Here is a 122,041-nt window from a genome sequence, read left to right on the forward strand (position 1 = left end):
GTATAACATTAAAGAACTGGTACCAAAAAACAGCTAATGTTTTTAAGGCCAAATAATCTCTCTTAAATGATGCAACCCTCCATAAAAGCTTGAAAAAAAAAATCTAATACAACAGTTACATAACTGCTACATAATGCAATATTGAAAAAAATTACACCGCGTTACTTTTCCACTAGAAAATAATTTTGTTTTAGCACTACTTCAACACAAGATATATACTGTCTTTTACCTGAAGCCCAGTGATCAGCTGACAGATTTTGTTGACAGCAATAGGCATAATGCAGCATAGAATGAAGTAAAAGAAGTATGAATGGGTATATCCCAGTGACAGATCATTTTTGAAAGATTTCATCTTGGTTCAAAAGTCTTTATCATTAAAAAAAGGAAAGTAAATGTCATACTGAATTAGAAATTCCTACTGCAACCCCTGTTTGTTTATGTTCTGAATGTCCAATAAATTACTTTTAACACATACATTCAGACATGCTGATCATGCACATCAAGACTGCTCTGGACATGTCAGCTCACGGTCAGGTAGAACATTTAATAACTTGCTGATATGACAGGATATTAAATAATTAGTGCATATGGCAGAGACAAATCAGCTCTGTAAGACAAATCCTGTCAATTATTATTAATATTTTAATTGAAGGAGAGTTATGAAGTACATGAAAGGACAGGCTCTTGGGATCTGTGTTGAACTTAAAAATGATAAACTATCCTTTCTTTCAGAATCTGTGATCACATATAAATACAAGTACAGACCTCTAGGTTGAAGGTCTGATTTACAGAGCAGTTGTGTTGGTGTGAATTAAATCTGACCTGTGCAGAAATACATTTATAGATACACATAAATTCACAAACCCTCTCTGATAGTGTCTTGTTTTCACAGAGAGGACGCAGATATTCACAGGAACTGTTTCTTCTCTTTACTTAATTTAGATTTTCATAAAAACATACATTTCACTCTGACATTAATAACTTCATTCAGTGCACCCTTAAAGAAGCAGCCCTAGCAGAAGCTAACATAAGTCAGCTGTAGGATTTTGTAACTGGTGTAGCCTAAACTAACTTAACAAAGCCTGAAGTAACTGCTCATAAAGTAATTCTTACTATAGTTGTTAAATATATTCACATTAAAATTCCCCACAAATATAAGAAGCATTCTTAAAAGGGAGAAAGGTTTATGCATGTGGAATAGTAGTTTCAGTTCAAGACTAATATCATGATAAACTGTTTCATTGACTCTATTCTGTTAAATATTTAACATTTTGGCTCTGAGAGCACAATAAAAATGCAGCAAGCTTAGTAACCTGCTGCTTTTGGCACTTCTTTTACAAACAAATCAATCAAGCCAACATTGTTTGTCACAATTAATGGTTGCTATGGGTACATGGCAAAAACAGCAACCCTGTGCTGAGTGGTGCTAATATTTCTGAGAGCAACATTAGCATGGCTCTGATCTATCACATGAAAGCGAGACTCACCACACTTGCTTCACCCAATTGGAGACACTCGCATGGTCTAGACACACAATGCTGGCAGAGGATCCCTCCCTTTAACTATGGATCGTCACCATGGATACCACATACCCAACACCAATTTCTATTACTCTCCACATGGCACTGTGTGAAGGCCACACCACCTCAGAAACCCAACTCAAAGCATCAGAAATGAAAGCTTTTTCCTGGTGAACTATCACAGGATGGAGGTCGTGATCATGCTGACTGTTATTAACTTGTCAACGCTTTAGGCATGAGACATGAGAATTATTTTAAATATGGCAAAAAATTGAAGGGCATAACTGGATCAGGAAGGATTTAAAATCTGCTTTAATCAGACGTTAACTTCCAAGACAACCTATGATTTGATTCTGCAATCCTGCATGCAGACATTCATTCATAAAGTCTCCAACAATAAGCTTTGCATGAAAACATTCATATACACACACTACATCCTCAAAATGGCTCAATAATTCAGAACTAAAAGTTTCTCTGCCTGTTTCTCTTCTCTGTTTTTATCAGATATTCCTTTTGCTTGGTTGCTCTCCTGGGAGCAACATTGCAAGGCTGGAGAATTTCAATCTGGTTTATTCATTTTCCCCCTCTTCCATCTCCAGGTCTGTCTACATCAAACTGTGGCATCTCGTCAGCTACAGCTTAGCAAATCTGCCCTTGCCAGTGTTTTTTCCCCCCTTCATTTTAACTGGCTTGGCAGTTTTAGAGAAATCATATTAACAATTTTACCCATGTTCTGTGGTCTGTGTTTTCTGACGATGTCAGGGAGGCGTTTTGTGACAGGATTTGTGTTTTGCAATTTTTTTAATATAGGTCTGATAAAACAGAATCTGTCTCAATTCTACAGTTAATTTAGCAGATGCTTTTATCCAAAGCGATGTACTTCAGAGAGTAAGAACAACACAGGCAAGGATCTAGAAAGGAGGAAACAATGTTCATTAGTGCAAACGAACAGCTTTAAAGGCATGGTTGGTAATTTTCGAAAACTTGCATGATTTTGAAAGTAGAATTCCCTCAGTGCTCCGTCCCATTCCCCTCTGTGCTCCCTCAAAAGCCACGCCCCTCACTTACATGCACGAGCGCCATTGCTCATTGCACAATCGCATTGTGTAAAATTTCCGTCTTGTCTCATCAGCGATAAGTAAACACTAAACTTTATCTTAATACATGTAAAAAAAACTTGACTATTTTATCACACAACGGTCAACGACAAACTCACAGTATAAAAGTGTTCAAAACCATCCTAAAATCGTCATTATCAAACAAAACCATCGTCATCATCATCATTATCGTTATCTCTAATATCCCTAAGTGAGTAGGTATTCATGAAAGAGTGTGACAAATGGCAAAATTCAGGCATTCAAATACTTGGTGAGGGTCTTTGAGTTATATGGTCATACATACTGGGACTTGTCTAATTTCTTCAAGATTTTTATGGCCAAGGAGACAGAAACTAAGAGCATTTTAGTTTCTAAGAACATTACCGATACACGGTCTTCACGGCAGAAATATTAGCCTTTATATGGATTTACACATGAGAGTTAATGTTGACTATAATGATTAAAACAGTTTAAAACTGGAAAACTGATGGATGGAGGTGACAAGAATTAAAGTTCAACAGTCTTCCAAATATGACTGTATCCAAAAAAAGTTCAATTAGCTTTGAATCGCAACAACCACTGTAAAAGTCAATCCGGAGGCAACTTTTTATTATTTTACTGTGAGTACATTTTAGAGAGTTTTTTTTCCCACTTATGCTTTTCAAAAAAATCAGTTCAGTACTTCTACTTACCCAAAACATGTTTTAATATGTATCTTCATTTCCACTTATTTAATAAAAAAGCAAACAAGCCAAACACCTCTAGAGGCAGGAATCCTTTTTGCTGCATATGCCACACCGTGTTGTTGCTCCTGGAGAAACACTTTTACGGTGTCTCTGAAGTTGCTGTTTGTAATACACTATTTCAAAGTGACAGGCCCGTTTCCCTATCAATGGATCACCACTCTCCTGCAGCTGCTTGTGATGTAAATATGCACAGCAGGAAATCCCAGAGGTGACTTCCAGGTAACAGTCAAAGTGTGAGTATGTATGATTGAGTCTGAATACTAAAAAAAAAAAAAAAAAAGCGAAAGACTCAAAGACAGAGAGAGGAAAGAGAGACAGAGCAAAACCTCTTTCAAGCAGTCATGTAAGTCACATCAGGCCAGGTCAGAGTTCCAGCTGTGCAGCAAGCTCGCCATGACCACTGATTTGCTAAAGATAGATGTTGAATGTATTTATTGAGTGCATTTATAAAATTAGGACAGTGGATATCAATCAATGTCTGTGTAGATACGTTACACAGACACCACCATAGCTCAATTTAATCTGTAGTCCTATGGCAGTTTACCAAAAACACAAAACACGTTTTACAATTACAGGACACAGCAAACTCACAAACTGCTTATCATACAAAATGGACACATTTATGACAAATAACAGACCCATGTTTAATTAGCTGGTTAAAATGCTAGATGAAAAGTCTCCCAGATTGGGCATCAGAAGAGGAGACACATTGAATTGAATTTTGATCCAATGCTTGAGTTTTCTTTTATAGGTTTTCTCAACTGGTGCAGTAATAACACTCCTCCAACTCACTATTGAGGGTCGCTATTGACTCCTTAAATCTGCAAGCACCCCTGCAGGTATTTCTCACGAGAACGCTTCTAATACAATGGCATGGAGTCCTTCCATGGACTGAATTTTTTTTTAACTCAAACCCGAACAAAAGCTCCTTTTATCCTTTCTTATTCAAGAGGGAAATAGTGTGTGTGCCCTGGAGATATATACTAACACTTTCCTGCTGTGGGCCATTTCCTACTGCAGTACTCCCAATAAAGACAAGTCATATGTGAAACCCAGATGGCAATATGACACTGTAGTCATAACAATAGCTCAGTCCTCTAACTTTAATGCAGATATCTCAAAGTGGTGTTTTGTGCATGGTCGTTCAAGATGGGACATATCTATTATACTCCAAAAACATGCAAACAGTGATCCCCACTTCAATGAGAACCAGTCCAACATGCTCAGCCATTGGCTTCAGTCCCTGCTGTTGTGAGCTGCTCATCAATCACACAATGACTCAAATGTGGAATCAGTGCAGTGTCTCTTCACAGCTGATTTATTTTTTCCTTTTTATATAGTGTTTATGAAGAGTGATTTGCCTGTCATCAGTTTTGCCCCAGAGAACTTAAAGCAGTAGATCCACCCCTGGAAAAAGTACTGTTTTTAGGTTCCATCTGTGGCCTGTTTAAATGACATGGCAGAAGTCCAACTGGGTGACATGCTAACATTATCCTCAAACTCCCTTCAAACTGTAAACCATTATGAGATGTAAAGTCCTGAGCCTGTTACACAAATATATTTTCCTTTACGCCAAATCAACGAGTTAGTAAGCAAGCAAAGGATTTTCTAACTGTGGGTGAAAGGTTGTTTTTTTGAGTGTGAGTCATGCTAACGTGCTACAAGTCTCAGCAAATTATGTGTATCAGATCTGCCAGGGAGCAGATCACTGCTGGAAAACCCTTTAGAGGTGACACTGCCAGTAGGTCATGTAAGGAGAGCACAATGGGTTTCAGGGGAGGACAGAAATCCAGCCAAGCCTACAAACTAAAGCAGTTTGTTGCTCAAAGGGTTCATGCAGGGTTCTGTTTGCTGAAGTCTCTTGCTGCTGTTTTGAAAGAAATGAAAGCCAGTGTCATTTCTAACAGCACGCAAACAACAGAATTGATGTGTTAATGCTAAACTGAAAACCATTAAAGGACATGACAGATGGTGTAAAGGAGAATATGGGGGGGGCCTGTTTGGCCCAGGCCTCCATGCAACTTGCTCATAAATCTTCTTGGATTCTGATCCACTCACACTCAATACTATAATAACAAACTACTAACAAACAAACCATTTACAATTAGTAATACATAATACCATTGTCTTTATGGCCAGTCAACCGTAGGAAAATATATATGTAGTAGATTACACCTGGTCATGACACCTTTTTTAGCTTGCTGCTGTGACATCCATTCACATCTAAACTAATAAGATAAGATAATCCTTTATTTATCCCACAATGGGGAAATTTACAAAAAAAAAAAAATTTTCAGTGACCCTTCTTTTTTAGAGGATAAAATTGCCTCTGATGTAAAGAAAAAGTGTGATTGCAATTAGGGCTGCGCGGTTGTACAATGGTTAGCGCTGTTTCCTCACAGCAAGGAGGTTCCTGATTCAAAACCCTGTTGGACAGGACCTCTCTGTGTGGACTTTGTATGTTCTGCCTATGCATGTGTGGGTTCTCTCCCATTTCTCTGGCCTCCTACCACAACCCAAAGACATGCTCGTTAGGTTGATAGGTGACTTTAAATTGCCTGTAGGTGTGAATATGAGTGTGCCTGGTTGTCTGTCTCTGTATGTCAGCCCTGTGATTGACCAATGAACAGTGGGTTACAGAGTGTAACCCACCTTTCGCACAATGACGAGGGGGGGGGGGGGTTATGATTTTAAATTATATTGATATAACTATTGTCAGAAATGGAAACAAGGAGCATGTTTCAAAAATGTTTTATATTTTTGGCTGACTGAAGGCAGCAGAAAGACGTTTTGAATACAACATTTAAATATAATTAACTTTAAAGTTAATGAGGAAAACCTATACCTACTAGCGGATACATGTAGTCACAAGGCTGCATTATCATTCATTTGTAGCAAAGTTTCTGGTCCTTGGGCAGAGGTCTTTGGTGTTCATCACCTCTGTGTTGATTAATAACTTCTAACCTGACCAATGCTCCATTTTGTTAACCAGCTAGTCTGAAACGTTGTTTGTGTGCACCGTACGTTTTCAGAGGTTTTTTATTCTGAAGGAAAAACATCTTTGTCTGACATTTACACCATAAGAACATCGGCAGTTAGGGGTGCTGGTGGCACAGTAGTTAGTGCGCATGCCCCATGTATGGAGGCCATGCCAAGCGGGCTGCCCAGGTTCAAATCCAGCCTGTGGCTCCTTTCCGCAATGTCATTCCCCACTCTCTCTCTCTCCCTGATTTCTAGCTCTATCCACTGTCCTATCTCTCCATTAAAGGTACAAAAAGCCCAAAAATAAATCTTTACAAAAAAATAACATTGGCAGTTAATCAAACAAACACGTTTAAAGCTAGAGATTAAAAGGGTCAATTAAAAATGACCCATATAGCTATTTTAATTTGAGCCTTACATTTTTATACATGATACCTGAGTCATTAAACTCCAGGGTTAATGACACAAGCGGCCCTTCCTGGATCATATATATCCATGTCTTTCTGCTACTTAAAGCATCATACCAACACCTACAGTCTGACGTTTATTGACATTTGTTGCTATTTTCCTAAAAAAAATTGAAGACTAGTTATTGGAGACATCCAGGGGCACACAATGTTCAGCTCGACAGCCACTCCCATGACATCATCAATCCCAGTGGATTTAGCTCACACCGAAACACAATCAAGGATTAATGTATTTAAAGGATTGATTTTGTTTGTGTAAAGTCCTCAAAAATGCATGGAAGGGATTAAGAATTGATCTTTACTTGAACCTGTTAAAGTATGTGTATCTCTCAGTGATGTTGACAGTGTTCTTGGTTCCCAAAGAAATTAATTCAATCCAGGCTTTGGCCTTTAGTGCTGCTGGCGCTATGTAGTCTACAAACTGAGAAGCAGAGCAGCCCAGACATGCAGGGCCAAAAGCCCCTACAGCTCAATGGCAGATACCTCACATAGAGACCAAGAGCTTTCCCAGTTCTTATAACACTTACATGTCTGCACCTTCAGAACTTCCAAGAAGGCATCCTCCAATATCCATACTGTTCCCTACACTTGCATTGTGGGATTATTTTACACTGCTACACCTTTTAAACTTCCTTTATTGCAGGTTTTTCCACTACATTTAGTCAAATTTCATGATTTATTATGTTCATACTGTTTAACAAACAAGAATACACATAAAAGTATAATGCAAATGAGGACAGGAATAAAAACCATCGTCACCATCATCATTAAGGTTGTAGGTATTCATGAGAGGGCTGGGTCTTTAGCTTTTTCTTAAAGGTGCAAAGGGACTCTGCAGATCAAATGGCGTTAGTTGATACTTGAATAAGTTATTGTGAGATATATTACATTGAGTTACTAACGTTTCAAATGTATCGATCATATTTTTGTTATTACATTCCCATTCTTTCAACATTTTATTAATTTTATTAGGCAGAAAATCTGGAAGTGGTGCACTTTTAAGGCAATTTTGAAGATGGCTGTGCAATCCTTTCATGCTGCTCTTTACTGGGACCATGCTGAGAAATTTATTGGTGATACTAAACTACAAGAATATGTGTTTTTGTTTTACCATACATATCTGCTTTATTATATGTCACAGACACACAGCAACAGAGAGATGTCTTAGTCAGCATTTATTTTAAAAAGGGAACACAGGGAGTCATTTTAAATGTTGTCACAGTTTCTGCCAGTTTGTAAGTCTCTTTCTCAACTAGGTGGTTAACATGCCCCCTACTTTATGTATGACACACCCGTAAATGTTGTAACTGTAACCATAACACTGTTATCCTACGAGCTTGTATCCAGGAAATAGGCCATCATCAGCACGGGAGGAGTTACTGGGAGGGTACTTCAGCATCTCTCCTGTCTGGTTCCACACTGTGATGTCATAGAAAGTCCTGAACATTTTTAAATATAATTCAACAGGTAGTGTACTAAATTAAATCATGGTGGTCAGTAATATTAAACTGTATTCCTGCCTTAGATCTCTGTATGACCTTAAAAAAATAACAAAAAAAGTAAGTCACTAAATTGTATTATAATAATAACAACCTGGGCTAGCCACCAGGGCTATATGTCAATATATTAAGGGAGTTATTCTTGGGTGACTTAATTGTGGAATTGGAGGAGGAAGGGAGTATCCTGTCTCTTCAGAAACAATAGTTGTACAGGCTAGTATTGAGACGTTGCAGGATTAGTTCCCATAGAGACTTCGAGATAACCTCCCAGCTCTGGCAGTGGGAAACTCCCAACACCTCGACTAGGCAGGCTTAAAAGGTTTGCATGGAAATAAAGACAATGACAACAAAAGTGACACCAAACTTAGTTTTGCTATGTGGGTTCATTAAAGTTGTTGATGTTTTTTTTTTAAACTAATTCAATGTTTTCCCTTTGCCTCACTTACTTTAAGGATATTAATGGAAATATAAACTAAAGCACAGAAATGTAGCTGCTACAATAATACATTGTTCTTTACTTGAATGTTTTCTGGAGTCTATAACATGAGGAGTCATCTGAGCTCTGAGTCACATTGACAGCTAAGTGAAAAATGTAAATTATACTGTATATTAAAGTGAAACATATAGGGCACTTTTTTTGCACCGGCAGCGCTCATGATCCCAGTCTCAGAGCGCTTATCACTACACTATACTTTACTGCTAACAACAATACAACATCATAGAGTGGATTGAACAATATCTTGGGTTGACTTTCACCTATTTCACCTACTGTAGGAGGAGTCACGCCTTTTTGGCCTCTGACCACCACTCGAAACCCACTTGCTCTACCTTTATGCTGCATCAATACGATTTGTGGCTGTAAGTGTCTAAAGTGCCTAATGTATGAAGCAGACGCTGAATAATACTTAGTTTGACACGCCGAAGCCAAAGTATTTGGTGTTTGACGATTTTGGACATGCTATAATTATACAAACTTAATCAGACAATTTCAAATAAAATTGACCCCCCAAGTGATTCTAACCCTGACTAACATTCAGAATTTGTCAACAAAAATCATGATATAGAGTTGAACTCAATCAAATCAAAACATGCACAAAGGCGCAACAGGCCAAGCAGGTTTGGACTGTTATCACACTATTACTCCAAATGCTAACAAGACAGTAGCTCAGTAGGAGTTGTAGAACATGAAAATGGTTAAGTTTGAAAGGGTCATGTCCCTGCGTGTCATATCAAAAGCCAGGAAGTGACTACAGCTCCAGAGGAAGTATTGTGCTCTTACCAACTATAAATCTCATGACATCCTCAGGAAGTATCCATAGAGCTGTGCAGAGCCAAGTTAACAACAGGATAGATAAGAGGTTTGAGAGAGATAGTGCAAAGATTGTTCTACATATCGCTGGTTTCCACCTCTGTTAATAATCACAATAAAAGGTGGTGTATTAGTGGCATCAACATGTTAAAATTCATTACGGAAAGTTTATGACCCAGGCTCACTGCTTTTCTATTAGCCTGAAAGTCAGAGAAGGGTGTAGTCTGCAGACAGGGGTAGAAGCACTGGTAGTTATTGGTTTGGTGGTTGTGAAATGGGTGTCTGGTAAGTGTTTGAGAGGTTTAACAGCAGTGACTGCAGCTGTGGGAGCACAGTGGGTATCGTGTGGCTTAAAATTCCATACTTGAATTGCACAGATAAAGGAGTAGTTCATCGCAGAAACATTTGATAACCATTCCTGGTATCTGGCAATGCAAAAAAAAAAAAAAATTAAAGATGCAATTAAATAATAAATGATACAAAAGTGTTTATCACTCATTGATTAATTTATACCTACAAGTAAAACTTGAACACAAGCCCAGAAGCTGGTTATCCAAGCTTAGCATAAAAACTGAAAAAGAGGGAGACAACAAGCCTGGCTTTGTCCAAAAGGAACAAAACTAGCACATACCAGCACCTTGAAGCTTAGTAAAAACAATCACATTCGTGATTTATTTCATGCAAACACAAAGTTCAAGTTTTAATTGACCTGTTGTTGTTTGTTGGGGGTTGCTGGGCTATTTCTTAATTGGCAATTGCCAGATAATCAATGAAAATTCCAGGAAGTGAGTGCTTCCATCAAGCAATAATCTAGTGCAGTATGACAGCAAATTGTCATCTTTACACTGTTGTATAGGGAAATAACAAACATGACAGGTTTGGATTGTATATCTCTTAGAGAGTTTATCAAATACTGGTCAGGGAATTTTAGACCCCTTTGGACAGAACTAGGTCTAGCTGTTTCCTTTTGTTTCAGGGCTAAGATAAACTAGCCAACTGCTAGTTATATTTATATTCTCCTCTTTGGCTTAAAGGTTAAAACGAATATAAGTGCCAAACTGTTCCTTTCAAAAGCACATGAATATAGGTTGTTGACTTATATTGAAAAAATGATCAATTGCATGACATTAATTCCTGACGTGTAACGTCAAAACACAAAAAAGAACACAAAAAAGAAACATGGCAGAAACATGAGATACAGTCCACTGTGTATGGAGGCATGCACAATCAGGTGACATCTGTTAATCTGTTTGGAAAATGATGCTCGTCAGAGCCTTTACCAATTTCTGTAAATTTATGGTCTCCCCTGAGATAGTAGCAAGACCTCCTAAAAAAATGTTCTACAGATTCTGATACATAATCATTGGATGTGCGAAAGTGATTTCTGCCACATGCGTATCTAAACACTTCAGTGGTTGAGTGATGTAATCCAGTTTTTACCGCTCCCAAATGCCCTTGCAGCACAACATTAACTTTGTCCCTGTTCAGTACCTCCCAGAAAGTTGGTGTGAACAGGAAGTATGACGCATACTAAGTATGAATCATAAATGACCCACCTAGAGGACTTGGTTATGTTTCCTTTTTTATAATCGGACCCAGTCCTCTGCTGAATGAAATCACCGTTCATACTTGGGTAGATAGATTATTTGTTCAAATTTTAGCACTCAACTTTACAGTGACAGCCAAAAAAAGAGCCCAGACGGCATGCCTTCGAGAACAGAGGTGTATTGTGAATCTCAAAGTGAGCTGGCCATTTCTCCTCAGGCCGATGTCTCGGTTTGTGATTTTATTCAATTACAGAGTATTTACCTTTCACATTATGTCAACATTGATGTAGAGCAGCGGAGGGGAGAAATTAACTCACCTGTTCCACAACACACACCTTTTATTGTGTCCAGCATACACACATAATTGAAATGTCCCCAAAATGTGTATGCACAGGCACACACACACACTCGGCCATGAGTTTGTTTATCCAGCTCTGTCAAGACCAGCGTTCTCTCCTCGTTCCCTTTCCCATTTGATGTGTGAAAAGTGGAAGGAAATCAAAGCCATTTCCTTCATTCTGGCCGTTGTGGGTTGTGGTTCCCTTGGGCTTGAGGGGCGAGACTGGCTGTAAAGTATGGCCGTGCCTCTAGAGTCTGGGAAGTGTATGGAGCTCTACATGTTGCCAAAAACTACAGAGGAAACTGTTGCTCAAAACCTCCAACCGCAGGTAAGAGAAAGGACGTGGTCCAAGTACAGATTTGTGCTGCAAGGAGTCACCCATCTTTGTTCAGTGTTATCTCCCGGGTCCATCCAATCCTAATTTTGACATTTGTTTCTTTAAGTTAGTTACCAACTCATTCACATTCAGTCGCTCTGGAAGAATTTGTTGTCAATACTTGTGAACTGTTGAACAAGTTTTATTCTTCTGAAAGTTGTCCTGTGATCCAGATATGATGCTTTCTTTTCTCATTTAAATGCTAATAGCTTTGAGGACATCATTTACAGAAAGTGCTTGGAGCCAAGCTTTTCTCCTATCTTTCTGCTGCACAAGGTGAGCACCTGCAAGCTGATTTTTTAAATTTACTAAGCCTTGTTGCTTGCAGGACAGGGCAGATTTTGGTTTGTTTGAAGGCAATTTACATGCTCAAATGCACACAAGTATGTTGGTGAGTTTAAGGGTAAGATAGATTTTGCTGCAGAAATAATACTTTGTGGAATCAGAATTATGTAGTGATGCCTGGCAATGTGGTGGTTACAGCCAATTTGGAACAAAGAGCACATTGTGATCCAAAAATCACTTTTTCTGAGAGAGAGCCAAGTTCTCGACTGGAAACAGCTCCTTGGGTTACAGTTAATGATGCCAGTTAAAATCCTTTACTTTAATATTTGTGGCTCAACATCTTTGCTGTTGAATAATGTAATGTAATACATTCCTTTTTCTGATATCCAAAAACGAAACATGGACACATCACAGGTCTAAAGCATTTTTCCCTCAACTAATATACATAGATGTGTTTAAATCCACACCTGCAAGGCCGGAAGAAAAAAAACACAGAAAATCTTATCACCACATTTTCACCTCAGCCCTAGATAGAATCTAAACCCTTCTGTGGTTCAGCACAAACACGAAACAGACTCTGCAGAGCATGCAGTAGACTGTCACATCTCTTTACACATACTGAAACTGGTTTTATATCACACATAATCTGTTGATCTCTGTTAGAATTATAAATGCTGATTAAACACCTGGCATCTGTTCATGCCCTGTAGGCACAGACCCACAGAAGGTACTGTTCACACTTGAGCTGGAATACAGTTTCGTCTGCAGACATTTGAACAACTTCATACACCACTTAGATAGATGTCAACAGCTTGGAATAATGCACTGCCAAGTTTTGCCATGAAGATCTTCTGGGCAATGTCCACAGAGCACCTTGGATTCCAATGAAGCAGAAAAGAATGACTCTAAGGAATCGAGGCTGACAGATAATGTTATTTGTCTTTCAGTAAACTGGAGTAGACTAGGAATGAGTTGCAATGTGGCTTTTGAGAGGCGGAAAGCAATGCTTCTTACTAAATGTATTGTCTTTCCTGAATAATTAACTTGTCCTGAAGAGTAAGAAGTCTACTTGGACTCATCAAACTGTCCATTTCTCTTTGACCTCTGCCAAGTCACTTTAAACAGAGCCTTTATGTTGGGCTGGAAAGTGCAGTGGGAAGGCTAGCCAACATTATGGCTTCACATAGAAGAAAAGTTGAGAAGGATATCCTCTTTGGCCCCATTGAGCCAAAACCTGACAAACTTTCTCTCTCCAGAAGGGCTTAATAGTCCACTCAATGTAATGCTCCAGACTGAATGAGGGGCAGATAATTCAGGTGTGAAAGGAAAGTGAATGAAATATGATTAAACTGGGAAAATGTTTAATTTTCTCAATGAGCTATAGAAAATCTTCACAGGTGGTAACTGTGACTTTGAAACATCCAATCAGTGGTTGAATAGAGGAGCAATTATGCATTTTAATCGACATTTTCTATGTACCATCAAATGAATTACATTTCTCACCCTTTTGACAAATCAATGGGTACATAACCAAGATAACACTTTTAATTTCTGATAAGTGGGACCCTAACAATCATTACATTGTGTGTGCTCTGCGTCACTCAAATTGACTTTGCAGGTCAAATGTTTAGTGTGGCAAAGTCAAAGGCCGTACAAGCCTAAGGAAACTTTTACTCAGCTAATAACCAAGTTAATACAAGTTATTTTATCTGTATAATACAGACTTAATACTCACTTGTACTTTTCTTTAAAGTACAAGATGAGGTCACAGTGAACTTAAGTGCAAGTGTGGCATAACACAGATTTATTTTTAAGGCAATCCCTTGTTGATTGATAAAAAAAGAACACATGTATGCACTCCTGAAGCCAAATCCTGTTGAACATTTTCCCTCCACACCTCATGTGTGGGTGGCAGATGGTTGCTCACTGGTTGTCACAGCGATAGAAGATGGAAATACAGGCGACTTATTCAAAGCAAGCAAACACCTCCTTCTTGAGAGACACTCTTGCGTACTATGGCAGCTGTAGAAGAGACAGGAAGTCTGAACTAAATGTGTATACATTCATAAGGGGCACAATTTAGTTTCCTCTTATCAGCTTGCATTTAAGCAAAGAATATCAATAGCAACAGCAGTGGCATGAAAACTATGCTACTTCATGTGACAGACTACAGCCTTTAAAGAAAACTATATTTTCTTGGTAACTATACTTGGCACAACAATTTGCTGTGTTACCTTAGTCAGTCACTATATCCAAAATGTGATGTTCCTCTAAACTGTACATGGCAGGTGTTCTCACAAGGATACATTTTAACAGTAATGATTTTATGTAGGTCTATTCTTATTTTTTTACACATCACATCACTTGACAAAGTGTCATGAGTTGGAAAGGTTTTGTCGGAATTCCTACATGGAATTATTGCTGGACTCTATAGTGTAATTTTGGCATATTTCACTTTTAATAATGTTATCAGCTTTTGTGGACAGGAAGCAGCCCAATCTGTATCAATGATGATAAAATAAGGTCAGGATCAGACCAGCCTCCAACAACACTTTGGTTTCCCTGTGATTGGTGTACACCATGTTAGCTCCTTGTTTGACAAAAGGTATGCAAAGAAACTCAGCCATAAACTTCTTGAGTATGACTTCAGACTTAATGGTAATATATTTAATTCATTACTTGTTAAATTAATAACAAAAAGATGACTTGGTCATTAAATGAAACATAATGTAATTAATTATTTGGTGAAAACTGTAGCTATCATTTTCAAGAATAGGCACCAACCAATGTCCTTATCCTCCAAAAGTTCGTTCTCATAACTAATAGTTTCTTCTTATAACTAGGCTGATAAAGCCTATACATATTGGCTTCTAATAAGTCAAAAACCTTGAAAAATTTTACCACTGTTTTTATCACATCTTGCACTTTGTGTAGTAATAAGGATCATTTAGACCTATTTCAAATGTTTCCCAAAAACGGCTTGGGATTTGCATCAGCAATGTCTCTTCTCTTCTTCTTTGGCACCTCTGCCACAGTTCGGTTTTTAATAAGGTAGGAAATCACGTCTCCCCCCGTTGGCTGATGGGCGGCTCGGATAGACGCTGCCCGCCCTGTGGGTGTGTTTAAGGCAATGGGCCTCTGCATCCACCTGCTAGCGCCCTGCCTCCTACAGTCAGGAGCGCCCAACTTTCCTTAGGAGCACGCGCTGCGTGTCTGGACCTCTTTACGCCACAGGGACTTTGTTTCACTCTGCTTTTCCCCACGAGATGTTGATTGTGCTCGTGCGAAGGCACTGTATCTTCGCCTCACCGTCTCACAAACGATTATAGCCTACTAGAGAAACATTTTCATTTTCTTATTGGTCACTGACAACTCCGGAGCCAATACTCGCGCGCAGAGCGCACAGGTACACACTTCCTCCTGAACAGGGACTGTCAGAGCAGCATCGGGATTTTCTATCTTACTATTGATTCTAATTTGGATGCAAAAGTGATCGATCTGTTGGAATTGGTTTGTTCAATGACTTGGAAGACTTGATCGGGAGTTATATTTCGAGAGCTGTTACAATAAGGTAAGCCAAACCTTTCCACACTTTCTGTTGTTTAGTCATTTATTTAGAACATTCTTTAATTAAATCTGAAGAGCGTATCTGCCTACAACTGCGTGCTTTTAATGCGTGTTTATTTATTTTATATTATATAGAAATGTAACTATTTGTTGTAGGCTAAAAGGCAATAAACAGAACGACCCAGTGACGAAATTATTTTTTCACAGTGACATTTGAATAATTAACCTTAATTCTGGTATCGGATATATTATAACCTTTAATCTTACATGAATCACTTACTATTGCATTGCTGTTCGGTGTACCTCGCGCTTTAATACCACACCAGACTGTTTACTGTTCTGGTGTCCATGTGCAGCCAAAGCTGCCAGTCTGTTACGCACAGCTTTGTGTGTATGTTTCAGGAACACTGAACAGTTTTTACTACACATATTTATCTTCATTTAACAAAGTGATCAAATATAGTCTATTTATAAAGTTTCACAATATTATTTTACGTGTTTTTATATTCAGGACATTTTTTATTTATTATTTATTGTAAGGTTTGTTTTTTCAGATGTGACATAATCTAATGTTCACCAAATGCTTAAGTGGATCCTTCATTTTCCACTGGAAAAAAACTTACAGTATTCAGGGGAAGGGTTATTTGTTTTTAATTATGTTTTAATGGTTGTATTGTATTTGTCCAACATGTGTTAATAACTTGCAAACACCAACCACGAGAAGAGCATCTGTGGATATGTTGTGCTTCTTCTTTTGGAGATTAATCTAAATTGTAAGTTCTTTCATGATGGTGCTTTTGTGAACTCAAACTTTTGTGTTTTTTATGACTTAAAAGGACTTTTAATTGTGGCTTTATTCTTTTTGTGAGTGCACCCACTCTCCTCAGTGTTGGTCCTGAGCAGTGCCTTGTTTAATTTAATCGGCTTGTGTGAAGGAGTTCTGTCTCAGAATAAACAGCTGGATGGTTTACAAATTGTCAGTAAATAGCCAAGGTTTAAACAGCTGGTTATGCTCATAAAGCCACTCTAGCCAAGCAGCCTGAAGATTCTTTGGCCGTCATGATGTCTCCTAATGAGTGTTTGAGATGGTGACCTGGTCAGACTGTCCTGTGTTTATAGCAGAAACTTTGGCAGAAGGCTTTGCAGGTTGAGTGTTGCATCTGTGAGGTCAGGGTGCTGGTCTGTTTTGGAGACTGTGTTTTGTGAATTAAGATTCCTCCACATTGCAATTCCTCACATTGCAAGTAGTAACAGGGATGCTTTCAATCTGTTTGATTCAGAATGTAAGGGCAAGAGGTGACCTGTTAGACAATTCTCCCAGATGATTTGTGACATATGCGTGGATCATTGTGGTCGCTCTGTGCTGTTTACCACTCATTAACGCCAGACTTTATTGATGACCACCAACACATTGTTTGAAACACTTGTAAAACTGTCCCAGTTAGTGTCTGTGCCTGTCATCATTTGTAACCCCTAAAGTAAGCCTTTCAGCTGGAAGTTAATGTTTTGTTAAGATGCACCGGTAACATTGTTTTTCTTTTTGTCATCTTCTTGAATAAGTGTGAGGACATGGTTTAACCCAGCATTAGGTGATCCTATAATTACAGAGCAGCACACATGTCTGGTGTCATGACGTAGGAATGTGTTTTGGGTACGTAGAGAAGAGCATAAAAAAGCTTATCTCATTGGAATTAGTGTTATCTTTACATACCAGAACAGTGTTTGAAAAGCAAAACCAAAAGAAATTAACAAATTGATGTGTGGAAACATCTCTTAAAGTTTGGTTCTTCTCCTTTGGGACTCGTTAGTTTTGCAAAGCTCTCAAGATCTGGGTGTGATCTATCAACCTCTTTCCTGCATCGCTGAAACTTGCAGGAATGAGGCCGTTGAGAACCTTGAATTTGACTCGTATTCATATAAATGAATAGATACAAACAGACTTATTGCTGCAGTCGGGAAAGCATCTTCTCCCTTCATGTGTTTGTTTTTTCTCTACAGAGATTTAATAAAAATACACCTTCTGTGCGACTGGAGGTTGGTCAACCATGCAGTTGGATGGTCTGTGGACAGTCCACACCCTCCTGGCACTGTCCAGCTTCGCTCTGGGGGACCTGATGAGCCATGACCCACTGGCCGCACCCCGTGTTTTCATTTCCTTCAAAGGTAGGAACCTGAAACTCGTCTCTCTTCTTCCCAAATGCTTTGCATTCCTTGTTTGCAACTAGTGTGCTTGAGTTTCCAATCCTTCTTTATCTGTGTTTGTTTCTTAAACTGTGCCACGTGTTTGCTCAGTGTATGAGTGATGGCATGACAGTTGTATAATTGGAGCAATTGTGGCTTTGAAAAGTGCTGAAGGTTTTTGCAGAGGAAGAAATTGCAGCATCACCACAGAGCAGACCGCACACAAATCATGCAGGCAGTCTTCATTTGCTGCCCCCTCCTCAAACCTTCAGACTCTGTAATAATCGCCAGATGCTTCCACTGTCTTATTTTACTAAGACATTTATAATGAAAACTTTAATTGGACAAATGCACAGATTAAAGACATTGTGTGTCTTATTTGTACTCTTTAAAACAATTAACATGATTTTTGTTAGGGCTGATTTGAGAGCAGCACATTATTTTCAATAAGCTTCAATATCAAAATCCTACATTTGAACCCCGAACAATGATAGAATAACAAGGATATATCTTTTTTTTTGTAGCTCTACAGCAATTATCTAATTATATCCTGAAGAGACAGACTCAGACTTTATGTGCTGTGTTTTTACGTTTCAGCGGCCGTATAGATTAGGTGAGATGGGTTGCTGGATTCCGAGGGGTGCAGAGTAAGAGAGGGTGTTATCAAGAGCAAATTGCCAAGATCAGCCAAGCAGAGAGACGTCCCAGAGGCCTGTCCTGCTCGGAGATCAAGCCTTTGATTAGCACCCAGAGAAAAGCCCAGGGAGCGAGAAGCAGCACCCCTGTTTGCTTTGCTTTCCATTTCCCAGCGCTCCCCAGTACAAGTTGACTTAATTAAGTGGACTGGCACGGTTCATTGTTAAAGGCGTTTTCCTGCTTTAATCAAGTAGGATTTAACACATCAGTGAACGCACATCAAGAGCTCAGCAGTTCTTTTTATTTTTTTCAATTTCCAAATATAATTTTAGTCAGAACTTAACACAGATGCTGTGTTGTTTTCAGAGAACTTTGGAAATTGTTTTTTTTCTGCTGCTCTATGGCTTCTCTATGAGCAGACTCTTTGAATGCTTTTGTATAGGAGCATCTTTGGTTGGCTGAACTCACCCACAATATATTAGAAAGCAGCAGACTACAGGCACTATTCTTCGGCTGACACGCACGGTGGAAAAAGCTCGGCTCTGCTGCTTACCTGTGTGTGTTTGCCTCTCCAGTCAATATGAATTTCACAGTCTGCTGCTGCTGCTTCTCTCAGAGGAATGCACCCCCCTTTCCATTCAATATTATGACTCTCTCTCCCTTAATTGCTTTTTGAGAGGCCCATGTAGTCCTTACCTTGGCAAGCTGGCTGCACTTTCTTAGATACATCTAGATGTGTTAAGTTTTTGCTCAAGCTGTTTGGGAAGCAATTTTCTTCTGGGCAGAGACTTTAATAGAATACAGGATGAGGGCAAGTGTTGATTTTATGCAGGTTTGAGTTCTGAAGAAAATAATGTATTAATTAGTCATCCTCTGTTTATAATTATTGTTCATAATTGTCATGTTACATTGTTGATACAAATTAATTTCAGCTAAGCTGAGCGTGTCTTTCTGAGTTGAACTACAAGCACAATCTTAACTGACTAACCCTGTAGCTGAGGAGAGAAGTTCAGAACCATGACCTCTGTCTGGGAGGCCTTCACTTCCTTATTAGAGCAGGTAGAGTGAATCATGGGTCCTATACTTGCTTTGCTTTGGCATCATTAAGTGCACCATTTTTTTATGATCAGGGAATATTGAAAAAAGGAAACAGAGTTCTAAAGAATAAAAGAGAGATAAAGTGTAAAATAAACACATGTTAATAAGATTAAAGTTTACAAGTCTGTGAAATAAACCTTAGAATTAGACTTTGACCAGGCTTATCACCTTTTGTGTGTTAGTAAGCCGAGGAGAAAGGGCAGTGTTAGCGAGACAGAAATCTGCTTTAGTTTACACAGCATATAGGTGTAATCAATGTCAGATGGCAAAAGTGTTTTGTGAAGTAGGGATAGGAAGCGTAACAAATCTGGCGTAGATAATCAGTTGACAGTGAGTTTAGTTTAAAACTGCTGTCGCCAACCTGTAAAAAGGCAGGAATCATATCAAAGAGTCAACCTGAAAACTGCTTAGAATCAGATAGTTTGAGTCAACACATAGACCAAGTGATTCCTGTCCTGACATGTTAGAATATTACAGTTTATTATTGAAGTGAAGGAAGACATTTAATAGTGAAATAGTTCACTCTTCGGTGAAAGACCTGTGATTTTCTTTTTTTGTCTTTGAAGAAAGTCTGTTACAAACTGTAATTTAGATTTTTGATCAATCCGCCGATTGTTCTTTAAACTAATCGGTAGATTATTTTCTCTTTATGATTAGGGAAATGTAAGAATAAACTGATTGTGTCCTACAGCTCATTGTGTTCATAAATGTAATCAGATAGCATTACATTCTGTTTTAAGACCAATACCTTATATTCCGTTTGTTTTCTGATATGAGAAATGAGCATCAAATCCTTTGATTTGAGAAGGCGGCATCAGAGTATGTGTGGGAACTTTTGTGTAAAGATGACTAAAACAAGTCTGATTAATTATCTATTGATTAATTGACAAACTGGTTCTGCATGTTTTATTTTAACTTTACATTTTTGAAAAGATTTTATTGAAACCATTAAGTATGACAATACAATTATCAGAACCTTGTATTTCCTTACATTTGAATTTGTTATTATTATTATCATTATTATTCAATAGAGTAGTAATGTTCTCCAAAGTCATGTATTGAGTGTCCATGAGTGTTCTCTGTGTACGGGGTAGGAATTTTAGTCTAGTTGTGCCATCATTCCTGATTTAACCCAATTGAAGTGCAACGTTTCTAGAGCTGCCCATTACTGAAGGGAAAGTATATTAACATGTGAAAGGATAGTGTGAGAGCTTCGCCTCTCTGTTAGACTCCACAGACACGCTAGTGTCTTTGTGGCGTAAATCCATTAAAAGATCAACAGATTTATATGTGGAGTTATCTTCACTCTCTTGCTTTTGTGTCACACATGAGGAAACATCACATTTTCTGAATGGACAAGGTGCTCCTGATATGTTATTTGAACATTATTGCTGTTGTGCTGCCTCCATTCCCTCTCTTATATTTTTCAGTTTATGCATTACGCAGATCCAAATCTCAATCCATCGTTATGTGGCTGATGTTTCAGCCTTACATCACACATTTATTCTTCCTTTTCTGAGCTGCTGACTCTATCATCTAAATCTATCATTAAGCATCATATTATTTAAAATGTATGTAAGGAGCCATCCGTTTGTTGAGGTTTTTTTTTTTTTACATGGAAGGTATGACTGAAAGCTTTTGATGACATATAAGGTATTTTTAACCAAGGACTTGTCTCTGCTCAGATAAACAGAGAGAAAGTAAACATGGCTTCAGAATAAGCAGAGGTCCAGGGTCAAGAATCTTTACAACTGTACATTCTCTTTGAAAAGCAGTGCAGATGTAACCTACATGACATGGAGCCATGACCAGTGAGGATTAACCCAATGGACTTTTCAACTTTTCTGACTTGGTGTTAATAAAAATTTGAACGGCTTTTCTCTACAATAACAGATATGGATGAATGGTCTGTCAGTACAAAGGAAGTCAGTCCATTCCATAACACACAGGATTACAGCACACTGCTCCTCCCACTGCGTACATACAAGGCCAGATCCAGAGATCACCACAATGTGGGTCAATTTTGCCACAATACACAACTCACTGCTGCCAGGGCAGGTGGAAGTGAAAGGAAGGAGTCCTGGCTTGTCATTATTCCAAATATTTCCCATCTGCGTGCCTCTTGTGAGGGGCTAACAGCAGGGTCCTATTTTCACTCCTCAGCAAAGTCTTCTATATCGGGGGTTAGTGTGTGTGTTTTGGTGAGTGTGTCTTAGTGGATGTTAGGCAACAAAGAGGGTTAGAAACCCCCTTTAGGGGTTAAACACCAAGGATGCTGTGTTGGCCATTGTCATGCAGTATTTCTTTTCCTTTTTTTATTCTCTTATTCTGTGGTTTTAAAGCAACAGAAAAGCAGCTTAAGAGTATATCCATACAGTGAAGTAATGTTTTGATAACTCAGCAGTTTGTTATCAGTTAATGTCTGGGCATGCCCTGAACTCTCACCCTGTGACTTATATTAGTCAATGTTTAAACTGTTATTACTGTTGTTCATGCAACATACCAGCAGTCACTTTCTTCTCCGGGCATATTAGTTGTCCGAATTATCTTGTGCATTTATCCCTGATTAGCTGATTGGCTATGACCTCATGCTTTTTGTAATATTTTGAGTGTAAACTAAAAAGTGACTGTTGGAATGAATTGTTATTGTGTGGTTTCTTTGGCATGTTTGCATCCAGGTCCTTTTTCTGCACTACAGATTTAATATAATGTGAAATATTTATGCTGAAGGTTATGCCAACATACACTTCCTATTTCTCTGCCTCTTTCTTTTTTTAAAACCCCAAGAATATTGGCATACCTTCGCCCTAACTGTTATATTGCTGTGTTAGCAAACCACATGTGTATGTCACGAAGCCACTGCTCTAATAGTCTGGTACCACTGATGTTTTGCTGTGATCTCTAATTACTGTTTATGAGGGCTGAGTCCATATATTACCACAGCAGCAAAGTTTAGTCTGTCAAAGCATTGGAAACCACTATTACTTTGGCCATGTCCCAGACCTCAGCCTCTCTCCACACTACAGTAGCTTTACCAGGTTATATTTAGTGTAAAACTCTCCTCTCCCTCGGCACACAGCAGTCATTTGTTGGACTGTGGTTAACCATTGAACACAGTCGGCCGTGTGGTGAGGGCAGTTTAAGTGCTAACGCAGCTTGGTACGATACAACTTGCGCTCCCCTGTGAATCTGCTGTCAAGAGTGTCATTATATTGTTAGGTCCTAGTCATTGGCCAGTAGCCATCCTACATGTTTTTTTTTTTAATTTGATATAAGAGAATGTAGAAAATGTATAATGCATGTGCTCAAGAAAATGGAAGCTGTGGCAAAAGTCACGTTTTTTAGCACACCCCTGTTGTGGCAAATTTAAATCATGCAGCATTTGTAGAAAAATGAAATGTGAAAGCTTGTCCTTTGCGGTTGTCAAAACATGTGACATGGATCATTATCTAGTCAGTGGTAATTGTTAACATATATCTGTCTGATAATCCCAAGTTGACATGTTGAAATCAGCTATTGATAAACTGTCTGCCATTGAGCCTCTTACCAAAGCCTTGTGCACCATATTTGGTGGCTGACAGATAGGACCATGATTACATGTTATTTCTGGACCATTTGGCACAGCAAACATGTTTGTTTTCAATGATATACAAAGGGTAAAGTGACAACTGGAGAAAAAATACATGGGAAATGCAAGTTTGCTTTCTTTATTGCTCAGACTTTTTTCCAGAGAGATTTGAAATCAACCTTAACTAATCCATCAGTTATATATAATATACGACAGCACTGATCACTGAGCACTTGTCATTTATATATATGTGTGGGATGGATGTGTGATGTTCGTCAAAAAAAAAGAGAGTATGTTGGTGCCTTTCTTAGCCCCTGAATCCGGCAGTGACCGCGTGTCTGTCTTTGATGGTGCCAGTCTGCAAGCGAAATTTTGGTCATGAGGTCACATACACATTGCTGTTTTCAGCCAACCATTTATACCGTTTGCACCTCCAAGTCTGTGCTGATGCGGCTGCTCCAAGAATATCTGTTTTATTCTCTCCTTTTCATGGTTATTAAATCTTTATGATGTCCCATGAATAAAGGCATTGTATTGGATTGTTATAGAATACAGCCACTTGGCACCTTGCTGTACTTGATTCGCATGCCATATGGCTGCAAGGTTGTAAAGTGTATCTCGGGCAGCTTGGGTGGTCCTAATGTATGATAAAAGGGATAGTATAAGTGTTTGGGTCTGGATTCTCACATCTGGAGAATGGGTTCTGGATGTACAGTATATTGTATGTGTAAGTGCAGAAGTGTTAGTTGGTCACAACTTCTAACAAAATGAACTCCATCGGATTATTGGGGGCAATGGAGGCGGAAGGTGTCAGAGTTCCGTCTAGATATTGTCCAACTCTTCTTTGAATGCTCAGTTTACTACTGCAGTTTTCCCTTTCTTCTCATTGCTCTCCCCCTGGCATGGGCATGGCAGTAAATGCAGAGGGACTGGGTTGTTTCAGATTCCTGACATGGAGGTCGTGCACTCTTGTAGCCTCATCAAAAAGAAGGAAGTTTTGCTTTGAGCTCCGTCTCCCTGCTGGAGTCAGACTTTCACCAGTCAAACTGTCTGCTGAGTCAAGTTTCAGCCTCTGTCAGTGCCTCGCCTCTGGTGAAATCAAGATCGTCTCTTAAAAAGACTGAAGACTCAGTGTTGTTTATCCGTCTTGTCTTTCATGGGGATGTTGTTGCATCTGTTACTCCCTGCTGAACCCTTCCATGCCAATTTGGGAAATACTGTACCAGCCAGATTGTCCAGATACTGTGAATTGCTTTCCCCCGACCACTGCAGCATCTATTGCCATTTGTTGTCATTTATAGAACTACTATTGTATTTTTTTTGTCCACTTTGCATAAAATTTCAGACAAACAATTTAAACTGTGCAGACTTAATTGAATTATTACTGGTTTCAATGAAAAATATAGGCAAATAGGTCTGAGCAGTAAATAATCCCACAATGGAAAACAATATAATACTGTTTTTAATAATAATCACTCAAGGTCACCTTACAAAGCAGAGATAAAAACAACAAAGAAGTAATACATTGATAAAATTAACAATAAAAAGACTTGTTGTTTCCTGTAAAAAAAAACAAAAAACGTCCAGAGCAAGTTTTCCGTCTTGCTATGGTTACAGGAGACCAAATCAGTCACAGCATGGAAGCCACGTCAGGTGTGATTAAACTTTTTGAGACTTGTCAGTGGTGTGGAGAAAACTGTCAACGTCTTTTGTGATTACACTCCCCGTTTCTTCAGGAAACAGTTCACAGACAATGATGTAGCATTCTAAGGCTTGACATATAATATTGGTTGAACCATCCAGACAGCCAGGTTCATCTACGCCTCCAGCTTGGTATCTAGCACACCTGCCAAGCTTCAAGGTTGGTCCTTTATCAAGGTGACATAATTCTAACTTCCTTTGGGATTTTGTGTCCTTTCTTACATAGAAAACAGGGCATTAGTGTGGACTGGATAAACAGGTTGAGGACTCAGACTGGCTTTGTCTTGTTAACGCCAATGGGGCTGAACTATGTATATTATTAGCACCAGTGTTTCTGTTGTAACAGATTAAATTGTCAGGTAGAAAAATGGTCCAGATGAATTAGATTAGATAAGCAGTAGAATGTGAAATATGTACTATCATTTATAAAGCCCATGTGAAGACTTTTAAACTGTTTATGAAACAGAATAAATGAACATGGATGCATCTATAAAGCAAACAAGACCATCAGCAACAAATTGATTGTTTCAATATTGTAGTTTTTTAATGCCTTTAACTATTGCCAGGGTAGGTGTCAGATGAGACCATTTACACACACGTTCTTTTTACATTTTCATGAGGAAATATTCACAACAAGAGATACATATGACTTTTATAATAAAGCAGGATGAGTTTTTGTCATAAAACTCTACCTACACATGTGGAGGACAAGATCAGCAAAGAGATAAGACGCACCACTTCGTACTCGGGGGGCCGCCAAAATCAAAACAGAATGTTCCTCTCAAGGGCTTTAAAGGTTCAAGTAAAGAAGAACACTGTAAATGAAAAGGTTGTGTAAATTGTGCAAGAACAAAAATGGATTCAATTGTCCGCAGTTGGACCACACCAAATAATGACCCCACTATAAAGTCCTTCTGTGTCTTCTTATCTGCACACACATGACATTGATGCTTTGTTTTAGCATCATTCGGACACAATTTGTGTTATCTAAGACCAACAGACAATGAACTGAGCTTGATTTGTTTTAGTGATTTGAAATTTGAAGCCATTTTGTATGGACATTTTCTATCTGGGCATCAGCCTTTCCTTTGTAGCCTTCCCTGTCAAAGTACGCTTCTCCCTGCAGATCCTGTGCAACTCATCCAGAACACTGAAGGCTGCCTTGTCCTTAACCTCTGCAAATTCTACTGTATCATCCCCCTCCCTCCACTCCCTCAACAGGCTGTTTGTAGCTGCACGTATCATATTCAGAGCCCAGTGCTGGCATACCAGCCTTTGAAGATATCTGCAACCCTGTATTTCCAGCCCTGAAAACCAAACTGCCTTCCCTCTGCTCTAGTATGGTACATGAATTTTGCTCTTAGCAAGAACACAAGATTAAACTTTTTCACCTTTGTGCTTTCCTTATAGCTCCTACATCATCACAGTTCTCCATTCTGACCAGCAGAGTTCATGATTTACTGGGGTTGTGGGCTTTGAACTCATCATCTCAAGAAGCATACCATTCTCAACCCTATGAATCATTTTCACTTTCCACTGTTAAGCTGACACGTTCCTTTTGAAGGACTTTGTTACTTTAATGAAATGTTACCTTTTATTACTTTTTCACAACTCATTCCCCCTAAAGGACTGTCTGCAATCATCAGCAAAGATAAGACACTCTTCTTTCTACATGTCTGCTGAAATTCTGCTTATCTTGGAATAAAAGTTTGAGCATTGTTAATCATGAAGTCATATACAGAGGCAGGTTAGCCTTCAATGTAAATAGTCATCATGTAATTGAATGATGTTCAGTGCCCAGAATTAAAGATAAATCTTGTCCCACGATTCAAACATTGTTCCCCATTTGTACAAACTTAGGAAAATAATTGTACATCGACCAGTATCTACAACTCTGAATTGAATTTGCCCATTTGAATGACTTTAGACCTTTCTTCAAGCATGAGTGGATCCCTGAAGATTTAAGTATGTGGGTGATTCTCAGTAAGGTCAAGTGAGAGAGCATGACCATGGCTGGGGAGGTCAAGGCCACTGCCCCCCCCCCCCCCCCCCCCCCCCCCCTGATCCACAACCTCGACATAGTTTCTCCCCCTCTGTCAGTAGTGGATTGAGTTTCAGTGCTTCCTAGCTGCAGACTAGTGCCTGTTCATGTGTCCCCTCTTCTTTGAGGTGTGTAGTAAATAAACTATACTGAGGTGCACTGTAATGTAACCTCAGAACAAGGCAATAGATAAATAACCATATACCATAACCAATTTTTTTAACGAGTAGAGCTAAATATTGTGCAGGGCAGCCAGTTAGTTTGAAGCTGAAGAAGGAGTATTAGGTTATAGACTATCCAAAAAGAAATACTACTCCTAAGATTCTTTCTGAACATAGACATACTTTTTTTAAAGTTATTTTTTGGGCCTTTTTGCCTCTATTGGATAGGAGAGCCGAAGAGACACAGGAACCCTGAACCCACAGCCGCACAGTTTCCTTGCAGTTGTGTTACTGAATATTTGTCAATACTCTCTGACTAACACTGTTGTGGAATAAGAAAAACAAGTGATAACAATCAATAGTACTGTGTAGCATGGTAATTCTGTTGTATCAGGAGTATTTGGAGGGCCTATAATAACAAAAGAACAGTTGCATAGTTCTTGGGCTGTCATGGTTACTGCAGAAATGACTGTGATATTAACAAGCAAATGACGGAGTATGGAGCCAACCTTCACAACCGCACGTCTAGTCACCTCACCCCACCTCATGTTCAGACGGAAATGGCTTCTGCACTGGTACCTAAACCGAATGTAAATTCTCCCCTTTCAGGAACATTACGGCTTTTAGTCAAATGAAAAGCAAGAACAGCTAATTTAGATGATGCAATTTGTAAAATCTGCACCAAAAAAATCCCCAAGAATCAAGGAAACCCACAGTGTGCGAGCAGCGCTGCAGACAGTAGACAGAGCCTGGTGCTGAAACAAAGCACCGTATGCTGACGGGCCACTTGCCGACCCCTGATTAAGAAACTAATTTGCTAAATAAATAAAACGGGGTGGTGCAATAATACCACACTATGGAGACACCCTGAAGGGGGAATTGCTTTATAGGGACAGCCCTACAGTGTTGCAACGTTTTTGGAACCATATATATGATCATTTGTTAAATTAGAACTTAATGCTTAATGGCCCTTCATCTTTTAACTTTAATGAAATCTTCAGAGATTGTAAATATCTATGATAACATTTTGGGAACAAGATTTATCTATTACACCTCTTCATCTGAAACTTGTTCTCCATGTTGTTGTGTCAGTTTGATGATTATCTGTAGTTAATGAGTTCATTTGCAGTGTAGTTGAGGATGGGTTACATTTTAGATCAAAAGGTGAAACAGGCACTGATATGAGCCAGACTGGATGTGATTTGATTTAAAATAAAAGTTCAGAAAGTCTGGACATAAATGATTAAAAACAGAAACGGTTCTGAATTTGAGGTTGTTTTTTTTGTTTTTTAAAGATGAACAATTGAATGGTAAAAAAAATGGGTACTAAAGGCCAACAGGTATACTCCACATCAATTCATATGCATATGGATTTGTTGCAGAAGTCAGATGGAGACTACATTGAAGTTTGTTAAGATTTAGTCCACAGAAACTGATTCCTACACTTATTCAGAATTCACTCAAGCCTTTTTACGGGTAAACTGCAGTCAGCAATTCTTCACATCCTCATCTGGTTGGCGATGAGGTCATTTAGCACTTTTCCAGGAGGAAATTAGGTTGTTTGGGAGACACATTGAGGAGTTTTTCTTATAAGAGCACTCAAACGTATAACAATGCAAGCACTTTGATGCCTTTGTTGTGGCTTGGTTTTGAAATGCTGATTTGAAGTTTTCCCTATTGCTGCCCCCTGTCTGTGGGTTGAGTAGGTGTTAATTGCAATGTGTGGGGATGGACTCATTCACATCCATTCTAGCCGGGCCGGGGCCAGTGGTGACCCCCTGACAGGCCGTTTTTGTGAACGACCCATCCTTTCAGGCCCCCAACTGCGGCAGTGCCTCCACTTGATTGGCGAAGGGGTGGAAAAAAATGGAACCCTGGCCCTTGTTGTTGTTGTTGTTGTTTGACGTTGCCCACACACTCTTCCCCTTGTGAAGGTCCTATAGCTGCAGGGGTATTTGTGTAGGTTTGCCTCCTATTCAAAGAAGTTCATTCACATTCTGGGAGACCTGGGGGAGGGTGTCAAGCTGGCATCAGGCCTTTTTGTTAAAGAATGTGGCGCACAGCATCCCGCAGGCTTTTCTCTATCCTTCCTATAGATTCCTCAGTCCAGGTCCGAGGAGCACTACTGTGAAGCTGCACAGACAGGACAGCAGTCTAGGTGAAAAATGAGTAAGTTCAGATGGAGGGAAAATGAGAATATAGAGAGGCCCAGTACACTCCTTACACCCTTCCCTCTTGCCAGGCATCCTGCCAAATCAGTAGTGTGTAATATGTTGCAAAATGAAAGCACAGGAGATTATGAGCATCAGGGGTGTTGTTTGTGGAACTATTTGGTAATAACTTAATGTTGCTCACTTTATTCAGTCACTCAGCCCCACAGTCTATGGTTTTCTGATCTTCTTGCTTGCCTGAGCCAGATCTTGAGCTCTGTGAGTCCTCTCTTTGTTTTTTAAATCTGAAGATGAGAGAGAGGTGGTGCTACTGTGTACGCTAAGTCCCGGTTTGACTTCTTAACTCTCTTGCTTGTTTTCCCGCTTAGCCCTTCAATGGAGGGTTAATGAATACTTTATTGCCACTTTACGGTGTGGATTAGAGTGGTCGTATTTATTTCCCCCCCAGGGACGTCCTGTAGCGTTTCCCAGAGTTTTGGAGCTGCCTACTTTGCATTTCCTTTCTGCGAGAAGACAAACGGCCGAGAGTCCGAGATGAACTGCTCCGACAGAGGGAGGGAGAGACAGAGAGAAGGGGACAGAGAGAGGAAGAGAGGCACGTCGAGCAGAGGCTAGGATTTCACTCCGACTTCTCTCCATCCAAGTTCTGAATCAGTCCACTGTCTCTATTATGGTACAGTGTGGATCAAGTTTTACCCCACTTGTCCTCTCCCTCCTTCCATGTTTCGACATGCTTCAAGGTGGAAAAAATAAATCAAAGTTGCAAGACGAAGAATGGAGCAACACATTGTATATGATGTTTGTTGAATTAGTTTCTCATGGTATAAAGTTAAAAGTTCTGCCAGTAACTGTACATTGTTGGACGTGTCCATATTCTGGATATACTGTATTTGCTGCCATTACTGCTTACTTAAACAAATCTCCTTACTCACCTCAAAGGAGTAATGACTAATCATCACCCACCTTTGCAGTTTTTCTCCTCTTCTTCTCGTAACTCTTTCAGACCAAGCTTAGTAATGTAGCTCAACTGTGACGAGTGTTTGCTTTTTTAAAGCCCATAATTAAGTCAGTTAGCTCTCCCTCTTTCTGTCATAGTGCACAACCAGATAGGGGTTCTGGGGTATTCCAGAGTCCACCTCTTTCTTGTGTTGGACTCTGGGCTGAGTGATGGCTTTTTAATGAGGCCTCGCAGCAGAAAAAGAGCCCAAGCAAGTGGTAGCAACCCGAGGGTATATTTAAAAGACTGGCAAAATGAGCAGCAATGAATAAGCAGCGCTTCCTGTTTTCTTAAACATGGAGGCAGCATTAAGAAAAGGTAATTGATCGGAACTAATTAGCGGTGGAGAGATAAATGATGGTTAGGTGAGATGCTGCGCTTTTAATGGCGCGCTATGGGGATGGAATGCTCTGTGGATTTAACTCTTCAGTGGATTGTGGCCGCCCCCAGGAAAGCTCCGTCATGTGTTTGTGTTTGCAGATTAAACCAAGGCACATCAAGTCTCACTGGCTGCACTGGAGCATGTAGAAATTGTTGGAAAATCAATTTCTTACGTGACTTTATTTGGAGAGATTGCTGGATAAACTTTTTAACTGGGGAAATGATGCATTGGAAATAAAAACAACTGATGGTGTGATTGTATCGTCCTGCTGGTTGGGGTCATTAGTGTGCCATACAGCCCTCTGTGCATTTACATTGCAAGTGAGTTGTAAGTATCTGCTTTATATGGCAAGTATGTAATCACCAACAGAACCCAAACTGAGCAGTCAATCAAAAAACAATAACTCTGAAGAAATAACACGTTGGCTCCTATTTACTCATGTTTACAGTCTGGTTTCTAGCAACAGTATAATTCATCTCTGTGATATGAAAGGAAGGCATTTTAATCCTATTCTGTTTCTGTTACACTTCATCAGCTTGCTTTTTTAGCTTGTCAAAACAAGACAAGAAGACAAATCTTATAGATCCAAGTTGTGTCAAGTTCTAAAATACATTGCAGACACCAGACACCTAGTAACATTGTTTATGTGTTTGGAAATGGGTTGCCTCTAAAGATGTGAAAGAAATTCAGGGGAAGTGAGAGCCAGTGCTGAAAAGAGCTGTTATGACTGAAGACAATCACTGATAGTTTACCTGTCGAAGGGTTTTCTCTCCTTTTTAATTCTTCATTATTTTTAAACTTTTCTTTGAGGTGATATTGTGTGTGGATGTAACCGTGGTTGTACTACTGTAAACGAATGGTCTACTACAAATCATCTATTATAAAGTAATCATGTTTAATTCATGCTTCTACAGGTGATGTTAAAAACAAGCCTGTGCCATATGTATAATTGATGTCATATCAATAAGTTATTTGATAACAACAATAGGATTGGTAAGCAATGAATGTTACTGTGAAATACTTATTTTCATGGGGACTTGAAGCTGCAGCCTGGGTTCAGGCGTAATCCTTCATCTGCTTGTTAGCAACAAAAGAGGCCTTGAGTTTTATTGTGATAAATATCTGAAAATATGGGCCCTTGCCTGCCATGCATCATTGTTAACCTTACTGAGCTGTAGAGTGAGCTGAAATTGATCAATTATCTTTCATGCCTCGAGAAAAGCTGCGGGAAAAGAACGACGATATAAAAACTAAGAATTGTCCTGTTGACAGAGGAAAGTAAAAGGTATCGAATTTACACATTTAGAAATGTTTTCTTACATTGTGTGTCTCTACATCTTCCTGTCTATTGTACATAGCAGCTCCCCATTTTGTATTAATGCCAAACCATAGTGTTTATGCAATCAGTAAATATAGATATACATTCCAAATGCAAATGAAGAATCATTCAATTACTGCAAACCTCACATTTACTTTACTGTTGACCATTACCCAATCAACGATGCACTTTGGATTCCTTGACTTTCAGATTTCCACAGACATAAGTGTGATGTGTAAATCAACCTGCACAGCTTTGAAACATGTTTGAGACCATGTCTGCTTTACTTTGTAATAGAAATGATTGTCAAATCATTTCACAGGTATGAACTTTTTTGAGCCAATTCACTCCTAAAAGCTTTAATGCTGACATCTCAGACTCTATTTGTATTATTTTGATCTAGAAGTTTGAGGATTTATGAAAACCAAACAGAGTATAATATATTTGCTGATTTTTTTTCCAGGTATTTAAAAATCCTTTACAATTCGTAAGGCTAATAAATAAATCATGTTATGACGTTTACAAACAAACATGAAGTTAATTCTGTTACACACAAGTTGTATTGAAGTTAAACTATGTCAGAGCACTAGTATGCACAACAATCTCTAAGTGGTAATTTGCAGTTAATCAATCTTTATTTTCCAAATCTGCCTGAGATAAAGACCATACGCCTAGGATGAATACTCAACATTCTCCAGATAATCTTGCCTGGGGAGGCATAGTATTCACTCCTCTCTCAGAGGTTTCAGAAGAGCTCTGTTTCGACTTGTCTTGCTTAATTGCGGTGTCAATTAAAATATTTTTCAGGAACATCATGTGGGCTGGGCAAGGGCTTGGAGGATTGCGAGAGGCTGGTTCTTGTTCACAGCTGTGCATCGCCTGCAGTGCTGTAGCAGAGCCAGGAAGAGGGAGCGAGGCTCAGTTGCTGAGAGCTTAAGTTGTGAGCGGCTAAATAAAAACACAAGATGTCTTTTTCGATATGAATCATAACAACATCAGCAGTAACTGAAAACCAACTTTATCAAGTTTTCAATGCAAAGTGTCATGAGAGATAAGAAGTGCGGCTGATTAAAGGGGTGTAATGTGAGTGAGAGGGACTCTTTAGGAAAACTTTAGAGATGGAGTATAATAAACCAATAATAAAATAATGGATGAAGTCACGAAACACGAGGAAAGCACATGGAAGCCCCCTGACTATTTAATTACAAGCCTGCTTATTTAAAAGATTGTGAAACTATTTGAGGGTTATGCCTTTAGTGAATCTATGCACTCATTGAACCAATAATAGCATTCCATGATAACTGCTTGCACGTTGGAGCTGAGTTTTGCACTGTTTTGAAAAGGGCAAAATAATTGTCAATGTTGTCTTTGGGCACAAGAAGGACTTGACCCATGATGGGTTTCATACCAAATTGATGCAAAATTGCTGTGGTGCTTCAAGGCTATGGAAGACTGTGAGAACAAGGCAGGTTTCTCCCTCTGAGTTTGCTCAGTTTTATACACTTTAATGTTTTATACACTTAAACGTGTTGAAGTTATTTTTCTAAGCTGTAATGACACAAAGCTGTAACCACGAAGCTGCAGTATCGACTGCACTGTAGGCTACGGCTGCAGGCTAAAAATGTTTCCTACCTTACAGTAAAGACAATAAGAACCAAGATGAATAGAAAGTAACCATTACCTATCTTCTGTGTAAATCTTCTTCCTTTAACGTAATGACAGCTAAACAGAAGAACGTAATGGATGTTGAAATAGTATTATAAACCAGTGGACGATGTTTGGAAGCTAATAAGCCCTAAAACGTATAAATCTGTCCCTTACCTGTAGCAACCCGCCCAAAACAACCCAGACCCTTGACTTTTTTTAACACCATGATCTGAACACCCACTATGGTCTTAGCTCCTAAGAGGGGCCCTGAAAGTTTGTCAAAGTAGAATATCGCCTGAAACTGGGATAAAGTAGAGATAACTGCAATTATCTCAGTTACACTGGTTTCTCACTGAGGAAAAAAACAAAAAACTTTAGGGTTTTGGATTCCTCCTCCCTGCTGGTTTCTTGTCTGTTCCATCTAGGAATTCACCCAGAACAAAAGCTTTACTCTAGACACTTTGCAATCCATACTTCCAACCTCTTCCGTAGCTCATTACCCACTGCCAGAACGGCTCACAAGGAGGGCTGCAGGGTCACAGAGAAGGATATCCTGCCTGTCAGTCAAATGTCAAGCCTGTCAGGTGTGCCTCGCTGTTGCGGATTCAAACCAAGCAGGGATAGACTGGCTGGTCATTAAAACCTTGCAGGGAGACAAGTTGTGATTTTTGCCAAAGCTTAGTATATTTCCACAGCTGTCAGCTTGTCTGCATGTCTGCTGCCATGTGTGGATGTCACCTCCAGAGATAGACAACTTTCCTCGGGTTAATAAGGAACAGGAAAAACGATAGGGGTTTTTTCTCCTGAAAGTGTTTTCTTTATGAAGACCCAGTGATGACCCTGGGTCATATGGGATTAATGTTGGACACAGAGGAACTTTACAAAATTAGGAGTTTCTGCACACAGGATTCAAAGAGGATTTTAAGGATGTACCTGCCAGTGCTGCAGCACTGCTCCTCTGATATGGGACCCTGAAGGAATATGGTTTTGAAAGTAAAGATCAGATAAGTGTTTGTAGTCATGGTTCTCTGACAGAAATACTTTCTACCTGTAATCTCAGTGGCACTGGCCAGTAGGGAAAGCACACAAAGTGAGCCTGCTGAGGGAACTGTATTGTAGTACTGTGAATGTGTTTCTCTACACAGACTTTCATTCAATCTTATCCCCCCCATCAGCCCCCTGATCCCCCTCACACTTGCTTCCTTCTGCTGTCATGCCAGCCTCAAAGGCAATAAATGACTGTGGATTTGGGAGCCTTTCATGGTTTTCATAGGAGAGCTTCTTTGTTAGCTTCAAATGTTTGGGGTCAAAGCAAGGCTATCATGCACCCATGAGAATCCTGGATGTATGAAGTTTGCTATTGAAATGATAAAATGTCTTAGAGGGATAGTATATCACACCACTTAAAAGAAAACAACCGAGTGTTTTTAAGAGAGTGTTGCCTGTCAAGTAATAAGAGGTGGTGTTAAAAAAAGATAAATTCAGTTTTTTTTTTCACCTGGTTGTAGTGCAACACTATTGGAAAGCTGCAGCATTGACCTCTAAGTGCACTCAGTCTGTGGGAGAGATAGCAGCCTGTGACAGACCATGATGCCGCCCCATTAGCTGAGATAAGGCAGCGAGGGATTGAGAAGCTCAGATCAATGAGTCATTACGTGAAGTGCAGATCTCTAGCCTCAAACACTGCCAGAGCGGGATGCTTATAGTCATGGCTTAGGGGCTATGCTGCCCAGCAATCCGTCAGCCACTTCCCACCAACCTTCAGTGGGGCCATACTGGTAGAAAAACCTGGCAGGATTTTCTCTGGATTAACACTTGATTCCATGTCAAATATGCTATCTAGGAATAATGAGACAGGGTATCAGCCTTTTCACCTTACACTTTTCAGTTTGCCAGAGCCACTAGCAGGGTTTTTACCTTGACGTGGTTTACTTTAATTCCCATTTATGGACCCAGCTTTCCTGTGGAATGTAGTGGTTACACATAAAGCTCTCCTCTTTCCTACGTGGTCTCTGGTGCTCTTTGATGTGAAAAGAGGACTTGCATTGATTAAAAAGAAACAGGCTGATATAAGACATATATCTTTAAAGTTTATCTATATCTTATAAATGTTTTTACAATTTGGTCAGCACTCATAGATCCAAAATTGTGATTTTGCTTTTAACAGAAAAGTCAATAAATTACTGGAAAATGGCAATTTGTTTGTAAGACCAATGGGTGGCAGAATATTATCTTTACACATTCTGGTCTTTAAAGCTCATAGACTGTATATACGTAAACATAGATGAAGTCTAAGTGACGTCACCCATTGGTTTTTGAAGAGCTGTTTTGAAGCCCATCCATGGCAGTTGCCGTTTTGGAAATGCAGTTTCTATCGGACTTTCTGTCAACTTAACAATGGGCAAAGAGTTGGAGCTGAGTTTGGCCGATGCCTCCTGGCAAATCCCTACAACAAAAATGCTCGAAGTGTACATCTGTCACACCCCTAATATGCATAACTCAAATCCTTCACATAATACAATTGGGTAAGGTATAAAAAAAAACATTCACACACTCAACAGTGATTGCCAATAAATAAATGTTTAATTCAAACATGTTTATTTCTGTTGTCAAAATGGATATTATAATATCGGGTGTGTATGGGACTTCCAGGTCTTTTGGAGCCAGCCTTAAGTGGCTGTCTTCTGAATACTCAACGCGCTATTTATAGGTCACACCTACATCAGTATTAAGTAATCCATTCACATTCACATGCTGCTGATGTAACAGTGGGAGCATTTAAGGGTTCAGTGTCTTGCCCAAGGACACTTCAACATGTGACTGCAGGAGCTGGCAACCTTCCGGTTGAGAGACGATGACTCTAGCACTGAGCCACAGCCTTGTATGTATGACAGCAGCGCTTGTTATGGTGCGGTTGCAGACTGAGAATCTAGAAAAAGGCAAAATTTTACTTATTTGGACTACCCACTAAAACATTGCCCTCTCTTCCCTCAGGCTCCATACTCCCTTAAAAGTAACTCGTCTGTGTTGCTCTCTAACAGGGGTTTTGGCTGATATTGATTTAACTCGAAAGGGGAGCCCTTAAGTGAATGTGTACAAAGTCCTGGTAATCAATGATTGACAGTTGGTATTTCCCTCATCAAGGTCACTTTGCCAATTTCAGAGTATTGAAGAGCTGCAGGGCAATCAAGTGTTGAGTGGGTAAGAGGGTTTGTTTTGTCTCTTTGGATTTTTCTGTACCAGAGGGAGGTCGGGCTATAGAGTGACTTTCAATCACAGGAGTACTCAAGCTTCAGAAGCAGAACACAAGCACAACTCAAAGGAGAAACAGGGAACATTTACCTTTGTGCCACTAAACAAAATGCTGCTTGGATGTGGTGTTTTAGTCGAACACCTCCATAGAACTATTAATTCATTCAGAATGAAAACCTATGAAATGTATGACTCATAGCCAACAATTCACAATGTATACACAATGTTTAAAATTCCATGTAAAGCCCCATTTTTACAGCTTTTACAGACCAAAACAATCTATGGGGTATGATTTCATCCCACAGGTTGCTTTATATTACCGTTTTACCTGGTTGCCTGTGAAGTCAGTTAATACATTGTGACAAGCACATTTCCTCTCAATGTATTTGTAAAAGAGCTAATGGCTAAATGAGGTCCTGCTGGGCTGTCAGTGAAAGGTAAGAACCAGCAAGGTTACCACTTATGACCCTCTTACATATCTTTATTTCTCCCAGTGCCGTCACAGAGCAGGTCCTACCTTTTCAGATTAAGTCTGTTTGGCAAGAATACAGGTAAAAATGAGAACCCCCCTGATGTAGAAAGCATATTGCCTGAAATAATTAAGTGTTCATGGTGGGATAAAGGAGGCCACACTGAGGAGGTTTGAGGGGAATGAGGATGCATTAGCTGTGTGTCTCTGTTTTTGTCTCAGAGGGTTGAGGTTTTGGCCAACAATGCTAAAGAGAACACCTCCATTCCATCTCAGAGGAACCAACATGAACCTTTCACACACTTCTTACTTCCCTCTACTTGTCATCTGGACTTACCTCATTTGTCCTTTGTTTGCTTAATGGTTTTGCATTTGTAAAGGAACTGCTGTCACAAAAACTTGGAATTTGTAGCCATTGGTGTATTATTATAATTTCTCCAGCGGCTGCATGTCTGAACCATAACACTTGTGTGCGAGGTACTTAACTTGCGTGTAAATGTGCATGCTATGCTCTTTATCTGTACGTGTGTGAGGGATGGAGGGATGAGGTCCAAGAAGGCATGCACACTCTCTCTCACCCACTCTGTCTGCTGCTCTCTTTATCCATGTCCTGCAGTTATCAGGCTGATTTTATCACCCTGTTAGCTGCAGGGAGATTACCAGTGACAAACTGGGATGGCTAAATCGGCTTGGTAAACCCGTCGACCCTTAAAACCCTCTAGCCCTCTCCTGCTACTATCTTCTTAACACCGCCTTACATGGGCATGGAGCTGAGTCTGCCAAACTATCAATCTTTATGCTGATAATGTTCGATAAAATATCATGGTAGAGACCTTAAATGATAAGAACCAGGTAAATATAATGTACTCGCATAGTGCAAATTACATTGTCGAGTATATAATGGAGTAAGTTGACTAATGCTGATCAAGGGTTCAGGATATGAACAACATGCAGGGGTTTGTATGTAAATATTCACAAGCTCTGGATTATAATTTATTTATTGTCCTTTTTAAATCAACCAAAATTGAACCCCTCAAAAGACCTAAAAACTGACATTTTGCAGTTTAAGACAGCATCCATGACCAGATTGACTCCTCTCGTCTTAAGGGAACCTATTATCTTGTTCTGACTCTGAGAGAGGATAAGAGTACGGAGCCCTGGAAGGCCCTTAAAACAGTCGTGGTTTACAAACAGCTTACAGCATCAAAGAGCACAGCTCAACCAGTGACTTTTACTCCTCATGGTCTTGGTACCTCTGACATTCCTCTTCTTCTGGTTGCTGGACTGTGCTGGTTGAGAAGTAAACTTTCTTAGGCATGTCAAAAAAAGCAATTTTAAGTGTTGCAATTTATTGTTCAAAGGGACAAAGCAATGTGTTGATATATAATTTCCTGAATCTGCTCAACAGGTTATTGAGGGCAGGTTTTTCAAAGCCATTCTTCCATCTGACTAATATTTCCGAAAACGTTGCTTGCCAAGACTACAATCAACTGTCTATTCCCATGGAACTGTTTGTCAGTAATACAGACATTTTCATGTTTTCCCCTGGCTGATGGACCCAGAAAGGGAAGGGGAAGCAGAAACACAAGGCTGTTTGTAGAAGGATAAGCCCTTTTATTTCAGATGGGTGCCCTTTGAATAAAGAAAGTAAATGATGAGGCAAAATGTGATGAAGTGGCTGACATATACGTGGACAACTGGACTTAGTCATCTAATCCCACTTCCTGTCCACTAAGCCTGGGAGTCAGGGATGCATTGGGACTAAACTGGTTGCCTGCCTCTGATCAAAGAGGAATGAATCAGAGGGATGTCTGCTGGTCTCGTGCTTCCGTCAATATCATTAGCCTATTGTCTGATGGGAGACTACAGAAACCGTATGTAAATAAAACATTATAAGACTTTCCTGCTCCAACTACAACTTCTCCTTCACCCTGCCCCCCAGGGGACAGGAAGATAAGCGCTGAGGTGGCAGGGCGTGTACTTACTCAGGGTGAAGGATCAGCAGGAGCCTGGTGGGAGGAAGAGACCTGGAGCAGAGCCACAATGGCTGCTGTCACAATCTGTCCCGTCTTCCTGTCATTTTCAGGAAGGGGCTGGAACAACTGGCCTCCCACACTGTGACCCCACACTGCTCCAACAAATAAGGCATTCATAACCACAGGGCACTACAGTGGGTCTCTGGTGTCACATACATTAGTTTGCTACCATTAGTTTGCTATATCCTGTGTCTGCGCAATTGTAAATCTGCCACAAGCCTGTCAGGATCCACCTGAGAGACAAAGAGTATTATTGTCGCATTGAGACAGTTTTCAGATCTATTCCTCCATCTGCCAAGAAAGCCTTTTCTACTTTAAGGACATATACATTGCCCCATTGATACAACTAAAACTATGAAAACTTATCAGACCACAGAAAGAAAACGTCAAGTTGACAATTAAGAAAGCGTTTGAATACTTTAGCCAGAAGTCAGATTGTTGCAGCAATTACCTTCTTTTTTATTACTTTTTTTACGAAATGTGTTGTGTCTTTGTTTTTTTTTTCCACACAAATGTCAGATAAACTGTTTATTCAAATACTGACAATCCCTTTGCTTCAGCTTCTGTCATTTGAATACAACTGAACCCAAAGGGTTAATTTGTGGCATCAAGTACTGTACAAGTATTTCAGCTTTGAATCACTCTTTGCCTTAAACACTTTCTCTGTCTGTCTCTTATATACCCAGGTTATTTTTTTTTTGTTATGCTGGAAGCATTTTTTTTTTTAAACATCCCCATAGAGGTTTAGTTTAAGAAGTCTACGCTTTAACTAACTTTACTTTCTACTGAAAAATGGATATTTAGACAGATCCATTGTAATTATAACAAGGCTGACTGTTTCTTTAAGGTACACACATCATCTGGAACCAGATAGCAAAACCCGGAGATTTTAGAGTGTGTCTCCTCCTGGAGTGTGTCCAATATGTGGGGATTAGGATATGTAGCTGAGACAAGCCAGGGGAAGATAAGGGAGGCTAAAGGTAACAGGGCTCCTTAAGATGGGACTCATTTTGGCTGCTCTTCTGCAGGCCTTTTCATTTGTTCCCCTGATGCAGACACTTGAGTCCACGTCTGCCTGCTGGCTCCTCTTGCTTCTGTACTAAATCAGCCTCAAAATGAATTTACCATGCTCAATGTACTCAGGAAACCAGAAGGTATGCAAAGAACTGTGGCTAGACAGATATAATATACCAGTGATTCATTGGTTCACTGGGTGTAGTAATTCATAATGTTAGTGCATGTGGGCTTCAACTGAGCCGGATCTCAGAGCAGGGAAGTGTTAGAGTGATGGCAACCAGGTTACAACCGAGAGCCCAGTGAGCCATGCTCCATATATACTCCCTCCCTCTTTCTACTCTTCACTCCTGTTGAACACAGGCTCATTGCAATTCTAGACAAGCCATCCAGTAATGCCACTTTACCCCAGGCAATCCCTGTTTCCTGATTCCACTCAGGCTGACGAGCGATAACCCTGACCCTGAGCTAATCCCAGATTAAACCAGAACATAAAGCACTGCCACTGCAGCAGAGCAACCTCTGACCTCAGCACGTCTCCTGGCCCATGGCTGCAACAGCCCTGTTGACCATTGCTTGTCTTTTATCCAAGCAGTAGCTGGTTGATGCATTTTTTACCATAAATCCAAAGAGCTCTGACAGCTTTAGATGGAGGCAGCAACAAGTAAATTCTGGGGTATTCTGTGACTTAAAACCAGTGTTGGGCACGTCACTGAAAATAAGTAACAAGTTACAGTTACTATACTTAGTGCCTCTATTAAAAAGTTACTGAGTTACTTACAAAGTTACTTCTTTATAAAATAATCTAGCTACTTGGGAAAGCATTACTTTATTTGCTTCAATCTTCTAACATTCAAATTATTTAGTGTTGCAGTGGCAGTATTGTGCTGTGACAACTCGCACATTTCAAATAACAGTGTAATCATTTCAACGTGTAGGCATTTTACCAATAGGCTCTATGAAGGCAACATTCTCAGCAGTTAATATAAAGCAGGTCGCCAACAACATACCTGTCTATTAGTCTACTCTGCTTACAGAACGTGGAGCTGGCAGTATTTTTAAATCAAGCCAGCTATTGGATGGGGCTTTTCCTCATTGTTCTGCCGAGCTAACTAGAGCCGCACCCGGGTCTTTGGTGTCTGAAGCACTACGCTGAGAAGCATGTTGTTGTTTTGCTCGGTGATTCATTCTTGTGAGAGACGTTTTTCTTCCTGCACATAGACTACAGTTCACCGCAGTAACGCGTTACTTAGAAATGCATTGCTAGAATCGCGTTTATCCCAACACTGCCTTAAACACAAGTGATTCACATGAATAGTCTGTATGTAAAGGTCACAGGAGGATTGCCGTTAGTTGACATGTGCGATTGGAAAAGGACCAGATGTGTCACTGTTGAGCTGGAGACTGTTAATAAAACACATGTCAGTAAAAACAGAGCTGTGTTTGTGCAGATGTGTGCGATTAGATCAAGACTCTCTTGGGAGGATCCCTTTCTCTCCACATTTTACATCCTCCTCAGCTGGACTGTCATCTATATATGTTTCAGTTAGATCCAGGAAGGAAGGTGTTCATTTGTTTGGAGAAGGAACCCAGGTCTACTCTGCTGACTTCTAATGTCATTAGGATTAAAGGTGGGGAAAAAGGACAACAACCAGTGTATGTGATTCAAGTTTTGGTCATGGATTCTTTATCGACTCCGTGTGTTATGTTCAACCAATTCTGTACAAGAGCCCGTCTGTGTTCTGTTTTGAGAATTAACATGGTAATAAAGAGTGTGTATCTCTGCACCAACCCCCTCACCCTCTTCACCTGTCAGTCAGAACTCTGGGCTCTGGCACCAAAGCCCCTCTGCAGTCAGCAGCAGAGGGGCTTTGGTGATGGGAGCCAGAGGCCTTGTGATAAGGCCATCTCTCCACATGAGAGCTCATCAGGGCTGACAGTGAATACAAATTGGTGCCATTAGTGTGGGGTAGGGGCTGTAAGAAAAAGAGGGACAGGGCCCTACAGTGGCTCCCAATAATAGAATGGTTGAGCCCCCCAGGTTGACAGGGAGTGGCAGGGCGCAGTAGGGTCCAAAAGTAACAAGGTGGTGACAGTTGTTAACACAAAGGCATCACGTTTCACAGAGCACTGGGTGTACTCACAGACACTGTTAGGCCAGGAGTGGTGGTTAATGATTTTGTTTATGGTAGTGCTTCTGGTGTATCCCTTATGTTGTTTAAACATTGAAAATGTGTCAATACAAGAAAGGTACCTAACTCATAGTCACATAGTAGTAAAACATTTGATGACATTTATCATGATTTTATTTTTGAAATTTCTTTGGCAAGAATCCTTGTCAGTGTGTTGCGTCAGGTGTTGACAGTACAACTAACCCATTAAAGCCTTCACACGCCAAAAGCTAGTTAGGTCGTTAGAAGCGTAATTTAATGACCAAAATAAAAGACTCAGCATGAAATACTGTTCCTGATGCCATACATCTCAATGTCATGTCTGAAGTAAGATAATAGCGGGAAGAGTTGCCTGTGTTGATGCTTGTACGAATGAGGCAGGTGTTTGTACAGGCATGCTGTTATGTCTGTGTTTTCTCTCCTAGCAGCAAGCTGCAGAGCCCGTCTCTTCACCAAGATGCAAACACACACACACACACACACACACACACACACACACACACACACACACACACACACACACACACACACACACAAACGCACACACAGATTTCAGCGAGGCTTGACCATGCTTCTGAGAGAACATCACAAAAGATTACCGTTCCTTTATGGGCCAGGCTCTGTGGCATTACCAGCAGGTCAGATCGTATCTCTGGATCCTCTACCCTTGCATATTTGTTAACTGCTGAATGACGAGTCCTATCTTATGTGACACAGTGGCCGAGCCTCTGACCGCTTTTATTATCCTCCGTCCCACAGAGTTACTAAGCCGAGGCGAGCAGCTGCTGCGTTCTCATGCTGTTATTGTTCCTTTTCATTTAGCAGCACAGCTAACCTCATACCCACTCTCGAGTAATTACACAGGCATTCTTTAACAACTGTGTCACTCCTCTACTGGCTTTGAAGCGTGCAGCTCACACAAACCCAAATAACTCCTGTAACTGTTTGACATGTAGACAAGTTTGCGTTGAAAGGCGCTGTTGAAGGAGAGCAAAGGAGGGCAGTGTGGGATAGTCCCAGAGTACAAGTGTCTCTCTCGGCTATCAAACTAACATTGAAGGTGCCAGTTGAGCCTCTGAGCAGCCACACACTAGTCTGTATGCAGGAAAATGTTTTCTGGTCTTTGTCTTAATGTTTTTGAGCTCAACAATTGCCCCCATATATATAAGAATGCTTGTTATCCTGCAGATACAGGAACTCACTACATGAAAGGTTTGCAAGATTAAGATCAGATAGAATCACAGCAACCCTCAGATACAGGTGTCTGGATATAAGCCAACTTGTCAGAAAAAAATCTCAGACTATTTCTGAATAAACAAACTGTATTCAAATAACACATTTGTTGTCAAATTTCTAAAATGTACACACAGAGAGTTGGTTGGGGCACATTCTCAAAATACCACAAAGAAAGTCACTATGTATAAATAAATACATACATAAATTATGGTGAATGGTAAATAGACTTGAGTATTTTAGTATTCAAAGCGCTTTTACACCGCAACGCACACCTACCTATTCACACCTATCTATTCACACTGATGGCAGAGGTTGCTATGTAGTGACACCATCAGAAGTGACTAATCCCATTCATACGCATTCATACCCCGCTGACAAAGCAGAGGGAGCAATTCAGGGTTAAGTGTCTTGCCCAAGACATGTTGCTGCAGGATCGAACCCTTGACCCTCCGGTTGAGAGACGATGACTCGACCAACTGAGCCACAGCCGCCCAGTACATTGGACCGTTACAAGGCCTGCAGACACAAATATTTTACTGAATAAGAACAAACCTCAGATCAAATTTCCAGGTTATAGCCTACATGTCATCACAAGTAGGTCTGTTGAACCTATGACACTGTTGCTGATGGTTGCTTCAGTCGTCAATGCCTATTGTTTAAAGTTGGTAACTACTAAGAGGGTAACCTTGTAAAATAAGGGGAAAGTTGTGAGGAAATCCATTGTTGCTGTGGGAATGAAGCGTACCTTTTTGAAAAATAATAAGACAACCTTTACTTCAGTTTTCCCCTCCGCACTGACAGCAATCAAAATATTTGGCCAGGATTCCTGATAATCGCTGTCTTTGATGTGTGAGAGCATGTCACCTCTCCCGCCCCCTGTTAAACACCCTAATTATCACTGCTGCCACTCTCCTGCGTGTGAACTTACACACCCCTCTCTGACGGCTTGGAAATCGCCTCAGGAACCAACTCAGGTACTGCAGCTTGTTTATGATGTGCTGGAGGCTAACAGAATATTTTTGTCACTCTATTTTTACCGTCTAAGCAGACTGAATGAAACATTATTTGACGCAAGATTTTTCAATTTAGGTGGTTTCAACATTACTTGTGGACATCTGTAGAGCCTCTCTGTGCTGTAGACAGAAGGACGGCATGATGCAAAAGCTGCAGTTTCTAATTATCAGCCATACGTCCCGCAAGGGAAAACCACAGAGCTGTGAAGTGAGCAGGTGATTACAACGCACGTCCATTCACATTGCTCATCGTTCCCCTCCGGTTCAGTGTCAGAGCAGCAGATCGCAAACTTTTGTCTCTTTCTATCACCATCCCCCACCCTCCTTATCTCAGTGGTTCCCTTTGGGGAGCAGCAGGCTTCAGGCAGCAACATGCTCTTCACTGTCATTGGCAGCGTCCTGCACTTTTAATTTACCCCATTTGAAGCCAGAGTATGCAGAGGGGTGTAGCACCCATAACAGTGTCACGTAGCGCCTGTGTGCTGCACTTTTAAGTGGCAGGATGTGTGTTTAATCTTCATTCTCACCTTTTCCCTTCAATGTTTTGTTTAAACACAGGAGTTCCATGATCCAATCACTTCACTAAGGCATTTTGGTTATTTGCCAGGAAAGTTATGAATGGGGAGGGGCTGTGTACTGTTAAGTCCTGCTGCAAGCAGTTACTCAATGACAGGAAGTTCTGATGATACAAATAGGATGTTTAAAGAGCTGTGCAATACATAAAACCTAGTCCTTTCTTTTCCTTGTGTGAGAAAATGGTGGGAAATAATTTCACACAAAAAGGCAATAACCAGTGTGTTCTCTTATTTCTGGAGATGTGATCTTGAGAGTGTATCACATCCCCGTGAAATGTTCCTGTCCAAACGTATTTCCAAAGTAAACTGGGGCCCGTTGGCTATTAATTTAAGATGGAGAGATATGCTGTAACATGCAGGCCTACAGCCCCGGAGATCACCGTCAGCAGCCAAGTATTCTCTCAGGAGGAAGAGGGCTGGCTCAGTCTGACAGTGAGGCATGTCTCTCCGATTGCAGTGTGTTTCTACACCTCATTTAACCAGGCAAAAAAAATACATTTTTTATTTATTATGCTCTGAGGAAGGGGCTGCAGAGGGTTGGGCGAATGGAGTACTTTCCAGTACAACCAATGCATTGTCCTACAGACCACTCTCGAGCATTAGTTGAAGATGCAGCAAGAAACTCACCTGCAAAAAAATTGCAAAAAAAGGATATTCGATATTTATACACATGGAAAGCTGTTGATGCAGAAAACCAACTAAGTGACTGTCATGAAAATATTTGACGATCTAATTAACCATTTATACCTGTTCTAGTTTGCTCATCGTTTGGTCCAGCTTCTGTTCTACTAGACTTCCCTCCCTCAACAAATCAGATTTTTTTGTTCATGAGAAGTGTGTAAGGATTAGTTGATTAAAAAGGGCCTAAATGTGTACATAATGTTTTATTGATAGTAGTCATGCATGTAGGAATATTTTTTACCAATGAAAATACTCTTAACCTTTTGGAAAAATAAATAATTTCACATTCAATACAGTGGCCTCAGCTCCAGCCCCAATGCAAAGAAGAAGTGTGAAAGATTAATGGATGCTGTCTGTTATTAAAACTCAATAACCTCTTGTTCATTAAAAAAATCAAACATACTAATCAATAGCACAAATGTCCTTGGTGAGATGGACCCAAATGCCTGTGATGTTGCTTGTCGCTCTATTTGTTATTGTTTTATTGACATACAGCCCATCACTGTAATTAGCAGAATCCATTCATAGACATGAATAAATGCAAAAGTATCATTGTATCATTATGGTCATGGTTGATCCACTTTTAACAATATTATAAGCTACCTGTAGCTTGGTTCAGTGTTTTCCTTACATTAGGGCCGTCTTTCTGCGTAGGGTCACAAGATAGATCTGAGAGGTCATTTGATGGTTTATGAGTTTGGACAAAAGAAAGAACGAAATTATTTCACACAAATCTTAACAGAGTTTATGTTCTTGTGTAATTGACACATTTTTCCCTATTACTTTATAAGTAGTTAATGTATACTGAGCTTCTTACCACCGGTAATTATTGTATCTTACACAAGAGAAGAGCTCATGTTCTAGTCTGTGAAACTGTTCATACTTTGTCAATTGGCTCTGATGTTGACCTCTAACTATAATTTGTTCTGGTCTCATCTTACTCAGCTCTCTCTATTCTCAAACACTGACACAAACCTTACTTGCAGCCAAGAGCAGAGTGTTGAGTTGTGGGAACAGGCAGCGGGCTGTGCAGCACCTTGAAATGTCGGAAGAAGGGAGAGGATTGTCTGTGTTCAGCAGACTGAAGAAAGTGAACCTGGTTGCCTCTCATTGGTATACTGAGAGGTCTGAGCTCACTGCTGCTTGATCAGTTTATTTTCTGTGTTGTAGTACTACACAGGACCCACTTTTGTTCTTAGTTGCGTGCAAGTGCAGGTATATGAGTGTACAAACGTACGTGAATGACTAAAGGATGGGACATTGAGTGCGAGGATCAAGTTCCTTCACCAGCTTACTTTCACCTCTAATAGAGCCATTGCCATTCCACAGGGGAAAGTGGTGTGTTCTGAAACAAGGTGCCGGCTGTGTATGCAGACCCCCCAGAGTGAACCTAAACCATACACCCAGTAATGGGGTTCTTTAAGAGTTTATCTGGCTCTAGTAGACACACCTGTACACTGCTCCCAGCCTCTAAATCTCTAGGATAAGTCTGTGTGTGTGTGGAAAAGGCTGCCATCCCCTAATGTGGCTGACAAACAAAACAGTAGTTCTGCCTTTATTAGCCTTTTCCTGTAATACAAAAATGTAATCTCCTACTGGGAGTATGTTGTTGTGTATTGCAGAGCATATAGTGCATATCTGAGATTGTATTGTCTGACAAGATAAAGGATATTTCTTACGAACTAAGCAAAATAATATTTTGGGTTGATTTAACAAAAAAGCATCACTTCCTTTTAGGAATCACCAAACACAACCCTACAAATAGGGGCGGCTGTGCCACAGTGGTGGGAGTCGATCGTCTCCCTCTGTCATTCCCCTGCTCCTGCATTCCACACAATGTGTCCTTGAGCAAGAGATACTGAACCTCAAATTGCTCGCTGTGGCATTAACAGCAGCGTGTGAATGTATATGGATTGGATTACTTCATACAAGAGGTGGAACGGTTCACAGAGGTCACGGTTCAGTTTGGTCCTGGGTTTGTGGTCGCTGCCAGGTACAAAATTGTCTCAACAATAGAAAAAGCAACAAAAAGTCCTGGTTGCATATTTCTAGGTTTCTATTTTGAGCTGACAGTCATGCAAGTTACAGTTTGTTCTATCTTGTGTTATTTAGAACTACTTGTGATAGTTGATACAGTCTATAGAGTATTAAATATTAAACTACTGCATATGCGCGTATCCTAAAAATGTTTTACCTTGTGTAATGTCTCATGGCTTTTACAACAAGACTTCTATGAATTGAACTCTTCTGTCAGTAAAACTTACTTTGATCATATGTCGCAGAATGAACACATTCTGTATTATGTTTGATTATATATAAACTAAACTAAAGTTAGTCCAATGATGTCATAAAAAACAACAAAGGCTGCAGAGCCTGTATGAAGCTCCAGCTGTAGGAACTCTGCAGGGCTAAAATAGAACAGAAACATTTGAAGTCTACATGTTTTTAAATGAATGCATCACTGCGTGAAAATGTTCCTGATGAACATAAAAAGAGGACACATTACTAAATCATAATTTAAAAGTGGTGAGGAAAACCTTCAAATTGTTCATAAATATTGATCAAATTGAGGGAAAGACATTTCTGTTGCTAAAGATGTTCTGGGTGAGAGACCTCCAGACCACCTACAAAGATGTTTTTCAAATAGATCAAACTTGTCAGCACAGTTTTTGTGCACTTAAACATTATACAGGGAAATAAGTTTGGTTGAACTGGTCAGTAACTTACAAATTTGTCTAAAGATCAGTATGAAAAAAATTGTGATAAAATTGTGATCGGGATTTTGCAAAAAAAAAAAATCGTGATATGATATTTTTCCCATATCACCCACCTCTAGCGTTGAGTGGTTTGAGGCTTGGAGAAGCACTACAGTTCATTTACCATCCATTATAGTACAGTGGGTACTACAACAGCCATTCCTTGGCATTTAGTGACATAGCACAACAGTCCCTCTGCAGGTCTTTCCAAGTGACTGGAAGTTTTCCTGGCACTAGCCTCAAGGACCTTCCTGGCTTGTTTTCACAGACACCTTGACCTCTGCAGCAGTGAAGTAGTGGATTTCAATCTGCAGCCATTATGGTTCTCAATCAACATTTCATAGGTCTTGTGCCAGTGCCTCTGGCAAGTGTTGACTTTGACTGAAGTGACAAAGGCTGACCGAGTTTGGAATGATGCCTTTTAGTTAGAATGATTTCACATTTCTTGTGGTACCTAAAGGCCCAGTTGCATTTAGGCTCTAGCATTTAGTTCAGTTGAAAGATGGTCCCATCCAGTTTTACGTTGGCAGCAAACACACACTGAGGAGCTGCTGACAGCCTGCCTCGGGAAAGGGCTTTAACTGGCCGTTGAAATTTGTGTGCAATGTGCATGCATTTGTGTTTGTGTATACAATGCATTTTTATCCAGTGTGTTCAACTCTTTCTGCACGCCCAAATAAACACAGCAAGAGTGTATGGGGACTCATCATTCACTTTAGCTTCCAACACAAATAAGCAGAGCCTCCAAGCACATGTTGCTACTCCTCTGACAGCTGTCAATCAATCTGCTGACCTGTAAACATACATTTGGTGGGCACAGTTATTCAATCAAACTGTACAAATACAGCAAATCTAATGCTATTAATCTTTGCTTATTGATGTAACCGTGTGTTAAATTTAGAATTGGATGGAAGGACTGGTAATATCAGATTCCATAGGGAGTCTGTTTAAAAAGGTCTCTAGATGGTGTTTATTTTAAGGCCCAATGGTGGACATGTTGATGGCTTTGCATGCTTTGGGGTCCAGGACTCTTCTGTATGACCACATAACAACCTATCATTATCAGACTGAACATGACGAAACATAATGAGCCCCCAGAAAGTATCGTAGCATTTATCTATATCCTGAAATGTATTATTTTTGAAACTATGCTTTAAAATGTTATTGGTTTATATGTGTTATTGGTTTATATGTGTATTGCCAAACCTATGTTACCATGTTCACACCCCACATAAACTACATTTCACTCTCTCTTTTATCCAGCATTTGTAAACGGTCAAACAAAGCTTACTGTACTCAAAGTTTACACTCTGGTTTCCCTTCACCACATTTCTGCTGCTAAATCAACACAAAAGAATGTTGAGTAACCTCAAAGTGTGGTTCCCTGTTTCAGCTTTCTGTGGTCTGCTGGTTGTAGAATAAAGCAAAACAGTGAAAAGGGACTTTCCTGCTGTTTGAGTCAAACCTCTGTGTTTGTCCAACAATATGTGAATGCCACCCTGTAATGCGTCTACCCTATAGATTGTAGAGGAGTGTGTTTGTCTATGGTGAGGCATGGGGCCTTTGCTCTCTCAGTGGCCTCTCTGCCCTGTCTGTACATAGTTGCTGAACCAAGAAGAACATATCAAACAAACACTCCAACAAATAGCTGTAGGAAGATAGGGTTACTCTCAACATGAGAGGACTTGCATTGTGTTACTATAGGAGTACACTCCTCTGGCCTTTGGAGAGTGTTGTCCTACAAGCAATGTAGCTGTGTAAACCCAGCTAAACTTAGTATATTCATCATATCATGTCCTATATATATGGAATTACTTTGTAATAACATTATATGTAACTGTCAGAGTGCTGTTTTTATTGTCTGCCATTTGATGGAAGTAATGGACAGAAGAAAATTAGAGACTTTCTATATCTTCTGATCTACTCAGGCGGTATGAAGCCATCAACACAGCGTGACAGATACTCAGTAGCAGTTGTCTCTAATGTGTGGTGTTAAGTTACAATGGTGTTGGTTGAAAACCATCAGATAACTCCACACTGTTTGGAGGAGTGGCATGAGGAATGTGTCAGTTGTGCATACATGTCTTTGTGAAAATGTGCATGTGCCCCACAGTTGTCTTTAATCTTTTTCTGTCTCCATACAGAGCTGAGATCCACCGGCACTGCTCATCACTTCGCCTACCTTCTCAACACTTCAGATTACCGGATCCTGCGTATGGATGAGGACCATGATCGCATGTACGTTGGCAGCAAGGATCACATCTTGTCCCTGGACCTCCATGACATCAACAAGGAACCCCATATTGTAAGACAATTCCCATGCTTCCCCTCATCTGTAACCCCATCCCTCAAATGGGCTGTATAATTGCGTTGAAGGAATTGCCTTTACCTTAGTGCTACAGCAGCAGCTCTGCAGGGCAAAATGTTCCATAGTTTTGCCCCTTCAACAGCCACTTTGGTTCCCTCGTATTGAGTTTTTGTTGGAGGGCACTTTTTCAGTTGTTGGGTCATTAAAACACTATAATTGGGTTATGACTATCCCAATAGGACTTATATTTGCCTGGGTGGATGTCCCCCTTGCAATTTCAGCCCAGAAACCTCATAAATGCCAGTGATGTGTAGCAGTTTGGATTGTAACTATAAAATGTCATCTGTTCCCCCCTTGACAGATCCACTGGCCAGTGTCTGAACGGAGAAGGATGGAGTGCCTTGTGAGTGGGAAGGACGCCAATGTAAGTACGCCTGCTGACTACACTCATGAGCTCAGCAGGTATATTCAGCTGATGTGATTTCCATCCACTTGTTAGGCCAAAAATTAGAAAATATGTAGTTTTTTGAACTCATAGGGCTAAACACGTACAGCTCACTACATGTTACAATGTGACAGACCTTTGTAAATGGCACTCACCTGCAGGGTTGAGACTTGGCCCAGTAAAACTGCTAGTTCCATCGATCTAGCCAAAGAAAGAGAGAGTTGAATAAGTCACGCTCTCCATCCACCTTTCTGCCAGGCCAGGGTCAAGAGTATAACACCATGGCTAAGTTTTTGACGTATTGTCTACATAAATGTAGAGGCACAGACTAAAAGTCTTTTAAACTTGAGCATTCAGTAAATGTGCAGGAGGTTTACCAGTAAACTATGGCTATGAATGGCTTGTTATTCAGATGCTTATAGCATTTGAATTGACTTGTTTTTTTATGTCTCCAGGAGGAGTGTGCTAATTTCATCCGCCTGGTTGAGCCATGGAACCGGACTCAGCTCTACATCTGTGGGACAGGAGCTTACAATCCAGTTTGTACTTTTGTAAACCGCGGACGCAAACCTCAGGTTAGAATTTAAAGACTTGAGAAAAGTTCTTCCCAAAAATGTGGTCTCTTGGTAAAACGACTAAGCAAACAGCTTTCTCTGTTTATGTTATGGCATAGCCCAGATTCTCCTTTTTCTTTTTTCTTTTTCTTACCCAAGTTCTTATCCTCCCTCCACCTTACTCAGAGTAAGTTACTGGAGGTTCCCTTAACAATGATTTCCTTCCATCATAAGGCCTGCTGGGGGTACCATGTTCCTGTGTCTGGCAAAGCAGCCAACAAAGCTTTAGGTGCACACAGCTGTATTCCTCAGTGAGCTGTAAAAGTTTCTCTGTTTAGTCTCAGCCTTTAATGGGACCTTTTGAATTTCTTAAAGCAAGCCAAGCATCACCACCATGCCATACTCCCCTTTAACACCTAACTATTCTTTAAATATCACACTTGTTCCCTAACAATGACCAGGGGACTTTTTAAAATGGGATGAATAAAAAGTATATTTTCCTTTAAACTCTCCTTTGAGACATACAACACAGTTTAGAGAACTTGCAACTGCAGGCACGGCTTGCATGAGTCCCTTGTTGCATTCGGTTACTTCATGACCATTTGCTTACGAAGGGCTTCCATCCATTTGCTTGCCTATCCATCCACCCCTTCATGCATCCACCCAGGCCACCCGCCAGCTTCCAACTTGTGAGATGTTGGGTAATTGGAGGTGGGAGCTCCCATTATGGGGTGCTTGTGGAATGTTCCAGTTCTAGTCCATTAATGAGATGGTTGTCTTTTTTTTCTTCAACACATTGAACAGATAGATTTGAGTTGTCCCCCGTGAGCCCCTTTCTCAGCTGTGCTTTGGAGTTAACGCTGAGTGCAAAAACGTGAGGTGTTACATTCAACACAGAGCCATGCACGCAGTTCCTTACACAAATAGTGTAACTGAGTTAGTAATTATTAATTCAACATTCACATGCATTGTTGTTATTTGATTTCACCAGTATGTGATGTATCATGTATCAGCTTTTGTAAACTGTTTCAACAGAATGTTTTTGCTTCAGCAGCAGATAAGGCATACATATAAGTAGCATACTGTGAGAGCTTTATTGACTCAACTGCTGGATAGAAAAATGTTAGAGTTGACTTTTCAACCATCTGGTCAAATAAACCTACAAAAAGTTGCTCACACACATATATTTTCTTGGTGCACATGCATTATACTGATTTCATTAGTTTTGGTTCTGAGAGGTCCTCATCGGGTCTGGAAGTCAGGATTTATTCCAGTGAAGCATATGGAAGAAGGTTCCCTCGATCCCTCCTCATAAGTGGCGTAACATCCAGACTGTGTTGCTGTCTCCTGTTTTAGACGTCCATGTATCTGCAGATGGCCCAGGCCAGAGGAAGGGCTAGCCGCGCAGCTGAACCCAGCGCTGTGCACGAGACACTTGGATTAAAGGTGCGATGTGGGCCCTGTCTGCACCGCAGCCCTGCATTCTGCCTGGGCTCGTGGCCACCAGCAGCACGCTCCCTATCTTTATGTCCGAGCACATTTTGTCTGAATCATCTTTAATTCCCCATCATTTGTTTATCTCCTTAACATTTGGCATGAATCTCGTCTAGTCCTTACACAAACCTTGCAGGCTTTGTGATGTGGAATTGCATTTCATTTCATGTCACCTCATTTTTTTTTTTATCAGTGTTTCACTCATTTTTCCTTTGTGTATGCCTCATTGTCTGAACACCCTTTCATATCTGTCATTGTCCTGTTTGTGCTTTGCATTTGTGCTAAATGCCATATTTTGCATGTGAGCTGGATTATTGAATGGCAAAATCTTCACAGACTGCTGAAAAAATCATGTTGACTTTTGCTAGTTCAAGATTTAATAAAGCAGGCTTTCACTGCTGTTCAATGCATGACATATTAATTATAAATAGCGTATATTAAGCATTTATTTAACAAAAGATACCCAAATCATTCATTGCGCTTATCTGAGAAAGGACGTCACACCCATTATTGCTTCAAACCAACGAGCCATCCACCCTCTGTAGGAATGTGGTGCAGTCTCTCCCACAGAGAAGGCAGGACTAGTCAGCATCTGACCCACTCCTGCAGCAGGCTCTGTTAGCCCAGTGCAAACACCAGCCATCTGTAGTCAACTAGCTGTGCAGCAAGGAAATAAAGAAGCCACATACTTGAACATGTCTCCATGTTTGAGCTCTCCAGGCACATTTTAACACAAAAAGGGCTTTTGAAGGACACGTGGAAACTAAAGTGAAGGGGTCACAGTGAATATGTTTGAAGTTTTTTTTTTTGCGAGTCAGATTTTCTTTTTAATGTGTCACAACTTTTCTAAGGGGTCATATTTTACAGCAGGGTTATAAAAGCATGTCTAGGGCACAGTTTCCCTCTGGTACACATAAATGTTTGTGACCTTTTTTACACATCAACATCTGGCGTGGCTGGGAGTGCGTTGTCGGCACCTCCTTATTTGCACGAGTGGTGATTTTAATCAAACTTGAGTGGAGAATTGTGAAAGGATATGTGTGTGATCCAATGAAGTGAGTTTGGCACTGTGCCATTTTCTTTCCACTGATTTAGTGCTGATGGACAACGACAGAGATGTCTCTTTCTCTGTAACCATTGGGATTGGACAGGCTCTGGTGTGTGAGGCGGGGCTGAAGGACATGTCATTGCATGCCACTGATTCATGTTCCCCCACTCTTATACGCAAATTCATGCCAATCATCTTTCAGTGCTTGTGCACAGAGAGGCCACTAGCAGTGAGCATCAGTCATCCAGCCTGCATCATGGGTTTGTTTTCACTGTGCTGGATTATAGGTGTCAGCACTAGGCCTGAAGAGCCATAGGCACCAAAGGCTGAGAGACATTTGGCATGCAGTTTATTATTCAGGGAAAAAATACTAAGACACATTGTTTTCAGCAGTACAGTGGCATAGAGATTGATTAGAAATTCCTTGCTTTTCCTGCATGTATATTTCTGTATGAATGCGTATTCATTATTCTAATACTTCAGCCCCCATCATGCAGTGTAGGATGACTCCCACAGGAGTCACTTGGAGCACACTCGGTGCCTCATTTACCCTTTCACAAGGGAATTACAGTGACAAGATGAAGAGTGCTGAATTTATTGCCATCTCCATATGATTTTTCCATTTCAGGAAGATATCTTCCATTTGGAGCCTGGAAAAGTGGAATCTGGGAAAGGAAAGTGCTCCTACGACCCGAAGCTCAACAGCGTGTCAGCTTTGATCAGTGAGTTTCATCTGGGCACGTTCACAGGAGGGTGTAAGCTCTGGTACATTAGGCCTAGAGTTCTTCATCGTAATGGCAGTGTTAGGCCACATGGATTCTTAACTTTTATGTCCTGTTTTCTTGTGTGGCCTTATTTACTCATGGCATATGCATTTGCTAAACTTTGGTACATAAATACTTTGCCCCTGCACTTGAAGAAGAAGTAAAGGAGGTCAGGCCTCTTAAACTGAAAACCTGCATATGTATTACTGTACATATGTAGGCTTATCAATTAAGAGAACTTGGGTGCTTGCCGAATAGTATTTCACTGTAGTCTTGAGATCTCGTTCCAATTTAAAGCCCATTGGAGGTGTATGTGTGGCTACAATTATCAGCCAGATCATCTTGTTCTACAACAATTCTACAATTCACTTAGCAGACGCTTTTATCCAAAGCGACGTACATCAGAGAGTAGGTACAACACTAATCCATTCATACACCACCACTGAAGCAGCGGGAGTAATGTGGGGTTAAGTGTCTTTCCCAAGGACACATCAGACATGTTGCTCAGCTGGGGATTGAACGCTTGACCTTCCGGTTGGGAGGTGACGACTCTACCAACTGAGCCACAGCCGCCCCACAGCTGCTCCTTGTTAGACCGCACTTGCCAACACCATGACCAAAACGTTCACGGGAGGTGTTTTTTGTGAGAATCTTGTTCAGTCATCCAGCTGTCAAGATGCAGAGTAACAATTGAGTTGTTCTGGAGGCCTACACTGGCCCAACACCTCATTTACACACTAATGTTTTTTTTCTTCTTTTAATTTACCTAATGTTGGAGAGCAGGCTGTGTCATAATGTTCAAGTAAAGACATTGGACCATAATACTCAACATTAAAAGATTATTTGCTTTAAGGACTTAAAGTGTATTTCCACCTCATTCAGTCAATCCACCTTATTATTGTGAATATACATATTATACTTTAGTTTTTCATGAAGGCACTGTCCTTTGTCCCTTTGCCCAAGGGCACTCAGTCAGGTCCAGACCCCACAGTTGCCACCTGTGAAACTCGATCTTCTCTCTGTGGGGTGAGACAGTGGGTGTAAATCACTGGCAATGCTTTCCCACATTAGCACAGTGCCAGCTGACCAGTATGAAACCAGTACTGTCATCCAAGATGGATGTACCTCCCACTTCCACCAGTTAGAATCATACACGAGACACTATAGTTGGTGTTCCTAATGATTTCGAATTCTATACCACAACAATAGATTTACTGCTGACAACTGACTTCTCTGCTCTTTACCACATTAGAGGTCCAATCATCCATGGACATTTTAATGATACATCATCAATCTCCATAAAGCTTCTGAGCACCATGACATTGAATATAATGGTGTTAGGGAAGTGTTTTTTGTTTCCTCTGCGCCATCTCCTGCTGTCTTCTTACTCCATCTTTGAGAGCTGACAGTCACACCTGCTTTCCTGAGGGGCCCTTACAGCAGCTGGAGAACAAACACCTTGCCTTCCTGTGGCTTAACAAGGCTGTAGTATACATTTGTCAGTCTGCACACATGGATGTGCTCTTTATGGAGTGCACGTAAAGATTTAAGTTCATTTTACATCTCTTATCATTTCTTTATTATCACTAATTTATTACACCTAATTTTTGTTGTAATTATACAAATCTTTATCTTTCTTTAAACATGTTTTTACGATCAAACGTTAATTAAAACACCCTAGAAAGAAATATGTGTCCAAAAACTTTGCAATGCTAAGGTCCTGCATTGTAAAGTCAAGAATCCTGAGAAGATGAGCTCTAAATATACATTTTGAAATAAAAGCCTTCGTGTTTGGTGCCAAGGGAGGTGCTGGAATCAAGTCAGAGTCATGGAATTTCTAAACTTAACTTTTTTCTGTCTTTTTTTCAGATGGTGAGCTGTATGCTGGGGTCTATGTTGACTTCATGGGAACAGACTCTGCCGTTTTCCGTACTTTGGGAACAAAGACGGCCATGCGGACAGATCAGTACAACTCCAGATGGTTAAATGGTAAATGTTCTTTGAAGCCTATAAGTGATGAATTAGGACTTCATGCAGAGTGTTAAGCTCTTCTATGTTATTTTTCAATCAACTAAAGCTAAAATGTAATGTTTGCATATGTTTAGAATCCTTCAACAAGTGATAAACAGGAAAGGCTCACAGTTTATACGATTTCAGCCAAATGTTTCCCCAAATTCATTCTGGGCCGAAACATCTCATCACCTCTTTTCTCCACAGACCCCACTTTCATCCATGTCCACCTGATCCCAGACAGTGCAGAGAGAAATGACGACAAGCTGTATTTCTTCTTCCGGGAGAAGTCCTCTGAGATGGGTCAGACTCCTGTGACCCAGTCCCGTATAGGACGCATCTGCCTGGTGTGTAAACAGTGAGATGATTTGTTTTTGGTTTTATGCTAAATAAAAAAGAAAGCCTGTATAGATATTAAGAACAGGCTGGGGACTACCAATGAGAGCGTTTGAATATTTACAGGCACAGAAGCAGTATTTGGCCAACGCTGATGTGCTGGAATCCACATGGGTCTTTAACCTTCTTGTCTACAATGCATGCCTCTGTCTGTAAGGGTGCCCTATGACTTCTGACCCTGTGATCCTCTGACCTCTTCTCCCTGCTGGTCCTTAAACACGTTTTTGTGTACATGATAGCGGACAACTCACTGCCTTTAAAATAAAGTCCTTCTCAGTTTAACTTACATTTTCTGCATGCACTAGAAAAAAATGAGCAGAGATAAAAAAAACACATAACAACAAATGTCTCTGGGAGCTTTTGGTGCTTCTTATAGTGTTTATATGGGGCTAGTGTAATTATAGGTGTTCCCTTATGGGTTTGCGTGAATGTTTGAGCCTTAGATTCAGTGCAAGAGCACGGGTATAAGTGAGAAAATGCGCTATACGTGTGCTAGTTGCCTCAGCTGTTTGCCATTGTATTTATTTGAGGGGGTCAGGCGCTGACCCGGCACACAAACACTCATCCCCCTTTGCAGTGTGCTCTGCTGCAGCCTCCAGAGAACCAGTGCTGTTATTCTTACTTGGCCACACATCTGGACACTCTTACTGCCATTCTCTACACCCCGCACACCTCTAACGGCACGCTCAGATGTTTACTGTAATGACAGTGGAAATGATGCAAACTTTTTTTCTGCTCCTGACCTGGGATCCATCAAAATTGCACAAAGAATGTGAAGGCTTTGTCACTCATTTGTAAGAGATAGATGCTGATTATGGCAGAGGATTTGAAAGAAATAACTGGTCTTACCTCTTTTTAACTGGGATAGATTCTGGCCTTGCTCCACCACAGATGGAAGTCTAAATAGGAGGAGTCAGTGTTTACAATCTCACCCCCCCCCCCCTCCCATTTTAGCTTCCTGGCTTTGCAAACCAATATGTACTGTATAGTGTGTGTGGGTGGCTCCACCTGGGTTTGTTTTCAGTAGGAAGACAGAGAAAGATGTGAGTTTAAGTGATTGATGTAGAAACTGCTCTGTATCCCCACCCTCTCAAGTGCAGAATGACGATGGAGGCCACTGCTGTCTGGTGAACAAGTGGAGCACCTTCCTGAAGGCCAGGCTCATCTGCTCGGTTCCGGGTGCTGACGGCATGGAGACGCACTTTGATGAGCTTCGTGAGTACAAAGACCTTGTAATTATGCTGTGATTTTTCCCCCACTATTTACAGTTAAAGTGGTGAGCCGTAGGTCACCTGGTGTGGGTAGGGGCTTCATAGACATCCCTGTCAATCAAACATGTTGGTAGCCTTGTGATGTCTGTTCTTCTGTGTTTGTCTTTTCTTTTTCTTTTTCTGTGGGTAGTGTGTCAAGCTGCTCTGCCAAAGTACATCCCACACATATAGGTTCAAAATAAAAGATACATTTATTAATTTGAATTATAAATTAAAGACATATTTCTTGTATGCACATGAGAAGCTTATATCTATTTGATGGTTCTGATAATGACTATGGAACGGCAACATTTATTTAACTTACAATTACCACTTTTATCAAAACTTATTAAATGACCTTCCATCCTGTGGAAGCATTCCCATTGGCCAACTTTTGTTTCACCCCGATTTTTGAAAGAAACTTAAGCTCCACTGTGTTTAGTTAATCATTTTGACAGTTCGTATCAAATGGCAAAGAAAAAGACAAAAGACAGGGCTTGATTTATTTCAGACTTGTTCTTTTTCAGATCGCTGTCATTTATGATCACATCTGAAATATTAACCAGAGAACAGTCCACTGCAGCACCTGCCAATAGCGTACTTGTGTAAACACACACCAGAGCTCAATCCTTGGCCCATATGGCAGCCCACTCCCACCATATGGCCAATACAGCATACTATAATGGAAATGACACATATAATCCCACAACTGTAGTTGTCATTTTATTTCAGTTTGTCTGAAACAAAAGTGTCTCTTTTTTGTGTGTGTAAAGAGGGAGGCCTGATGACAGGCAGGTTAGATCACCGAGTAGGAATGGGTGTTTCTGTTTACCTAGCTATTGAGTTGATTTTAGTACTATAATTGTTGCATCTTATGACATTAAAAGACACACACACTCTGAGGCCTTTTTACCTGTGCAGCCACTTTAATGATTTTAAAGAAATCCAAAGTAGGTCAGCAATTGGGTGTACAGCTCAGTCTGTATTGGTCAGGAGTGGGTTAATATAAGGAAACACTGCAGATTGGTTCTGTGGAAGAGCTGGACAGTTATCGTCTATGGTGCTGATGTTTTTTACGGGCATTACCTGAAGAGGATTTACATGTGTTCTGAGACAGGTCGGAGAATGACCAAGGACAGGCATGTGAGAGTACACAATCCCATAGAGTAGGAAAGACTGCACATATCAATTTGCAGAGCAGCCAACCTGCCAAGGACTCCTGGAGGGGATAGTAAATTGGATACGATTAAATTTCATGCTTTTGGCTTTACATTTATTGTATTGAATGTTTATTCAGCTCTGTCGCTGGAGTGTTTGATTTGAATAAGGTTTTAGAATTTCACAAGGGCAATTACTGTAAATCTTTTACTATTGCTCATTGAATAAGGCTCCCCAAAGGAAACTCTGGATATTAGGAGATTTATGGACATTTGATTTCTTAGATAATTGGGGAGACTTGGACCACTTTCAGGACTGTGCATTCCATATGAAGCTACAACCAGGAGAACCAGGAGATATGTAGGTTCATTTAGGCAGAGGGAATGGTCTGGTTGCATCCAAAGGAAATAAGATTACAATTTCAGAATATTTTAGGATGAGTAATTAACAGATTGCATGGTTTGTTTGATACAACTATTAAAACATAGTATGCCAGGGGGCGCTGGTAGCGCGGTGGTTGGTGTGCGCGCCCTGTGTATGGAGGCCATGGTCCTCCAAGCGGGCGGCCCAGGATCGAATCCAACCTGTGGCTTCTTTCCCGCGTGTCATTCCCTACTCTCTCTCCCTGATTTCTGACTCTATCCGCTATCCTATCTCTCCATTAAAGGCACAAAAAGACCAAAAATGAGTCTTTTAAATAAAAAATAAAAAAGCATAGTCAGCCGGGAAGCTAGTACAAACTCAAGGAAGTCCAACACCCAGCTAATAAATAACCTGGCCAACCTCCTGCATACCACAAGTTGTTTTTTTCTACCTGTTAGATAAGTTAGCATGCTCACTTTGGACTTACAATGTTGTGCTTTTGCCAGTTTTTATGACAATAGCTAGGCTAATTCGCTGCTATGCTTATGCTGATTACACCTTAATGTTTACTGTACAAACATGGGAGTGGTAACAATCCTCTCAATAGTCTCTTGGTAAGAAGCTCATAATCATAGTTCCCAATATACCATATTATTTAGAATTCAGTTGGCTACATGCAGTAATCAGGCACTGTAGATGAAGACAGCACAGTGGAAGACTGTTTCAGGCCAGCACAAGTTCAGAAAGATCATTTAGCCACGCTTGAGTGAGAAGTTCCTTAAACTTTTCCCCCTTTTTTAAGAGTTTTAATAAAACAACTCTGCAAGTTATTACTAAGAACTTTGTTGAAATGTCTGGACCAGCTGTGTTCCTGGCATGGTTGTCCTATGCAGAAAGACATTATGGCAAAGCACGCCTGAGACCTGGGGAGTTTTTACAGTTGGAATATGCAACAGCTATTGGCTCGGCACTTACAACATATACCTAATTTAGCCACAATGATTTAAAAGACAACATTAAAATGTTTTTTTTTTTTTCACTCATTAGTAAAAATAGAAAAATAGAAAAGAAATTCTGCACTTGAGTTGTGAAACACTTAAGAAAAAGTATATAATAAATAGGCTGAGAAAAGCCAAATGGAGAAAACAGTTAAGTGGATAAACGTACAGGCAAGGAAAGGGAAAAAATGATGATCAAGTAGATTGTTTTCTTTTTGTTAAGAAAATTGCTTGTATGACAGCTGGGATTTCATTGCCTAATTTATAAAGGAAGTACAGTTGTGAAATCTAGATCCTTTTCTAACTGTTAACAGTATTATTAACACACAAAATCCCCCGGAGAAGTCATCCCAGCCCCATATGTTTTATTGCTAATCATAAGATGTTTTTTTTCCAAGGTAACCCTGAAGGCTCAATCTGTTTTTAGCCATGTGGTACCTATACCTTTGTTTCAGCTTTTGCTTGTCTGTGTATACACAAACTTCTTGCGTGCAGTCGTCTATTTCTGCAGTACAGCAGATGTATGTCATGACAAGGATCATGTGTTGTGCGACACCCTTGACAGCCCATTGCACTGCATCCATGCAAACCCATGACCGTTCCACTGCTGTGGCAGCTGTGGAAGATGGCTTGGTGTTCTTTATGTGTATGGGTGGATTCTGGAGTGAGTTATCCACTGGGAAAAATTGACAATTTTCCTGCTATCTGTTTCAGGTATAAGCTTCAGGCTTAAGACTGCTGCTGAATTTGCAACCATTTCTCCCTTCAGTCGGGTTGGAAGCACATTCTCTGTTTCACGCTGAAGGCCGTTGTCCTATTGTTGGTAGTGAACCTGTCTCCTGGGACTAGTATTTAGGTCAGGTACCAAACAGGAGAAAGACTTATCACCCATCGCATGTTTAGCTTTTCTTTATTTGTTGCTTTGTACCTTTGCTAAGTATAAAAGGATAGTCTAAATGCGGCTGTGTCCACTGTCAGAGTCCTGTAGGAACGAGTGTGACCATCTGTGATTTAGAGACCTTAAAAATCTGGTTAATACTATATGATGCTGTTGTCCCTTAGGGAGAAAAGAGATATTTCCTTTCCCTGAAAGACAAATACATGGGGAAAGAATCCCACCACATCGTGCTTAAATTGTCTGTCTCCTCAGGAGCCGTCTCAAGTGGTTCAGGAATCACATTGTTTCAGTCTGGGCTGTAGAAAAACAGACAGTTTATGTTCCCTCCTCTGCTGTTAAATATCTTTCCTTGGTGCCGGGCTTAAACTGCTTTGTTGTGGATGGTTCAGTGATAGGGCCTGACAAGTTTCAGTTTCTGTGTTAGAGCAAAGTGGTTTGGCGTATTTCGTTAATGAGATATCTACATGCATGAGACATTCATGCCACCTTAAGGGTGGAATTTAATTGTTGTGTTGTGCCATTGAGTCAGATTTTTAATAGTTTCATTACATATTGTGACAAAATACCTAAAATATAAATATATATCGAACAAATTAGACATCATCTTTTTCGTTGGTGCAATAGTTATCTGCATCACAACAGGTCCCAATTGGTTTATTTTCCACAGCCAGTGGAGTGGTGGGTTCCATGTGTTTCCAACAAAGATGAAGGTTCAGCTCTTTTGTTTGTGCATCACTTCTTCCAGCGAGGTGTAGCCTAAAGGTCTCTCTGGTTAAGAGTTTAGCATTGGCTGAAAGCTGTGTAAATATTAGTAAAGTAGAGTGCTTTTGCTGTGGAGCGTGATGGTTCCTTCACCCGTTAAGTTTGCACTGACGTGATTTTTCTCTTTTCTCTTACAGGAGATGTTTACATACAGCCAACACAGGACACAAAAAATCCTGTGATTTATGGAGTCTTCTCTGTCTCTGGGTCAGTGAACGATAAATAATACAGTTTATCCACAACACCTGCCATAGGCTTTATTTAGGGATAAATGGCCAGAGTTGGCTGATTCTTTTCATATTTTGTCATACATTTTCTTAACCTTTTTTTCAACATTGACTTTCTCTTTATAGCTCTGTCTTCAAAGGCTCAGCAGTTTGTGTCTACTCCATGGCTGACATCCGCATGGTATTCAATGGACCCTTTGCCCACAAGGAGGGTCCAAATTACCAGTGGGTGGCTTACACTGGGAAGATCCCCTACCCCCGACCAGGCACAGTGAGTTTCCTGTCTACACTGACCCACACATGAAGCCATAGCAAGCTAGCATAACAGCAACTTCCTTCTGACTTAAACCTCAAGTAGAAACCATCTGAACAAGTTAAGCATAACTACTGCAGACAGGCTCTTAAAGATGCGTTACTTATTTGATTATGTCCAATTTCTTCCTCTCATAATTCTCCTGTTTCTCTTTTAGTGCCCTGGAGGTACATTCACCCCCAACATGAAGTCCACCAAGGACTATCCAGATGAAGTGATTAACTTTATGAGGAATCACCCTGCCATGTACAATGCTGTGTACCCAATACACAAGCGCCCCCTAGTGGTGCGTACCAATGTGGATTATGAGTTCACCACCATCACTGTGGACCAAGTTGCGGCTGCAGATGGAAACTATGAAGTACTCTTCTTAGGAACTGGTGAGTGTGTTTTGTTGAATCGAAATGTGTTTGAATATGAAAGAAGTAAGTTTGGCTACTTATAAAGTCATTACAGCTTTCTTGAGGTTATTTTTAAGAACCTTATGTGCAAAAGAAGTCTGGCTGAACCCATGAACCCTTTACACTAGATTCAGAATGGTGAATAACAGTGTCAGTGGGAAGTTGAGTAATGGACCAAAAAATCCCCCCGTGGAAATAAATCCCATGTAAGTGGGGGGCTTGTCTCCCCTGTAATCATTTATCATTAAGAGAAAAGAATTCTTGCCTTTTGTGCTTGGGTGGAAGTTTAACCAATCAAAGGGTTTGTACCTTGCCCTATTCACATGAAGTAAACAACAGGAGATTTGTACCTGGAGGGCAGTGGTGGATCAACAGCGGGAGAGAGGAAAGACACAGGGGGTAAGAAGAAGAAAGGCGGGGGGGTACAGTCAGTGTATCCATCACCTTAATCCTGCCCACTGGTGCAAAAGAGATTATCTATTTGTTTTCTTGCGTCAGCCTTTAATCAGGCCTCAGTAAGACAGCAGCAGCCACCCAGAGTGTGCAGCCCTTACTTGTTGCATATGACGCCCATACCCCAGCTTCATTGCTCATCTGTGCATTCTGGGGAGGGGACTAATGGGTTTGTGTGTGATGGAGGCCACTATGGAGGAATGTGTGTCCTTTCAGCTGCTGTCAGAGGCTGCCATTCATTGCAATTGAAGGCTCAGTGCAGAAAACATAATAAATCTCAGGTGTCTTACTAACAAGACTGCCTTACACTTTACTGAAATCAAACATGCTAGCCAGGGAAAGCCAGAAAGCCAGAGTGTGACAGAAGAAATGTATCATTGGGGTGGCAGCACCAAGTGAAACAGAGGTTCATTTCATTGTGCTAAGGTCAAACTAAAGAGAAAACATATAAACAGGGCAAAGAGTACAGTGGAGCCTGTTGATACAAGGATTATCCTTTGTGGGTGGTTGCTGAGATAATAAAATGAGAATTCACATGGCTGTGCATGGGCAGCGGGGTGTGAGGTTGCAGGTATGTAGCTGATGTGTGCGTTGTGCTTCACAGACAAGGGAACAGTGCAGAAAGTCATTGTTCTGCCCAGAGATGACCTGCAGACTGAGGAGCTGGTCTTGGAGGAGGTAGAGGTTTTCAAGGTGAGCTTTTCCTTGATTCATTTTTTCCCTATTAAACTTTATTGGTCTATTATATTTTATCTTACCTTCTTTGCACTTGAATCCTTGACTTTTGTTTTTCTTGCCACTTTGTCATAATTAGCTCACTCATTTGTACACACTGTACATGTCCATCTGATTAAACTCTGTACTCACACAAAATTATTTTCTTTCAAGGTCCCGACCCCGATTACAACAATGAAGATCTCATCTAAAAGAGTATGTATTTCAGTGCATCTACCTGTCTTATTCCATGATGAAAAGAGGAAACAATTTCATCTTCCAAGGAAAGCGAATGCAAAATTATTGCTGTTTGAAAAGGTTACAAGCTTCTTGTACGCAGCTGTGCTTATTGCTGCTTCCCCTCATAGCACATAGAACCAGTAAGAGGGAGACAATGATGAGAGAAATATGAAAAAGACACTAAAGGTTTAGTGCTGCCTTTCAGTGTGATTCAAATCCTTGTGCTTTTCTTCATTCTGTTACATCATCCCTCGGACAGAGAGGTTGCATTACATGCAGCCTGCCAAAGTGACAAATTTCTAACAGCTGATCATAAAATTATGATGGCGACCTGAGAGAGCTGAGCTGAATATTATGCCAGATGATCCAGAGCCTGCTGTTTCAGCAGAGCGTGGAACCAGATTTTACACTTATCTCATTACACCCACCTGGGACTGTGGAGCCTTGGAGCTTCCAGGAGTTTGACTTGACTTGCATTTTCAGATGCTGATGTCTTACAAATATGACTCTGTAGATTTTTTGGGTTATGTAGATTTTTTTTCAATTAATTCACCCATTAAAACACACAATATATAAAATTTCACATCTTGGAATTTACTTATTAAAATGTCAATAATGAGCATAATTTCCTTGAAATATCAGGCTCTGCTCAGGGTAGCTGTTCATAAAAAAACTTAAAATGTTTTGTCTATTCCTTATTTAGAAGTCTATATTAAAGGTGCACTAGTATGTAGATTTGGTAGTGAAATTTGAAAGTTGGAGAAGTTCTATGCTATATTTTCTGAACTTACTACACAAACTTTATTTTAAAAAATGGTCACTGGAACACTGTTTGGAGCTTAAAAAAAAATCTACCAGGAGCGTTATGGTTTCACTGTTGTGGACCCCTCACCATAACTTTTTATTTTATCTTCAAACAATGTTACAGGGACCACATTTTCCTCTGAGGGTAGTTTGTGTATAGAATTGTAAACATATACCACAGAATCTGTGCACTTCTCCAACTTTCAAATTTCTCTACCAAAACCACATCGTGCACCTTTAAATGGTTACCAAGTGGCCAAAATCATCACTATTTCCCATTGTCTTTACTTTCAACAGCAACAGCTATATGTGTCATCTACGTTGGGGCTGACCCAGCTGGCTCTTCACCGCTGTGATGTGTACGGGGAGGCCTGCGCGGACTGCTGTCTGGCCAGAGACCCTTACTGTGCCTGGGATGGCAAGTCGTGCTCTCGTTACTCTTCCTCGCAGAAGAGGTGAGCACTGGCAGCACTGATAGCATGAGCTGCATTCATTTCTCAACTAACTGACTGTCTTAACTGGTGTGTTGACTGATGCTCACAGAAAACGGCCTGGATGGCTGAATGGCTATTCGAATGGCATTGTATCTTTTTATGATATTCAAATGATCATGGTGTTTGGGTTATCTGTTGTTGACAGCTCCCTTACTAATCATATTCTTGTGATATTAGGAGATTAACCAGTAAATGATATAAATTCCCAATCTCTGTGATTGATCATGATTTCATAATCGGGTGGAGGATGATCCTAAGAATCATTTGTGTGTGATACTTGAATGGCTATGTATTGTTGGATGGCTTTGTTTGGCTTGCAGTTGCTTTATGCTTTTTTTCTCTCCTTATTCGGCAATACTGGTCTGACCCGTTTAGACGGAGCCGGCGACAGGATGTTAAGTACGGGAACCCCATCCGCCAATGCAGAGGCTTTAACTCTAATGGTAAGTTGCCCATTCTTCAACCTCTGCTGCTTTTATTGCTGTATTTCTTTTTTAATGCATAGAGAAGGTTAAAAAATAATGATTCATCCTTTTGCTATCCTATTGCTGCTCTAGGCAGCTCACGGTTTTCATTGTAATGGACAGTAGTTAGTAGATTAGTTTAGGCTGGCAGCTTTATAGTAATCAGAAAAAGTATCACAATGAGGACTTGGATTTGCCACAACTGAGATTCTGGTCCTGCGAAGTTCATGGTAATGAGTGTTTTGGTGGCCACTGAAATCCCTCTCTCCCTGCTTTACAGCCAACAAGAACACTCTGGAGATGGTGCAGTACGGGGTGGAGGGGAGCAGTACGTTCCTGGAGTGTCAGGCCCGCTCTCCGCATGCTGTCATCAAATGGCATCTGCAGAGAGATAACAGTGACCGCAGGAAAGAGGTGAGCCAATACAGTGTGTCTTTCTCAAACATTTGGATTGTTCAACAATCTAATAATTGTTGAGGGAACTTTGCTCAAACATTTAAAATTCCTGAAGCATGAACTGACTTGAACTTTCCTGCACTACACAACTCGACTTTTTCATTTCATTTTCTTATTTTGTTGTCATAGAAAGAGGGGGATTTATATGCAGTAGCATTTGTAAAATGACCTATGTAATCAGTTTTAGATTTACATAGTTTTTATGTTAACTTGATTAAGGGAAAAACTCTGATTGATGTCTGATTTCTTACACAGACCTCAGATTGTCCTCAGGCCCAAGGGAAGGACACATAAAGCAGAGCTGTGACCAAGCCTTATGCTATGATAGACTGTATAACCCTGAGTCACTAGTAAAAGTTTTATTGTGAAGCTATGTAGTGTTGCTGCTTTTCTTTTATGGACTATGCTGTTGGATGCTCGCTTTATCCACAGGCAGAGCATACTTTGCTGAAGCTTCAAATTCTGATCTTAAAAAGCTGGCGTCCCCTGATCACATTCTGTTGTAGATTAATATAGAAAAAGGAAATAAAAGACTAACACCTACTATTGCTATTTATTATAGTCAAATTGATTGTCATAATCCACTGGCAAAAGAGCTGGATTTTGAAATTTCACATATTATGCAAAATACACTTTTTGCATAATATTGCAACATATTAGTGTTTCTTCCAACACTAATATGTGTTCCTGGTCCGTCTACAAACCCCCCAGTTATGAGAAAAGTCCATCCTCTCCGTCTTTTGCCTGATCTACTTTTTTAGAAAATGTGTGCTCAATCTGGCCATTTGGAGATTTCTCCTTCATGACATCACAAAGGGCAGTTACTCCTCCCACAGCGGTCAGGTGGTGTTTGTTCTATCCTCTGAGTCTCCCTTCTCTCCGGAATAAACTGGGCTTGGGAGAAAGCCCAAGCCGTCCAAGTCCTTCCAGAGAGGGGCGTGGTCAGACACAGCTCACTTGCATTTAAAGCTACAGACACAGAAACAGCCTGTTCTGAACAGGGCTGAAATAGTTAATAGGCATGATCAAATACAGCATCAGAGTGGATTTTTAACAAGAATCTTCAAAGACATGTTTTGGGGACTTCTGAGACTTGATTTAAATTGTTGAAAAGGAGTATATTACATGACCTTTAACAAAAAAACATTTCTGTTATTACCTTTATTTTCTTGTTACTATGTGGAATTTTTTTAATCTCGTGAATCAATATTTTGCATTTTGATACATTTATTTTCTTTATTTTTTCTCTTGACTGTTTCCATTTGTGCACAACATTTAATTACATCTTTGAGATGTGTGCCATTTCTTATTTTAGTTTCTAATGCATTGTTATTCATTCTGTCTCCACAGATGCGTTCTGACGGTAGGATTTTGAAGACAGAGCAGGGTCTACTCCTGCGCTCTCTGCAGCCCTCTGACTCTGGCATGTACCAGTGTACAGCCACCGAAAAGAACTTCAAACACACGCTGGTAAAGCTGCAGCTCGTAGTGCTGTCCAGTCGGGCTGTCAACAATGTGCTTGTGGAGGGTGTAGGAGGGCTGCCGTCTGCCCTACAGTCCTCCAGCACCCAGTGGACCCCCAGCTCAGGCCAGTACAAGGACCTGCTGACCATCCTGAGCCAGCCAGAGATGAGCCTGATCAATCAGTACTGCCAGGACTACTGGCAGTTTGGAGACCCACTGATGGGCGCCCTCAAGGCCAAAGACCTGAAGGAGCTCAAGGAGCAGAAGAAGCCCCGCAACCGCCGGCATCATGGGGAGGAGGAAGAGGACGAGGAGCAGGAGGAGTTAGAGACATGAGGAGCCCAGCTTTTGTGTCATAATCATCCTCAGCCACCACCACCCCCCACCCTGTGAAAACTGGGAGAGACTCATTCAGAGTAGCAACGTGAAAATATCCACAATTCCCCAAAAAAGCAAACTGAGAAAAAAAGAGGCTTACAAACAAATCCCCACACACTTCCTCTCAAGCAGTAAGATATATGAAACACAGTATTTATTGTAGGTTGTATATAGTCTGATTCTGTGGATTTCTTTGTACTTAAAGAAAAAAACATGCTCTTTGTGTATAGGTACCCGTGGGGCAAATATTATTGTTATAATGGATGTTGTTAATTTTATTGTTGCTGTTACTGTCATTACAAAACTCATTGTCATAGTCAAATGACCTCTGCGACTGTTAAGAATGTGTTATCAGGCATGTAAGCTGTTAGAAGCGAGCTCTGAGAAGCTCTCTATTACAGGAAGATGAGTAGTTGACGAGAGGTGATGGGATCTCTGTTGTTTCTTCTTTACTTTGACTCGATGCCAGGACTTTTTTTTTTTCATTTCTGGACACTCCAGGATTGCCTGTGATGTTACCTCCATGTGGCTGCATGACAGAGACTTGATATTATGAGGGGACCATAGACACATGGTCCCATTTATAAACGGGAAATGAGCTTTCCTCCATTGGAACCCAGACAGTAAGATGACTGTTTAAATGTATTTTGACTGGTGTAACTGGGCCTTCTAATAGAAAACTGGTGGTGCTGTCCTTTAATTTTTCTTCTCTGCCCCTCTTGATTGTGAGGTTGACGTTAAAATGTGGACATTCTCAATTGTACTCTTCATTGAGTAATATGTAGGTTCATCTGGCTATTAGACTCAAGTTTAGGGAAGACTAGATAACTGTAGTTTGAAACATTTACATCAAAGGAAAGTAAGCATCCGATCTTTTTCTATGAAACATATAAAGACATAAAACATGTTTTTTTCTTCAGATTAACCATTGTTCGAACTGAGGTTGAGGTGCAATAAATGGTCATGGTTTTGTATAAAGGGCATTATTCTTTTATTTTTAAGGGACGTTGGCCCAGGCCAAATCTAATAAGCACATAGCGAGTTGATTTCTGTAAACAAAAAATAAGGTAAAAGAGATGCCAGATCAGGCAGCAATTATTAGCTCTAAGCACACAAGGCATATTTTGCTCTTTCTTCCTATGACCTTCATATGTGGATAAATCATATTCCCCCTTTACACAGAGCATTGTAACAATGTTGTGACATTAACCAAAATATTGGGAAGCTGGCTTTCATTGTGTGCATGAACCTGTATTTGTACTGTAATTCTGTTAAGAAACTGTGTGGTCTTTTTTTTTTTCATCTCTATGGGTGTACAGTTTGGTCTCCAAGGGACATTTTGAGTGCAGGGGAAAATCAGCAAGACAAGTGCTTTAAATATGTCTTCAATTAAAATTTCCTCTGTTAGTGGCACCACAAGATACACTTTTTCATTTTCTTTCAATACATTAGCTATGAATAGAAATTAACTGATGTGATCATTACTGATCATGTGGAAAGTATCATTTTAAAAATACAAAAGCATGATGTTGTAGAAGACGAGTTATTAAAGGTGAGTTAGAGGTTTTTTTATTTTTTATTTTTATACCCAACTTCTCATTCAACAACCTATACGTTCAAAAACTGATTTGTCAGGAATTAAATTTAAAAGCATTGTAAAAAAAAAAAAAAAAAAAAAAAAAAAAAAGAGATTATAAAAACAGCTGAAACAGTTTACATTTTAAAGGCTTTCAAATCACCTTGTCTAGCATGTCCACATCCTGTATAAACCTGCTTTGAAAGCTTCTGGGAAAATGCATCCATAATTAATACAGGGGAACAACTGTCTGTCCACAGCTAATACAAGCAAAAATGCAAAGAAAGGTTGTACAATTTGTTAGTATTTTTTAAATATGTGTCAGTAGTTTTGAGTGTTTTGTTTGTTTTGTATTTTTGCATCATCTTCTTTGAGGAAAAAAAAAGAAAAAACACTAAATGCACAGAGGTGATTTTATTGTTATGACTTGTGTAAATTGCTCTATCTCCCTTCTCCATTGTTGTTGCTGACTAATAAATTAAAAGCTCTATATTTTATAAGAACGGAATGCTCCCCATCCCCCCTTCATTGTGATTGGCTTGATATCTGATGTTGTCCATGTTCTGCCCAGAGCCATCTGGATCCCTGGAATAAAGTTGTAACTGTTCAAGAGACATATGTGCACATTTCTGTAAAATATATTCATTGAATTTGTGTTGTGAAAAATGAAACTTTACAAGGTAAAACATCTCCAGTCAGAAGACGCCGGAGGAGATTTTCCACTAAATTTGTGACAGAAATTTGCTGCCTCTTAATAGGTATGGATTATGTAAGTAAGGTAAGTCTGTTATCCCCTATTGGTTATTTAATTCAGAGAAAGCATTCAGTGCTTTAAAGTTCATTAACCCACATTTTAAGATCTATAGATGATCACCTGTGGGAGATTGGAATGGGTTGTTATGGACATTTCTCAAGTTTACCTGAGGCAGAGTCTCGGCATCTTAAAATAACCATAAACTATCAGCTACAGAACTGTGCCACTTTCATTTTTACATGAAAAACAGTCCTATTGATTTAAATCTAAGAAAACTTGCTTTACTTACTTTTTGTGCTACAGAAAGGGATAAATTGATTGCATAATAAATGATCGGGAATGTGTAATGGAAGTTCATGAAAGTAAGTCTAGCGCACAGCACTGCAGGGAAACAATTTGTCGTCTGGTCAGAAGAGAGCGCTTCAGTCAAGCCCATCAGGGTTTCTACACCTCATTAAATCCCTGACGGCTGAGCTGACCCCTGATCACCCAAGTGACTCACATTCTCCTTCAACAATCTAGGTCAGCTGCAAAGTGGCAGAGAAGAACAGAGGAAGGGTAGGAAAAAATCCATTGGATGAGAGCAGAAGGGAGGTACTTACAGGATAAGAATGTTAGAAGATAAAGTTAGGGGGTTTAAGTCCAATTTATCTGGATCTGCATAAAAAATTAATAGATACTCGATAATACTTATTGATACATCAGCTGAAACCAATCAGTTCACTTCTTCTATCTTTAAGCGTGCAAAAGACTGCATGACCTGAATGACCATTTCCTGCTCCTGAACAAACCAAACTGAAGTTTCTGTTAATCATCTTGGTATTCAGGATACCGGAAAGATGGACTATTGATCAGGATTTAACGTCTAATTGCAAAGCTAATGCTTTCCCCTATAACATTGCAGTATCAACCCTGTAGAGCACTGCACTTGCAGAATGCAGGCTTACTTTTAGTGCATAAAAGTCTTCAGTATGAGAGGAAGTACAGTAGCATGTAGGTTGCAGCTTTCACTACACAGTAGCAGCAGGTGGTTGGGCTTGACATTAGGGGAGTGAACTAAAAAAAACTCCAAAACACACCAGAAGCCAGAAATGGTTGATGGTTAGGCTTCAACCCAACCTGTAAAAAACATTTATGCTACAGAAACATTGAAAACAGAAAGGGAAGCAGACACAGTCTCTGCTTAAAATATTTTTTTAAAGTTTATGGGCTGGTGCAACCTTTTATTACACTCAGCTCCTGTATTTTCCTCTCTCTATATTATTTTAGTGTTGATGTTAATTTAATGTGTTTTACTTACACTGCATCCACCAGGGTTTTTGCTTGTCTTGAAGGATCCTGTATGAAGTTGTTACACATCTGCAAGTGGCCCTCTGCTTCACATCTTATTATCAATTATCCTTTTGTCATCATCATTGTCATTATAATTGCTGATAAAAGACATTTCCTACTGTTATCAAAGGCATTTATTCACATATTGAATTGAATGTATTAATTCAATGTATTTATTTGACAGGGATGATGCAACATAACACAGCTCCATACACAGCATGAAACTGATTTGTTGCACATGTTATAGCTATTGAGTAATAGCTAACTCAATTTTCTCTAGCAAGTCCCTATTATCTGTTGTTATTTTTGCGTCTGTCTGTATGTGTCTTTCTTTCAATTCTCCCCCCTATTCCACCGTCTCTGCCCCACCTGTTGCTGACCATCGCTGTTCACCAGGTTTCTATTTGTACGTAAGAATTCCTTGTCAAAAGCTTGCTCATGGTGAAATATTGTTGAATGGACTCTATCTATATGTTGCCCTTTTCTAGCCTTTTACACTCAAAGCACTTTTACCCTACATGACACTTTCACACAATTCACACTCCATTCACACACAGATGGCAGAGGGATTAGCTCATCTTAATTATACACATTCATAGGTTTATGTTTATGTCATTGGAAGCAGTTTGGTGTTCAGTGTCTTGGGCCCAAGCACACTTCAACATGTGGTCTGCAACGAGTGGGGATAAGAACACCAACTTTCCAATTGAGCGACGACCAACTGTGCCATAGCTGTGCCACGTTGTAAATAACAATACAGAGTTAAAAGAGTTCACATACTCTTAGAGTAAAGATAGCCTATCAGTTCTGAGATTCCTTTTGATGTTATTTCAGTGCTGTAAAAGTAAAAAGTAAAAAATGATTGCTTGATTAATTGTCAGACTCGTAACCCAGTCAAATAAAACCAAACACAAAGGTTTTATAAAAGCATTGCTACACCACTCTTGGCTGTTTGATGATAAGATATTTTCATTTACGGAAACTATTCATAAATCATCAGATCAAGGCTGTTATTTGTTTCTAATACATATTGTTTTTCTTCCATATGAAAAGTATTCCAGGTGACAGGATTGATTTTCTCATCATTGTAGCAGAGATGAAGTTTTTTTTTTTTTTTTTTTTAAATGGACAAAAAGAGAGCTCGAAAGAGAGGTTAGCAGTGTGCAGAAACTTGGCCAACCACAGAGTGATGTGGACGAGCCCCTCGAGTTGTCTCTTTTCTATATTTCTCCAGTTCTCTATTCTGACTATCTGGAAACAAAATATCTCCCTTGTGCTTAAAAAGAGAATTTACAAATTGAGAAACTACCATCAGAAATGTTTTACAGAATTGTATGATGCAACACACTTAGCACCCTCAAACCAAAAAAATTAAAAAGGTATCCATATCAGCTTCACTCTATTATCGATCAATTCATCAGTCAATGTTTATTTGTAAAGTGCAAATATATTTCAAATGTTATTTCAAGACACTAGAAGAGCTGTACTCTTTGTTAAATATACTCTGTTATATTTATAATATCACCCCTGCTGGTTCATAATACATACAATTTTATTATAATACACACAGGCAATCATTAAAAACATGTTGGATTCTTCTTTTTTTTAATTGCATGAACAAATTAAAAGAAAATCTCTTCATTATTCATTCTGTTTTGTTTTTCTTGTCTTAGACCCTGGTTTTGGGGATCCAAAAATATGCTCTCTTTGTAAAATGTATGACAGAAAGTCCATCTGACAATGATTACTTTTTCTCCTCAATTTAGTCCTGATGACATAATTGGAAACCTATATGAGAGCATGTCTGGAGACACCATTTTCTCCAGCGTTTGTTTGTTTCTGAAAAACGCAGACAATAGGTCAAATGGTCTGGACAACATCACAGGACATATAGGCCTACCAGGCTCAGATGGCATCTCGTCCCCTTTTCATCCCTCCACATAGACAGATCTCTGTTCTCTTTGGTTATCAGATCTATTCCAAGGAGCAGCAGAGTCGGGACGGGGGTTTCATGAATTGAGGACAACAATATTCAAGGTCAGCCTCCCACGCTGTAACTGTTCACATTATGTCTGTATCATCTCGGCATCACTTCAAATCCATCCACCTCCGCCTCTGAATCAGACACTGGCTCTAAACCAAGAGGCTGATCCACATTTTAGAAATTCTAAACTACCCACAACCAATGTTAACCTATCATAATCTGATCAGACAGTTCTGTAGCCCATTCTTCACAACACAGTGGAACATTATCTCCAGAGCGGCATATCACATGACATAAAGCCATGTCATTGGCATCACTAACATCATTATATTCACTTTTTCAAAGGGAAATCCAACTCTGTCTTATCGTTGCGCCTGATCTGGTGCTGGGTGACTCAGAAGCGGTGGTGGCTTTCTGTGACTATCTGCTCCGTCTCTCTCACAGCCTGACACTTACTGCATTGTTGGAGTAGAAGTGGAAAGCTTGGCATGCAATGAAACTTGTTCTGTGTTCATAGGCTTATTTCTTTAGATCAACAGACTCAACCACATTAACAAACTAAACTCAGTCAACATAAAGCATGATGGGCTATTAATTGATTTGGCCTGGCCTGGGACTTTCCACAAGCTGGGTTAAACAGTTCTGGATATTTCATTTGGTGTATCACATTATATTCTGCTCTTGATAAACTCCCAGTTCTCACATTGTCAGTCCTCCTCATGCTCTTGCCATGTGCAGATGAGATTCTGGGGCATGTGGAATAGTCATTGTCGTCCCCCAGAGTCTTCCAAAGCAATGCTGTGAAAAAGAATGAGCAACACTGCTCTCTGCTGCTCCTACATGCTTCAACAGGAGTCCTGTTTAAAGCTGCATAACATGCTGTCAACCAGCAGATGGCAGGATGCAGCAGCGTCTGCTTGTACTGAATAGACAGTGAGCATGTCTATTTGAAGTGTGCAATATAAAAAGGCCCATAAGAATATTATTTTTGACAGTTTGTATTATGTTATATAGCCTTCTAGTTTGCTCAATAGAGCAATAATGCTCTGAAATGTAGAAACTCTAAATCCAATGTACGTCAAAATACAGAATTATTTTGAGCAAATTTATGTATTTACATCATGTGCTGGAAACACATAAACTGAATCCTAAAAATGTGTGTGTAATATTTTATTGTTGTATCTTGTTGAATTTGGTATTTTTGGTATTTGATTCCAAATATAAGGAATGGGCCTATTTTGAAAGGGTCACAAGATATTTTTGAGGGTCATATTTTGTAGTGCTAGAAACAACAAAAACAATATATTGTTACTCAGATATATATGATGTACACAAAGATAACTTCATCTCTTTGGATAAAAGTAACCTTCTGAGAAGTTAAGACAAAAAGAAGTCTCTTTGGTCAAACTGCTCACAGTTCAGATATTTAAAAAAATGTTAACAGTGGCCTTAATTACTTGTTAGTAAGCCAATAGTATGATTAGGAGCTGCTCACTTAATGTCAAATATTGCTTCTTGTTTTATGTGTGAAACCATAAATCTATATTGTAGCTGCCAAGATATCTTACAAATAAATGCAGTGGAGAGAGATTACAGTTTGTCACTACATAATATGAAGAGAAAACGAAGATTTGAGCAAATATTTTGATGACTTTTAACTAGAAATAGGTTCAATTCACAAAATGTAAAGTTTAATATGTTTAACTTCACTTATATAGGCCCATTTTTATATTATGCAGGTAAACCTCAGTTAGCAACATGATTGAACAACATTTAACCAAAAAAAGAGATTAGTATCTATTTGTCTAATGTAACTCAGGGGATATCCAGCAAGTATCATCATTATCAAATTTCATGAAATCTGGTATTTGGTATACAGTATATCCGATATGTATTTTAAAAACCTTTGTATAGTAGTATATAATAATACATTGTTCCTAATATTAACCTCATTGACAAGCAAGTCTCATTTTAGAACACTTTATTACAGTAGATTGATTTTGCCATTGATGCCCCCTTCCAAATATTGGTAGAGCTCTGTTTAAAACGGCTGCTGACATTGATTGAAGTTTATTACTGAAGGCTTTGCAACATTGTAGGGTTGTGTTTGACCTCACTGGCAAGCAGTAAGCTGAGGCAGCAAAGCCATACAGGGAGTTATTGAGATTGATTGCTTTATAATGTCTTCATGCCAACAAAATCAATACAACACATCACATCCATCCATCACCATCATATTTCTTCACCTTTTGTCATCATCTTGATCTAAGACCTGATAGAGTTACCTCAAAGATGGAAACATCAATGGAGTGTAAGAATGTAAGAAAACGCAATCCACACTCTGCTGTAACTGTTATAGTATGTATATTTATGTTCAGTTTCTCCCAGAGGTAGCCTAGTTTGGTATTCAATGTTATATTCATGTTTCCTCTTAGCAAGGACTGACCCTGATTGATAGCCATTCATCTCTATGTTGCTGGAAGTGAAAAACAAAAAAGCTGACACTTATCTCACCCTACCTTTTACAAAGAAGTCACCTAATAGCACAGAGACAGATATAGGATCCCCCAGAGCCCCGAGAATGTAAAGATGGCTGTTATACGTTGTAACATGTGCATGAAAAGAGAAACTCTCCCAGGAGGAACACATTGAATCTCCCAGAGGACCCTAAAAAGCGAGTTCCCTTCGTTATTATCCAGACGCCAAATAGCACTGCTGGGATTTTTTCAAACTCAAATTCACACACCACGAGGATGGGTGCTAAGCGTGTGCTAATGGAGCGCGTGTAACACAGATGCTCAGCTTCATGTTAGGGTGGAAGCAGAGTGCTATGACACAGTCGATTTCGCTATCCTCCACATGTATAATGTAATTTTTGTAGTATGCTATGAGCCCTCTGACATTGACATAGATAAATGATGAGGATCAAAGATGACTAAATGAATGAATTAGAATTTTAATACCACCAAAGTCATCAACTCAGTCAAGGAGTACAGTACAGAGCTCACAAATGCAAGACAGGACCTACAGGTGACCACTGGTCCTGGCGAACATCACATCTACAAATACACCTTTAAGTGCATGGCAAAATGAACAGACATGAAATATTAAATACAGTGAGGAATGTACTGAAAAAAAACATTGCTTTATATTGTGTAACAGTATTGAAAGAGTATTTATTTGCCATCTAAACAAAGAGAACTGACTACATGAAATAATCTATTCACACAAAAAACTTCAATAGTCTTTTGTTTTAGCCTGTGTTTAAAATCTATATAATCTAAATATTTTTCTAGAACATTGTGTGTGTGTGTGTGTGTGTGTGTACCAATCTACTTTTAGCACAAATTAAAAAGAGATACATATATAAACAAAGGACTCTGACAACATATAGTCAAACTTGAGATTCTTAGAATTATAAACTTGGTTAGTTTTTGTCCATAGCCCCTTTTATTTAAAATGCACACTTTCAAACAAATTCACAGGTGCTCACGGTAAATATTCCTGACAACAGATTGGGTGAGACAAAACTAGCATAACAATGTACTTCTGACATACCATATTACTGTTTCATCCAATAATTGTGTTAACAACATGGCTGCTGCCTCCATGTGAGCAAGGAATCAAAGCCCATGGCTGAACGTGAGCTAACATATGAAACCATGTGGGCACTCACAGGCCAGAGTAGCAAAATGGTCTTATCTATACGCCCTCACACACTTATCTGACAGCAGCCACGAGTTGTTTAAGTGGCCCAGATGGGCCTGACAGCTGGCAAGGACTACAGACTTCCACTTAGGTACATGTACTGTTTTTGAGAGGACACCAGGTATCACAGTTTCTGCAGCCAGTCAAATATTGCTCAATTTCCTCTAGAGTGATTACAGAGAGAACTCCCTCTGTTGCTCTTTATTCATGCTTGAGGGGACCAGTGACAGGAAGGGATAGATTGTTATTACCGTTTCTTAGAAATCTATGGAATAAAAAAAAAGGAAAAAGTTTAGAAGAAAGCAAACGAAAACATGGAAATATAAAATAACTCTAAATTATAAGAAAAGTTTAAAAAATTGTCAAATGCTCGGAACATTGTTGTCAGTAGAATAAATGTCAGCAAGGCTGAGTTGATGAGGAGGACTCTAGTTACCACAAAGTCAAAATGATACAAGTCTTCCCTTGAAAGCCGCATGTGGTCAGTTAATGCACATTTTGTTTTAAAAAAACAACTAAATATTAAGACAAATGTGGCATTTAGGTCAATATCATATCACAGAGGCCATGGTTAAACCACAGCAAACGCAAGTAGACTAAGCATTTCAACTAAAAAAACAGTTTCTGTCACGCGATGGATAAAGATGTCATGGAGTGCCGTCTCTATAAAAGGAAAGCTACAAATTAATTTAGATGCATAGAACTGCTATGTACTGTAATCAACACTTGTGTTTTTTATCATATTGACAGCAGGGGCCCTTAATGAACAAGTAGCAATAAACAGCATAATGTGCAGTGTGCTTTTGGAAAGTCCACATTGTTTGTGGCAAGAGGTGAGCATGAGTTGTGGTCTATGTTAAGAAGTTGGTAGAAGGGCATCTTTATCCACCAAGTGTTTGTAAATGTAGGATGAAGAGCAGAAAGTGAAAATGCATGCTGTTTTGGCTACTTCTACAAAGGTCTCTATATACAGAGTCTTTACACATATAGCTATGAGGTGCTTTCCTGAGCAGGAACTTAGCAAAGGGACATAATGTTTGTGTGTGTGCTTATGTGCGAAGCTGCCTCGTTCACAAATACAGTACTGGGCATTATAACTCCCAGTCACCAGTCTCATCATTGTTTAACCCAAAATAACTGGTAAGTGTCGACGATATCAGTGTATAAAGATAACCTAATCCCTCCTGTGACAGAAATATGTGATCTTCTCAATGTGTGAGGAGGACGAGCACTTGCTGAGTGTTGGAGTTCAAGGTCAAAATATCTCAAGCTAAACTTTCTACTCATTCAAATAACACATTCTCTATTTGCAAGCGAGGGAGGGAGAAGTTACTTAAATTAAATTTTCAGCACATTTAAGTCTTCCCTGCATCCTCTCATTGGTAAGAGAAGTATAAGAAAGAAAAACTTTTTCTGAAAGACCCTGTTTGACAGCAAATCTGTTTTTGCCCCTAAAACTCAAGTGTTCAAGGACACGAGTGGTTTATATTATCCAACATAAAATGCCGGAGGGTCAGTGAAAAAAGATACAACACACTTTGAAAGAAAGTCAATGTAACACAGTACTCAGGAAAGGTAGCAAACAGCCTCCATGAGATGATACTAATGCTGCAAGTGAGAGAGAAGCGGAGTCAGTGTCACCATGCTAGCAGCTAATGTACAGTGTGCAGGAGTTGGTGGGGACTTCAGAGGTCACACAGGGGAGGGTGGGAGGGGGTCCTAACCCTGCTCGTCCCCAGCCTCAGGGTCTGCCTGAAGAGCAGCCAAAGCTTCTCCATTACAGCGTGATGATGGCTCGCCCTCCTGTGGTGGCGGGCTTGGCTTCTGAGGCTCAGCAGATGACGCTGCTTCCCCGGCTCCGGCCTCCTGGGCCGGTTGGTTTGTCTCGGCTGCAACAGGGGGCTCTGTGACGTCAGCTGGTGCTCCTTCAGGTGCTGCCACAGAAGTGGGTGCTGAGGGCTCCGTGCCTGTCTGGGGAGCTGTCGTGTCTGCTGGGGCAGCGGCCTCTTGGCTGTTTGTCTTTGACTCAGGTACTCTCAGTCTCTTCATGATGGTGGTGACCCGAACCGCTTTCTGTAGGAGAAAGAAAGAACAATGTGAACTCAGAAAGGTTCTGTATCCTGAAGACTGGCTAAGAGAACATCAACTCTCGAAGGACTGCCATAACTGTTATACAATACTGCAACACTACACTTCTCTGTACAATGACTGTACAAGTCCTGTTGAGCTTTGTGAAAATAAACAACAAAACAACTTACCTTCCATTTAGCTCTGGCAAAGTTCTTCTCTATTTGTGCGCACACATTTTCCTTAATGTTCTTATCAGAAGCTGCTCCGCCAGAGATCCTGTTGTACAAAATAGGAACATAACGTAACTCCACATAAGCCTGATGTTTCCCCTATCTTTGCATGCCACAGGCGGCTGCAAACTGAATTTATTGTTCACTTTTTGACTGGCAATCTTTCGCAGGACTGTTTAACTTTTGAGGAAGTGTGGCTAGCACCATTGGCTATACATGCTGCTGTAACTTGCAGCCTGAAATGTAATGATTATTCCGCACAGAGAAGTGATTTACCTTTAACAAGATGAACATGAAATGACACAATGTGTGTTTTTAAGGACATGTCAAGAAGGAAAAAACAGTCTGCTCTTTATCTGATCACAATACAGTCTGAACACATCTCCATGGATTTAGCTATTTACACGAGCAAAGCTCTGCTGCCTACCATTCATGATTAATAGCCTCCTGGGCTGTCAGCCTCTGGTCCTGATCCACCTCCATCAGACGAGAAACCAGACTCTTTGCTGCCAGTAAAGAATCACACAGAATAAAATCAACAAAAGGGGGTTTTGTTCTCTTGGATGGGAACATACTGTAAACATGCCATGTGTTTTTTTTTAGGTTTAAGCAAATGGTTTTATAATTAATTTCACATTCACACACTGATGGCAGAGGCTGCTACATGAAGTGCCCAACTGCCCATCAGTATTATTCAATTCACAAGCATTTAAACGCCGCTGGCATAGCAGCGAGACAAACTTTGGGTTCAGTGTCTTGCCAAAGGATTGGGGTCAAAACCCAGACTAAAGACTAGCGACTCTACACTGGCTCACTGGCTGTGGCTCACAGAAGCTCAGAAGGGGAAAATATTCTCTTGAATTTGAAATATTTACCTAGTAAGCTGTCATTCTCTGACAGTGTTTGTACCTGAATCAGAGATTTCATCCCAATATGGAGAGTCAAATTCATAATCGCCTGCCAGGATCTTTCGGAACAGGTTCTTGTCATGGTTTTCATAATCATCGTCATCAGTTTCATCATAGAAAGGAGGGTTGCCTGACAGCCTAACATAAAAAAGGAAGAAGAGAATAAACAAGTCAAAAACAATCTGCAACCTTTTTACAGACAGCAATCAAGACTTCAGATGAGGTGTACGGGTTAGCATCACAACTTACAGAATGTACATGATGACACCCGTTGCCCAGCAGTCCACCGGTTTGCCATAGCGCTGTCTGCCAACCACTTCTGGAGCTGCACACAAGATAGACCTTTTATCAAAATCTCTACCAGTTTAAAAGCGACACCAGACAGCCAAAACACTTTCTCCACTGAAGTGTCTTTCTTTAATGTTGAGAATATTTATATTCTCACCCAAGTACTCTGGTGTTCCACAGGGGTCCTTTATAAGTCCATTCTCCAACTTGGCAAGATGGAAGTCGCTGATGACTATCTTAGAGTTCTTCAGGCGATTGTAATAAACCAAGTTCTCCAACTTAAAAAAGAAAACAATGACAGCTTTCAATGAATAATTCAAGTTTACGGGGCTATCATTTTCACAGTTCATCATTTAGTGAGAACTAAGACGGTCGAATTTCAGTTCTGAGATCATTCTAATTATTTTTGACAGAAAGAAAATTAGGAGTCTTAAAACATCTAAAAGTTCAATTAACTTGTGCAGATTAAAATGGAAAAAAATCAAGTGTGAAACAGTCTGATTTATTTCTATGACTTTATTATGATTGGACATCAACTAAGTGCTATGGTCAATTTTGATGTATTTCCATTTAAGAAATAAATGAGTTTTTATTCCTTCAGAAAGTTCCACACATGTTTATGGAGCTGTAACAAGACAGGCTCAAGAAATCCACACAAATGGTCACTGATGGAGTCTAGAGGTAAGTGAGTGGAGATGAGACAACTATCACTCACAGTTAATATTAGCCAACATACCTAGCATCAGACATTGGTCATTTTTAAATGGTTTTAACAACTTTAGATTTTGAGTTACCCTTGTAACCTGTATCTTTGTCTTTATTATTTCACTGAAACCAATTAAAGGTCATTTTTGATAGATATTTACAAAATTTAATCATAGAATGAATGAATATATCATTAGACATTAAGGAAACATGCTATGTTGAAGTGTTGGCTTCTCTAGCCAGTATCCTCCTTCTAAGTTAAAGAAGCATAATGGTTTGTTTTTGATTTGACCAGAGAAGTAGGCGACACCTCCACACAGACATTTTGCCGCTCCTCGCTAGGTTTGCCTGGCAAACTGATACAGGTGTTGCAGTAATGAAAGCAGACAAGTGAACTAGTTCTTCCCATCCTAAAAAGAAACGTTGTAAAAATAGAATAAATAATGGAGATGCTTTTTAAAATGGAGAGAGTTTAGAATGCAGAAAGGTTTCGAGACTAATGCAGAGCTGATTAAACACTGAAGCTTCAATTTCTGCGACATGCGTGCATGTCCACTCTTGGGAGGAGGGGGCGGGGGGAGACAGCTCTCTCCAATGTTTTGAATTTGGGCTGCAGTACCCATCGTCACACATGTCCTGTTTGTGCTTGTGTTTATTTCAGGCCTATGTGTGCAAGAAGCATGTCTCTCAATAACAGAGTGTAAACCAGAATTTTTTCGTCAACAACGTCTACAGAAGTTCAAAAGTACAGAAGTTCCACGTCATTAACCATTAATAGTGTGGGCATCCTTAAAGGTGCACTATGTAGTTTTGGTAGAGAGAAAGTAAAAGTTGGAGAAGTGTACAGATTCGGTGGTATTTGTTAATAACTCTATACACAAACTGTCCTCAGAGGAAGATTTGGTCCCTGGAACGCTGTTTGAAGATAAAATGATACGCAAGAAGTTATGGTGGGGGGCCCTCAACAGTGACACCGTAACTCTCCTGGTAGCTTTTTAGCTGCAAACAGTGTTCCAGGGGCCTATTTTTCCTTTGAATACATTTTGTGTATTTAGTTCAGAAAATATAGCAAATAATTGTTTCCCTTCTCCAACTTTCAAATTTCAAGACCAAATCTACAAAGTGCAGCTTTAATTAATGGACATTGTACAAAACTAAAGCTGGGGGTGTTACCTTGAGGTTTCTGTGGACGATATGCAGGGAGTGGAGGTACGCCACAGCCTCCAAAACCTGGCGCACCACATTACTGGTATCTCGTTCTGAGTAGTAGCCCTGGTCCAGGATCCAGTCGAATACTTCTCTGCCTGTTGCACTAAGATAAAAAGAAGGCATTAAACGAGTATAGAAGTTGTTACTGGTTTTATGCAGAAAGCTGTGTGAGTTCATTTTATCTTAGGAAGGTAGATTTGTAAGTAATACAATGTTAATTGCTTTAATTTGTCAAAGAACATTTATGTCATCAGCCTTTATCTTTCCATTTTCCTTCAGCCTCTGAAACTTTTCCAAAAACGAAAAAATAATCTGGTAGTTTAGAATTGTCATTGTCCTTTTGCATTGAATGTTTGGCGTGAATGTAAATTACATTGTTCTTAGCTTTACATTTTCTTACAGGATTTCATAATGCCCCCTACCTGTTAAAGGGAAATCATTTTAATTATTTCCCCAAAGATGTTCCTTTGTGTTTGATCATTTTCTTTCTAACCAGAGTCATAAACCTCACGTGTCCTCGAAGTATGAGACTACAAGCTCACATTTAGCATATCCATAGAACTGGGTCTAATTCACCAAGAAAACATGCTGATGAGAATGGTGCAGCTAGCAAGCAATCATATCTGAATACCAAATAAGAAGAGTTCAGAGCTGCTCTCATATCTACCAGGCCTCAGGCTATAACAGCTTATTCCCCACGAGTCTATAATCAACACATGCAGCCCAGCAGGCCCAAGCGGCTGCAACAAGCAGAGAGCCTTTTCCCCCGGCTCATCAGACATCTGAACTCACAGCTCAAGGAAGAGGAAGTACTCCTTTTTGGTCTCAAAGACATCCACCAGCTGGAGAATATTGGGGTGCTTCACCCTGAGGAGACATGACACAAATAACAAGACAGAGAGAGACAAACATAAAGATATCAAGAATGATTTCAGGAGTCACATAGGGGAAGAGGAATGCATCATTCATTCAAATGGAGGAATAATGTAAAGATCTGCTACGATGCTCATTAATAACACATGAATGCAAGGGAGTAACTGTGGAATTAGCAGGATACATTTTAACGCAATCTGTTAACTTCACTTCTCAACACTGAGAGCTTCCTGTCCAACTGTCGATACCACAGATAAACAGATTTATGTAATCTGATGCATCCATCTGGGAAGAAAAAAGACCATGCAGCAGCGTGGTGCTGAGCATCTGACCATGCCTTCTTCAACCACAGCGCCAGATGGGAAACTTAATGGTGATTTGAGCCCATTAGGCAGCATCTTTTGGGACAGCAGGTTGTTGCTCTGGCCAGTAAAGTTTGCAATACAGTCAAGCTGCCTTCAGTCATACTAAATAAAGAACAGGGTCGATAGAGCTGTTCCTCATTAATGTCATCACTCACAGGTGTAATGTTGAATAACTGTAAACTTTGTTACAATAGGAGCCAAGGAAAAACACTACACTATGGAGAAAAATTATAGTGAGTCTTTTGGACAATTTCCATTTTCCTTGTGGGGGTTTTCTGATAACAATACTTCAAGTCTGAGTTCAAAATGTGGGCAAAAAAAAAATTGGTGGCCATTGAATGAATTCCAAATAAGTGAAGCCAGTGGGAGAGATTCTCAACATAAAGTATGGCTTACTGCAGCTATTTCGAGACAGTGATATCGTTCTTCTTTACATGAATCACTGGATAATCTTAAAAAAGAATTCTTCAACAGCATAAAGATATGGTAGACAAGTATTTATTTTGCAATTTCCTGGGTGTTTGCACAAAACACTCTTTGGTACAATATATGCTTTCAGAGATGTGGTCAGTTTATGGCAGGGCACACCAAATCAAAAAAAGGTATATTTCCCAATGTTAGAAGACACCCTCAAGACATATTTAAGAAAAATAAGTTTAAAGGATTGAAAAAATGTCGACACTTAAATGGACTCACAATGAAAATCATCTCTATCTCATCTATCTCATCTCTATACATTGCCTGTCTCCTTTTTGCTTTCCTGTCAAATAAATGCAACAACGCTCTACAAAATTCATCAAATGATAAATGAAATATAAAATATGTATATCTTGTGAAAAATTACTTTTTCATACTCATTCTTTGATAATATGTAAGGTAGAAATATTCAAATATTGTCTATCGCCTCTCTGCATGAAATCGGTTTGCCAGCAATTATTCCTATCCTTTGAAAATGTCATCATGTTTGACTGAGTCGAGGGCGCTTTTTATCCGGTGAGTTAGATCATCACAGATATGGTATGAATATGTTTCAGATGAACAAAACTAGGAAAACAGGCTGTGATTGACCTGAGTTGTTTAAACAAAACAAGCAACAAGATTGTCTGTGCTCTTTTTTTTTTTTATTGTTGGTGTCTATTCTAAGTACTTAAGAATATGAAACAGGGTTAAAAACAAACTTCTCATCTGAATATCATTCATCAGTTAGTGCAAAACTTACATCTTTAAGATTAGGATCTCGTTTTTGGCAGCCTTGCGCACTTTCCTTCCATCCTTTTTCAAGAACTTTTTACAAGTGTACATTTTCATTGTCGTTTTGTCCTTGGCCCTGAATATCTCACAGAACTCCTCCCTGGAAAGAATCATATTACAGCAATTCATATCAACATGAATCAAAAGCTTGACAAAATAAATAAAGTCTTTGTTGATGATGCTTGTACTACTAAAGAAGCTGTGAAGATACTTACGATTTAACAATTTGACCCAGGTCATATTTATCTGTGACATCCGAAGGATTGCTATAATCCTTCTTTTCTCCAATTGTTATACAGCCAAATGGCATGGCCGCTCCTGACCTGTGGTAAGAGAACAAAATGAGAGACAGATGAGTGAGATAAATTACAAATGAAGAAACAAGAGAACATTTTGGCAAGATGTAATAGGGCATGTTTGGCATCCCGCCTTCATGATGATCTCTCTTCAATTTGGCATCACACTGTGCCTTAATGTTACACTGGATGATGACTAGGCTAAAATGTGTCCCTCCCCCAGTCATAAACAATTACTCCAATAATGCTGAGGAAGCCTTTCAAAAGCAGGAAGGCTAAAGAGCCACCAGAGGATCTATGATGTAGTGGACTGTTTCACTAATACTGAAACAGAGCCTTTCATGTGCCTGCTTTAATAATTGGCAGAGCCATAGAGGGATCTGCTGCACAGGCTCAGCTTTATGCTAATACAGTATTCTAGCTTATATAAGTATAAAACAGCTAGGGTAATGTTTTTGCCATGATGCATAGGTCTGGACTAAACTCACTGTGGAGTGAAAGTTGCAGACCATTGGGGTCAGAGAGTAGAAGGGGCAGATGCTTATATGGTCCCAGCTCAGTGAGACAAGAGAAGCATTCTCAATCAGAAAAAGTGAACCAGCAATTATATCTACAGCACCCCAAGACTCAGAGAGGAATTAAAGTACTTAAGCTCTGCATCAACACTTGAACACCCTAATTGCTGTGCAGCCTCTCTGTGCCTCTCTAAGACAGAAAGGACTTTTTTTTTTTTTACAGAGACTCTAATGTTGTAGTCTGCGTTGTTGGGTTTATTTTTGTAACTCAGAGGAAAAAGAGGATTTTTTTATTTTTTCCCCAATACCGTACTGTACAGTCAGGCGACCAAAAAGAAGAAGGAAATTGGAAGGTTTGGGATTGTTCATAAAACATTCATGTTCCCCAGCAGTCAGTCGAGAGAACAGTTATTTTGTGTGGATGTTTGGGTAGTGTGTGTGTGTGAGAGAGAGAGAGAGAGAGAGAGAGAGAGAGAGATCTTTGTATGAAACAGAAATGTAAGCGTTGAAATATAAATATCTGAGAGTTCTCTTTCTAAATCTGTAATTCAGGAATTACAGGATAGTATACACTAAGTGTCTTAACTTCAGAAGCTATAGACTAGCACTGCTCATTATGCACCTGCAGCATTCATAGGGCACAGGCAGTATCAGAGAGCACAGGTGCTGAGCTGCTGAATGTAGACATACTTACAGCTAAACAGCATTTTCCAGCATCGGATAAGTAGTTCATTTATTTTTTCCCAAAATTATGCAACCTTTTGAATATCTTTTTTTTCTTTGCTAATGTAATGAAAGATAATGATTCATCTATTCATGTTTTCTTGTAGATGACAGAACTCAGACATTTCTGGAATATTATGTAACTGCACAGATTCTACCCATCGTCTGGTTCAGGATAGAATCAATCAAGTGTCTGTTTGACGCTATAGAGCAGACAGAAAGAGGGACTGACAGCCAACCTGAGTAGTTGCCAGGCAACCAGTGGTGAGTTTAGGTAGCTCCCATGCAAGAAAAACATAGTAAACATCCAATGCAACATTGAATTTTTAATTCAAATTCAGGTTTTTCTATACATAAAAAAAAGACACAAGATTTTGTTTTGCAAGCTCTAAGTTGTGTTTTTTACCTTTAGAAAGAGACAGGAGCTATTTCTGTCTCCAGTATTTCCAGTATAGAAACAATGAGAGTGAGATTGATCTTCTCATAAAGCTCGATCAGCAAAAGTTAAAGAACACTTTCCCAAAACTTGAACCATTGCTGTGAGTAATTCAAAGAAAACCAGCGTCAGAAGACAATGCCTGAAACATTTCTAATTAACATTAACTGGAATTGCGATGAAGGAGGCTAAATTTAGAGTGGCCTGGCCCTTCATCGCATTAATGCAAAAAATCATGACGATGTATGTTTATCAAGGAAGTAGTCCTCCTCTTTGATTTGCAATAGGCCTACTGCCCTCAATGGATTTATGCTTCCATTAATGTTGAATCATTGATCTTGATATAAATCTTGATACAAACATTTTTTCATCTGTTTTAAAGAGTGTTATGATAGTACACCTGTAGAAATCACGAGATTCAACTTCTTTTTTTTTTTTTTAGGCAATTGGATCCAAAAAATTTTTAAATTGTTCACCATGGAAATATCTCACAAAAGACAGAAATAGTAAGTGGGATCAGACAAGAACATATCTGGTAAAGGGGCTGCTGATAGCCTAGCTGTTACAGTTTGTCATGTACAAAGGCTAATCGTCCTCATCGCAGCAGTCGTGGGTTTGGATCTGACCTCGGCCCTTTGCTGCATGTCACCCCTTTACTCTCTCCTCCCAAAATGTCCTGTCTCTCTTCAGTTTTCCTATCAAATAAAGGCAAAAGGCCCTAACAAAAATTCCTAAACAATTTTTAATCTGCAAAGACAAAAATATTACCTCTCTCAATAATTAAAACTAATTAATAAGGCATATTAGCCTATTTGGAGGCTTACAGAACAACCTAACCAACCTCTTGTGAACAGTTGTGGATATTCTGTATGTTAAGCTTCTTGACTTTTAAAAAGGTGGCGTGCTGTAAAATGATGATGCAGCAAAAAATTCTTCAGATGACTTGAAAAAAGAAAATATTTATATTCCCAGCCACACCAGATCCATCTGTGCTGACGGCCTGGGTGATAAATATCCACATGTAAATGAGTGCAACCAGCATGATGCGTAAAGCGTTATGTGTAAGAAGGGCAATCTGTTTGCTGAAGCTCTGCGAACTGACTCGTAATCTAATTTGAGAGACATTTCAAATAGCTGCGAGAAAACTGTGCACTCTCTGAACTTCCATTTCTCACCCGAGACCCGAGTATAAGCTATAGTGTGTAGTCAGCGAGAGGGGCTGACCTTTTCTGGCTCCCTAGCTCTTACCCTCAATATACTCTACATGTCTCTCTGTGGTAAATGCTTTGACTCGGTGAAGTTCTGCTGCAAAGAAGAAAAGAGAGTTCCGCAGGGCCAGTGGCTTAAATAGAGTTTACTCTGAGCAGATCTGACAGAAAAAAGGAAGTAGTAATCATTCAAGGAGAAAATCTTTATTATGCTACTGTAGCAAACATTTTTGATTTGGAGACAGCTACAACAGTTGTAAAGGGTTGCTGTGATTTGTGAGTGAAGAAGAAGACTGGAGGAAAAGTGAGTTAAAGCAATTTGGATGATGATTCAAGCTGGTAAGTAGTTAATAAGTAAACACTTTGTTGTTGTGCAAACACTTTGCAAAAGTGTGCAGTGGAGCAATATTCCAAAGGCAGATTTATGCAGCAAAACCAAAAGTATGTTCCTAAAAAGTCTCAGTCGGCCTCTCTCATTTCATAAAAAGTAGGACTTACTGTGATGGATGAGTATTTGTGAAGCAATTCAAGTGGAAAGAGCATGATGCGGCTTATATCATATAACAGAGACTGGATAATGGGCCCATTTGGACTGCCCACCATCAGCAACATTCAGGCATTATCCCTACATATTCTGAGTGTTATCTGCCCTGCAGGAGCACCGATCAATGGCTCGTGATGCTTTATGGCCTAATATGTTGGTCTCCAGCTTGGATTTTCTGCAGAAAAGATGTAAAAGAAAGAAGATGGATGGATCATATTAAAGATCGTGGGCTTATTAGGGGGCAGAGCACCTCCTCTCACTGGAGGAGCGAATAAGTAAGTCAGGTTTTTCTTGTTGCCTATTGAAATCAATGAGAATCAAACTGAATTCATCGCTTTTGTGCAGTGTTAAAAACACAGCATAATAACATTGAGGAACATTAGACAAATAAGCCTGTGTATGTGAGTAAGTTTGCACTATATTCCACAAGTTAATTCTTGAGAGATAAAAGCGTTTTTTATTTTTTTGGGGAAATCCTTTGCTATTTAGTTTAACTCTGTCCTTTTTCAACCCTTCCCTACTTACACTCCCTCTGGCTCAGCAGCATCTTAATGAGGATGCACAGTAAAGATCAGACCCCATGCATCACACTTGTGCTGACTGTAGGCCATTACAGATTTACTGAAGGGAAACTAAGCAGTGCTGACTCTCAACAGTTAGGTACAAACTATATTTTATACAGACCACAATCCCTTGAGCCAGATAAGAAATATGATCATATTAAAAAAAATGCTGCATTAATTACTTTTCATTTTTGATGGATGAACAGTTCTCCCTTCACAATTCTTATCCCAAGTGTTGTGTAAATGAAGACATCAGATTACATACTGATTCGCTTTGCTGAATACCTCTTTGAAATAACATAATGCCTGTCTCAGGAAATGTTTACACAAGAACGATATTCTGAAAACAGGTTGGTTTTTCATTTAAAGAAAAGAGCTTGTATAACACCTTTCTATTCATCTGACTAGTCAAAGCACTTTTACACTGCATGTCACACACTGATGGCAGAGGTTCTGGTATCTTAAGTGACCATCAGAAGTAACTCATCGCATTCATACATATTCACACGCCGCCGACTAAGCAGGAGCTATTCAGGGTTTAGTGTCTTGCCCCAGGACACATATAATACAGGAGCTGGGAATCGAACCTTCCAGTTGAGAGACGACTGACTACCAACTGAGCCACAGCTGCCCCTAAGTGTTCACACAACAACGTTTTGATAACAACTGCCATGCACAGTTGCGCAAAAACATCTAAAAATGCTCTTCATGCCAGACTTTGTTATGAAACGACACGTGCATGCTTGTCCTTCAACACACTCGTCCTTCAACAGAGCAGTGCGGGATAAACATACAAAAACAGGTAACGCATGAATATTTGTGAGGACGGACAATGTTGTGAGGATGTTACACTAAGTCACACTAAACTACAAAGAGAATTTCAAATAAATGTCAACTGGGAGTGAGTGGCACAAACAGAACTCTGGAGTAAGCCATTGTTGTCCACTAAGGCATGACTATTGACTCGAAGCGTAAGGCTGCTGTTTCAAGGAGGAACAAAATTGGAGCAGTCTACACTGCGACTGAATCGGTGCTGTTTTCTTAGTCAAAATGCAACAAAAGGTTGCCATTTTTGAAGTGTTGTCGTACAAACAGGGCGTTAGATATATGAATTGCCAATGTGTTATAGAATACAGGCAGCGAGACATTTATTGTTCTGAAAATGAAGATAGTGGAGCATGTTACAGCTAAAGTGTAAGATGTTTTTCTTAAGTGCTCTTGAGGCTGAGTTTTGCATCTTTACTTGTCAGTTAACTGTTAGCTGGGAGTCATTTGAAGAGAATGCAGAAAGTGTGGTAGGGTTTGTTTACTGTTTTGTTTTGAGTTGCCAGTGGGAGTCAACCTTTGGTTGATTGTGTGACTCTCAGCCAATTACAGAATAAAAGTCAGGACAATGTCTGGACAAGGAATCATCACTGACTCTCACTGCAGCATTGTGAGGAGATGTGCATGCGTATTTGTTCTTTAAAATGTAACAATGAAGCAAGCAGAACAAATATGATATATTTCTCATTCATGGCTGTGTTTTTGCTAATGCCCACCAAGTTCAATTCATTTTTAACCTCAGCAGTGTAACGCTGCTCTCTGTCTCTTCCGGCTGTGTAGGAGGGGTCAACTTTTAAAGACTTATTTACAAACACCAAGGGATTTTTCTAATTACTCTCACTTAACACAGTTATCATGCAGAGAAGGAAGTGCTTTAAGGTTTCAGTCTTGAAGGTCTTTGTTTTGGTCTATTGTATTTTGGTGATAATTAATAGCAGGTATATTGTTTGCCTCATAGGATTACTTTGTGATGTCAGTTGTCACTCCAACAACTATCTTTCCTTCTTTTTACAGCAGTAATTACTCTTTTGACTTGTTTTCATGGACGTATAAGGAAACATAGAAGTGACAAGAAAGTCATTGTGCTACTTCACCAAAAAGTGAGCTAAAGAAGATTCTATTTTATTGGCCCCTTTAACCCTCTGTGGTGCAAAACATTATCTACCTGTGATAGTAGGTACAGCCTGTAGTGTATTAAACAATGAATAAAAAGAGGAAACTGGAAGAAAATAGTGCAAAATAAAGAGCAACATAGAAATGAATCCATATTTCTATGAAGTAAATAAAAACACAACACCTGATTTGAGTGGTGTAATATAAGAACAAATAAAATGTGTGCCTTTTGAAGTGATGTGTCATCTTTGTGATTTTTTACATTTATATTTTTCTTTAGATTGGATCCCCATAAGTTGCTACAACAGTAACATGTAATCTTCCTGCTATGTAAACTGTCTAATTCATAGACATTCACTGACCACCGACAAAGCAGCTAGTTAGTTAGTTACCTTGGCCAAGGGCACAGTGGACAAGCGGCTGCAGGAGCTAGGGATTGAACTCTCGACCCTCTGGTTGAGAGACAATCAACTCTACCACTGAGCCACAGCCACCCCAACAATAATATTAACCAACAGTTATTTAGTAGACAATCCTAAAGACTCAGATTTAAATAATCTAATCTCTATACACTGAATTACAAAATGAATGCTGAAATTTCCAATACAACTTTTTAGAGGAAAGGTTAGCAGGGATCTGTAATATTTTACTAAACCTTCCAAACTTCAAATCTGAATTCTGCATTTTCTGACTGTAAAGTTATCTATCAAAGCCCCTGAGAATCCTTCATTCTTGAGTGTTTGGGAGAAACAAGTAATAATCTTTTGACAGGGTTTATCTCAGCCTTATAAAATATCTTCCCTACCTATGCTCGGTCATAGCCCAGCTCCAGGGGATTGATTGGAGCTTAAGCCCCACAAGGACAGACTACAGCTATTGGGAAATAAACATCTTTGATATTCATGTTTCTCTCATCCCTGCTGATCTCATGGGATTGCCAGAAACTCGGATGGCACTTTGCCTTCAGTGGAAAGGAGAAGAAAAGGTCAACATAGATGTGTATGGCGACAACAGTGTTATCTTAATGGAGACCAGTATGAAAAAAAAGCTCAAAATGTTGCCTCCAGCTATTTCTCACAATGTCAAAAAAAGTTGATGCTGAAAGTAAAAGGTGCAAGGCAACTACCAATATGTTAGTTACACTGAAAGCCAACATAAGGACTGGAGAGTGATTTGATATAAATATTGTTAGACTTCTGTAAATCATATCTGCTTGAAAGTTCTTATTATGGAAAATTCTTCAAACAGGTCAAATAGTAGAACCTTCAAATAATTGATAGGAAACAGTTAACGACTTAAAACTTAAACTTTTTAGTGAGGTTTCAGTTCTACCAGGATGTTCAGTGATACAGGTGCAATCTGACTGACAAAAATATTAGCTACATGGAGGATCATCTTTAATGCTAATGACATGTTCTTGTTGCTTATATCTTTATTTTTAAGTTACCTGCTTGAAATACTCATCCTGTATTTAATGTTGACGTGCTGTGTTTTCTTTAATAACGAGTATGTCAAAAAAATATGTTGTGTGGATTTTTACAGCCTTTAACTCTAATCAGGGATCAAAATAAATAAATGACAGAGATGAAAATTGATGGATTGAAATCAATAAATATATATATGAACATAAGTGATATGACACATTTTTATGTAATAATACACCAGATGCGCTAAAAACATCAGACTTTATCTTGAAATGTGAGCATAGTATTGTGTGGGCCATTTTTAATGACACAACAACCAATAACAGTAATGAAATCATTTTGTTTTAACATGTTGATAACAGTAAACAAGAAATAGACTGCACAGGTGTGAAGGGTGAACAGGTGTAGGAATGCCAGTTTAAGTCATCTAAACAATATGGAGGCACATAGCAGCGATGCTGATACTACTCAATACTTTAGATTAAAATATTTCTCTATAAACAACATCAGACAAATATAAACTGTGACTGTTATCCTGAAGTCCCACTAACATCAAAGCTGTCTTCTTGTGAAGGAACTGAAAATCTGAATCAAAGGCCAAGAGAACTTGTTAGTGCTAATATGTGTTCTATGGACATGGTGTTATGAAATATATATTACCTGCCTTGGACAATACTTGCTAAAGCTTTACTTTTTTATGCTTTTTGTATGTGTAGATAAGAAAATAAGACATCCTGCATATCATCATTTTGCCTCATTACTGCAACCCATAAGTATGTTTTTTTTTTTTTTTTTTTTTACATTTGAATGTCGGGGGAAATGGCTTCTTGGAAATGTTGGCATAAAGGTTTGCATACGCCATCTCAGGGGAGTTTCACCACACTAATTAAACTTGCAATGAAGCATATAGGGCTTGCTGTTTCAACCTTTGCTGGGCCAGAAGAGAAGCGTACAGCTACAATGAGTGGAGCAGAGGAGGGTAACAACAGCGCATTGTAAATAAATGAAGGGAAGGAAAGATGCAATAATCAGCATCATGCTTGGAGCAGTATCAGAATTAAGATGGTGGCTAAGGTTTTAAAAAGTGAGCAAATACACAATTGAATTAATTATTCACATTTCACAGCCTCCTTCACACTTTGTCTCTCTGGGCCCCCAGTTTGTTTCTTTCTCATATCGAGGAATCACTGTGTCCCGAGGTATTTCCTTTCAATGTTGCTAAGGGCTAAAGTATCTCAGATTTGGCTCTGCTGTAATAATTTGTCTCTTAAGATCTCCTACTAATCCCAGTTCATTATGCAGCACTGCTTGTTGTCTGCATCAGCCTCACACACTCTATATGCTGCAATTCATTCAAAGCAATGTTCTGTGTCTGACTTATTTCTCATTCTTTACTGAATGAGGAAAAACACAGCAGTGGATTCTTCAGATGCAACGATTGACTTCAAGAGAATCTTCACATCTCTCCTTTTCTTAATTTCAAGCTCCTCTTCTAAATTAGAATTTCCTCGACTAGCAACTAGGGCTGGGATATTAATCGAGTATCAATTTCAATGTTAGCTTCTTACGATCATGAAAATAAAATAATTGAGATTAAAAGATTACTGTGCAGCATGCCGTGGTATATATATATATATATATATATATATATATTTACCGCCTTGTTCAAAATGTTATCTAATTTTAGGACTCATGGTTGCATCGCCATTTTTGACCAGCCACAGTGCCTGCCTCACTGTGCTTCGCTGTGACCTGGACAGCTCTTTTGAACTTTATTACTCTTTATAGGTAGGATGGCTTACAAGGATTTTGCCTTTAGAGAATATGTGAGTACAAGGCCATCCTGTTTTGAAAAACAAAGCAGCAACAGCAACAACAACAACGTTAGAGACAATTCATCTCCCTGAAGGAGAGAGAGTGTGTGTGAGAGTAAAGACACGAGTGCATGCCTGAGTGCATAAAGAATGTGTTCATTACAGTGTGAATCTATACACTCCACAGAACTAGGAACATGCATCTTTTCGTCCTAAGAGATAAAGCCACAGTTTCTAATTTTAGCCTAAACATATCTGTACGGTCAAAACTTATGTACCTTTATGTCATTTAATTATGATGCAGGAGAGTGTTGTTGTGAGAACGATGAATCACAACATACAGTGGTGACTACATTTCATAAGCCCAAATTAAACATAAAGTTTAAATCATGTATGAGCAAGGTAGACCCAGTTAAGGTTTTAGAATGAATAGGTTAATGCAGTACTTGTCAAAGTGTGTGTGTGTGTGTGGCTTGGGGAACATTTAGTGCACAGTGTTTCCCATCCTGGCGGGACCCCAGGGATATTCCGGCTGCCCCGTTAATTTTACCCCCATATGCTCAGCATTTTAGACCAATGAACTAGTAGGTAGTCGATCTCCCTCTGTACCCCTCACATACATGTTGCAGGTCTATACTCAGACCAAAGAGAGAGGAAACAGAGATCAATGTCCCCAGTTAAGTCTCTTTGTGTGAGTTTGTTTTTGTATTGCTTTCTTTTGAAAGTGTTCAGAAGGACACTTCTAATGATGCCAACTATTAAACAGCAAATACATTATTTTTTAACAGTAGTTACCAAGATGCCATGTTAAACTTGGCCCCATTAGTCATCATTTTATTGTGATGGGAGGGTGCGAACAATTGTCCTCTTCCAAAGGGGGAATGACAGAAAAAGTTTGAGAATTACTGAGTTAAAGTAATACTCTAACAAATTCCAACCTACCCAAGACATCAAATCTTGTATTTGATGTTATTTTTGCTTTTGCCTTTATTTGGACAGGACAGCTGAAGATAGACAGGATATGGGAAGAGAGAGTTAGGGATTGCATGTACCAAATAGTATCAGGACTTAGAGTCAAGCCTGTGATCAGTGTGACAACAGTTAAAACAACCTACACACTCACCTTATGCACAGCTTGGTCCACAAACTTGTAATCTTAACATGATTATTTTGTGTGGGTTCTCTATTACTGAATTGCCATAAACTTGGCAAACAACAATTTACTGTGTATGTTGTATTAAATTCAAGGGATATTAAATTCCCTTAAAATTATTATACTGGGGCACTGGATAACTCTCCTGGAAGACCTTGTGCCACATATAGAGGCTAAGGGTATTTGCTGCAGGGATGCGCTTTGCTTTGCTGTATTTGAAATCTTTCATCACGTCATAATACTTCCTGCCTGTCTTCAGCTTTTGAAGCTTGTTTTTTCTTACCGTTTGTCCTGTATATAATGATGCATCTGCGGGACGTATATAATAAAGTGGAAGTAGGCACTGTGATGTCGCCTATTTGTCTGTGCATTTCCATTTTGAAGTATTAAGTTAATTAAAATGGTTATAGCCATGTTGTTTTTTCCTGCTCCAGAATTGAATGTGTTATGACGTGAGGGTAGAGATGAAGACAGTTAAATGGCTACCAAAAGCTAAGTTATTTAAATTTTAAAGGTAATGCAGATGACTAATGCATTGACTGGTTTCCTACAAAGATTATAGAAAGTAACCAGTTGTGTTGTGGTGGTAGATAATTCTACCAGATGTTCATGACTATAAAAAGAAAAGTGATTCTTTGGAATGTTTATGATTTGCCTCTCACTGACACACATCTTGATATGCATTATTAACTGCACAGGAAGCCATTTGTCCGACCTTTACATTAAAAATGTATCCAAAAGGCTTCACCCTACCAAACACAACCAAGGTGTCAAGTTAAGTGGCTTGAAAAAGCCTAGATAATGCTTAGCTGTCACTTAGTCGACTGGCATTTACAATTGTTTACAAGGTCAGGTGATTTACAATTGATCAAAAGATTTTCATTAGGAGAATTGTTAGCATAAACAAGAACACAGCTAATTCCAAAACCTCAACAAACGGCAAAAGTAGATACAAAGATCATAAATATTCTACAAATTACAAAACATCCCACAAAAAAAACATTAAAAGTGAACGCTTTACAAAATTATTAAGGATGCAAAGTTAAAAATATAAACAAAAACTGCTGTATATCAAGACCCAAGAATGATGTATCCAGGTAATGAAGTTAGATTTAGTAATTTATGGTGACAATAATAGAGTTTCTGGCCAAAGAATCAGAGCTCCAACACCAGGCACAGTCAGCTGATAGTACTGCTGGATGGATAGCTAACAATGTTTATTCCTGTTCTGCATTAACAGAACATTTCTCCACAGACAGCAAGCCTGGGAAGCTGAGGTTTAAAAGAAACCCTCAGGCAATTGGTCTGTTGGCATAATAGAAGGGCAGACAGAAAGAAAGTCAACCAGAGCTTAGGAGCCACTTAGGAGGAGCCTCTATCAAGAATGGACCACATGTCAACCGAAGAGGCAGAGCTGCTCCAGTGGTGACTGGCAGAAACACACTGGGAGTCAGGTTGACCAGTCAGGTGATCTGGCAAAAAGTCAAGTCGTGAAGCAGTATAGGCAGACCAGCAGAGTACTGATTAAAACACCGGACAAGGATAGCAACTGCAGACCAGATGTAGTAGATGCCCAAACCCTTCTAAGGTCATTTCTAAATGCCAGGTCTCCCTGAACTAAGCTGAAATGGCTCAAAGATCAGTGGATCAAGCTTCGGAACTAGCATGCTGCAGGCCTGGCAGCAGGCTCGGCAGCAGGCTTGCAACCAAAGTGTATTTTATTAAGTACTGGTTGGTCACTACCAAACAGGAGAGCTGACATGAGGCAAAGAGAAAGGAGGCTGGCTGAACATGCACGTTAGAAAGCTAGATGTGTGGGAAATATGGCGATGGACAACAGGCTTGGAGGCAGGCAGTCAAATGGCAGGCCAGATGCTAACATGCTGTACAGAGGTGCAGATCAGGGGTTATTTGGCTGAAGGTTGACTGCAAGCTCACAGTGTAAGCTTGAGTCAAGAGGTCAGAATGGTGGCCATGTGCTCCTTCAGTGCAGGCATTCATCTTGATTCATATGTTAACAAATGTCCCAAGACTCTTAAAATAACAAGTCTAGATCATACTCTTTGTTTTATTATTTACAAAGACCCTATATTCTACCACAATTCAAGGCAATTTAAAAAGCTATTTCTTTAACACAGTGTGTTCTTAACTCACAGGTTTCTTGTTTGCACAAGACTGAGTGGCTGAGTACTTTCTCCCCTATTCCATAGAAGACTGTGTACTGCCAATCTTATTAGATTTCAATCCCTCTGAGTTGCATCAGTGGACAGAAACTTTAATTGCCAGACATAAAATTGACATTACATGAAATACTATCCTCTGAAAGAAGCGATAAATAAAATGGACTCAATTTTAATGTCAAGCTCACTCTAATTGAAAGTCCCTTCAGAGTGCTGACTGTGATTTGACAACGCAAAAGAGACACAATTATGAGCAGTAATTTAACGAAGCCCATTACTGAAACTACCAGAAGGATTTTCATAACATTTGAGAGCAAACACAACTACACCATGGGGATCCCTCTCTCTTGTGGAATCACTTCCCTGTTGAAAACTTTGGGGTTCATTGTGTTGCACTGTAGCCAATTTACTGCAGAAGGCCGTACTAGGCTATAGTCAACTAGCTGTTCTCTATATTATCTATCGTGCACAGACCAGCTCACATTCACAATATTTTTATATCAGATTTGACATGACAAAACACCATTTAAGTGAACCCTACAAGTCTGTCCCCTAAATGTTCATGACATCAGCTTAAATAGTGTCAGGAGGGTTGTAAGACTACATATATGTCTTGTAAGTATTTAAAACAGCAACATTTCCACATGGCAGTCACATCAGACTGCCATGCTTTGAGTCTGAAATAGCTTCTGCATTTATTTTCTCTATTATTACCTTTGTCCCTTGATTTTAGAAAGATGTAAAGTCCCATTAGCGAAGTGAGAAACTCATCTACCTGCAAGACATACTGTATCCTCCATCCCTGTCGTCATAAGGTTCCACCAAGTCCTCACCTGCAGCACAAGATGCCTGACTCTAATGTCATCCACTTCCTGAACCTGTTTTCATCAATCTTAGCTTTCACAGTTCAGGAGAGAGAGGAGATAAAACCAGGGATGTTTTTTGAGCTGCAGTAGGAACTCTACATTTTAAACTTGAGTGAAGGATTTTCACTCATTCAATGGCTTTCTTAATCATCTTGATATAGTAGACAGTGAAAAGGACTTATGCTGCAGAAGAAAAATATAAACAGCACAAATAAAAATGTATTTCACAATTTCTCTCTTAAGGCCAGTTGGCTATAGAAAAAGTAGTGAAGTTCGAATTGACATAAAGATACCTTTGCCGTTTTAACATTATTTTGCCCTGCTACCTTTAAAAATTCAGCCCATCCAAAATCAAGAGTCATTCTAATGGCATCAACTTCTAGTATCTGTTCACTAACAGTTGGAGAACTGACAATAGAGGAGTAAAAACCTGACCTAATAAAATATTTCCCTTTGCATTATGAAAGTCTTTACTACATTTTAATGACGTCTCATTCAATAGTTTGACTCAAATCCAAGGCATATGGAGTGGAAAACTCAGGGATTCATTAAACTCAATAGGATGGATTCTGTGAAAACCTTAAATGTTGGTCGATTTCAGGATACTGTATCATTCAGTTTGGGCCATAGTGGGATTGATCGGCTAATCGACTGATTGGCTGACATTGATATCTGCATACTGCAACCATGATTTATGAGAAGGAATACAGCCATATATGTGACAACAAATTCTCCAGCAAAGAAAAAAAGCTAATTTCTGCGAGCAAAGAATACGTTTCGGCATCAAATTATTTCCAGCACTTTCTTCTTGTTCTCTCACACAGTTTGTTGGGTTTTTCCTCCTCTGTGTTAAGTAAATAGATTGTGTCTAATGCCCTCATTAGTTTCTGCTGTGTCTCTGAGTAGAATCGTGTGCTGGCTTTATCTTTCATTCTCGCTTCTCATTCAGTCTAACAGCTCTGTTCTCCGTCTGGGAGAGGAGGCATCTCATATCCATGTTTCAATGAAATGAAAATAGGATGTTCAGAGCAAGAGGATGCCTCTGGATGCGGGGGAGCTGGGTTTGCTGCTGCTGCAGCCAGAGCGTGCTTGAAATACAACACAAATCACAAATCTGGAGGGCTTTGTTTGAAGTCCAGCATGACTGAAACTGAATGCAATATGATGAATACAGTACATTGCTTAAAGGCTGATATAAATCTGAGTATCTGCATGGTTTAGATTAATTCTTTCTGATGTCCTTTCGCTAATGAAATAGCCGTTATTTGCGGGGAGTAGAGCAATGCAAAGGCAGCACTTTTTAAGTAAAATTCTTCAAAATATGTCGTGTAAAACTATAGAAAAGAAAAGATGATGAAAGTCACACTTAATATGCATGGAAAACAAATTTAGGATAGTTACTTTCAAGTCAGCTCAATAATAATAAAATTACAACTGAGTACTACAGATCTGCTGTCTCAGTTCTGTCACTGCCAAACTCAAGCTCTGATGGAGTAGATTTTGATATTCAGTTAAACAAGCGAGTCAGCAAAAACAGGAATATTGCAAGGGAAAGTACAACATCTTAGCATAGAGTATATACTGAATACTGAAAGTGAACTAGCTCACTCCTCTGTTTTCTTAATCTGTAAACCACAGCTGTATGAAAACCAGTGAGGAGGAAATGATCTAATCTTGTACAGATGCCTTCTTATTGTGCACAGGTTAAACAACAGGTTTCGTTAGCTTACCATCCAAGTTAAATCCTTAAAGCCATCACCATGTTCATATCTGTTAATGTAAGAAAACAATCAAAACTCAGTTGCATGAAGAGACTCAAATACTATAGCCCTTTGCTCCTGCTTGTTAGAAGTGTATTTAAAGGTTGTGTTAGGGGAAACAAACTGATGGGTTGGACTGCTGCAGAGCGGTTGTTGTCTGAGTGCTTGGTGTGAAATCAAAGAGAAGTTTCTCTCTAAGCCCTGCTGCTTCAGAGAGAAGCTTAGAGAATGGTACAATAACAATGTATCTGCTGGAATGTTGGTATTGCTCGATGGTGCTGATGCTTGTCTCAACTTGTTCTGCTCTTCTTTAATAAGTGCTGGCAGTAGAGTTAAGGGTTAATCTCTAAAGCACAGCAGTTTGAATGAGTTACTGTATAGATCCTGCTTTAACGTTTCCACTATATTATCACCTCTTATCGATAATCTCTGAAGGGTATGTACAGTGCAAATACAAGTATATGCACTGTATATGTATGCCTCTGTATGTAGAGAGGCTTCAGGACTAAAGGTTACTTCAGTCATAAACCATTACAGAAATGTCTGACACAAATAATTCTTCAATACACAAAGCCTCAGGCTGCGGCTCGTAGAGATAGCCACGAACAACCGATTTGAGCACAAGAACTTCAAAATCCCCTTCATCCATATCAGTTTGAAGTTGAAACATACTTTCCGCCATCGTCGGTTCTTCTCAGCTTTCTCCACAGAGCCTGTTAGCATAGCTTCCAAGCAAGATGGCGGACATTGCTTTTAGATTCTGGGAGTGAGGTCCCCACCCACTGATCTGTAATACTGTAGGTCTGTAGCTTCAGTCTGTCCCCTATTGGCGGGTTGAAAACATGAGGAACTAGCGATGTAGTTTCAACCATAGAAAAAGTAGCCTCCGATGACGCAAAATGACAATTGTTGCGTCATCAGAGGCTCTTTTTCAGACAAGAAATGCAGAGCTTTCCTATCTCAGGGGAAAATAAGGGCGGGATGCACGACCATTCAAAAATACTACCAGGTTTCTAATGATACAAAGCTTAATGCAAATGGTGAAGTATCCCTTTAAAAAGATAAGCTTTTCATTCGAATAGCCACATAACTTTTCTCCCTATTGTTCGCCTATCCTTACCTTCACTAAAAGCATCTGGTTCTTACTGTAAGGAGATATAAGAATGGAAGATGTCAGTCAAAACGTTCAGTATTTGGGCTTACAGATAGACATCAGAGCATTTTATTTCTGATAGCAACAGTTTTCAATTCAGAGGCATAAACAAGTCATCATTTTTTTTGAAGTTATTTCTTTTTTTTTGCCTTTTAGCCTTGATTGTATAGGACAGCTGAAGAGAGCCAGAACATGTTGGGAGGAGAGAGAGGGGGATAACATGCAGCAAAGGGCCACAGTCGGATTCAAACCTATCGTCGCTGAAGTGAGGACTCTAGCCTCTGTAGGTGGGACTGCAACCTTTTTCTAAATCTCACAGTAATTTCACAAGTCGATTGCAAGCTACATTATGTCCTAAAATGAAATTAAACAAGGAACCAGCATCAAGTTGACACTCTTGGAACTGCAGTTTTTAGCTTCCCTTTTAGACCCATGGGTTTCTGTCATGGTTTCCAACACCTTACTGTAAAGATGGTGCCTATTCAGTCCTATGAGTTTTTCTTGTCAGGCACATATGCCAATAATTCCAGTACTGTTTCCCCCTGCTGGTTAAGCCTGCAAATTCTTGCTCAGTTAATTGACTAAAAATTGTGATGATGACATACAATATTGGTTATTTTTTCAATTTTTAATCTTAAAAAGATAGGAAACTATTGTTTCTGCTTGCCTTGAACAGGCTTCCAGGAAGCTAACCAATCAGAGGAAAGTGCACTATTAGGGAGGGAGGCATTAAAGAGAAAGGAGATTTTTTTGAGAGAGGCTTAGAACTAAGGGGCTGCATAGTGAATTTTAATGACCTGTGAATCATGCAAAGCTACTCTGGTTGAATCCCAGAAAAGAATTAAAAGCTGAAAATAAGCATGATAGGTCTACTTTGGAGGAGCTATCAGTTATGTTTTAATACATTGTTTCCATTGAGTGCCAGTACATGTGTGTATCAGGGGGAGACCATTGCTGATCAGTAAAAGCCACTTTATTGCAACTCAAACGTCAGTCCTTGTTGTAAAATTACTAGTTACCAAAAAAATATTGGATATTTTGCAAAAGAACTGAGTTGGCATTTTATAACAGCAATGGTCTGTGTGCTGCTTCCCACTGCAGTGTTAACAGTGCACAGATGTTATCGAGTACCCACCCCACATTGGCAGTTCTAGACCACTTTTACTGAGGGGGCCAAACTGGGGCCAGTTGTTTTGTCAGAGGGGAACATTAAACCCAGGTAAAAAATAGACAAAGATGATCGCTTTAAAAATATATAAATATTATGCCAAATAATAGTGCACATCATTAAATGCCATGATTTATATTTGTTTCAGTTAATATCACAGTAGATTGTGAGTCCGGTTGTTGAGTCAAATACTGTGTATGTGTTATGAGGGGGGACTCTTCCTTTTGGAGGGGTGGCCACAGGGGGGACCAAGCTCAGTGTTACAGGGGCACTGGCCCCTGTTGGCCCCTGTCTAGAACCACCCATGCCACCCCACCGCATGGTGTTTGATTTCATGAAAAATAAAAGTTATTAATGTACTGGCTCTAAATGAAAAAAAAAACTGCCAGCAACTAAAAATGCAGTTTTTAGCATCCAACAAAAAAATCAATTTCCAAATGAGACACAGTAAAAAGTTCATATTTACCAAAAGAATCGGGCTTGTGAGAATGATCATCTCCTTCTCAAACACAAGTAGGGTATGATTAAAGTGAATACATCACACTGTTGACCAGTAGACTTAACTGTAGCTGTTTCCAAATATAACCTGTGGGCTTAGGTATAGCTGTGTGCAAATGAGCCATCTTTAAATTTCTGCAGTCGTTAATCAGATCAGACAAAACTTGACAGATGCCCTGTGAAGGAAAGCTGCAGGCGCAAATATGCAGAATTGTTGCAAAGGTCTTTCATACATTGTCTCACGCTGATGATGTCAGACATGTGCAGTGAGGGAAGCTTAATTCCCTGAATTTGTCATATGTAAGAGTAATAACCTCACTTTGTACATAACCTAAAAAGCTTTGGTTGCCAAAAGAAAGCTCATGCAAAAAATAACCACAGCAGAGAAAAGCTGTTGTAAAAATTGGGATAATGCAATAAAAAATGTTTTTCTTTCTTAAAAATAAGTCACTGAGCTTTACTTTCTGCTTTTAAAAATGCACATAAAGAGTATTACAAGTATAATGTGAGTCTATTCTCTGTTGGGGAGAAAACCCAGCAGCATAATGTCTCCTGACAGAGTTTTCATGAAAATTAGGATGGAAAGAGAAGCCAGCTTTAACTGAATTTCAATCTGTTTTGCTATTTACAGTAGAGTGGAGCAGCTGTATTTAATACTACTGTATGTGCAGGTAAACGGATGTTGTAGATGCTGATGAGGGACTTATAGCTAGATTTTAGCAGTCTGTAGCCCAAAAGTTTCAAAATAGTCTAAATGCAGGAGAACATCCCTGTTTCCATGGTAACAATGTTATTATATAGAGGAAAACTGTCCTTCCTTGAGGGGTGACATATTCTAGGTATGGAAAACTCTTTGTCTGCTGAGCCCTCACTCTTCCTAATGGGGGGGGATTACGTGTGTTGCGACTAAATCTAAGCACAGACTCGGTGAGGTGTGCTGAGCTGTCCTACATATGGCCATTATAGTCCCAATGGAATCACAGCACTACCGGTCCACCAGTCTGCCCCACCTGCTCCAAACAAGAGCCAAGCAAACCAGGTCCTCATGCTGGCTACATTTCCTGTTGAAGAACACTGCCCAAAAAAACGTCATCTTGTTTGCATTATAGCCAATACATAAATTGTTGTAGGCATTCATGCATGTTTCACACCCACAGTGTGATCACATTTCTCCTGCTCAAAAGAAAGTGAATATGTTCCAAACCCTTAACCTGTGTTGTACTGGACTCCAACCAACGCCACCTGCTGTGCTGTATCGCCAATGTGAATGTCTTATACATGAAAAATAACTTTGCTTGTACTTTTCCTACTGTACACTTCTTTTTATATTCCAGCATCCATGCAGCATGTCCACTCATCAGACCCCTTGCTCAGCTGACTATATAGATTTTTTACATCTACATGCTTTTGTAAGCTTTGATTATTTGTACATACTGTTTAATACTCATAAACGTGAGTCAGCATTTTCCTCTCTTTGCCTGTGTAGTTTTCACCATTTGGCTGATCTGAATTGGCGTTTTATTTTAAAGATCGTAGCTCAAATTAATTAATTAAGAATTGTGCTACTTTGGCTCCAGATGTGTCTTTCCCTCCGGGTCTGTTTTTAATCACCACTCTGTCTCACCTTCTGTCCTGCCCACAACACTATCTGGTTGGCTAGACGTCAACAAGTCTAGCCAATCAACACTGAAGCTTGAGACAAGAGTTGCCTGGAGCAGGAGGAGAGCCGCCGGTTGAGCATTTATACAAAGTCTTGTGTGGAAATTTGCAGTACATTAATTCAAAATTTTGACAGAAAGATTTTAATTTTTACTCTTAATGCATATCAGTTCCAAATATCGGTCTCATGAATTACTAATAATCTGTATCCATATTGGCCATGCTAACTAATATCAGGATATTGTGGTGGGCAGCTCCTTGTCATTGCTAAGAAGTCTAGGTGTGCTGTTAAGATCTTGAGGATTATTGGTTCTTCGGACTTGAGTCTTTTGTCCATTGTTCTGCTATTTGTTAGAGCAGTGGTTCTCAAACTTTTCCAGTCATTCCACCCCCCTGGAATAGAAAAAAAAGACGAGGCTCACTGCTCAACATACAAAGCTGGACTCGTGCTTCTTTTCGTCCCACGTGAATGAAAAAAAGCATATCTATGAAGCCTTTTTTTTGCCAGTCAATGGCAGCAGTCTGTACCAAATATACTCTCCTCTGTTTTTTCTTGTCTAGGCAGTGATACAGTTAATGTGCTGTTGGTGTGTTGGTGTGCTCAATGAGGAGATTGAAAGAGAGGCTGACACACCATGGTGAGAGAACAAACAAGGAGGAGTGGCGAGGAGCCAGGTGACTCAGAACATGTGACAGGGGGTCAGTGTGGTGGGAGGTAGGGAGATGAATGACTGAGGTGTTCATCTCCGTCTCTAATGGAGGCATCCACCTCCACCGAGCTCTTTTCCTGAGGTTTGTGATTAGCTCATAAAATTGAATTTGTTGAAAAATATCAAGATCTGGTTTTTAGGAAAAACATCTAAGTGACTTTTTAAACTGATGATGAAGAGTGCATAACACCAGAAGGGCTGTTGTAAGTCATCTTTAACAAGGTGAAACTCTGTATTTCAGTATTTGACACACTATATTGATGTAAGGCTGTTGTTTTTTGTAAAACCTGAAATGCTTCCTCTTCACACTTCACCAGCTCATTTGACCATTTTCTGCGCCTGTTGTACGTTGCCTTGGTTACAAAGTCCTTCAGTGTGGCATCATAGTACAGTACTGTTTCTCTTTAACGCATCATTTGCTTTAGAGGAGGGTGTATGCTGTATGCCGCAGACTGCTAAATTTAGCCCTTTTTGTTTTATTTTGGATGTTTGTTTATATCTCAAATAGCAACATGGGATAAACCTTCATGTGCTTACCAAAGTTATCAGCACTACAATTCTATATTTTACATGGGAAAGGGATAGTTCTGTATTTTCTGAAGTAGGGTTGTATGAAATACCTGTAATATATCAGCTTTGCATCTTTATTAAGAAACACTAAAGTAGTGCTTAAACAAAATGGCTTGCCTAAACCAAAGTAAAAGCTGAAAAATGTCTAAATATAGCGTACACTTTCAATGTTGTTTTTTTTAGCCAAAATTAGCTAAATTATGAGGTATGAATGGCCCGGTCTCTAGTGTTGTATAGTCTAGGTTGCCCTGTTGTCCAAGCACCATCAGCCTGATTGAGTGTTAAAACTTTCTGAAACATGGCTGACTTCAGTATGGAAATATCCCAAATGGAGTAAAAAAAGACATAGGCCAATATCTGCTTTAATTAAGGGCATTTAGTTTTCACAGAGATCTCTACAGATAATGAAAGACAGACATATGGCCAGAAATCAGGTTTCCTGACATTGATATACGTACCAGATTTCAAAGCCAAGGAAGTACACAAAGCAAAGACACACATAGACCTAGTTCAATCAGTGATGGATGTAAAACTGAATAAACTTCATAGTCACTTCATTGCATTGGATTTCTGTTTTCAGTTTTTCTATGTATATGGTATCTGACCCTATCAAGTAATCCATAAAATAAATAAATACATTCTGGGATACATATATGGACTACTGAACAGTTTGATCTGTAAAACCAGCTATGTTAATCAGACTATGCAGGGTTTTTCCTCCAATCATCCTCCAAAACAAAATCTGTTGTCTGCAGATGCTGAGTCTTCATCGTTTTTATACTCTATGATTGATCTGCTGAAATGTAATGTCTTAATTTTCAAAAAAACAAACAGGTAATAATTAGAGGAAGGCGAATGGAATGGGTGGGGGGGGGGGGGATTATATTCATCACCAACTGAATACATGAAGTTTCTGTTACATGATGCATATGCTTCTAAAACTTCATGGCTTTGTGGCTTTATTAGCATAAAATTACAGTTCCATACAATTCTATAAACATTTAACATCAACTGAGGATCCTAACTTGCCATGGAGAACATTTTCAGTCATTTACTGCTTACTTCTTACGAGTTCCTAACTCCAGTACGAGCTTTGTACTCAATGGCTGTAAATGCAGTGACTCTGCCTACTGTGACAGAAAGTGCATACCCTCTATAAAAGGGCAGAGCTGCCATTCCTCTCCTTTGGCTAATAAACATACTATTGACAAGTTATACAACCCCACTTCAGAAAATGCCATACTATCCCATATCTGCTATAAGCAGGCTCAAATATAATCATTTAAGAACTTGCAGTTGAGAAACATTGTTTCTTCTTCTTTTAAAGAATATCCACTTCCCTCGCTCACCAAATGTTCAAGGGCAGACACAATGGGCCTCATTCACTAACAGTGTGTACGCACAAATATGTACTTAAATCGTGCGTATGAACACAAATATGGGATTCATCAATATATTCTTACTTGAATTTATTCTTACTCTGCGAACATAAGTAGAACTTCCTCAGACCATGCATACGCACAAAGGGTTGACCAGCTTTCTCAGAAAATGTTAACATACACTCTTTTAACTAAATGCATGACATATTAAAAATACATTCAGTAAAATATATATAAATATGTATATTTAAAAAAAATGTTGAAAAGACAATGCATTGACTAAATGTATTAAATAACCATGAAATGTTCGCCTTATCCTTTAATCTAAAATCTTAAATCTAATCGTCGACCACACCCACCAATAGTACCATGAAATATCACATCTGTTACTAAAACCAGCTGATTAATCTGAGAATATTTAAGAGCATGCAGGGAACATACATGATTGAGATTTACGTCTAAGAAAGTGTAAAGATCCAGCCTTGCTGAAACAAATAGCAGCCGGTGCCTCCAGAAGAGAGCACATCAGACCGTCAAAACACGTTTGAAGAGTGTGACGAATGACTGATCAGCTGTTTCTGTCTGCCAATCTAACTATGTCATTCACTGTAACGGCATCTAAGCCCCCAGACACACCGATCTTTTTGACCTTTTGGGGCCATCTCCTAAAAACTTCTACGTGTCTCCACCTCACCGCTCTCGTCCTGATATACCAATCGGATGTCCTTATATGGAGAGATGGGGGCGTGGTAATATGCTGATTGCAGGTCGCGGGTACGCGCCTGTGGATTTAGAATGATTCTGAGTCACTAACATTTGCATGGTGGTGAGAACAAAATTGGCTGGTACGCACATTTCATGAATCCGACGGTTTATGCGCAGAGTAAGATAATTTCTACGCACATATTAGTGAATCAGGCCCATTAAGAATATACTCAATCTAATGTATCTCTTTCATCCTCCCATTACTGAAGAAGTGAAAGTCGAAACACAGTTTCAGGAATGTATCTAAACGCCCTGGCAATGGTCTCCAATTGCAATTAAACAGGTTATTGTCTTTATCCCTAATTGGGCACTTATAAAAGTTCATCACCTAAATCAGCAGCTTCTCTTAGCTTTATGTACGTTCATGGTTTGTTTTGTTTATCTGTCTGCTCCCTCTACTTTTCCTCAAGTGGTTCACGATCCACGCTCTCAAAACACCAGTCTCAGCCTCAGCAGGAAACAGTTTCAGAGAAAAGCCCTGAAAGCCTACTGTACACTGTCTGCTTGGCATCCCACAGAGGACGGACATAGTTGACAAAGCTGTTGAACACAGTGGACTTTTCAGCAGCAACCGCAAAGGGCCATATATTTCCCTTTTAGGAATTGGCAGAGACTTAAAACAGAGTTTATTTGGAATTTATATCCGACTTTAAAGGGCTGCAAACACATGACTGTAGATAAAAGCCTGATTTGTAACAAATGTCTACTTACAATTTTCACACTAGTTGATGATTTGTAAATGTCATATTCACAACAAGTTTCTTCTGCCCCCTAGTGGCCAAAGATATCTCTAGCTGAATACTCCGTTTCACTGAGGCAAACAAGCTTCTAGAAAAGGCAGATAAGTCATCTTTGTTGTGCACTTTAAGCAATATTTAATCTGTTAAATCATTAGTTTTGATTTGTAAAAAACTCATTTGTAATATTCAACGAACTTCAAGTGACATAGCAAACTCAGCAAGGATGATTCATTTGAGTTGTTTTGAGGGCAAAAGCACATCCGTTTGCTCCCTTTGGTGACTCAGACTGCTTTAACATTTCAGATTTAATTGCATACATTCTGTTGCAGAGTTAGTAGCCTGCCTTATTAACAAGCCCTTTTCCCCCCGTCCTCCGCCTCTTCCTGTTTGCCAGAAGCGCTGGCAAAACACTGCACTGTTGCACCTTTCAAACTGCAAACTGGCAGAGCTGACAAACAGATTTTGAAGCCCGTTCGCCCTGCAATGTACTTCCACAACAAGGTGTTTAAAAAAGCGCAGTTGTCAATAGCTGCAGGCCAATGGCTCAGCATCATTAAGTCCTGATTTAAGGGTCAACTCATGGCTCATCTGTACGGGTGTCACCACGGTGACAAACTACCAGAGCATGAAGGAGCAGCGTTGATTGTAGTCATTGAGGTTTACTTCAGGCTCATTTTAATAGAAATAGATTTCCAATGTCCTTCACCTGTGTAAGATGCATCAGAGATGAGTAAAACATGTAGAAGAGTAATATTTAATGGACATTGAATTAGAGACTGACATATGAAACATGACACAGAGACTGGAAGCTGTCACTGTTGTGTTTTTCTCAGGAAAACAGCCTAATGCTCTGAAACAGTAGCTTTAGTGTTCATTGCATGGATTTCGGTTTAGTCTCTGGAAATTTCAACACATTTCATCAGTTTTATGTTGCATAGAGCAGAACCATGCTGCAGACTTGAGCTGATGCATAAGATGTCACCTGAGAAATTGCCTTGCCCACTTATGGAAAATGTCACATTTTTCTCCAGGACACAGTCAGCAAACACCAGAGGAAATAATAACACCTTTCATGACCCATCCCCGCCTTTACCGCTTCAACCCCTTTTACCTCCTTTACTGTTGTGAACGAGAAAATGACAGAGCAGGAAACTGGGGTGATGTTCTAAGTAGTGATGACAGCATTGCTCCACATAGGAGGCCCATTACCTTTAATGCACTGTGGAAAGGAGTGAGCTGGATCAAAATACTTGTGTAAAGCCAAAACATGCCTTTGCAGAAAATAACCCGCTCGCAAATGAAAATGTCTACAGTGGCAGCATGAATCAATGTTGAGGTGAAATATTAATCTTCCATTTAAAATTCTCCTTCAAATTTTCTATTTGTGGGTGCTAGGCAGGGTGGCTCTTTGAAGCTGCATGGTGCCAAAAGTTACACTTTCACAAAAGATGAGGTTTAAGGGTTGTTTTTTTTTTTGTGGTCTTCTTCTGTCTTAATGATTGTTTACTGGAGACAGTGATGACATTTTAAATGCTTATTTTTTCCAGTTGACATAAATTTCTATTCATGAGTACAAGTATAGTACAAGGAGTGCAACCTCTCATCAAAAACACACTGTCGCATGCTCCCTCTGATGCAACCCACAATAACTAATGACAAAAGTCAGCTTTTGTCACTGGATTCCTTGCCACACACAGAAACCATTCAGGAGAGAATATTTTGGATGGGCCCCTAACTAATCTACAGCTGGCTCTCCTGAAGAGGATGCCACCTTTTGACTATATACTATACCTCCTTGCAATAGTGCAAGGGAAACACAAGTTTTTAGAAGACAAAGAACTAAGAAGATGAAATCATGACAGGAATAATGAATTATGTTTGAAAAGTCCAGAAGGCTTGAAGTGATCATAAAGTACTCGACAGTCAATAGTTAAGCAAACCTGGAAAATTAGCTCAAGTCAGTGGTTGGTGTTGGTTAGTCAAGTGTTGGTTGGGACTGAGGACTACAAATCTGTAATGAAACAAACCAGTTTGAATCCAAAACATTGGTGAGTTGTAGTGTAGGTAATGAAGAAACAAGACACTGACAAGCACAATTATGTAACTGGCTTCTGGATCAATGTTATCCCAGTTCTATGGTAAATCATTCGAGCAGCTTCTCAGATCAAATCGAAGGACTTCAAAGGCTATTCTAGTTTCTCTAGACTCATCCAAAAAAGTTTGTTTAGTAGAATTTACACTCTTTGGCTCTTTTGAAAAGCCTTTAAAATGAATGGTCTTAATTACATTTGATGTGCCTTTTTTTTCTAAACTGGTGCAAAAAGGTAGTTATTAATATACTGACTATTGCACGTTTGCCACTCATGGGAAGTTACCATAATGATGGTGACTGACATCTGGGATTGATGACATCATTGGCATTTTCTCAATTGGCAGACCAGGACCAGGGCTTAGAACCCACTTCTTTCTGACTATCCACCAATTAAAAAAAATAAAAATAAAATTTAACACAAGTTTCCTGTTTTACAATGATCACAGGACATCAGACCATTCAAAAGAATTCTAATTAAGGTCGATGGAAAAAAAACAGACTGCTTAAGAATGATCTGAATGAGGATTTGATGTTGAGGCAAACATTTATTGACACACACTGATGAATAAGTAACTCTAGGGGAGAAAGGATTGTTGTGCCTGGATGAGCTTCTACAACAAGGATGTTGACAATCAGCCAGTAATGTATGCATACACTGCGTTCATTTTTAATGCATCCATCATCTCTGTCACAAACGTGAGCATCTTCTCTTTAATATTCAGATTAGCAGCTTAATGTCAGCTGCTGCAAGCCACGGCTGCTTAACGGATGCTACAGGTACCACTGCAGGATTTATTCACTCCTGTATCTGAACCGTTTTACTCTCACTCACTTCTCACAGCAGGGTATTGATCCACACACAGGTACACAAAATAACCCATGTTACTGCAGTTATTCCCTGACTTCGTGGCATCCCGTAATCTTGCCTGGCTATGTCATGTGAGGACACTGCTGGTCTGTGTTTGATGGGTGACCAGCAGCAGCAGCAGTACAACTGAAGAGGCATCAATGAAGCCTATGCTTTCAGAAGTAACGAGGGTAGCATTTACATATATAGAGGTAAATGTCTTTATGATTAATTTGATTTGTTTAAAATATTTTTTTTTACTCAGGAAAAAATGATATGCAAAGCTCATTGGCTTTCATGACAACACAGAATACATCTGCAGGCTGTTTGGAATGTTTTTTTTTTTTAATTAGCAATAATTATGATATTTAATTTTCTGCAATGTTTGGTGATTTGTTGGATTTGGAAAAAATGTGACAAAAATCAAAATAAGATCTTCCTCACAAGTGGGTTATGTAAAGTCAATACAACAGCCAGCCTCTGCAGTGGCTGAGCATCCACACGCTTTTGATTCTATTCTTCAAAGCGAGAGACTACACTCATCCACACACCACAGTTCTCATAAAAAGAGCCAGTCCAATCTTATTACTTTAGATCCAACCATTTTACACTGGAGGGATGTTTTTCCTGACTTGAGTCATTAAACTCATTTTTATTGTATAATACAGGTCCCTTTCCTATAGGCCTTCTATTCTTATTATTTCACATCGGCGACAATATAATAAAATACCACACAGGGAGCGCCTCTAGCAATAACGCAACCCAATAATGACGGGAGCAGTGCCTGCCCCTCAGTGACACTTCCTGTGCTTCAGTTTCAAAATGTGTACTTGGCATAATGACCCTGCCCAGGTTGACACATAAACTTTAGACAAACAAATGCAAAGATGGATAAACAAGGATTTTCTATCTGTTAAACATTGTTGCATCCACACATTCACACTCTTGTCTTGATAACTGAAAGGTATGTCAGATATTGAATAATCTCTGCAGCTCCCTGTGATGTCTTTGCTGCAGTACATACTAATTTATGCTCTAATATTACTGCCCAGTGTGTGTTTTGCTCCTGAAGACTTGTAGAAGTATTCAGTACATAGCTAACAGCACACAAGAATCTTGTTTTGTCATGTAGCTCGCACACAGGAGCATTAGTGGCTCAAGACTTCCCATAAGGTCCCATAAAATGTTTAATGAGCAAAAACAAAGCCACATGGGATGAAGGTACATAGGACACTTACACAAGGCAATATGTACTGTACTGAACAAAGAGGACCATAGGACTCGTAAAAGCAGAAAGTAATAAAGACTATGTATTGGAATGCTTAGGTGATTCAGTTTTAGAAAAGGAATATATCTTAATGAGCTGATTTCCAGAAATTGATCCCAGTGCTATTTATACAAGATACCCTATTTTACTGTCTTCCAAGTTATTGATTTACATTAATTCACAGCACTGTTGCCCTGATTATTTCACCAGTTTGTACATATGCAGTCTAATTTTCAAAGACATCCTTGCATTTTTACATTTCTCTTGTAGCTTGCAGCTCACACAGAATTGAGAGCAAATGGAGCACGAAGTTGAAGCGGATCTCCCAGGAGATCTAATTGTGTACAAAGTGTATTTGGTCCGCAGCGCTTTCCTGTTGCTTCTGCTTCCACAGGCCCACCTGGGGTCCACCACAGGTCTAGGACCTCCTCTGGGACAGATCATTACGAACAGCTCACTGTGACTCGGTGTGCATTCCACATCTTAAAGGACCTTCAGGATGTGACATGTGGATGAGCAGCTTCAACCTACTGTACAAATTATCCAATGGGGGATTTTATTCCCTGTGCGCATCTGAGCGTGCAGCTCAGCTAGATTACCGGGCTGCCAAAGGTACAGACCTGAATCTATATTTAAGTACTATCTTAATAATAATGACTGTCAAAAGGCGGACTGAAACTTGATTATTCTGACTCTTATTAAATACTTGAACTAAATGTCAGAGTGTCTGCTCTCTCACGTTCCTCAGAGGCAGGGAGCATGCAAGAGTTCAGAGGGATTAGTGTCAGAGTCTCGCGCTCTTACAGTAAAAAAGCCCATCACTGCATGGTGGTTCGGGAGTTAGCCCTGCTAAATTTCAACATTTGCAGAATAGAAAACATCTATTACACCTCATTCCTAAAAAGCAAATTAGTTCTTAATTTCTACAATGGCCATCAGTGCATGTGTTTTGAACAACAAAGAATTATATAATTTTCCTATATTTGATGACGGACACCTACAAAATGATGAACATGTAAGGCAAAGTGATTATGAACTATCTCAGTAACACTCATAATTATTTGTCTTGTTTTTGTTCATGAGGTTTTGTTAAATCATTCATTGTAGATTCATGATAGCATGCCTATGCTTTAAGCCCTGCTTTAAGCCATATTTAACCCTGGCTTCTTCTCACAAGAGAAATAAAACCACAGCAGACAATGTCAGAGAGCATTACTGACCTCTGACATGGGAGTGTCTGTATGGTTTTTCACATTAAAGTTAGCCTGTGGCAGATCAACAGAAGTCACTAAGCCTGTGAAGACTCGGTTCTGCTGTAAGTCCAGGAATATGCAGCTGCAAGATTCTGTTACTCTCAGAATTCGGAATCAGGAGGACTGAAGTTTCTTTTCATTCATAATTCACACCAACACTATGTGCTGCAACTGTAAAGTACATTTCCCCATATAAAGTAAAAAACACTATTTTATTTTATTATCTCAGTTTTCTTTTTTGGATTACTTTAGATTTGCTTGGGGATACATTTCGTTGGAAATAAAGGTTATTCAAAAAGGTGTATAGTGTTTTGTTAAAATCGTTAGATGTAATGATAATGGTTTTCACAGTTACATTGTTCTTCTTTCTATCAAATATTATGTAATACATTTAATTAAGGGTAAGTGTAACCTAATAAACCTTCTAAGACTTTTACACCGATATGTAGCCTAAAAGTCAGAAATAAGTAATTTGGGGCGTTTTTTGTGCGCAAATTCTCTGAGTTCATTAAATCCGAAATATAGACGGCTCACGTTATTCAGAAAAGCATCACAACTTACCTTGACTCCAAAATCCGCCTCTAAACCGTAGGATCCAATTGCTGTTACAGTGCCGCGTGTCCTTGGAGAACCCCCTTCCTCCGATATACTAAACGGTTCTATGAAGTTAAGGGGAATACAAGTACTTGTTCATGAAATTCTTGCGCTCCTGCAGCTTGTAGTACTGTACCATCTGTTGTGCCTGTGCGTGTCGAGCTCCGAGCGCTGAGGAGGAGAGGAGGAGAAGGAGGGAGTTTGGTGTTCAGAGCGCACAGCGGATAGGAGGGCGCACACGGGAGGAGAGGGGTCAGAGGCAATCTGAGCGACCTCAAACCCTTTCCTACCTAACATATACTGTATGTAAGATTCAGCATGCGACGTGCAGACTGTAAGCTCTCACCTTCCTGCGCTTTACTTTCACTTTACCCACCATTTTAAAATGTGCAGAAACATGACTTTACCGTCTTTTAGACTAAGTGAATGAAATGTTCCTCCGCGAAAGTAGAAATAAAAGAAGCTATGACAAACTGTCATCCATAACATGAACGTTTGGACATAGAGATAAAAGTTCGCCTGTAGCACCAGTTCATATCAAGATGCCAATAGACTCACTCCACTGCAGCCTCAGACATAATTGTGGTTTGGCACTGGCAGGAAAACAAGAAAACAAAAAAACACTTCATAAGACCTGGAATGAATTGAGCATACAACAAGTTTGTTTTGAAAGGAATATACATTTAAGCCTGATTGCAAAATAGAGGGGGAATGATTCAGGATTAATTATTCCTTATTATTTTGACAAATATGCTACAAGATAACTGGTGATAATAAATTGGCAGGAACAGACCGCTACAAGAGCTCTTGTTGCTGCAATGATTGAACATAAGTTATTTCATCATAAAGGTATAGTATGGAAGGACTGGCCATGGAAGTCTTGCAGGCAAAATGTTGGATTTTTAAATAAAACATATTGTAGAGTTTTATAACAGTTATCACAGTTATTATGGAAGCCATTATGTACTTTGATAAAAGTCAACATTACTGTTAAGTTGAAATGATTGCCCTGCTGGTTTATTTCCTAGAATGAAAATGTGTGCTTTCCATAGTGCTATAGTCCTCGCTGCAGTGGCCATGGGTTCGAATACTTCCTCTGTCCTTCGCTGCATGCCTCCCCCCAACGCTCTCCTCCCAACAGTTTCTGTCTCCAAAAAAAAAGAAGGAAACGTGTTCTCATCAATAGCAATTTATTTTGTTGCACTTGAGTCAATCAGACTGCGAATCAGAATGGTTATGTTTTTGGACGGGTCTGTTGGATCACTCTGGCCTGCAGGTGTCATGTTTCTCACCAACATCTTGTGGTATCAGGATAGTTTCAGTTTTATCTGTTCAGGTTTTGATATAGTTTATTTGCCACTGAATTTCTGCTTTATCCCAAAACAGTTCATTTGGTCCATATGACCTTGGAATGGTTTAATCAAAATAAAATGCTTATCTCTTTTCAGAAAAGAAGACACATAGACTTGTTATAATTCTTGTAACAACTTTTGAATGGTGATTGGTAAAAAAAATTGTCTGGGGAATAAACAGGTGGATAGCTCAAAATCTAGGCAAATTAAACCAAAAACAGCATGGCAAATCATGATAACGAAACATGTGTTTTTCTCTGTAATTTAAGTGACTAACCATTAAAACTGCCAAATCAAGCATCTGCAGCTGGCCTCTGAATGTGGTGGGAGATGAAAATATGCTCCAATGTTCATTTATCCAAACCCTCAAGGGTCCACATGTCCACATATATTACAAATGAAGCATGAGAGGAAGCATACATGCCTACATACAACTAGGAAATAAAAACACTCAATACGCAGATGGTTTTCCCTCTCTTTCACAGATACTGTAAGATGCCCTACATTATGTTTACAACGAATGAAAACACAGGTCAAAAGATTCCAGCACCTTCTAGACAAACTTCAATCTTCTGGTAATGTTTTCTATAAACATTTCCTTTTGCAACCCAAGTTTCTAATTCTTCATCTTTAATTTGTGTACCTGCCAAGCATGAAATAGCGTGAAACTGAAAGCTGTCTCTGTTCTGTCACCTCCTGCAAACAGAACTGGATCCCTCCTCCAGGCGCTGCTGCTTCCACACCCACATGTGCAGAAATCTGCTGAGGCAGATGAAGATAGAGCCTCCTACCAAGGATTGTTTTTTTTGTTTTTTTTGCGGAACACAGACAGAACGTTGACCCTAGTGTCACTGAGTGCCATCTGCAACCACTGAGAGAAGCCAGGCTGCCATACTGGCCATTTACAGTCACTGCCAAACAGGATCTTGCTTCTTCAGCTGTCCCCATGTGCTCGCCAGGCCTGGTCACTCTGATGATGGAGCGGTAAATGAGCATCGCAGCACAGCCGGGTCACTCAGTGTATTAGCCAATGTTCAGGAATCTGATTATCATACTCATCCTTCGACAGACAATGTTATGCAATAAAGATTGTTTTTTTTTCATCTAAGGTCTGGTCTCCTTTTTCCTCGAGCCATTGTGTTATTAAGGATGCCGTAACAGGGGTGTTGTTTGACTTATCCTTATTTGTTTCTTGTTAAAAGTTAAAAGAGAAGGTTAGCTTTGTTGCCCATAAAGATTGGAAACATAGAAATAGCTAGCTTGGATTCTAAAATGTGCTGTATTTCTCATTAGATTGAACAAGTTGAAAAGTGAAATTTGAGGATAGTGGTTAGTAACTAGGCCTCCTCTGTGTCCACACTTTCCAGTATGATGCTAAGCTAAGTGGCTATTTGCTGTGGCAACATTTTTATTATACTGGCATATGAGTGGTGTCATTTACCGTATTTTCCGCACTATAAGGCGCACCTTCAATGAATGGCCTATTTTAGAACTGTTTTCATATATAGGGCGCACCGGATTATAAGGTGCATAGAATAGAACGTGTTTACAACTGAACAAGGCTGGGAGATATTGTGAATATATAAATATAAATACGTATAAAACGTAACGTATAAAACTACAAAAACAAAAGTACATAAGACGATTTCCCCAAATAATAAATTATTTCTTTGACGTTTCTCTTAACTCTCAAAACGTAGTTTTATACGTAGTGCATTCACAATAACTCAACGTTGTTCAAACGTTAATGTGCATATTCACAATATCTCCCAGCCTTGTTCAGTTGTAAACACGTAAAAGAAACACAGTCTGATACCGCTAATTCAAACGTTAGTGCAGGGGTGCCCAAACAGTCGATAGCGATCTACAGGTAGATCGCTGACTGATTCTCAGTCGATCGCGAGATGTTTTGTCAATATAAAATACAATTGTCAGATAGGTTCAATTTCATCTCATTGCAGTTTTCCCACACACGATACCTGTGTTGGGAGTCCAAGTATACTTCCGACCTGTGTGTATTTAATTTTTCATTTATTCATGAAATTGCTGCGTGCATGAGAGAGCGAGCGGCGGAGATAGAGAGAGAGAGAGAGCGCGCAAGAGAGAGAGTGCAGGCATGCGCAATGACGTGCAGGTAAAACCGGGGGGGTAAATGTTTTACCAAAAAGTCATATATAGAAACTATGCTACGAGTATTAAGCGCATTTGATGAAGCTGCAGCTACTTTTCTCTGCTCCTCTCTGCTGTCATGACTGTGAGCATCGCGGGGGACGAGACACACCAACAAACAGCGCAAACGCAAACGCACACGCACACGCGCACGCGCACACGCACACACACACACACACACACACACACACACACACACACTTGCACTGGAGCGCCAGCCACCACGCGAACCTTTTTACTTTTTACTTTTAGTGCTACAGCACACAGTTGATCCGTGATCCGTACAGACTGAGGCGTGAACACACGTGACCCGGTCAAACAGTCGGTTGGACTTTACTCCGTTCACTCTCACCGTGTCTGCAGCTAACAAAAGCAAAATCATCTCACAGCAGCCTGCTGTAGTCTGTAGTCTGCATTATTTTTTACAGAACTCTCATTTATTATTTTCTGTTTGTTGTGTGAGTATTAAATGCATTTGGAGGCTGTTGGTAAAGGCTATGGCTCACTATGTGGACTGGTAGATCTCGGCAGACTGGTAACTTTAAAAGTAGATCTTGGTTCAAAAAAGGTTGGGCACCCCTGCGTTAGTGCATAACTCAACATTGTTCAGTTACGTATAACACGTAAAGCTCACTTTTTCAGTTCATTCCCCGTCCACGAATCCCTCGAATTCTTCTTCTTCAGTGTCCGAATTGAACAGTTGGGCGAGTACGGCATCCAACATGCCCGGCTCCCTCTCGTCATTATCCGAGTCAGTGTTGCTGAGCGCCGTGTACAACCAGTATGGATCAACCAATTAACCAATTGATCCATATATAAGGCGCTCCGGATTATAAGGCGCACTGTCGTTTTTTGAGAAAATTAAAGGCTTTTAAGTGCGCCTTATAGTGCGGAAAATACGGTAGTTTTTGTCTGATCTTCAGCATGATAGTGAATACATTTATGTTTTGTTGTCATCTTAAGAATTGATGATGGAGTGTTAATCAGGGTTCAGTCTTTTTTGTTGCTAATGTGTTCTCTTGTTGAAGAAGGTCTTTCTTTAGTCACTTTAGTATGATTGCAAATCACAACACTCCTTACTCATTCTGGAAACAAAGCAAGAATATTTAGCCTATATGATGACAGAATCTACTTTTTAGTTATAATGTCAAGCATAAATATACAGCAGACAAGATTAGTGATACTTCAGAGGGAACAGTTCAAAAGTGTGCACAGAGCTATGTCTGATGTGTTCAGCACAGGCAGTCACTTTGTCTCTTGTCACGACAATATCAGCGATGTAATGAAGCAAGCAGTAGTTATTGCAGAATGTAGACTCAGCTGTCATTTCTCAACACTGGGAAAGAAGTGACAGCTGGGGATATGTCAGCAAAATGTCATGTTCTTAAGGGCAGAGCCGTAGTTCTTCAATGTGCAGCAGTTCAAAATCCGACACATAGGCCTACCTGTAGGGTCTG

The 122,041-nt window shown here is 39.7% G+C and overlaps 2 protein-coding genes across 4 annotated transcripts; one reads left to right on the plus strand and one right to left on the minus strand.

Moving 5' to 3' along the window:
* Window positions 1–15,341: 15,341 nt before the first annotated feature.
* sema3fb (sema domain, immunoglobulin domain (Ig), short basic domain, secreted, (semaphorin) 3Fb) lies at window positions 15,342–71,885 on the plus strand. Of its 2 annotated transcripts, XM_065954987.1 has the most exons (19): window positions 15,342–15,739; window positions 17,734–17,898; window positions 50,984–51,144; window positions 51,509–51,571; window positions 52,048–52,167; window positions 53,503–53,592; window positions 55,317–55,410; window positions 57,322–57,441; window positions 57,670–57,809; window positions 58,959–59,073; window positions 63,425–63,494; window positions 63,641–63,785; window positions 63,985–64,207; window positions 65,286–65,374; window positions 65,570–65,611; window positions 66,737–66,894; window positions 67,309–67,376; window positions 67,678–67,811; window positions 69,204–71,885. In XM_065954987.1, the coding sequence occupies exons 2-19, from the start codon at window positions 17,781–17,783 to the stop codon at window positions 69,651–69,653; spliced, it is 2,400 nt and encodes a 799-aa protein (XP_065811059.1). In that variant the 5' UTR covers window positions 15,342–15,739; window positions 17,734–17,780; the 3' UTR covers window positions 69,654–71,885. The 2 variants fall into 2 exon arrangements, with proteins under 2 accessions (XP_065811059.1, XP_065811060.1); XM_065954988.1 differs by lacking the exon at window positions 53,503–53,592.
* A 6,392-nt stretch (window positions 71,886–78,277) lies between these two features.
* On the minus strand, window positions 78,278–117,293 carry camkvb (CaM kinase-like vesicle-associated b). Of its 2 annotated transcripts, none has more exons than XM_020633892.3 (11): window positions 117,031–117,293; window positions 87,164–87,271; window positions 86,917–87,048; window positions 85,252–85,326; window positions 84,424–84,562; window positions 82,703–82,823; window positions 82,507–82,582; window positions 82,259–82,395; window positions 81,777–81,855; window positions 81,308–81,395; window positions 78,278–81,122 (listed from the first exon to the last, which is right to left on the minus strand). In XM_020633892.3, exons 2-11 carry the CDS (start codon window positions 87,256–87,258, stop codon window positions 80,769–80,771), a joined length of 1,296 nt encoding a protein of 431 aa, XP_020489548.1. In that variant the 5' UTR covers window positions 87,259–87,271; window positions 117,031–117,293; the 3' UTR covers window positions 78,278–80,768. The 2 variants fall into 2 exon arrangements, with proteins under 2 accessions (XP_020489548.1, XP_020489549.1); XM_020633893.2 differs by lacking the exon at window positions 117,031–117,293 and adding an exon at window positions 102,339–102,468.
* Between the last annotated feature and the right edge of the window lie 4,748 nt (window positions 117,294–122,041).

This window comes from Labrus bergylta, chromosome 5, assembly GCF_963930695.1.
Source record: "Labrus bergylta chromosome 5, fLabBer1.1, whole genome shotgun sequence".
In the NCBI taxonomy this organism is placed as follows: Eukaryota; Metazoa; Chordata; class Actinopteri; order Labriformes; family Labridae; genus Labrus; species Labrus bergylta.

What these genes read in the sequence shown, in the direction of transcription:
- sema3fb (XM_065954987.1), top strand. Translation starts at nt 17,781, where the DNA reads ATGCAGTTGGATGGTCTGTGGACAGTCCACACCCTCCTGGCACTGTCC. An exon ending in TGTTTTCATTTCCTTCAAAG is followed by an intron (nt 17,899 to 50,983) that starts GTAGGAACCTGA and finishes GTCTCCATACAG; the next exon opens with AGCTGAGATCCACCGGCACT. An exon ending in ACCGCGGACGCAAACCTCAG is followed by an intron (nt 52,168 to 53,502) that starts GTTAGAATTTAA and finishes CTCCTGTTTTAG; the next exon opens with ACGTCCATGTATCTGCAGAT.
- camkvb (XM_020633892.3), bottom strand. Translation starts at nt 87,258, where the DNA reads ATGCCATTTGGCTGTATAACAATTGGAGAAAAGAAGGATTATAGCAAT. An exon ending in CTGGGTCAAATTGTTAAATC is followed by an intron (nt 87,049 to 87,163) that starts GTAAGTATCTTC and finishes GATTCTTTCCAG; the next exon opens with GGAGGAGTTCTGTGAGATAT. An exon ending in GGTGTCATCATGTACATTCT is followed by an intron (nt 82,396 to 82,506) that starts GTAAGTTGTGAT and finishes TTTTTATGTTAG; the next exon opens with GCTGTCAGGCAACCCTCCTT.